We start from the raw sequence: 121,896 nt of genomic DNA on the forward strand, positions 1-121,896 counted from the left end.
GTCACACACCGACTTGCGCTATCCGTACCCCAGAGTGACGTCATCATGAGAGATAGAGCGCAGAGAGAACATCTTTGCATGTGTTAGTACACACGCAATATGTTTCGACAAAAATATGTGATTGTATGTTTTTTCAGATTTTTTGAACTCTTTCAGGTCTGGTTCTGTTTTGCCACCAGCATGTTTTAGTGTATGGGTGCACATGCATTCTCACGTACTTTGCGTGTGTGTGTTTACTATTGCTGGCCGCTAGAACTGAAATTTGAGTTTGGTTCTTGTTTCGGGTCTTTTGATGGACTGACCTACCGCCACAAAATAAATGAAGAATGGGCAGGGGGTGGGGGTATGGTACACTAGGGCGCGGGAAACAAAATAAAAGCTGTTATTTGTTTCATTTATACCACAAAATATAAAATATTACAATAATATAATTACACATTTATTTCCTTATTTTAAAACGGTTGATTATAAATTATACAAATTATGCAAACGCCGTCGGTTCTCGACTTTTTTGTTTATTATAACTAAAACAACGATGTATCTAAATATACAATATAAGAAAATATATATACATATATGTATACTTAAATAAATATGCCTAAATATAAATGGAATGGGTTTTACATATATTTCAAATCAATTGTCAATCGCGCGCTTTCCGACGGGAATCTGCAAAGCAAAAATTTAGATGCGATGCCGGTCGCACCTTGAATACTCTCATAATACCTATAAATTTTCGAATTCAATTATAAAATATCTTATGTACATATGTACATAAATATTAAAGTTTATTACATTCGTATATTGCATGAGGGTTTTCAAAATTACTGCTGCCCGGTCAGCGTCGAGTCGGTGTGTCTCGAGAGAAAGAATACAAAAACAAAATATGAATCGTCTGCGTGCCGAAACCGTAGGGCAGCTTGGTCGCTGATGTCTTTGGCGCGGCACAGTGGGACTCAGCCGAAATAGTAAAAAAATTGTATGAGTGCTTTAGATAAATTCTAATAGAGAATTTTCCAATCGAATTTTCCCACTGTGCCGCTCCAAAGACATCGGCGATCCGCGACCACCGCTTCGACGGTGCTGAGGCTCGAGAGTCCAGAATTGCCGAACAGACGAAACCGATGGGCAGCGGGGTCGCGGTAGAGACAAAGTACAGGCGAAAAGGGAATTGAAACCCCGCGCGCTCCATCGTGCCTTTTGGGTTCTAATGTTAGGACCCGCCATAGAACAGCTTTTTGGTCGTTCATGCAACATCTTGGTATTGTATAGTCTTTGATATAAACAAAACGTCGAGAACCGACGGCGTTTGCATAATTTGTATAATTTATAATCAACCTGCTTAAGATAAGGAAATAAATGTGCAATTATATTATTGTATATAGTCGAGAATAAATAATCAACCTGTTTAAAATAAGGAAATAAATGTATAATTATATTATTGTAATATTTTATATTTTGTGGTATAAATGAAACAAATAACAGCTTTTATTTTGTTTCCCGCGCCCTAGTGTACCATACCCCCACCCCCTGCCCATTCTTCATTTATTTTGTGGCGGTAGGTCAGTCCATCAAAAGACCCGAAACAAGAACCAAACTCAAATTTCAGTTCTAGCGGCCAGCAATAGTAAACACACACACGCAAAGTACGTGAGAATGCATGTGCACCCATACACTAAAACATGCTGGTGGCAAAATAGAACCAGACCTGAAAGAGTTCAAAAAATCTGAAAAAACATACAATCACATATTTTTGTCGAAACATATTGCGTGTGTACTAACACATGCAAAGATGTTCTCTCTGCGCTCTATCTCTCATGATGACGTCACTCTGGGGTACGGATAGCGCAAGTCGGTGTGTGACAATTTCGTTGTATGAACTGGCACATCTATATACTGTATGGTTAGTGGTAAAATGTATAGAAACTTTCCGGTAATGCTTTTGATATCTACATACAAATGTAGTTAATATGTACAAATGTGTAGTTGCCTTGTACAAATGATTCGACCTATTTTGTTGAATCCTGATTTTACAAATATTCCAATAAAGATAAGAACTTAAAGTTAGCCAGTCCTGTAGAAAATTGATTCATTAATCGGATACAATTATGTGTTCAGGTATGAAGATCCAAGCTAGCAAGTAATATCAAATAGAATATCAAAATCGAGGAATATGGTTGCTTGAAGGATTAATACTCCATAGCAATAGACTTAGCAGGAAACCAAGTCAAGTATTTAAATTAAGCCAGTCAAGTAGGAAATTGATTCATTAATGGGATAAAATAATGTGGGCAGGGTTGAGGATTCTATCTAGTTATTAATATTCGACGGAATAGCAAAAACGAGCAATATGTATGATGGAGCTGGATAGTTCGTCTGTATATTTACGGTATATTTTTTAAGTGAGATGGTATATTTTGGAATATTTTTGAGAGCTGGTCGCACTGGCGGTCAAGTCTGAAAAAAAAAAACAATTTTTGTCAACAAAGCATGTCGCTTATTAAAAATTTAGTAAAAGAAACGGAGAACAAGCCGAAGAAGAAAAAGAAAGATGCTGGATCCGGGGACAGCGATTCTGATGGCAAGGGAGGGCCACTGCGACCATTTGTCAAAACGGCCACCGATCTGCAGAGGCTAAAATTAGAAAAACTGATGAAGCATCCTGTGAGTGCAACAAAATTGATTCAGTAAACGTACTAACCATAAGTTTTTAATTCCCAGGAGAAGCCAGTAATCATACCAGAGGCACGTCGCGAACGGGACTACAATGCGTCGGTGCCAACATTTGTGCGAAACGTAATGGGCAGCAGTGCTGGAGCTGGATCCGGGGAGTTCCATGTTTATCGACATTTACGTAGGAAGGAATATGCCCGCCAGAAAAATATACAGCATCAAAGCGCTCGCGAGGCTGCAGACGACGCATTCCAACAGAAAATAGATGACAACCGACGATTGGCAGAGGAGCGTACAGCCAAAAAAAGAGCAAAGAGGCTCAAGAAGAAACAGCGCGCAAAAAAGCCACGAGAACAAAAGATGGACGTAGTAAAACCGGAATCGGAGTCAAGTGGAAGTGCGTCGGAAGATGAAAATGTTGAGCAGAAGCCAGATACTGTAGATCCAAAGCCTGAGAGCCCAGATTCGCAGAAAGAGACGGCAGTTCCAAATCCGGCAGATCCAAAGTCAGAAATCAACGGTCCTGAACCACTAGAGACATCGGATCTCTTTGATGCTTCTGCCCCTGCGAAAAACGAAACCTGATTAGATATCTCCAATCTAAGAACTTCTGTGCGAAGAAATACATGTAGTTTATTAAAACAAAATTGCAGTTTTATTTATATGTATTATTTTAGATAGGTATATATTAAGCGATTTCTATAGATCGTTCGTATATTTGTGTTTGTCATCTGAGGGCATCATCTTAAAGCAGCTTTGGTGAGGAAAAAGCATTGAATTGTCTTGATTTTAGTGCGCTTCTAGTCTTATAATAGTATATAAGGTGCATCTATAATTGCATTTAGCCAAGTGCAGTAAATGCTTTCGAAATTTGACATCAATGGCTATAAATAGTCGAGAGGGCTCGTATGTTGTGGTACCCTGTACAAACATAGTCCACTGAACAATCTGCCCAAGAACAGGGTATACAAATTTCTACTCGTTTGGGGTTTCGGTTTCTTAAAGAAGCAAGTTTTTTATTGATTCCAGTATATCGTTTTCTTTATATCCATAGTTGTATTCTTTTTTTCTGCTTTTTGTTTCTCTTGCACGGTTGTATATGAATTTTTCAATTTTCCACAAATAAATATGTATAGTATAATATTAATATATATATATATTTGCGTTTGCACTTATAAAAACTATTAATATAAATTTGCAGCATTTTTCTACTATGTAAACCGTAAACGTAAATCATATTTTGAACTTAAAGCCAACTTAAACATGTAAGCATTTTAATAGATTTTGTTTTTTGTTAGATCCTTCTCTCTCAAAAAAGAACTCAAAACAGAGCAGAGTGAATACGGTGAAAAGAAGCAAACTGTTTTATCGTAAAAATTACCTCATTTATGGTAAAAATTGTATATAAATCAAGTAATTCCAATTTCAAATTCAAAGTTTTCGTAAATCGTTGAAATACTTTCCTTCTCTTCGCATAACATTACTATGCTTCATTAGCAAACCTTTAAACACTTTCAACAACATCAATTTAATCTTTCTGATTGTGTGTGTGGGTGGAAAATCAATATTTATCTACTGGAACATTTTTCAGATGAATATATTTGGTTGTACAATTGCCAATACTCCGTTTCCATTCATCATTCAAGTATAGACGTAAATTTCAGCGTGTGCCTGTATTGCTTAGCGAGCCGCTGCTTGGGATTAGCGAAGGGTCGACCGACCAGACAGCATTACATTAAACGATAATAATAATCGTAGGTGTATATGCATAGGCATTAACGTATATGTACTTTTTATATAGTAGATAGGTAGTTACATAGTTAGTTAGAAGGGCGTACAATTAAATAAATAATTCTTTTCGCGATTTTGCATTCGGGTTTAAAATACACTATGTTCATTTTGCTCACGGACGCTGACACTGAAAGCGTCTAGAAAATAAACTTGCTGGAGGTGGCCGAGACTGTTTTTTTTTTGTTGTTTTTGTATGTGTGTGTGGTGTGTGATTTATTATAATAGCTTTATGTTTAAATTGAGAAGTAAGCAAAAGTTTTGCTGAGTTAACTTTGCTTTAACGACACTCCCAGACCTTAACTGTTTGATCCACACTGCCGCTGATGACGTACGGATGCGCCTTGTGAAAATCTGCAAGGAAATAAAATATATATTTAATGTGTGCACAGTATTGCATTCGAGTACTTTCGCCACTAACCTATGGAGGTGCAGAAATGCTGATGTGCGTAGAGCGTCTTCATGCATCGCTTGTTCCGCAAGTCCCAGACCCTGATGGTCTTGTCATCACTGGCCGACACCAAATACTTGCCACCAGGATGGAATGCCAAGCCACGCACCCAATTGTCATGGCCATTCAGCGTGAGCAGGCACAGTCCGACGCTCACATCCCAAATGCGTATAGTTTTATCTCGAGAACCGGATGCAAGGAATGGGCCCTGGTGGTGACCTTTCTTGTTGTCCGCTCCGGCTGCTTCGTTTATCGCTGATGCTGCGGCTTCCGGAGCCCAGGCAATGCACTCCACGGTGTGCTCATGATCGCGTAATTCAACCTGTGAAAATGTAAATCTGTTGAAAGTCCATCACTTGTCAAGGATCCCTAGAATTTCTACCTTGCAGTCTTTTGAATTCATCAGCCAAACACGTATTGTGTGATCATTTGAGCATGTGGCAAAGATGCTGCCCTCAATGTGCACTCGCACCATTCGTACCCACTCCCTATGGCCTGTATATGTCTTCACGCAGTATCTGTAGAGCGAAATTAACAGTAAGAAACTAGCATCCATCTATCGCCTCGGACTAGCAGCTTACCCGGTGGCCACCTCCCACATTTTGATGGTTCGATCACGTGAAGCAGACAGAACATAGTCGCCAGCGGGCACAAAGGCCACCGATGATACATTGTGATCGTGACCATGCATTGTTTTAACACATTCGTAGCTCTGCTGGAAATCCCACAACTTAATGGACAAGTCAGCGCTGCAGGAAGCTTTAACCAATGAAGAACCGAATCCATTAATTCGTTTTCAGAGCAGATCGATGCTATATTAACCTACCCAAGAGCTTGCCCTGAGAATCGAATGCCACGTCCTGCACAGAGTCGGTATGTCCTTTTAGACTGCGCTCATACTCGCCGGTTTCAAAATCCCAAATCTTAATGGTGGCATCTTCCGATGCTGAAACCATGAGGCCAAAAATTGGGTGAAATATAACCTGGAACAAACAAACATCCTTCATATATGCTTCCATCGCCTTGGTTTTTATGTTTCACTTACCCTCGTTATGCTGGCTCGATGACCAGTCAGAGAGTACTTCTCTGGTGGGCGAGGTATCCATTCGCCGGGAGTGCGTTTGTTCTTTGTGGGCGCCCCCTCGATAACCTCCTTCTCAGCTTCGGTAAGCTTAGCCTCAAGTTCCATCACTTTCTTCTGTAACCGTATGACCGATGTCCACTTCTTCTCCAGTAGACCGCCAAACTTCTTCTCTGACTCTGTGCTGACATCGGCCTCCTTGCGAAAGGTCTCAAGTGAGTCGCCGTAGCCATTTGAGCCTAGATAATCGGCAATCGCTTGGTTACTGTTTAGAGAGTGACGCGAAAGTAAATTGAATTAATAATATAAAGCAAATAGTTGATGGCTTAACTTACAGCTCCTCGCGCTGCCGCTGCGACAACACCATTTTCATACTGTTCTCCGATTTGGCTAGTTTTCTGGTCTTTTTTGGTCGCTTTTTCCGTTTTCAATTCGTGCAGTTCTGTAATGCAAAAAAAAATATATGTTTTGCACATGTATGAAGTATTTCTATACTGGAAACAGGAAATTAGTTTCGCAAAAGTTAAATGACAAAAATGCCAAAGAGTTTCGTTTGAGTTCTCATATAGGGCAAGTCACCTACATTTCGTTTCGTTTTGGGATTTCGGCAAGAGCCAGAGCCCAAAGCCAAAGGGGCAGAGGCATTTGGGTCTGTTTGTTTCTTATGCTCATCTTTCGTCTAGTCATTATTTTGTTTTTTTTTTATACAGAGCTAAAGCGGAGCATCATCATCATCATAATCAACGTCGTGATCAGTTTCTGTTTCTGGCACAAATTTTTGAGTGGCAACTGCCATTAAAGCTCGCATTGTACGCGAGTCTCAGCAGGGCTCTATAGCAGAAAAATACATAATTGTAAAAAGGAAATAAGAATTCTGCCTTCAGTTGGTAGCACTGCAATTGACGTGTACCGACCAGCAATGGGTTCAAGGGTTGCGCGCAATCGAAGCATTCAAATGGAATTAGACAAGGCAGCATTTATTGCCGTTTCTGTTGCTGCTGCGAGACCATTTAATTGCCTCTCAAGGTGGGGAAAAAGCAAAAGCAAATCACAGGTAACACGCAATAAAGCGACATTCGCAAACGCAGCGAACGCATATCGGTATCGCGTACACGAGAGATAACCAATAGACCATTGAGCAGTACGATTCGCACGCGTTGCCAACCTCCGGCAAAAGCAGCCATTGACAAAGCCAATTAGCCAGACTTAACGGCAGTTCAAGCAACTTCTTATAGGCAAATAAGGGGACCAGACCGGACCGGAGCGGAATGCGAAAGAGGCAATAGAAGAAACACAAAGTCCAAGCTTGCACACACTCAAAAACAAAGCACATACATACATACATGCAGACTAGGAAATGACGTTCTCAAATTATTTTTGGCCGAATGATATTTAACGATTTTTTTGAACTATCATACTACGAACAAAAAGTGACCAAACGAGTTCGGTTCAGCAACGAACATCAATACACACTCTTACTTCAGGCAGTGGGATTTGACAACAGCACATGGGACCAGCCAGGCCGTGACGTGACTCACCCAAGGGACACAAATCGAGCGAGACTCTTGGCTCTTATCAGCTGTGCAAGAACGGCATTTACAAATATGAGTAGGTGGATGGATGCTCTCTGTTCGGACAGAACAGACAAACTACTGCGCATCTAAATATAAATGAAAATCAATGAAAAATCAACAACAGCGTTCCCTGCCAACGTCACGCGCGTGGGCTGGTCGCGTGGGGAGTGAGGGTTCCTGGGCTCTTCCAATGCCGAACCGAGTCAACACAATTTCTGTTGTGGCAACCAACATTCCACCACTTCGGCATGCGCATTGTAACTGTATCTGGCTGTGTGTGGGCCTCTGCTCTGCTCTGAAAGAAACGGTGCCACACAGCAGAAACAATGGACATACGGGGGCGTTTGGGTCACACGCTGCAACAGTAGAAACAGTAGAAACAGAAGTTGCAGGAAGAAAAGGGTGCCGGGCACCACAAATAATAGGAAAGAGCCGAAACCAACTTTGATTCTCACACTTGTGCTTGCTCAAGCTATTTCATATTTGCATTTAAATGATTTCTAACTCTCAGAAGCTGTGAAACAGCCCGCGCGTAGGCGTGTGATGTCAGACAATTGTTGGCAATGCGAAATTACCAGGGCTGCCGCACACCACATACTTTGACAGGATGCAATCTCTCTTTCTCTCTTGATTGCTGCTGCTCTCTTTCTCTCTTTCTTACGGCAGACCTTGCACTTGCTTCTGCTTTTACAGCTCTGGCATGTGTTGTTTGTTGTTGTTAGCTCTCGCGCAATTTTTTTTTTGTATTTGCGTGTTTCATTGATTAACCCACACACGCAAAGCACATGCAGCTACAGTGCAAAAAACTGTTTCAAGTGCAGTAAGGAAATAATGCCGAAAAACCGATGAGACGGGATAACAGATATGAGCTTTGATTTAATAGGGACAGTAAGAGATTTTGGTGTAACTGGGCTAATCATGTAACACATGTATAAACCTACTATTTACTTAGAAAAAGCTCGTGTGCAGGTATTTAGATAAGCTGAGTACCGAAAGCAGAGACGCCTTTATGAGATAGAGAGCGAAGGAAAATAGATAAGGCGAGGCATATGACCCGTTAGTTTTCAAGTTTAAATAATTTTGCAGTGTCAGAAGCCGGACAGTTCGACAAGTTCGTTCCCAAGCTCAGTACTTTTCGCACATTCTGGGAAATTACAACGGCAACGGGTCTGACCGCCGTCGTTAACAGAACTCAAATACCTAAGAGAATGCCCTGGCCATGGCCAAAGAAAAAACCCAAAACGGGAAAACTGTGAAAAAGAAAATAAAACTAGATTCTTCAGCATGTGCAGAACTGGTTTGCGTTATTTTTCAACGTTTCGCCCATGTAAAGGTGTTAGGCGATTGGCTTGTCTTTTGGTGCATAGAACTATTGAGCAAGGAATTGAGTGTTGGTCGTTGGCGCTGCAGCTATTCCGGGGATGGGAATAGGTAAAAATCGATCAACGCTTGGTGTGGCCAGGGGGAGGACACATTCTCCAACACATGCGCAAAAATTCAATACACATACACACACTGCGCCGCGGAGCGATGTGTCATCACTTTCTGGTGGTTGTACAAATGTAATTGTTTTTTTCTTTTTTTTCTATAGTTTTTGCATCGTTCATCTATTTTTTAGTGTCTGTTTTACACATTTTGCCCAATTTGCATAACTCTTTCTTTTTCTTTTGGGTTTCTTTTCAATAACAAACACAATAACAACACACACAAACGAAAATATAAACTGTTACGACGGCCATCTTGGATAGAGGAGAGGGAGCAATGAGAGTCAAAAAGGTAATATGCAAAACCGAAAATGGACTAATCCATCACTATTCTACGATCAAAAGCATCACCAATGGCTTTAAAATGCTGGCTTTATTTTTTATCTCGCCACACAACGCACACACTAACACACTGAAACTTCCAATGTCGTACGTATGACAATTTTTTCATTTTTTCTCAGTCGCTCATTACACACACCGTCACTGTTGCGAAATGGGTTTTGAGTATGCGGTCGATCGCGGCGCTTCAGCTGCTTGCTTTGATTATGTGCAACGAATACTTACACCAATTTTGTAATTCATATATTATATTTATACTTATTTTGATTTTATTTATCTTTTTTTTTGACAATTGTTTGTGAAGCAGCGGACTAGAGCTCGGTGTGACCGCGGATTTGTCGATAAAATATACCGTCCAGCCCCTGAGAAATATACCGTCTCACTTTCAAAATATACCAAAAATATACTGACGAACTAAAATTCTATTATACATATTCCTCGTTTTTAATATTCCGTCGAATATAACTAGCTAGTTAGAACCCTCAGGCCTGCCCACTTATTTTCATCCTATTAATGAATCAATTTTCTACTTGGCTGCCTTGTTTTAAATACTTGAATTGTTTTCCTGCTACGGCGATTGCTTTGATTGTTGTTGCCTCAATTTTGGTTCCTCACAACAATATAGCCTCCAGTATATCGGTAACAAATCGAGCTTAGCCCACTGAACCCCCCTCTATTTAAACACTTCAACGAATTGAAGTAAATGGTGGAAAATATTAAAGTTTGTAAATTCTTCTTGAAGATCCATGCCATCTTGATCGAAACCTAAAGAAACCACGATATCTGTCACTTGAACTGCACTACAATGTTCAATGTTTATTTGATTCGGTAGAATTTTAATGGGTAAACCTTTTCCGTCAAGGCTAGAAAATCATACTCCTCGTATTTGATATTCCGTCGAATATTACTAGCTAGAGAGAACCCCAGCCCTGCCCACATAATTTTATCCAATTAACGAAACTATTTTCTACTTGACTGGTGTATTTTAAATACTTGCTTTAATTGGATTTTGCCAAAAAAAAAGGTTTTAGCGAAAAAGGTCAACAACAATTTCCAATAAATTAATTTCCTTACATGGTAACTACACGCTAACTACACAGTTGATCCAAAATAACTACATTTTATAAGTAATTACCAAAAGCGACACCTGAAGGGGAAATGTGTACACTTAAAAAATATTTGACCGTTTTTTATACAAGCCCCATAAAAGCGCCCTGTGTGTAAATATTTTTGAAAAAATTTCATTGTGTTCGGTGGATGTCTCGATTTTAATATTTTTAATTAATTTTCCGTCGAATATTACTAGCTAGATAGAACATTCAGCTCTGCCCACAAAGTTTTATCCCATTGGTGAATGAATTTTCCACAAGATATGATACTTTTAAGTACTCCCTTTTATTTTATGGGTATAAAATAACGGTTTTAAAGATTAAAAGTCCTTAAGTGTATATGGTGTGTGAAAAAACAGGTGTGTTTGGAATTGTTGTTCAAATAAAAAAGGTTTCGGGACTGAGTGGTTGCATTGAAACCAATTCATTTGGATTTTAATCATATCGCGGATAGCCGCTGACACACGAAACCTAAAACTTAATCAATTTCAGGAATCACTGTAGGGACTTATTCTGGAATTAATATGTTGACTTATACGTAATTGAAATGAGTCTGGATATCACGAAAAGGCACTTTTAATTAACGGTATTTGCTGTATAAAGCGGCTCTTGCCTGGCAAAGTGGTCGGCCCTATGAACATATTTTTAAACGAGGCATCAGTAGTCTGGCAGCAAGTGTCTGAGTCACTTCTTAAAAAATATTCTTTAAAGACATTTTATATTCAAACACCACAACATGAAACTCATTTAAACCGATCTCTCATTTTGTTCACCTACTCTTTCTTACGTTTGCTGTTCGTTACGGATCCCTCACTGGTGTTCAACTCCTCTGAAGCTGGGAGTCCAGACGTGCCCCGATGATCTTGTGGCCAACTTGTCGTCGGCCCTAGCCAGACCGGCGGCCCTGTGCATACTGGACATCTGGAGGAAGTAAAGGACGGTGTCGGAAAGAGACAGTTAGTTCTCTGGTTCGGGCTGAGTATAAACTATTTTTGCTGTGAAATGCTTACCTTGCTCCTTCTGCAGCTTCTGCTGCTGCTGCAGCTGCTGCTAGTTGAGTGACTATCGGAGAGGGATAGATTTTGAGGTACATGCACATCAGACGATGGGCTACCGGCAATACGGGCAGGAGAAACATGCAGCAAAGAAGGGTGGCCATAGCAAATGCGTTCTTCAAATACAAAAATATAAACACAGTATTGATAGAGTGGAGCATTCAGGGGAAATCTGTACTCACTATTGGATCCACTAGGCGTTCACAAATTAAGTAAGCGCTTTGACTGTAAATGTACGCGAGGGGCTTACAATGTCCAACGTTTTTGTTCACTTCCGAGATCACTCTTTCGATATATTCTTGAAGCTGAAGGTTGACTGAAATCGAAAGGTTGTGGGCCAGATTGTTGATGTAATTGCTGCCTTTATATCTAATAAAGTCCTCGGATCTTTGCACCGCGTCCATCAGTACTCCAATGGAGTTGCCAAAGTTATTGTTGTCGTATAGAATAAGGCTATCAATTTCATTTACTTTTTGCAATGCTTTGTTCACGGCATTCGTCAATGGGACCACTAAATATTCGTCGTACTTAGCTAGATCTGAGCTAGCCAAGAAGTAGGCAAGGCAGGCTGGAAACCCTTTAAGATATCTTGTGTTTATTTCATAAGCAAATAATCTCGTTTTGGTCTTTAGTATGGAGTAATCCGTATGGGTAAATTTTGTGCAAAGATGCTCGCTGTATAAGATGCTGTGGTATTCGGACAAATTGCCTGCACGCATTTTATTGAGGTGTACTTTCTCTTCTTCCAGGATCAGTTTCAGCGTGGTTAAGTCCCCAGTGAACACTGGTGGATCTTCAAAATCTTCGACGAATATTTCCTTATTTAACAAGTTGTCTATATCGTAAATCTTCTTCGCTCTCAGCAGATCAAAGATGGACTCATTTGCATTGCATGCCCTGATTGCATCCGACACTGGCAGCGTTGGTTGCGTTTCTCCCGATCTCCCCGACATGTAACGATTGAGATCGATCACGGGGTCAACATGGCGCAAGATGTTTTGCCCATCTTTTAATGGAGCACAAGCGCTCGTGTAAGTTATCAAACCGATTATCAAGTAAAACAGTCCAACTAGCGTGATGAACGAGAACACACAAAATATCAGGATGATGGCGCTGAAATATGGACACAAATGGCGGTTGCAGCAAATTCCTCGGTATGCCAAAGACTAGAGATTACTTACAGAAGTAAGCATGAGGCAGCCATGCCCTTTGAGAATACTCCAGAGGGTCCTGGCTTTGTCCGGCTAGGCCCTAAGCAGCCGCATACCAGTGCCGAAATTAAGATTACTATAATCTACCGCCGGGAAAAATGTTATGTATGTATTATTTTTTCTTAACATTTCTTTTTTATATCTATACATATATTTTAAAGTTAGCACAATCTGCTAAATATGTTCATTTTTTATGTTTCTGCGATTTTGGTTTTCAAAATTGGATATGCTCAAAATTGTGGGGGCGGGTGAAATTTTGAAATAAAATTATAACAGTGTGATATAACAGGGGTCTGGATACAAAATTTGTTTTTTCTAGCTCTTATATGTAGTCTCTAAGCACTAGGCGTCAAACAAAACGGACGGACAGACCTAGCTTTATCGACTCGGCTATTGAGGGCTACTTGATGGGGTCGGAAAAGCTTGCTGCTTTCTAATAAAACCCGAAACTGTTCGAGTACCGGGTATAAAAATATGCATAAAATATGCATAAACTCAATCGACTTACTATAAAGATTAATATGCAAATGACGATGTTGATAGCCCTGCGATCCGCGCCAAACTTATCGTGAATGTCGTCGAACATCCTTGAGGTCCTCAGTGTGTTCATGTGAATATCCTTGATTATTGAATCGATCAAATTGCGGATTCCCGTAGCTTCATCCAGAAGCATTAACCTTGCGCCAGCGAGGCTTTTAAATACTGGCGGAAAAGCGAGTGCCATATGTTTCACGATCAAGTCTTTAATATTTTTGAGGCGGGCCAGCCCGCTTAAAGGGATTAGATAAGTTTTGTCCTTAATAATTTTCTTCATCCCTTCGACAAAGACTGTTGAATTAGGAATCTAGAAATTACACTGATTATAATTGAGTGTTCAGCTCTCTGGGTACTGTGTAGGGAAAAGATAGTACCAGGTCGAAGTGCAGGCACTTTGAAACATCGTAAGTCGTTATACCCATGTCATGGTTGAACTTATAGCATTTTGGCAAATGGCACAAAGCATAAGCAGCGTAGCTGAGATCTCGTTTCTGGCCCCGCAAACCTGAAAAGGCGAAAAGGTTAGGGCAGAGCTTTATCGCAGACTATCCATCCGATATCCGATAAGAGAAATTCTCCGGCTCTAGTAGTTACCATCTCTAAGCTGGGACCCAAACAAACGGATATCCTTCTCTAAGTTATCAACTTGTGACATTATCATAAGTGCTCTCGGCATGTTGGCCAAGATGCGCTCCATTTCAATCAGCGCATTGCTCTCGGAAGTATCTCCCAGGTCCAGGAATATGTGATTACTTGCGGCTATGGATACAGATGGAGGGTGGAAGATGGAAGGTATATCGTTTTCGAGTCGAACTCACTACTTAGTTGTTCATCGAGGTGGGCCTCCAGCTCCTGGTAATTGTACACCATCAAATGGTAGATGTGATCAGCCACTTCTTTTAAAAAGGTGCAATGGTCCTGACCAGCACGTTTCATTGTCATATTGCTGTCCGCTAGTCCACGATCCAGGAACTTGTTCGCAAAAAACATTATCAAAAGACAAAACCTGCGGGCAATCGTAGTCGGGGGCAAATTATTTGTTCTGCCATTGAGGCTAACTCGTCCTCGACCCAGACTCACATAAGGCAAACGACGAGCAGGCCAAGGCAAACTCCGTAAAGACGGCGCCTCCGGAAGCTCTCGGATATCTTATGTTGCTTGCAACGTAAGCAGCAGCAAAAGCAGCAATAGCAGACACTATGGCATCAAAAGGGTCATCAATACCTTGTACTTCCCTTTTTTTAGGCTTCGCTTACCCAATAAACGGAATGATAATGATACAGACGAGGAGGAATATCACGACAACAACCAGAAACCAGTACTGAGCTAACAGAGCAGCCCAATCGTTCTTCCACACCTTGGGGCCGAGAGCCAACTTGTTGTTGCCCGTCGACGTAACATAGCCTGCAGTAGGGCGGGAGGGGATTCAAATTGATTCAACGGACGGTTAGTCTAGTTTTACTTACCCGGAGGCAGGTCGGATAAAAACGTCCGCAAGATGAAGTGCGTTATTGTATTAATGGGACTCAGAGCTTTTCGTGGCGACGCTAGCTCCCGGGAATATCTGCCGAAACCACGGTATGGGCTGTACTCGGCGGAAGGCCAGTGGTCCTGTCCAAGTTGCTCGTGAGTTGTACCGTCGCCCGGATATCCCTCACGCCAAGCAACATTAGCAGTATTATTAGTTCCAGTACCATTCCCTACAGTCGTTCCTGTTTCTGCACCAGGATCCTGGGCAAAATTTGGCATAGTAAGTGAAAGTAATACAAGGATCAGTACCACCGCATGGATGGCTCGATCAGCTAGCGGATCGAAGTGACGCTTTCGTCCACTTCCTCTGGATTTTCTTTCGCGTGGAAGCTCCAGCGCCACTCCGATCTCGATGCTGTTGTCCCCAAGACATCGGCATCCGCATCCGCCGCTTGGCACATTTTCGCTTGAATACATCTTTTAACTGAAACGAATCCTTACACAGGACAGTCGAGAGCTGAAACACTTAACCCAGGATGTCTTCTAAATGCGTGGGACAGTGCAGTGTGGTAAGTCTTGTGTAGGCGTTGTGTTTGTTGTGCTTGTGTCAAGTGAAATGTTTTTTGGAGTTACTTATTTGGTTGCTATATCTGTTACTTTTGTATAGCAACTTTTAGCAAAGTTGTATCTATGTATCTTATTCTAAATTATACAATATGTAGGCATGTGAGTGAGTTAATGTATACATTTGTAGTTCAAAATTGTTATACAATATCTTAAGGTTTCGATTAGGCCGCATGGGTAAAGTCGAAAGTTAAGTCTTATCTTGTGTAATATCAAAAGTTTTAATTCAAAACAGTTGGCGGGAATACGGTCACATTTCCACGCTACTCGTCGAAGAAGCAACCATATGCGGTTATCGACTGCGATAAAAAGATGTTATCGAAGTTCAAATGTTCACAATGCTTCTGCAATTCCGACTTTAGGGTAATTTTAGATACGCATTCAACGAAACTTTCTGTTTTAACTTTATAGCGCACTTTACTGCACTGCACTATATATTCAATGGTATTTTTGCAACAAAAGTGCAATTGTGTTATCTTACCCACACACACAGACACAGACACGATGGGAGTAAACTTGTTCTTATCAGCACACACACACACACACACACCAATCCAGAGGCGGTTACTTATGCCCCTTCACGCTCAGTTTTGGACAAACGCTCAACGGAAACGGTTATAATTACTTCTCGGCGACACTTTCGATTGTCAAAGTGCCGAAATACCCGTGCCGCGCTCGTGCAACCATTCAACAACGAAACACCAAAATAAACTACAATAACTTTTGCCAGTGAGTGCAGCGATCGGTCGAGGCATACCCAATAACAGCCTTACGCCAGAACTCATTGTGCAAATTGCCGAAATATGTAAATCATTTGCCAAATTATGGCACTCTAGCAGTCTTATCATTCGATCGATCTAATCAGCCGCTGATTCTATTTGCTCCTATTAAACGCCCGTGATAGCAGATACATGACATCAGAGGCGATCATGGCGGTAGTCAAACCTAGTCAAACAATTGACAATGCCAAATGCAACAGAAGCCTCCAGCAGAAGTCCTTACCAATCCAATTAGCTGCAGTCTGGTTCTGGGCTTTATGGACTTGTATTTAAACATACCTCGAAACATTTGAAGAGAATTTATTGCTCACCCATTATTCGCTTTTACGGCCATACGAGCGTCGAGTGTAGAAGGCGTTATCAGTCGACTCTGATTATATTCTGTCGATAGCAGCTCAGCAGCTTGTTCGCTGTATTCGTCAGCCTGTAAGCGCTAAATGGTTATTATTGGCTTATTTTGGGTTTTTGGGAATGGAGTGGAGTGTCAGTCTGTCGGCCCTGTGCGCAGTGATTTGTTTAAACTCCCAAAGACTCAGCGCAAATACTGAAACAATTGTCTCTGGCCCGACCCGCGGACCTAGTTCCTCGAACGGAGATAACGAATATGTCGGAGTGCCATTAATAAGTATCGAGAAATGTAATTCATTTGCCTTATAAACGTATCTTCCGCTGCCACCGTCGAGTCGATGTGACAACGAAAATTAGTAATTAGTGCTGCCGTTTTTGCAGTTTCTGTTTGATTAAAAGTCGACAGCAGCAATGATGATATATACATATGTGTCCGTATATCTAGTTGCCATAAAATGAACCTGGGAGAGGCGTGATAAGAATACGGCAGAGCCGAAGGCCCTCGTTAATCGCATTTATTTGAATCCATTTTCGATCGAGTCATTTATTTTTAAGTCCCATCAACCGTATGCACATACATACATACTATTTATTGGTTGTACAACCAGAGGTAGAGCAGTATCAGGGCTGTATCTGCTCGCCACTTGGCGCTCATCTCAAGTGCCTTGATAATACATATTTTCACAATCCAGCCATTTCCATTCTGCACCCGACATCGGTCGCGCTTCGAGCTCCCAATCTTTTGTATTATTCGCTCTTTCGAAATATAGGCGCCTCCCTTCCCCGACTTTGACCTCTTTTTTGTTTACATTTTCTCGCTTTGTTGCATTGTTGCGCTGGTCAGAAACCAGCAGGCGATGATCCGGACCTAACAAGGTTCAGCGTCCAAAAATCTTTGATAAATCACACCTTCCCTCCGCCTGCCTCCCCACCAACTGCACATACATGCACATGTACATTGAACCCTTCATTATTTGTTATTATAAATAACAGAATGCACACATACTCGTACGCACACAAATGTTTGTGTGGAAGTCAAATTATTTGCAGTTGGGTGAGGTTAATGATTTACGGAAATCCCCGGGCTAACCGGTTGTACATCCGTACTCCTCGTCAACTGAACTGCCAACATGCAAAATAAAAGTGTTATATTTAATAATTCATATTAAATAACAACCCAAAAAAACTTCCTCAGCATCCGAAACCGATACAATGTGGCCCTAAGATGGACAGCTATCAATGGAAGCCAGCACTCACGATATACGGATTCATCCTTCTGCTGCTGTTAGCATGGACCCAGGCGCAGACTGATCAGCCGAGTACCTTCGACGATCAGGAGTTGGCCGACAGTGAGTGTTCGGTATGCTGCAGTATCCTAACAGTATCTAACATTCCGATGTGGCTCGTTCCAGAGGTGGAAATCAATATTGTCTCGACGGCTTACACACTCAGCTTCAGCATCGCCGTTGGGGACACAGACTATACCATCGAGGGCATTACTTGCCGCAACGGAAGCGGGAAGGAGACCAAGGCGAACGAGGCCAATGTGTGGTAAGCAGAGATCGAGCAGAGGGAGATGAGGTCCTCAAGCCGATACTGGCATGTTTTCCCTTGCAGCGAGAGTCTCGATCCATGCACCTTCTACACGTGTGTAGTCGTACTGCGGCCCATCGACAACAACCCGCCGACCCCTGACCAGACGATCTATGCCTACACCGAGTACAAACGTGAGAGACCAGTCCGATGGCTTCAGACATGTCCTGATCCTCATGCCCTCCTGCATTTCCTCAATTTCAGAACCCAGGACGGAAGTGACAAACGTGCAGCCCACCGCCAACACCATCAAAGTCACCTGGCAGACGAACGACCGCGCCTGTGTCGAGGCCTTCGAGATCACGGCCAAGGCGTCCGAGTACTCCTACACGACGCAGCAGCTGAGCGAGAAGAGCACCTACACCTTCAAGGACGTCTATGCCTGCCTGGCCCACACCATCACCTTGATGACGCGCAACAATGCTAGTGTCGTGGTGGACACAAGCTCGACCGAGGTGGAGACGCTCTACTCGGAGCCAGGCGACCTCTCACTGAACATCACTAACTTGGCCAACGGCATAACGCTCATCAAATGGTCGGATCCCACGGAAAAGCACTGCATCGCCAACTACACTTTCAAGTGGAAGCGAGACGACTGCGTGCAGGAGAACGACCAGCAGCCGGAGGAGACGACCACGGATCTGCCAAGCACCATGACCACATTCGATACGGATTATGACATGGAGACAAGCGAGCCAGCAGAACCAGTAGAACCAGCAGAACCACCCGAACAAGGGAACAGAGGTAAGTGTTTGTTGGGGTATTGGACACAGAGTACCTACACCTACAATTTCTTATCGGATATTCCTCTGGACCCAGTTGAGTGCGAGTGGAGTGACAATTCCGATAATTCCAAGCTGAGAGAGTATCAGCTCACCGATTTGCAAGGATGCGAGCCGCATACTTTCGAGATCTACATCAATCAGAACGAAACATCCAAGGCATCCCAGCAGTTTACATCCGCCGAAAAGAGTAAGTTGCCGCCAAGGAATCACCCACCCCAGCTCCTGATCATTCTTCTCTAGCGGCCAGCGCTGTCTCCGACCCCGTTCACAGCAATAACTTGACAGAACTTCGGTGGATGTGGTCCCAGCCCCAGAATCATCCCAAGTGTGTGGCCAACTATAGCGTGCAGCTGACGGGACCCACACAACGACTCAACGAGACACTTGAGGTGGTGACTGAGGAAATGGTGGCGGTCTTCGATAACCTCGATCCGTGTGGCGTCTATATCGTGGAAATTGTGCCGGTGATGCTGAACGGAAGCTCCGGTGCCATGTATCAGTCGGAGGCCACCGTCAGCGAAGATCGTAAGTCGATGATTGTGATAACGAAGAACTCTCGATTAACCGTTTTCGGTTAGGGCCCTCGCAGATCCTGGAACCCGTCGTCCTGCCCGGCTCGTACTCTCTGGAGATAAGCTGGCAGACGCCCGCATATGCGAACTTGTGCATCGACGGGTACCGCCTCTCCGGCTGGATGGAGGACAACAAAGAGGTGCTCAGTGCGACCACCAAGAACACGTCCGTGACCTTCAACGATGGCCTGCTGGCCTGCCAGATGTACACCATACAGGTGATACCCTATACCCGGGAGAATCTGGACGGGGATCTGCGACAGGAGGTGGTGGAGACAACGGCTGCCGTAGTGAACTCTGATAAGGTGAGAGATCTATAGAGACTTGACTCTGAGACCGACTCTGACTGTGTTTGATCCCTCTGAATCCGCACAGATAACCCTGCAGATGGGGACCAACGGAGCCGCCTCGCACAGCCTGACATTAATTGCCAACAATCAGGACTACAACAACACCTGCCAGACCATCTTCGCTTTCTTCAACTGCAGCACCACGGCCAAGGTGCGCTACACATATGCGGAGCGGTACGTGGAGGGGTACACAAAGACAGGTATGTGCCAGAATACGGCGCAGCACCCAGATCCCGCTTTCATCTTCTCATTCCCTGGCTTTGCCACCAGGATTCCAGGCCCAGATCAGCCCACTGTCGCCGAACACCGCCTACTTTTGCGACGTGATTCTGTACAATGTGGCAGGATCCTCGAAACTCAAGCGTACCCTGGAGAACACCCACACGCAGAACTACTGTAAGCGATGCAGATGAACACCTTTCTCTCGATCTCTTGCTAAGTAAATCCATTCGCTTGCAGTTCCCGAGCAGCCAGAGAACGTGAACTTCTCCCAGAGCAGCGTGCAGAGCCTGCTGTTCACCTGGAATCCGCCCACCTATCTGAACGGCCCCATCAAGTACTACCAGGCCTATCTGATGCGACATGAGCCCGACTACTTTGTGCCCGAGGACTGCCCGGAGGTCAGCGAGAACCCCAAGTCGGAGACCAAGGGCGATCTGAGCGTCAACTTCACTGAACTGTCGCCGGGCATTCGGTACATGATGCAGGTTGCTGCCCAGAACGATTTCGGCATGGGAGAGTATACCTCGCCGATTATTGGCATCACTCTGCCCACGGGTGAGTTAGCCCGGCCTCATTCCACCCACGCGGGCATCTAATGACAGCACCCTTTCTTGGCAGTCTCTGAAAAGGTCACCCAACTGGACGTTATTTCCATGGGTCCGTCGCTGGACGCCACTGACACCTACAGCGCCAATGCGACCGTCACCTGGAGGTGGCCCTGCAAGTCCAACGGAGAGATAGAGTCGTTCGTCCTGGACTTCATTGGAAAAAGGACCGCACACGAGAAAGTCGAGTTCAGGCGCATCATGGTGCCGGAAATAGCTGATCGCAAGGGACGGATGTCCTACACGGAGACGGAAATGAGGCCGGAGTACGACTACACAGTGAATGTGACCGTTAAAAACAAGGATGTAGACACTCTCAGCGATAGCGCGGTGTCAGGTTGGCAGTCTCCAGCGGGCCGTAAGTATCGAAAGTCTTCTCCTCTTTCTCTCTGATCGCTCAAACGGCTCTTCAATTATCTCCCCAGTTCCCTCCCGACTGGGCAGCGAAGTTGTGGGTCAAATGCGCGTCAGCGCCAACGAGACAAGTCACCCAACGAGATCGGCCATCGTTCGACTGCCGGCGGATATTCAGAGCTCCGAATCGGGCAACATCACCTACATCGCCTTGCTGCTCTCGCAGAAGAAATGTGCTGGAACGCCGACGCTGGGCTCCGCCTTGGTCAATGCAGCCTCGTCGTGGCCAGATGTGCAGTCCTATGATACGGCAGGCGCAGACGGCTCTGTGGACTGCGTCTTTCAGTATCAGACGACGGAAGAACGCTGGAACCCGACCGCAGGCAGCAGAGAAAGGGGCTCCGACGACGAAATCATCTTCACCATCGGCGAGGACAAGTGTCCGAATGGCAAGCGGTACTGCAATGGGCCGCTCCTGGCAGACACGCAGTACCACATGGTGGTGCGTCTGTTCACCAAGTCGGGATACCGCGACGCGGCCCTGCTGGAGTTCAAGACGGATGCGGCCATCAAGGTGACACTGATCCTGATCAGCGTCTGTTCCTGTCTGATTCTGGCCTTTGTGCTGGGACTCGCAGTGCTCTGGGTGCGCAAGCGTATAGCCTGGTAGGTGCCTGCCTGATGCACGACAACCAGAATCTGATTCGTTTTTTCTCTACAGGCATCGTGACTCTGGTCAGGGCATTGAGGATCCTTTTGGCAACGTGATCGCGAAGAACTTTGCCATTTTCTACGCAGAGGTGGCCAAGCCGGAGAAGTTGACCCGCGAGTTCAAGGAGATAACCGTAGTGGCCCTGGAGCTGAGCTACTCGGCCTCCGAGCTGGGCTGCCACAAGAATCGCTATGCGGACATTTATCCATGTGAGTGAGGATCGCTATCCCCTTTGGGCTTAGAGCTTAAAGGTTCTTAAAACCGAATTTGATTTCTATTCAACAGATGACAAGAATCGCGTTATCCTGGACATAGATGCGGAGGGATCGGACTATATCAATGCCTCCTTCATAGATGTAAGTGCTTGGTTTTGTGCCCTAGTATTTGCTGTCACCTAACCCACAATTGCATAGGGACACACCCGCAAGAAGGAGTACATTGCCACCCAGGGACCGAAGCCGGAGAGCCTCATGGACTTTTGGCGCATGATTCTCCAGTACAACGTTCGAATCATTGTCCAGGTGACCCAGTTCCGAGAAGGCAATACGGTGAGCTCCAATCTAAATCGTATTCAAATCGAATTGAAACATAAATCGAATCCAAAAACAGATAAAATGCCACGAATACTTCCCGTACAACATGCGCGGACTGACGGTGACCGTCAAGTGCAAGGAGTACTTTGAGCTCTACGATCGGACCGAGCTAACGGTGGTGCACGATAAGTACGGTCTGAAGGAGAAGGTCGTGCACTTATACTTTAAGAAGTGGCCCGATCACGGCTGTCCCGAGAATCCCATGCACCTGATTGCCTTCGTTAAGAAGGTCAAGTCGGAGCGACGTCCCAGCTATTCACCCATCGTCGTTCATTGCAGTGCGGGCGTGGGCAGGACCGGGACCTTCATTGGTCTCGACTTGATTATGCAGCGCTTGAAGAGCGAGTCGAAAATCAACATATTTGAAACGGTCAAGAAGCTGCGCTTCCAGGTATGTCGTCTATTTCTTCTGATGTGATCCGAGAGCGTTTTTCTCCATGCCAATCCGTTTCAGCGCATGAAAATGGTGCAGACGCAGCAGCAGTACACATTCCTTTATGCCTGCACCTATGAGCTGGTGAAGCACAAGATTCCGCGGGCACGCAAGCTCGAAGGCCGTCCAAAGTCGGCAACGGCGACCAAAAAGGTGAGCTTCCCCGAAGTTTCTGCCGGGAATGTAGTTGCCTCAGCTCCTAGCGCCGATCCAGAGAACGGTGTATCCACCTTGCAGCTACCGGCTCGATTCTCTGGCCTGCAGAGGAGCAGTCAGCACTTTGGGAAAGACGACATGAGCAGCAGCAGCAATATGTGACCTGAAAGTGATCGTCATTTGTGTATTTATTGAAATTGTATTAAACGAGTATAACTTAGCAGCACTAATAGCCAAAGAAATGCGTCTAAAGCAAACACACACTTTATATAAAATGATAATAAATAAAAATGTACAATGTTACAAATTGATTGGTTCACGTTCTCGTATTTATTTGAATTTTAAATATTGAACTGTTTGCGGCCGGCAAGAGTAGAGCGAGACAACTATATTATCATTTTGTTGTTTCATATGGACGTTTTGCAGCACTGTCCTGACCAAAACAGCTGATTAAAGTCCGAAATATAAAAAGAAATTAAACATTTTTATTTACCGCGTCGTTTAACTTTTACAAAATGTCTGAGCGAAAGGTTCTTAATGTAAGTCCTAAATACATTAATGGTACAGTGTTAAGGTCACGACTAATTCCAATGCATTGCAGAAATACTATCCCCCGGACTTCGATCCGTCGAAGATTCCGCGGATGAAATTGGCCAAAAACCGTCAATACACCGTTCGACTAATGGCCCCGTTCAATATGCGATGTGTGACCTGCGGCGAGTACATCTACAAGGGAAAGAAGTTTAATGCGCGCAAGGAGGATGTGGAGCACGAGACGTACCTGGGCATACGCATCTACAGGTTCTACATCAAGTGCACCCGATGTCTGCAGGAGATCTCATTCAAAACAGATCCGCAGAACACCGACTACGAGATCGAGGCGGGAGCCACGCGGAATTTCATGGCCCTAAAGCTGGCCGAAGAGCAGGCCCGTCGCGAGCTGCAAGAGGAACGCGAGGAGGAAGCGAATAATCCCATGAAAATGCTCGAGAATCGCACCGAGCAGTCGCGCAATGAAATTGAAATGCTGGAGAGTCTCGAGGAGCTGCGCGACCTGAACCGACGACAGCAGACCGTAGACTACACAACAATGCTGCAGCAATATAATACGGGGGAAACGGAGAGAGAACGCTTGGAGCGCGAGGAGCGAGAGGATGAGGAGTTTATCAAGTGAGTGCTCCACTTAAACTTGCCAATTGAGACTCTATATTTTTCTATTCCGTTTCAGATCTGTAAACTTTAAAAGCAAGCCCGAGGGTGGCACTCGAATAGTAGCCGAAGAAATCATTGAAGAGGTCAAAGAGGAGGCTGTGGACCTCCTGCCAGCCCCCCCGCCGGCTAAATTAGCCAAACCCATTTGCCCTCTTCCTGCGGCCGCATCCACAAGCAAAGTTTTGGCCGCTCAGCCTTTGGTTAAACGTAAAACCCCCTTGGTGCTGGTCAAGCCCAAGGCAGCAGCAACGACTAAGCCGACAGCAACCTCAACTACAGCAACGGATATTCCAAAGGCAGCTGAAGTTCCAAAGACCCCAGCTCCAGCAGCGGGTCTATCCCTTCTAGCCGCCTATAGCGATAGCTCAGAGGATTCCACCTGACACAGCATTTTACTGATCTTGTTTTTACCAATTCCAAGAAAAATAAGCGTCCTGCATCCTTTTGCCAGTAAAAACTCATAAAATCTATATAGTATGTATGTTTTTATATACTTTGAATAATGCATCATTTAATTAACATCCGGCTTCAATTTAATCCAATTTTAATCCAATGATTTCGTCAAGGCCAATCAATCATAAGTCAAATAAATTTCAATTTCAAACAAATAGTACGAGTAGATTATCCATTATCAAAATATCCATCGATGGTACCCACTCTACTGAACTCCATTTCGTGGACCGTTGTGTTGGGTGTGGATAGACTTACAAAATTACTTGTGGTTTAGTTAGAGCTAAACTATGGGCTATTTACAGAATGAATAATGTGAGTGTGTGTGTGTTTTATGTTACGCTTAAAACTCGGGCAATCAAAATAATAAATAATATCACAAGCGAAACAAAATTATAAAATACACGATGGGTATGTCCTAGGCATACGGTACGGCTGGCTATACAGGTGATTATCAATAAGGATTAGTTATAGTAGGTATAATAGTAAATCCATTTAAATGATTCATTTCATAAATTACGAAGACACTGGTATTTTTCTATAGCTGTCATACATAGAATAGCAATCAATAGCATAGGCAATAGATAAGGCCTCCTCTCTCTGGTTCTCTCTCCTCCATGGGAGTGCGATTAAACATTACAAATTACGGTTTAAACAGTCTTTGTTCATTTTGGGGTGTGGCGGGTCACGGTGGGGCAGCCACAGGCAGCCACTTGTTTTTTTTTTGGTATATATTTTCCTGCTTTCTTAATTTGGTTTAGCCTTCTCTTAGATATCCACTGTGGTGGCCTGCTGAATGGCGTTGTAAGTGCTGGCGGCACTGCCACTGACACCGGCACCAGCACCGGCGCTGCATTTACGAGGAAGCACTTTAGGTGCTGCACCTGCCACACCACCACCACCACCCGCACCTGCACCACCGCCCCCATCGTAGTTGTGATTGTTGTTTTGCAGGAAATGCTGCTGCTCGGCGTCGGCCACCGAATGATTCAGCTCATACAGCTCCAAGTCGTCGTACTCTGAGATGCCCAGAGCTCGTGTGGGAGCATATTGCAGATCATTGTCTCCATCTTCTTCGTCATCTGTGTGCGGGTGATTCTTATGCCTGGTGCTCATGGCCATGGCAAAGTCCTCCAGGCTGCGCTTGACTGCCGCATCCGAGCCAGTACCCGAATCCTTGCTGGACAGATGATCCTGCTGTGCCTCTAAGTCGGTTTGCTGCAGATAGCTGAGCGTTAGACCCTGCTCCAGGCAGCGTTGCTCATACGAAGGCGTTGTGGTCACAATAAGTCGACTGTGAGCCCCCCCCTGGCTATCGCCGCATCCCAGATCTGCGAGACTGCGCGGTCGCAGTTGCGTTGGCTGCTGCTGGGAAGGAATACCATCTAGAACAAGCTGGGACTGGTGGGGCCTCAGCATGGTGCGATTCAACGTGGTCAAATGGGTTTGATCCTTGTCCAGAGTGGAGTGCTGACTGGCGTGGGTGCGCGCTGCCAGCCGTTCGGCAGCAAGGCTCAGCAGGAACTTTCGCTTCTGGTAGCGCAGGGTGCACCAAATGATGCAGCAATCGACCAGGACGCAGGTCACAGTCAGCAGGACTATACCCAGCAGCAGAACATCCCAATTGAGATTCTCCTTGACCACCACCAGCTCCGACTGCAGGGTGAGAGTGCGCGAATTGTCAGTAATCTCGCAGCGATAGTGTCCCGCATCATTCGATTGGGCGTTCAGAATCACGAGCAGTTCCTTGCTGCTCGTAAAGTAGTAGCGCTCTCCTTCCGCCGTCGTTGGTGAGATGTGGATCGGCTTGTTCTCCTTAAACCATTCGCGGTGGGGATGCTCCAGCTCCAGCTCTGCGTTCGCTGCCTCACTGAGACACTCAAGCACACACGTGCGCCCGACAACCACCTCCTGATGCACCAGGGGGATGGTAGGCTGTGGCTTGTCTATAGAAGGGAAAGAAACATCACTAGGAGCCCCAAAAGCAGATGCTTTGCCACACGTACCGTTCACCATCAGCGTGGCGTTCACCTTGATCTCGCCAGCAGCGCTCTCCGCCGTGCACGTGTAGATGCCCGAGTCGCTGGGCTTGGCGTTGGTTATGAGGAAGGCGTTTTCCTCGCGTATAACTTGAAGGCGACGCTCGGTAGCCGCTGGGAAATCAGTGGCCCCAAACTTTTGCAGAGCTATCTCCGGCATGGGGTCTCCACTGGCGGAGCACACAAGTCTGGCTGTTTCGCCGGCATCCAGTGTGAGGTTGGAAGGCACGTGCATAAAACTGGGATGAACTTTTGAAGAGAGAACATTACGATTATTGTGAGTGAAACCGATACGATCAATGTGGCATGTGGTACTTACTTCCTATGGATATCTTGAACTTTTGCGCATAGGTCGTCCCAAAGGCATTGGAGACCACACACTGAAAGCGTCCTGCACTCTCGTAGGTCACATTGGTCAGCCGTAGATATCCATAGATGCTCGTCTGGTTGGTGCTCTGGTCGTGATGGATTTGTGTCTCTGTGCTGGCTCCATCGTGCAGGGCCCCTGGACGCTCCTGGATGTGCTGATTGTCGTGGCGCCACTTGATCTTCAGCTCATCGGCGGCCGCCAGTGAGGCGGCTGTGGGAGAGCTGGCAATGCATTCCAATGTGATGTTGGCACCCTTCACGGCCAACATATTGTCCGGCTCCTGTTTAAGCTTTGGTTTCGGCGAGTCAGCTAGGGAAATTTTAGCTTTAGATTATTGGATTCAGTGAAAAGGCAATGAGTCTAGGCATCTACTCACCACATATCAGCTCCGAGTTGGTCAGTGTGAGCAGTTGACGATCCAGCAGATGCTCGGGATAGCCACAGACCACGTTTGCCAGTAACTGGGGGGCCTGCATGGCAAAGTGACTCTGTAGCCACTGACGGAACCAAATGAGCTCGCAGTCGCAAATGAAGTTCAGGGACTTGAAGATCAACTTCTGCAGTCGGAGCATGTGCTCGAACGCATTCGGCTGTATGCTGGCGAGAGCATTCGAGCCTAGATTCAGCAGCTCCAAGTTATTAAGGCCACTGAGGGCTTTGCCACTGATCTGTTTCAAATTATTGCCGTGCAGATCGAGGCGTCGCAGCTTGCGCAGGGCCTTGAACGGTGCAACGGCACTTTGATCCTCAATGATCCAGGACAGACGATTGCGACGTAAATTTAATTCCTCTAGATTCTTGACGCAATCGAAGGTGTTTTCCTGTAGATACTGCAGCTTGTTGTGGGCCAAATTGAGCTGCTTCAATCGCTGCAAGCAGTCCAAATGCTGCGGCTTGAACTCGCTGATGGAGTTGTGCGACAGATCGAGGGACTCCAGAGACTGAGTAAACTCCCAAGTGTCCAGCTCGATGCGGGAGATGGAGTTGTTCGACAGCGAGAGGTGGTGCAGCTTTGTCAGGTTGAAAAGGCCCTGCCGGGAGAGCGAACTGATTTGGTTGTGATCCAGCTCGATGCTCTCAATGTTCCGCATGACATAGAAGACGCCGTCCTGCAGCGATCGGATTTGGTTTGACTTTAGCTGAAGCCTCTGCAGCGATAGAAGACCCCGAAACGTGGACCAGTTAATCTCCAGATGATTGTAGCTAAGTGCGCTGCAAAATACGTGAATCAGATAGTTAAAATCTTGGGGAAATCATAATTCATCAGCGTCATCAGCTTACAGCTTCTTCAAACGGTTAAGATTCTTGAACACGCCCACCGGCAAGCTGTTCAAGCGATTGTTGTTCAGCTCTAGGTCCGTCAGGTTGTTCAATGCCGCAAACGAGTGCTCATCCACATTGGCTATCTCATTCCAGTTCAGTATTCTACAAAAGGAAATGAGTTACGGACTGCTTTCACTGCTGGTACACTCCTTGGACACTCACAAGTGCGCCAGGCGCGTTGACTTGGGAAAAGAGTTGGCCTCGATGCTGTGCAGCTGATTCCAGGACAAATCCAGGGTCTTGAGCATGGGCAGTACTGCCAGAGCCTCGCTGGAGATGCTTCGTATGCGATTGTTGGCCAATATCAAGTGCTTGAGTCCAGTCAGCCCCGTGAACTTGGGTATCACCTCCAGCAAGTTGCGTTTCAGTGTTCTGAACGAGAGAGCGATTAAGGTTAGTGAACACTCTAATAAATAGAGAGTAATTGCGAGAGTAAACACTTACACCTTCACCAGATTCGACAGATTTCGTATCTCCAGGACGGTCGTGTCGTTCAGCTTGTTATTCGCCAGATGCCTGGGAAGCGGGAATAGAGATAGAACTTAATTGATTGCATTTTTGCGAAAATCCCCGGCTTGACGAATGCACTTCAATTACGCCATAATTATCGATGCGTGGCAGCCGATAAGAAACGAACGAAACAGCTTTTGCATAATTTTGCCATGCATTAAATTGATTAAAAGCGCGACGATAAAATCGCAACCCCCACCCGAAAAAATGTGAAAAATGGGAACAAATTTCGTGGCGAGGGTTGTTCCACACACTCCAATTTATGCTGTTGGGGGTGGTGTTTGTCGTTTCATCCCCCCTACGTGGCATAGATAATAATACTTACAGAGTCTGCACATGGTTGGGCAGGGCGGGCACCCTCTCCAGATGCAGCTTATCGCAGTCGAACAGGATATTCTGGCACTTGCACTCCTTGGGGCAGTTGATGTTGTTGTGGTTCGCATTGGACGCTGCCGCGGCGGCGGCCAGCTCCTTCTCCGCCTGCTCGTACTGATCGCCATCGTCCGCCACGAATCCGTTGGTCTCCAGCGAAGCGAATTGAATGGACGAGAGCTGCTGTGGAGATGTGGCTGATGCGGCCAGTGGGACATGCAGTGCGGCCAGATCATCATCATCCATGTCCACGTCTCCATCGGCTTCGTCCTCGTGCAGCGAGAGGAAGTGCTGGCGGGACGAGGCGAGGCCGGGATTGGTGTAGTCACCTCCTCCTCTCGCTCCTGCGCCTGCACCATTCTTGGCCAGCATGGCAAAGAGCTGTTGCTGCGGCAACTGGTTATTGTAGGAGGCTCCGCCCGACTTCAGGAAGGCACTCAACGGCGATGCCGCGCCCAATCCACCAGCGGATGCTGTCGAAGGCGGCCCCGACGCCGATGCTGGCGCCTGTGCGGAGCTTTGACAAATTGTGCTCGCTGTTATCAGTAGAATGTACGTAATTAGCAGTAATTTATTGATTTTATTGAAATCATTGGTTGTAGAATAATTGCAATTATCATTATTGCGACTCGTTGTTGCTGTTTCCCTTGCTCTTTCTGCTGTTGCTTCTGCTTCAACGTCGTCATTGGCATTGTCGTTGTGTTTGAAACGTCTGCGGCGTCGTCGCCACTTCGTGCCCAGCAGCAGCGAAGCGAGGCCTGACAATATCAGCTTCCCACTGCCACTGCCTCGGCCACTGCTTGTGGCATTGTTGTCGAATACACTCCAGTTCTCCTGCTGCTGTTCTACTCCATATTTAATGGCCGAAACGTCCATTCTGCTGTGGTTTCTATTAAATTCGTCAATTTCCAAATGGGAGGCCACATTCAAAGAGCCGTTATTCCTGCGAATGTCACTCGGCGACGCTGGCACGGACCAGTGTTGCGAAGCATCGTCGGTTGTCCGAGTGCTGCCGAGTTATCCCTCGCATGATGTCGTCGCTGCAAGGAGAAAGGAAGGAAAGGAGCACATTGAGCGTCAATTAAAAAAATAACAGAAATTTAAATGTTGCAAGGTCTCTCTTTCTCTCTCTGTCTCTCTTTAGTACGTTCTCTACTATATATGTATGTATGTACAATATACAAATATTAATTGTGTAGAGAGTGAGTGTCTGGTCTGGGCCGGAGAGCACAGAATTTATACTCATTAAAATAAAATACGACCGGATGTTGGGTGCGAAAAACGCGCCGAGCCAACGGTTTTTAGAATGCAAAAAAAAAAGAACACAAAATGCTGCGAAAACAGCAAAACCTCGGAGCAGCAGCGACATCATCATCATCATTGCTCGCAGAGGCATTCACAAAAGTAATGTCTTCATCTCGTTCCAGAACTGTGCAGCGTATGCAGATTTTTGCGCCAGAGCAATGGTCTGGGCTTCGGGCTGGGTCGGAGGTGGAGGCGAGTCCAAAGCCCGCTAAATTTCGGTGACAGTACGGTGGAAGAGATAATGAAGATTGCAGCTAAATATACGTATGGATGGATGGATGGATGGATGGATGGACGGATGCTGCGCAGTTTGTTATTCGCGCTATCAGCTTTCCGGGGGGGGGAAGGAACTGAAGACCACATTTTCCCACAGGCAAACAGACATTATCCCCAGACGCAGACACCCACCAAAAAGGGCAGCAGCGGCGGTTGCAGAAACGAGAAGAAGTAGAGAAAATACTTAGCAATTACCACAAACAGCACAAGACTTGCCAGACACTACACATACATACATACATACATACGTGTACGTGTACTTATATAGATGGGGCTACTAAAAATGGTCTTGCAGTTGCACACACTCACACGCAGATTCAGATACAGAGAAGCACAAAGATACAAACGCGTAAAAATGCCCAGACAACCAAATTTAGTAACAAGCAAGCAAACAGGAGCAACAAAAAGCACAGCGTAATGAAATCAAATAAAAAGTGCCCGCAACAGTGGCACCACCACCACCACCACCGCCGCCTCTTACTTTAGTTGAAAGATTTTTCTTCAAAGAGTTTTCACGACAGAAGAAACTTTCCGCGCATTTCTCACAGCTCCATGTCGGTTTCTCGCTCTGTCTATATATAGAGTCCGGCCGTATACACTCGAGTATTGTGTGAGTGCGTTCCTGGCTAGGAAAAACTTTCAAGTGTCCAAAGTGAAGCGGTATTGATTAGCTTCAGATTGTAGTAAAACTAGTACACTTCGACTGGCCTCAATTCCAAATAAAAGTTGTACACGAGCGCCAACTATCAAAAGATTGTCTCGGTTTCTTGGTTCTGTTCTACATTTTGTAACATTTATAGGTTTTTCTTCGATGGCCCTAATACTACTCCACAACATAACAAACAAACCATGCAATTATCTAATCAATAAGTTTGCACCGTCTTCGATCGCGGTATCTACAGAGGAAAAGGTTTATATTTATTGGTATTTGTACAGATCGTTCAAGGTAAATATTTGGCCGTGCAAGTGCCTGTCGTAAGAAATGATCAAACTTTCCACAGAGGGAATGGTTTACTCGGGGTTTTAGGCGTTCTAAATAGACTTCTGTGGCAACAGCTCGAACGTTTTTAAGCTCCACAAATGATGGTCATGGTCATGATAGCCGGGTGTAGGGCTCCCTCGAGGCTTAGCCATCGATCATCCTTCGCAGCAGACGATGCGATGGCATTTCGCACCTATCGATCACTCCCCCATTGTGGAAGACCGAACATCCCAAGCATTGTGCGGGCCATTAAATCACTATCTTACGGATATCTTTCGATCTTTGGATCAATTTTCACACACCAATCAGCAGCGAGCGCTAATTTCCTCTTCCCACAAAATGTGCCACCATTTTGAATCCATTTGCATCCATAATCTTCCATCGATTAATTCGCATATTGATAAACCCCCAAGTTCTTCTTACAAAAAATAAAGACGGCTCCAACAGAGATTTAAAGGGAAAAACCCACGCTGGCCAAAGAGTCGTTCGGGGGCTGGGGGGCTTTCACTCTGAACTCATTTTCGGACAGCTACAGACAACACCAAAAATTTACGACAAAATGCAGATTTTTGGTTTTTTTTCAGTTGTTGTTTTTGTCAACTCCCTCACAATTTATTAGATAACGCACGGAACGACGGCCCCGAGCCGAGTATTGTATCTTATAAAAACGACAAAATGTCGATGTTGTCGCCTGTCCGCTGTTGATGATGATATGATAATACATGGATGTCCATTGATGTGTATGTATGCTCGTACAATGCTCGTGGAAACAGAAACAGAGAAACAGCTATATCTACACATGTGTGTATACACTTTTATGCTTCCCTGTAGAACCAAAGGGGTCAATTGACCCCTCCGAACTAGTTCTGCGCTGTTTACCGCGCAACTAGCTACGCAACTAGTTACGCGGGAAGCGAACGCAGACCAGGTCTTCGTCGACTACAATGTACTAGTTCTGCAACTAGTTACGCGGGAAGCGAACGCGGACCAGTCGAAAAAGAACCGAAAAACGAAACCGCCTTCGGTTTGTTTTTGAAGGCGGCAAATAACCGCAATTCCGTGAAGTTACAGTGCCCACTCAGCTAGTTTTTACCGAGCCACGACATGCAATGAGCACCGAAATGGTAAGTTAATCGTGATATTTTACTGTAGTTGCGATCGTGGAATGAAAGAGACAAGAATTTACACAAACAAAATGCATTTGTTTTCCTCGTTTGCTTTATGCGTTGATTTTGTTCACTTCTGTACAAGATCTAATCGCTGGAAGAGTCTTTTGTGTGAACATTTATTAAAAAAGTGGAAAAGATTTAATAAATAAATCAAATTAATATAAACAGGTACGTGCAAATACTTTTAGAAACTCTAAAACAGGAGAATGCAGTTATTCGTGGTAAGACTAATAAAGATTAACAGAAAAATATTTGTATAATCAAATTAATTAACAACATTGTTTTTAGATCAATTGAATGCAGTGGTCCAAATTTTAGCGGATCAAACTGTTTTAATAAAGCAGCTGGTAAAGGAGAAGGGGGAATTGAATCCCATTCGGGGACAGTTCCCTATAAAACGTGAGGAAGAACTTATAGAACTGGAAGAAAAAATAAAATTAAATAGAGACATTTATGTAAGTATATCTAAACTCTAAATTTTATGACTTTTTTCTCTGTCTTATCTTTATATTTTAATGTTTCACTTACAGATAACAGCAATGAAATCAATTCTCCAGTGCCAAAAACCAGGAGTAGGCTAAGCATCATATAATTAAAAATTATTCGTTATAATGAAAGACATTGTGTTTTTATTTTTTTATTATTCCAGACTGCCAGATTGACTACTACCAGTAGTCAGTTCGGAACTAGTTACTGGTAACTAGGTCAGAGCTAGCTACAGGTAATCGAAGGGTAGTCGAGTGGGGAACTAGTTGCTGGCTTTCTACTGGTAACTAGTTCGGAACTACCTCCTGAGCAACTAGCTACGGGTAATCGAAGGGTAATCGAGCGGGAACCAGGGGTGGTTCCGCCCTAGGACATGCATGTGTTAAATTCTCCGCTGAAATACATTGCGGGTAATCGATCTGGAACCAGGGAGGTGAGAATGGTAGCTAGTGCGGCACCAGTGCGGAACTAGTTGCCTGGTACTAGAGGGTTATGCTATCCACACACACTTGGACAGAAACACCTACATATTCATGATTGTGTGCATGAATGTATCTTCTAATGATCATTAGCCTGCGTCCAACAAGAACGACATCATTTTTCATGTGGGGGGAGTAGTGAGGGGAGTAGACACCGAGTGATAGAGAGAGAGAGGAGCAGAGATACGCAGAGAGGCAATCGACAATCAGTTTTTTTTGTTTTGTTTATATAATTATCGCATCCCATGTGTGTGTCTCTGTGTCTGTAAATTTTTCTTTTTTACCATTTGATTTCACTAAATGCTTTGGCTGCATTTTTATTTGACTTAATTTTTAGTTGCTCGTGTCTCTGTCTGTCGATTTGGATTTTAACATTTAAATTGGTAATTTCGTGGTGATGCATTTTCTGCTTTGTTTTTTCCGTTATTTCCCCGCTAGTGGCTGTAGCTGTTGCTGTTGTTGTCGCCCACCTCTTTTTTATTCGTCTCCGTCTTCGTCTCCATCGACATCGCCATCTCTGTGTCTGTGCCTGTCATTGTGCTGCTTTCGTTTTCTGTATGAAAACTTTTGCATTCGCCCAAATCGTTTTTCAGTCTCTTGGCTGTTGTTTTACCTATTCTCGTTGTTTATTACCTTTGCCAAACGAATAAAAATATACACAATATTTTTGTGAATAAGATGCCGACTGTTGCATTTGCTCAAGTGTTTTTTCATCTCACGCTGCTTTGTCGTTGGGGCGGGCGTACAAAAAAACAAAATACAAGAAAAAGAGTGAACACAAAAACAGCCAAAGCTTTGGGCAGTGGGCGGTTGCGGCCCAGCTGAGGTGAGTGTCTGGGGTGTGGTTGGGCGAGATGGGATTGCTGAGCAGCTGCAACCGCTGAAATGCTGGCACAGTGGAATGATTGTATAAATTGTCGACTACTTATTGGGGGTCTATCCAAAAATTAATGAAGAATGGCAAGTGGCCCGCATCTCATGAAACAGAAAATTTAAAATCTTCAGACTTTGTTCTTGATTTTCGTTCAAGTCCCACTGTTCATGTCTTCAAGGAAACTCTGAATGCAAAAGCGAGACGAAGATGAAGTGGTAGCTTTTGAAGCTGCGCTTTGTCGCGTGGTGCTCGTATCTCTGCTTCTCTTTTCGTTTCTCTGTCGCTGTCTCTGTTGTGCTCGTAAGCAGTTAGAAGGCAGGCGAATTTGCGTGGGCCCCAAGGTACATTAAACATAAGGTAAGGCAACCCTGCTCTCCAGGCATAGCGTTCTGCTGGGTACACTCTCTCTCCTCCCCCACATACATATATGTAGCTTTACCTTCTGTTTAACATAGCTTGCGTGGGCCCGAGAACGGAAACCGCGTGCAGTCAACGCTGCCTGTTGTCGTAATGTATTACGTCAAAGCTGCCGCGCGTACGACTGTGTGCGTGCGTGTGTGTTTGTGTTGGCAACGAGAACCACATACATAAAAGGTAAAAACGTCGCGCTGTCTGCGGCAACTAATTAGGTAACGTGCCAGCACCAGCAACAACAAGAACCCCCATGATAAGGGGCAGCGCAGTTGGCAGCGCAGTCACAACGACGCAAATAGCAACATAAATTTCGTACACACACACCGACACTCACACAGAGGCACTGTGGGGCCTGCCATTCTGTCTGCCAGCCCAGGTCCATTGTTTTTGTTGCTCTTTTTGCAAAAATAAATTTAATTTTGTAGCCATTAATTTTCCACTCTAGATACGAGAGACGTCTCTACGTACGTGTGTGTGTGTGTGTGGGTTTGGTGGCTGCCACTGGCTCAGCCAGGGCCTGCTAATTAAATAACTAAAAAGAGTTTATAATTGTGGTCTTTGTTCGTTTCCTACTCTCTCTCTCTCCACTGTACGCGCGCTAATAACGGTTTATTGGGCGACAGGGGTAGCGAACCAACCAACCCACTACAGGGTCTCTCCCTCACTTTTGCAGTTTCTGGGATACATACATATGTATGTACATACCTCTTTCTACGTTTCACATTTTGATGCCCAATAAGCTACGGATACAAGTGGATCCTATACTCTATTCAGCATCTACAGTTGTTCAAATTTTGCTTTTGGTTTCTACATGTTTCAAGTTCAGTTTTTCGCAATTAGCAACCATTTATTATCATTATTCCTTTCTTCTTGTTCTGTTTGTGTATGCAAGTGTGTGTGTGTTTTGCGTTTGTTGTACAATAAATTAACGTCTTTTTTATCGCTGCGATGATAAACCGTTTTGCTTGATTGGTCTAAGGCGCATAAATCAAAAATAAATAAAGCGCAACAACCTCTTATTTTGTTGTTGTTGTGCTTCACCATTGTGATCGCTTGTGTTGTTCTGATTAGAATGAAGCGTGTGATATCATATGCCAAATATCCAGCCCCCGTATCTATTCGGGTGTGGTACTGTGTACTGTGGTCAGGTGAACCCCACAGACCCCTACCAAGGAATATGTAATTTGGGAATTTCTCTATCTTGGGGGTAGGGCGAATCAGCTGCGCCAACTGCAGAGCCCCTACAAACTTAAACAAGAAGAATACCCAGTTATAATATTGGAGTCAATATCGTATTTATTACTTATTGTAGTATTATGTAATTCCGTCATCTGTACTATCGCAGAAACTTCAATGCGTTCAAACATAAGCTAAGACATCGATAGCACTGCTAACAGCAGCTTATCCAGGATGCAGCTGACTGAAAATTATGCTCGAAAATGTTCGTGGAGGCCTACGGACCTGTTCCATCTGATCAGATTAGAGTTTCAATCTGTTTTGATTTTTTTATCGTAAGAGGAATAGTTATGTCCATCAAAGCACAAACATACATTTCTTTGTATTTGTATATCTGAGTAGGTAACATCTGAAGCTAAGGAGCCTCTGAAACTACCTTTAATATAAATACATTCTTAACTCAGACCCTTATTGAACTTCACTAAACTACACAGAAAACAAAACTAAACGAACAACATAAACCTATTATACTTATTTTCGGTAAGCAAAACGTTAGAAATACTACGTCCATCATACATATATCCTTTTAAGATGGCAGTGATTATATTAGATGCATCTGAAAATATCGAGCCACAGACTGACGTGGCTTCCAGTGCCTCTGTCCCCATGATGACCATGATGTCACCAGCTGCAGAGGAAAACATTGTGGCGGAAATTGTGCCACCGCTTCGGCTGCCGCTTCCACTTCGGCGCAGCGAACGCATCAAGTCTGCCCAAAAAAAGAAGCAGCGCAAACTGAGGACGCATCCTATGATTCTTCGAAGCCATTTGGCTCGTCAAAACAAAGTCAAAAACATCGCTGCTCGTAAGATTCGCAAGAGCGGTGTAAAGAAGACACAGATCACCAAGAAGAAAACACACTACATTTACGTTCAGATCAGGGGGAAACTTTTCAAGCTCTAACCAAATCCCCAAAAAAATCGATTTGTTCAAAAAAAAAAATATGGTATACAAACACAGTTTAGGCTAAAATGAACTATTCTATTTGTAATTGAATAAATTCCAGTAATGTTCCATTCGAATTCCATTTTATTCCAAGTTTGTATCCAAGAACTGGAGTACAAGGGAGGTGCAGCTCAGGAGTGATATCACCTAAATGACGGACTAGCACAATTATATGTTGCTTCAGTCATACAAATGTTTACCCGTAAAATTCCAAAATGTTCTGTTATCAGGTTATCAGATGATAAACCCATTCCCCCATTGCTGGACTCGCGACAGTACGACACATATTCCAGATAGTGTCGATAGGCTTCCAGGCTTCTGGCTTCCAGAGTCATACGACTGCCTTGCGTCTCACCTTGAGCCAAAAAACGGCAGCTTGTAATCCCCGTAAAAGTTAAGCTGCTCATATATTTAGGCATCAGAGAGTATCACATAAAAGAGAAAAACGCCGAAGGAGGAGGCGGAGGAGGAGGCGGCGAGTAAACGGAGCTCGAGTCGCATTCAAAAATTAATCTGCAGCGGCAATAATTTTCGATTTCTTGTGCTCTCAAGAAAATCTCAAGCATGTCAAATTGTATTCCATTCAACAACAACAAAAAATAAGTAAAAATCGGGCGAGAAAGAAAGAAAAATGCGCACACTGAGCCGCCGACTGTCAAGAGATTTTAACGAAACGAGAGAATAAAAGGAAAAAAACGATCCTGCAAAAGAAGACTTACAAAAACAAGAAAGAACCGAAGAGGAGGAGATGGTGGCGACGTTAAAATACCCCTTGAACAGATTCTGTGAAGGTGAAAACAATTCAAACTTTTTAGAGCGTCATGGGCTGAGATAACTATAATGTAGGAGGATTTCCCCCAGATTTCCTGAACTAGACCAGGATATGGAGATATAGAGTCTTTTAATCCTGTAATCCTGCAACCTGCATCCGCACAGTATACCCTCCCACTCCACGAGTGCCTGGGTAAGGCAGAGTAACAAAAACAAAATAATAAAGAACGCAGGGCTATGGCTGTCAGTCGCTGCCGCAGAGATCCCCCAATCCCGAGGTCCCACAACGCAGCAGCGCATACTCGTACAAAAGGCCAGAGCTGGCCTCTTCCGCGACCCAAGTGAGAAAACCAAGCGCGACACCAACACCAAAAACCGGCTATGGGACAGAGGAAGAGCAGAGGCCGGCCCGGCCTGCCTGCTTCTGGTCGGCTCTGTTCCACTCTCCATCCCGCTCTCCCGCTCTCCCACACTCCTTCCTTGGGCCTACGCCATGGGGAATTGAATTGAATTTGCAGCCGACGTTGAAATTTCAGTGTGCCTGCCTTTTCGAAGGTGTGAAGAAAAAATAAAAATACAAAAGGCAACAACAGCGTCAGCGTCAGCCGAGCAGAGCAGCACAGCACGAAATTCTGAAAAACTCCAGGAACAAAATGCAGCCAAAGCTGAAACGAAATCAACTTAAGATCTGCGCAGGGAACAGAAAAACAACAACAGAAAACTGGATTGGATTGGGCCTCGTTTTCCTCAGGCAGGGGAAAGGGAACGGAATGGAAAAGAACAGAACCAAAAGAATATGGCAGAAAAAGAAAGATTCTGGGATTTCACTTGCATTGTTGTTGGCTGCTGCTGCTGATGCCGCTGCCGCTGCTGCTGCTGCTGGATATGATCGGTCAAATGTATGTATGTATGTTTATGCCTGTTTGTGTGCGTGTTAGAAGGGAGAGCATCGCATCTGTTTCTTGCATTTACCGAGGCCAATGCCGACTTATGTTCGTTTTGTTTCGGGGTTTTTTCTCTCCCTTCATGTGTGAGTGTATGTGTGTGCGTGGCGAAGGTGAAAAGTACTTGCGGATTAGTAATAATAGGAACATTAATAATCCGTGCTTGACTTTTGGTGAATGCACAAATACCCTGCAATGGGATTTCATTCTATGACTATTTCAATAGAACACTTTGCCGAAGGGACAATGTTTTGTTTTGTGAATGAAAAAGGACGAAAGGTGCAAAGGACCGTATAAGCGATTGACTCCGAATGTTAAATATGCGTATTCATTCGTTTAGTTCAATGTATCTGATGGATGTTTTGTCTAGGACAACCCTTGAAAGCTACACATATGTACGATCCCTATAACATAAGCCAAAAAAAAACATATCTTCGGACTCACAATACAATGAACAATTTCCCCCATGACCACTAGTCCGTTGCAAACGCTCATTTAAAATCCAGACTCTGCAGATCCACCAGCTGCAGAGCCAAATATTGGCACACCAATTGCCATGACTTCAAGGCCCACAGTCGATGATTCCACTAGATATAGAGGCAAAATATATATTGAGACACAAACTGCAGTGTCTTCCCCACTGGAAGCACAGGAGAAATCAAAAATCAAATCAAAAGCGCCTGCATCTGGAAGGAATAAAATGTAGTTCCCATTTTAATTTCTCCAAAGACAAGACCCTTTTTTGTTCTTTAAATGAACTCTGACATGTTTTATATTTTGTGGAATTGGTTAAGCTAGATCCCTCGAACCCTAAACAAAACCCAGATCCAAAGTTACAGGCCCATGTACAGGCAGATGCACATACACAATGCCAGCCATAGATTGAAGGAGCGACAAAGATATCCCGCATACTCACACACACACACATATAATATATATTGTACATAATTCCCAACAACAACAAAACTATTCAACTTCGAACCGAATCTGATTTCTGAAACCGATTGTGTGTATGCCTTCGTTTTGTTGTTGTTGTTGTTGGTTCGGGACGTCAGTCCAAGAGTCTCGCTTAAACGAAAGCCGACAAGAAGGCAAGCCTACAGAGGAATCCTACACACTCCACACTCGACGATCCACACACTTCAAAAGACGTTGCTTGGTCGTCGGCTTAAATTGGTTTTTATTGTTGTTGCACACTATGTCCATTGTTGGTGGTGGTGGTGGTGGTGTTGGCCTGGGCCTTCCCTGGGCCTGGGATCGGCCCCGACCCCCGACACTCGCATCATAGCTTCGTTTTGACCATATTTCTTGTCCGTGTGCCCGCTTTTCTGTGCCTTTCTTTGAAGTCGCATTTAATTCTTCGAGTTTGGGTTTCGTTTCGTTTCCTTCATTCTTTTTCAAGCCCCCACTCCAAGTCCAACTCCAACTTTAGCCCCAGCCCCAGCTGCCGAGACCTTTCCGAAACGTCGACGTTGGGCTGTCTGGCCGAGGTGTGAAGAAAAGAATTTTTCTGTGCAATAATCTTGATGCCTTTTTAAGATTTGTTGCTGCTGTGGAGCTGTGCCCGTGCCGTGCCCCCTACCCTCCCCATCTCCATCGCCTTTTTAGTGGGGACTTGCCTGCAGACGTTATTTTGTTGCCTTTCTTTAGCTTGCGCGATTCGTTTCAGCTGAAAAGTGGCTGGGTTTAAGGAAATTTACGCCATAAAATGCTGAAATAATTGGATACACTCGATCTCCCGATCTCCTCTTTGCCCGCACCCCACTGCATCCCGCTTTGAATGCATTTCAAATTGCTAATGATGAGGAGCCGCTTCTGCTGTTGCTTCTTTGGAGCTGCGACTCGACTCCATCATTGGAAGATGCTTTCGTGAGACAAGGGACATGCCATGGTCATGTTTGGTTTGGTTTGGTTCATTGCAAAAGGTATGTACATACATATGTACCTCTGGCCATCTGCAGCAATTGCAGCAAAACACCAGCACCAGCCACCAGACACCCATCCCCACTCGACGGCCAACGAAGCATTAAATGCATTTATTTATGAGACCACCACCTGATATGATCTCCTCCTGGCCGAGTCTGAAGTGGCAGGCCAGGCAGGCCCTTGCTCGTATGCATATGATGTGGAGGTGATACTGAATTTAGCTAGAATTCACACCTTAAAGCAAGGCACAATATATTATATGCTCAGGTAAACACAATCGTAGCTCTGGAACCATTTGGCATTCAACCATTTCTGATGGTTCTGTTTGGCATACCTCGTCTCATGTTGGATTTGCTCAAAAATGTTCCCATTTATGAGAACCATTATGTTAGAAATAGACGATATACATATGTATGTAGGTACGTACGTAGAAGAAGTATCAGAAGTAGCCTTTTCCTTGGAATATACAGAGTATGAGTTACATACATATGTACAAAAAATGACCAGTTTTCTGAGAAAAAATAGCTACATGCATTAGGGAAACTTTTTCTGGTATTGCATCGGAACGGGACTCACTTATCGGCCACGAGTAAAATCGTACAACTACAAAATGCATTCAACGCCTGCCGTCTGAAGGGGCTTTCTCCCTCTCCCTCTCCCGCCCCCTTCCTCTCTGTCGGTTCTCCCTATTCCCCCTTCTGGTTTCCCTTGCAACTGAAAGCCCAGTCAAATGCATCGAAAAGCGGCAGCCGCAGCAGCAGGGAAAAAACTTTGCACTAATCATAAAATCCCCCATCAATGTTAAATGTATAAATGCAAAAATGGAAACGGCACGAACATCGGGGCTGAGGCTGAGGCACTCACGAATGTGGGGCCCAGAAACAGAGCCTCATAACTAAATTGCATTAAGTGTAATTATAACTAATTAGAAAACAGAAAAACAGCAGAAAACCGAAGAAGACTGACGACCGAAGGGGAGAGTCGGAGGAATAACTGGCACACGGCGAAAACGGTGGAGGAGAAAGGGTGAAAACGCTTTTCAGAACCGCTGCTTTTCTGGAAAGTTATTAAAATCAATGGAAATAATGCTTATGGGTTTCCGATTAATTCCAGCGAAATTCAACGCAAAAATAATTGGCGAAATACATAGTTGTTGAATCAGCATGGGATTTGCTGAGGCAATGGATCCGAAACGATCAATGGGGAAACCCGGAAAAATTGATTTGTGACTATTTTTGCCCAGATCGGATGCAATATAAAGTACTATTCAGGGCTTATTGTCTGGACTTTTAGATTGAGGGACTTTAGTCTCCATTTTGAGTCTAACATACAACTGTCGGAATTCTTTTGTTCGAGTCTCAGGGTCTCAGAACCAACGCCACAGATATCCGCATGCGAGATAAAGCCGATTATCATCAAAGCGCGGATAAAGAGAGCTGCCCGTACCCGTACCCGTACCCAAAGCACAATGAACTACGGCCTGGGCTTAGGGGGAGCCCAAGAAATAAATCATCTAATATAGCGCGCCATTTATCATCTGGCATGGCCGTGTGGCTGTATATCATTCATCTTTCGCATTTGTCCAACCACACCACACCGCTGGATGCCTCAGGAGTTCGTAGAGGCATAGATACAGAATCATAGATGATCGTTAAAAAGTTGGGGAAAAAAGAGAATGTATAGGATAGTTCGAGATGCCAGAGAGAGAGAGAGAGAGAGAGAGAGACTAATGTTTGGCAAAAGTGAATTTCCAAACTTAATTAGGCAGCAGAATGTGGCATTTACTTACCTATTCACAATATCAGCACAACGGGGGTCGGGGGTTGGGGATGGTTCTGATGGTGTGTGGATGTGGGCGTTTGTGTAAACAAGAGCGCGAGTGGGATAGACAGGCCCGAGCAGAGCCTTAATGTCTGCGGCGGCAACTATTACGTCGGGGTATGCATATGCATACGAGTGGGTCGGGTCGGTGTATGTGTGAAAGATTTGTACAAATGTTCGGCTGTCTGTACCGTTCTGTTTGTCTATCTCCTGCTTTAGCGCGATGTGATTCTTCGGTTGTTTATTCGTCACTTTAACACGTTCGATGCTGAAGCTGACGCTGGCGTTGCGCGCTGCCCCGCCGACTACTGCTGCGACGTCACTGAGCTCACCGACACACACAGCTACACAATGTATTTTTATTCACTGCCTTTGTAGTGGTGTATTTGTCTTCAATTGCGGTGGCGGCATGCACATACACACACACAAACGCAGCCACACTCATTGACAACAACACTGCACGTAACGAGAATGAATTTCTGATTTGACGATATTTGTAGCTTTTTGTTTGTTTTCATGGATATTGTAGTTTTAGTTTTGTTCTAAACAATCAATTTGTTCACATATCAAGCGCCTGAGATAAATTCTTAGGTACATTTCAATCATAACCACAAGCATATGTATGTTTTTTGTTATTGCCGAGATTTTATGCTCACACGCTCTCCTGCCTTTTTCCCGAGAGTACGACGCAATCGCTCTTCGAATTATCGCTATCTTTGATCCTCGCACACCGAAGCTTTTTCTATCGAATATAGGTTACTTTATGTTTATTTTTATTTATATTATTTTTCCGATTTTTTCATTTATTATTTCGAGCACCGACGCGGGTACGGCCGTTGTGTCGCGGTCTCAGAGGTCAGTGTGACCGGACTTATCGATAAAACATAGCCGTCAGACCCAGTGTTGCCATTTCAGCTTATTTTAAGTAGATGTGGCTCACAAAATAGCTTGAAAAATAACTTAAATTCTTACAGCTCGAAATCTAGCTTATTTCAAATTTCATTTAGCTTATTTTAGCTTAGAAATATTTAGTACAAAAGTATTTTTGTTTATTTGATTTTATAGAAATCAAAAATCATATTTGTTGTTCCTATTTGGTATACCATCCAATTTTGTGTATAAATGTATGGGAACTATTCGTTGATAAGTTTCAGTCACACTATGGTATTGCACATGTTTGCACATTTGATTTTTAGCTTATTCTAGCTTATTTTTTTCTTCAATCTAGCTTATGGTGACTCTCAAAATCTGGCAGCACAGGTCCGACCCTCCGAAATATACCATCTCATTTTAAAAATATACCGTAAATATACTGACGAATTATTTGTATTCAAGTTGCAACATATTCCTCGTTTTGGATATTCCGTGGAATATTACTAGCTATCTAGATCTTTCAGCCCTTCCCACATAATTTTTTCACATTAATGAACATATTTTCTACTTGACTGGCTTGTTGGAAATACTTGCTTTTATGCCTGAAAAGGAAATGAAACAGCCGCAACTTTTGATTATTCGTTGATAAACAGGGTATCGGTATTTTTGTGCGGTAAGTGTAAGTTAAATACGGCGGCATCATACACTATTTTGAAAATATCAATATTACAGCCAATCTTCGATTTTGCGATCGTTTTCCAATTTTTTATTGCATTTAGAATGAAAAATTTATTGATTCTAGAGAGCGGCAGTTAAATCCTTTGATCCTTAATTCGTTTGCGGGATAAATATTATTTGAAAAAGTGTAGTTCCAGTGTTGGAAACAACATAAAATGTAGTCGGCTTTGTAAGATGCAAAATGACAAACATAAGAATCAACAAAATAATGAAGCGCTTGAACTGGAGTTTACTATTACATTTAAAAAAATGACTACAAATTGTAACATACAAATTGGCAACGCAACCTTCTAAACAGTGCTGCGTAATGTACGACGCCTACAGCTGTTCTTGCAATGTCTGTATTAAACTGGATTCCTAAAACGTTAACAAAAGTGGTACTACAGTTCAGAACATCGAAATGCCTGCCACAGGCTTCATATCCAATTGGCCGCAAGATATGGGGCTATGTGGCAGTCGCCTTCAATCAAGTGGATGCCGAACGTCTCGCCAAGGTGGGTCCAAATAGGCTTTGTGCCGAATGGATTGTGAAGAATGGAGGCGGTGTGAGGTTCGTGGACAACCCGACTAAGTTGTGGAAGGACTACAACTCGCTGCCGGCGGAGACGACCAAGTTTGCCATCAAAGTCGTGGATGCCACTAACGCATCCATAATGAAAATTGGACTGGCTCATTTCAAGGGATGTACTTCAATTGACACGGTCATCTTTCACAACTGCAAGCATCTGGAAAACGATGGATTGGAAGGATTGCGGCACATCAGAAGTTCGCTGGAGCGGCTTCAAGTTTCCGGCTGCTATGACATCAGCGATTCTGGTCTGGGCGTAATAGGCGAACTCAAAAACTTGAAGCAACTGCTCATATTTGATATGCTTTACGTAAAGAACATGGAACAAGTGGCTCTTGAGCTGAAGAAGCAGCTGCCAGATTGCGACATCAAGGCCACTAAATTGGGCGTTCAGTTGAAGGAGAAGTAATAAATGTTGATACAACAAAATGTCTTCTTGCAAGTCGTTATGGTTCTGTAATCGAAGAGTCTAGATAAATATATTATATATTATATTTATATAATAATATATATATTATATATTAGTTTTGTTTAGTTTTTTTGTTGGCTGCCTGGCCACTGGCGACACTGTTAGTGTTGGAAAATACTCAGCTATAACATATTATCGACAGCATTTTCGCGCGTCTGTCAAACGGTCATACCAATCTAGAAAACAGGACAAGTTTTGACCCCTTTTTTTCCAACAAAATGTAAAAAAAGGAGCGCAGTCCGAGCTGAAATGAATAAGTTGAAGTATTTATTAAGCCTGGTGACCCAGCCACGGACCATATCGAGCAGCAGTCCGAAGGAGCAGTTGCTGAACTGCCTTACCTATGGCTTATTTACAATTGTCGCTCTCTGTGCGGGCTTCCTGCTGTGGGACCTTTCGAGCAGCCAACGAGATGGATTCTTCTATGGGAAAAAGGACTCGCACACTCTGGTGCTTGACCTCTCGCACAGTCAGGAGGTGATCCTACACTCAGATGCAGACCAGCGGAAGCGCAATGGGAACTGCACATTCTGGGACTGCCTGAACATCTACAAGTGCGAGCATGATAGACTCAAGGTTTACATTTATCCGTTGCAAGAGTTTGTTGATGAGAAGACCGATAAGGTTGCCACCACATTGTCCAGCGAGTATTTTCAAATCCTGGAGGCAGTGCTCAAGAGTCGCTACTATACGTCGAATCCCAATGAGGCTTGCTTGTTCCTCCCAAGCTTGGATCTGTTGAGCCAGAATGTCTTTGACAAACACTTGGCGGGGGCTGCCTTGGCTTCGTTGGACTTCTGGGAACGCGGAGATAACCACATAATCTTCAATATGCTGCCAGGAAGTGCCCCAGCCTACAATTCGGTTCTGGACGTGAACACGGATAATGCCATCATATTTGGCGGAGGCTTCGATACTTGGACGTATCGGCCGGGCTTTGATGTCGCTATACCCGTGTGGAGTCCCCGCGTAGGGCATCAACATCCGCATGCTGCGGCCCAAAGAAAGTTTCTCTTGATTGTGGCACAACTTAATGTCCTTCCTCGCTTTCTGAGAACCCTACGCGACCTGTCCTCTGCTCATGCCGAACAGCTGCTGCTACTGGGACCCTGTAATGGCATGGATCTCTCCACCCGCTGCTCGTTCTCGCAGCATCACAAACTCATGGAGTATCCCCGTCTTCTGTCGCATGGAAAATTCTGTTTTGTGGGCAGAAGCCTTCGTCTGGGTCAGCCCGATCTGGTAGAGATAATGTCCGAGAGCTGTATTCCCGTGATTGCCATTGACAACTATGTGCTGCCCTTTGAGGACGTTATTGATTGGTCTCTGGCGTCTGTACGCATACGCGAATTTGAACTGCATTCCATAATGCAGAAGCTAAAAGCTATTTCAAATGTAAAAATTGTTGAAATGCAGAAACAGGTCCAGTGGCTCTATACCAAATACTTCAAGGATCTGAAGACCGTGACGTTGACGGCTCTTGAGGTACTCGAGAGTCGTATATTCCCTCTTCGCGCCCGCAGCAGTCGACAGTGGAATGCAATTGCCACCAATCCCCGCGCCACCTTCAATCCGCTGTTCCTTCCTTCGTTGGCGCCCAAATCTCAGGGCTTCACAGCCGTCATTCTCACTTATGACCGTGTGGAGAGCCTCTTCCTGTTGATCCAAAAACTGGCCGTCGTGCCCTCGCTGCAAAGTATTTTGGTCATTTGGAACAACCAGAAGAAGTCACCGCCACACTGTAAGCACGGACTGAATATTTCAATGTTTATCCTTGGTATTAAATACGGACTTGTTCCACTGCAGTATCGACATTCCCATCCATCTCAAAGCCGCTGAAGATCAGACAAACCAAGGAGAACAAGCTATCGAACCGATTCTATCCTTATCCGGAAATCGAGACTGAAGCCATTTTAACCATAGACGACGACATTATCATGCTAACGACTGACGAGCTTGATTTTGGGTAAGAAAGAGCTGAACTATGATATCCTATGAATTCCAGTTAAAACCTGACGTTTCTTAAAGCTACGAGGTTTGGCGAGAGTTTCCCGACCACATTGTCGGATTCCCCAGCCGGATCCATGTGTGGGATAATGTGACAATGCGCTGGCACTACGAATCGGAGTGGACTAACCAGATATCTATGGTGCTAACCGGCGCCGCCTTCCATCACAAGTACTGGAGCCACATGTACACATATGCCATGCCAGGGGACATCAAGGACTGGGTGGACGAGCACATGAACTGTGAGGATATTGCCATGAACTTTCTGGTGGCGAATATTACCAACAATCCGCCTATAAAGGTGACGCCGCGAAAGAAATTCAAGTGCCCCGAGTGCACCAACACCGAGATGCTATCGGCCGATCTGAATCACATGCGAGAGCGATCCGCCTGCATCGATCGATTCTCCAAGATCTATGGTCGCATGCCGCTGCGCACGGTGGAGTTTCGAGCGGATCCAGTTCTCTTCAGAGACAATTTCCCGGATAAGTTGAAACGTTACAATGACATTGGCAGCTTGTAAATGCCGCAGACGCACTGATATTCCGGTAGAATAATTATGAAAATACCAAAGACTTATGGGAATAGCGCTCAAGTTTAGAAAGAATCTTTTCTGTTGCATTCGAATATATCAATGAACAATCCTAAGTCAAAACCAGCGCTATTTGGTGCGCACTCACTGGATAGAAAACTCACATAGAAAACTGTTTTAGTTTGGAGTGATGAATCCTGGACTGGAGGACACACCTACAAATATCCATATTAAAAGTTGATATTATCGTAGAAAAGAGTTTAATTTTAATGATGATTAGACCAAGGCTAGCACGACCGCACGAATGGGATTCGTTTTAAGCGGACTTTGGAAATTATTAGGCGTGGAAACAGTGATGAGAATATTTTAAATGCTAAGCTAATATCAATACGATACTTTTGGTGCTCTGTTTTTATGGACTAGGCTTCGTTTATGGATGCCAAATACTCTTTGTAGCGTTGTTCCTGTTGCTGCTGCAGTTTTTGAAGCTTTTTCACTTGTCCCTTGCTAATCTCTTTGCCTTCCTTGTCGAGAGTTGGCAGGCCCTAGGATTTGATTTGACTTAATAAGAATGCAAATTCCAGCTGTGATTCATGTTTAACTTACATTCTCATCGAAGGCCGAGTACTTTTCCGTTTCGCCAAGGAACATCTGCTTGGGATTGACGCGACGCTGCGCATCCTTGGCTGCTGCGGCTGCGGCAACTGCCTGCTTCTTCCGTTCCTTCTCAGCTGCTTTCTCTGCTTCGGCGGCCAGTTTCGCCTCCCGCTCGCGCAATAGCGAGTCGCGATCAACCAGCTTGACGGCAAACTTGCCACCATCTTTGTCCTCGAGTCGAACACCCAAATTGGGCAATATATTGTCACGCAGGTCGTCGCACAGCTTTAAGATATCGAATGCCTTTAATGCCTTCGCCTGCTCACGCACCAAGTTGCGAAATTCCGCCAGAGTTTGGACATAGGGAAGCACTGTCGTCTCCAGATCGCCACCAGCTGCCTGAGGCCCAGCTCCGCCGCTCACTGGGAATCCGATGCCACCACGTGGTCCAGCAATGGCGCCAAACACATGCAACAAGTCGGTTATGTATGTGGCCACATTGCGCAGCAGCAGGCTATTCAGTCTCGACTTGTTGTCCCGTATGTAGACATTAGAGGCGGAAACAAGCTCCCGAATGGCATCGAGCGCACTGCGCGTGTCTACGTTGTCTGTATCGTGAAAGAATTTATTAGTGAATTTAATTTATGAACAAACGTTTCCTCAAACGAGCACTAACCACAAAGGGCCGCATGCACTTGCACCTGGGAGCTGGAAAACTTCTTCTGCAAGGCAGCCTCAACATCGGTCCAGGCATCAAACTGCCGTCGCGGCTCTTCAGACAGCACGTGACGGGTCAGGTCTTTCACATTCAGGAAAAACTCCTGCAGGGACAAGCTTTAGTACTAGGTTGCTCTCATTGTATAAAATTTGATGGTGCTTACGTTAAGGAACTTCTCGTATTGCGTCGCCATTTCCATGGTGTTCTCGGAGTAGTCGAGCGTATCCTTCCACGAGTGGAGGAGGAAGGCCAGACGTAGCTGGGTTGCCGAATGCTTTTTCAGCGCCTCTTGAATGGTGACGAAATTCTTGAGAGACTTGGACATCTTGCATCCGGCAATTGTGAGATGGCCAGTGTGCAGGAAGTATTTGACCCACTCGGACTCGTTGAATGCCGCCTCCGACTGGGCCAACTCATTGTCGTGGTGTGGGAACTTTAGATCCACGCCACCTGTGTGTATGTCGAATGTTGAACCGAAGATATCCGAGGCCATGGCGGAGCACTCGATGTGCCATCCGGGACGACCTCGTCCCCAGGGACTGTCCCACCAGGGCTCGCCGGCCTTGCTGGCCTTCCACAGGGCAAAATCGTTGGCCGAACGCTTCTCTGAGAGTCGATCCTCGGCCACAGACAAGTCCCCTTCACCCTCCTGCAGTGACTTGGTGTCGCCATACGCCTCTGGCACCAGCTTGGCGTAGTGATGCTTCTCTTTCCTGTCGAAGCCGTTTACATCAAAGTAGACGGAATTGTTGGCTGCATAGGCGAGGCCGTTGTCGATGATCTTTTGAATAAAGGCCACAATCTGTGGTACGTATTCTGAGACCCGCGTGAGCACATCTGGTGGGAGAATCTGGGATTTCCCAAGAGATACAATAGGGTAAGGTTCTGGAACTCATTTTTTATGACTCACGTTTAGTGACTTCATGTCGTTGTGAAACTGGTCTTCCCAGAAGCGGGGCAGAGACTCAAAGACAGCATTGTCATTGATCTCAGCTCCCTTCTTGCCATCCAACCACTCTGCAATCGGGTCCTTGGCTTCGTTTAGGTAGTGTTGTCGCTTCTCAGCGATGCCCTTTTCGTCACCTTGGCTAACCGCCGTTGTGAGTGCAACAACGGCATCGTTCATACGCTGCAGAGTCTTGTCCAGCATCACCTTCTTATCGGGATCCGTGTTCTTTGCGCACGTTCCCTGAAATCGCACGAGCACTTCCTTCTGATGATCCAACAACTGGTCGAGGGGTAAATTCGCTGATTCGCCGGCATATTCTTCGAAGAGATGATTTTGACGAGCGCGCTTGATGATTTTGTCATCGATGTCCGTGATGTTCATCACATAGTGGATGTTGTACCCAAAGTAGTCGGCCAGAATGCGTCTCAGAATATCGAAGGAAATGTAAGACCTAAGAACGGAACAGATAAGATACCCACTCCGCGATGGTGATGTGGCGCTTACCGTGCGTGTCCCATGTGCGAGGCATCGTAGACAGTCGGACCGCAGCTATACCAGGTTACATTGTTCCCATCCAGCGGCACGAAATCCTCCTTTTGTCTCGTCAGGCTGTTGTACAGCCGTAGCTTTGGCCGCTCCGCTGGCTTCGGTGCTTGCCACGCAGGTTGTACACGTTTAGACATTATTCTTTATATTGGTAAATAAATCGGCAAATATTTCGTCAGCAGAGAAACAGTTCTGTCGCACTGGCAACACCGCTCGCCCGACCTGGCGTTGCCGGACCGATGAAGCGGACAGGACCATGTTTGGACTATTTATTATTGAACAAAAATTAAAGGATATGCTGATGTTTGCGAGTTTGTGACCCGGCTTGGTCATTTGATAAATTTATTTGTCTCTATAAGCTATACAAATATAATTTAGAAATTTGTCTGACTAGCTAAAATTGTGGTATTGGATTCTGGGTACAATTTCTCTTGTACCGTAGTAACTATATTTTGAATTTAAGCCGAAGAGAGTGGCTTACAGGCGATCATGTAAACTGGATAAAGGTCCTTTGGAAAGTTTTGCTGGCGCACTTTCCGCACAATCCGAAATCCAGCCGCCTTTAACGAGATATCGTAGTGCTCCAGAGGTCGAGTAACTGAGGAATCCTCGTCGTCAACGATTATCTCCTTTGATTTGGTTACGTTCTCCTTAAGGACAAAGAAAGCGCCCGGCGCCAGTCCCTGCCGGATGCGTCGAAAGAAGTCGATCAAGTCCAGCTCAGTGAGATGTCCTAAGACCCATTGACTCCAGATGAGGTCGTATTTCTTTGTGGGAGTGAATTTCTGTAGTCCCACGTTGTAGATCTCCCCCAAGCTGCCGACTGGCGTGTTTTCAGTTGTGCAGTACTCCCGGGCCTTGTTGGCAAAAGCTGGGTCTTGCTCCACAAGATCCACACAATGGAAGCGAGGTATTAGCAGGTGTCTAGTAATGCGGCCAATACCGGCTCCGCAGTCCAACGCCAGCTTGTTTCCGGGTACCCTTATTTCGCGTAGGAAGTTGTTGGAGCCCTGTATATCAGTGGCGCTGATGTATCCCATGCCTCCCAGCATCCCGTTGACTGTGGCTGGCACTCCCGACCAATATTTTTGCGCTTTGCCATAAAATTTTGGCTCCTGAGCATTGCTTGCAGCGGAACTGATTGCGACCGCATCGGCTACCTTTGCTTCCGGTCCATTTCTGTGTTCCTGCGTGCACTCCTTGTCCTCGCTGCTGTCCATTTCGTCTTTTAAAGTATTCACACACTTTTCGGGAGCCGGTCCTTCAGTCAATGGCATCTTTTTTGCTTTGAGTTGTGTCTCAAATAAACAAAAATGTCAACAAAAAATTAAACCAAAGTGTGTAAATCAAACGTACGATGAAAAATCGAACTTAACCCACTTAAGCCCCCGTTATTTAAACAGGATAGCAACCTGAGTTAAACCGCAGAAAATAGTACTAACAATAATAATTCATCTTGTAGATTCATCCAATCCTTCATCTTTCCTTATAACAAAGACCAGACATCTTTCTCCAGAACGGTAAATATTTAACTACCCCTTGGTCTACAATGGGTTTATCGATCTATGCCCATGCTCAGAAATAATATTCCTTGATTTTAATATTCGGCTTAATATTACTGGCTAGCTAAGACACTCAGCCTTAATCAAATAGTTTTATCCGATTGATGATTCGATTTTCTACAGGATTGGTTTATTTAAGGAACTACCCTTTTTTGGATTGTGTCTAAAATAAGGTTTAAACAAAAAAGGTAACAAAAAAGGTCAAAGCTAAACGTAAGTGTAAGCGAAATGATTCAGCCATGAGTATGGACGTTTTTACTCCCCATTTCATTTGACTGATAGAACAATTCTGTTTTTTAAACTTTCAACCTTAAATTATAATTACCTTTTCTTAGATTAAGTTTGTTTAGACCTATTTATGCATGTGATAGGTTTCCTGTATCTCGATCCCGATACCCATTTTTAGTCTCTGTAAGAAGACATTAACTCTGCCATAGTTTTTACTACTGTGAACTTCATGTGTTAATCTAATCTTTATATAATTTAATGATCGTCATATTTGTCACCAACCTCATGGGACACATGAGCTGTGCTCGAATCAGTATTCCTTGAACAGTCGCAAACAGAAGAACTCTTAATAAATATGTGGAAGAAATTGATTTTTACTGTGGTGCTTGTAGCCTTTGTGGGCGTGCGATTCGGTAAGAAAATTTAGTTTGATTCTGATGATCCAGTTGATAACCGAATCAATTTAATAATTAGCCAGCTCGCTGACCTGCTACAGCTGCAATGATGCCACTTCTTGCAAGAACCCCACGGTCCAGACATGCTCCAACGCCACGGCCAATGCCACCAGCGACTGGCTTTCGACGTACCACAACGATGTGCCCGAAGTAGGTGGCAGCCAGAGCTTCTTGTGTGCCAATCTCACCTACTACACAGGTCCGCAAATCCCGCCCACAACACCTCTTGGCCCTAACAACACGCTTACGAGTGAGTTCCTTGGCTGTGCCCATCCGGATATCAGGATCTGTGCTCGTAATCTGACCGATCCGGATGCCAGGGCCCACTGGAAGTCGCACTGTGGCGTCTGCTATACTGACAACTGCAATTACGATGGACCCGCGGGAACCTTCAGTGGTAGTGCGTACACCATAATTGGCTCTATCTCTGCGCTGCTATTGACCAAGGTTCTCAGTTAATTTTTAATAAAGCGCTTCAACGGTGTACGGAATCTTAATAATAACCTGATCGAACCTGAAAAAACTGAACGGTGAAGAGAACTTCAGCTGAAACCAAAAAGCCGTTGAGTAGTTGGACCTTGGCCAAGCAATATGTGTGGTCACACTGGCTTTAATTTGAAGCATTTTAACAGTCTGGCAGCACATTCGTGCGTGCCAAATTTAAATTTAAAAGGATATTCGCAATTTATGTGTATATATTAACGCAAAAAATGGTATGAGTGCAATAAAGTTCCCTTTTCGATGGTTTCCTGGGCTCTCGAGCTTCCATATTTTGCTTTCTTCTCTACAAAAGCTTATCTCAATCAAGAGCTTTCCATTTCACACCTAATGTGCGTTATAGCCCCTCGGCAAGTTATATTTAATTCAATTAAAGTCATGAAAACCGAACAAACGGATATCAATGAGTGAAATTATATATTTTCTTTTTTCACAATAGGTGAAATAGGTGAGTCAAAGGTATGTAGTCCGTCCAAAATTTATATCCGCTTGGAAACCCGTTCAGAACGATCCAAAAGACTTGCCTTTTTAACGCTAGCAATTCTGAGTATTATGATGATTTATACCTTTTGCAAAGGGCTATCGTGGGGGTTTATGGTTGGTAGTTTCGATTTTCAAGCTAATGTGACTGATTGTGGGGTAGGTCAAGGTAAAGATAAGTAACGATAAGATAAAAGAAAATAGTTGTGAGAGTTTACAATTTTAAAATAACACCTATGAATTAATATGTGTATGTATTTCCCCCATCGGCTCTTTTAACGATAATCTAATCGTATTTCGTCCGTGGTCTCTCTCTCGTAAATATCGGATCGTTAAAGAGTACAAACAAACCTGTGACGTAATTTGAAAAGCCGTTGAAGCTGGCTAACATTAAACTTCAGTATTTTTGGTATTTTTCGGTACTCCAGCAGTCTGGCAGCACATTTGTAAGCGGCAAATTCAAATTTAAAAGAATACTTTTTTAAATATCTCCTTTTTTATAGGGTTACCTTTTCAGGCTCCTAATCAGTTTGTCTGCTCAAAACGACTCCCGAGTTGCAATATATCAGTTTTTACATATCTCTGGTCCTATTTCATTTGAAACTGCTTGATTAAATTTGGCAACTCGAAATGCAGAGACGAAGGAATCATCAAATATGAATGCAACTGTGCGAGAAATAGAGAACGGCAGAACCAGAAATCATAAAGACAGACACGTGCCCTAGTCATTCTTAGAGGTCGACTCCATCTCCGCCGCCCCAAACCATCATAGTTCAGTTTTGTAAGGCATAAATTATGCGCGACTTTAGCGGCAGCGGTGTTGGCCCGTCAAATTTGGCACCTGGCCCCAACCGTAGGGCTAACCTTCGTACCGGAGGGCGCGTGCAACAATTTTACAGCTCCTTCCCCCTCCCCACCCCGTTCTCAATGGTGTAATGAAAGTGTTTGAGCAGAGCTGCTCTATATATCCAACATAGTAGTCGTATATTTGTGTAAACAGCTTGTACTATGACAGAGCGCGGCGGGGTTCTGGCTGTAATTGAAATTGCGCGGCGTACGCGGCATTAAGTCATAAAAACAACAACTATAGGCTCACTATATAGCGACGGCTACACACCGTACACACTATGCTACCCAGCAACCAGTTTGTCACACTCTGAGGCCAGGCACGTACGCGCCAAGAGGTCAAAACGCACTCTGGACATGAACTAACACATGAAACGGGGGAGGGATGGGTATGGGGATGGGGATGGGATGGGATGTGCTGGGGACAGGCAAATTGTGAAACTTGTCCGTTTCTGTCCATCATCATCATCGTCGTCGTCATCTTGCGAGGCCCAAAACTGTGCGGGTCATAAAAGAAGTCACAAGAAGCGTACTTAGAACAAGCCAACACACAGAAACCGAACCACAATTCCTGTTCAGGCCACAAAAATTTAATTAAGGTCTGTGTCTCAGTCTGGGCTTCTACAGAAACGTTTACCCAGGCGATGCATGGGGGACAGCAGCATCTGATTATGTAATGCTTAAACAAATAAAAAAACACAGCCAACCGATCCATGTACATGGGGAGCATTGACTCTCTTCGCTTCTCGCAATTTTTGTAAGAGGTGAAGTAACATTTAAAGCTTGGACCATGCATTAAGATGACCCAGTCTGATGGAACTTTTGGTTTCTCAAAAGTTGTAATTGAAATGTAATTAATTCTCAGCATTTAAGACTGTCTTGGGGACTGTTATGCAATCTCCTTGTGACTCCTGTCCGCCCTCGCTGGCTCCTGAAAAGAGTCGCACAGACTGGGATACATCCTTTGGCACATCCTTTCCCAGCGGTTTCTTTTCTCTGTCTATCTGTCCGTCGCTCTCCTCGTCTGGCTCCCTCTCGAAATTTGATCTTTTTGGCGTGATAAGAAATCGAGGGATAAGAAGGCGCAAAGCATAAACACGCACAAGGAAATGCTTGGGTTGGGTCGGGCAATTGCTATGCCGAAGGTCCTTTGTCTTTAAGGACCTTTTATGTCTTATCAAGGCGAGCAAACTTGGGACGCTCTACGGATCCTGCTGCTGCTGCTTGCTCCTGGCTACTGGTAATACAATACTTTTGCTCTCCGAATGTGCTCGGCAGGAGTACAGGACCACAATCCACAGCTCCTTTTTAATTTAATTCGCGAGAATTTAAGGCGGAGGTGCCATGCGGTGATGTGATCCTCGGTCCTGCTCCTGCAGGATCTGGCCTGGCTCCCATTATTGTGTCAGCAACTTTATAAATTGCGCATAGAAAACAAACCGCCCGCAAATACGAGTACTGCAGAAGAAAGACCCCAAGCCATCCTTTGTCCTCCATGATTGCTGTTTATATTTGGTGCTGCCTGCCCTGAATGGCAATCAATCAATCAATCAAACGGTCTGGCGATCATCTCGCATATCGATATCCATTTACATAACGCGAATAGCGGCACGTTCACCACGTTCTAATAAGGAGACATATCTATTACTAATCGTGTATTGAGTGAGTATGCCACGGGTGGAAGGAAGCGGACCCTTGAGAAGGTTGAGGGTGTTGGAGGAGTATAATGCGTTCTTCAAAAGAAGCCTGGAATTTATCAGAGGAGAAGATAATTTGCTGAAAACGTTAGTTAATTTGAGGAACTGAAATTAATTAATACCTCTGGAAATTAAATTAAATATTAAGTTTAAACCTTTCTTCTGCCACAAAAACACTCGCCTGAACCTGCTGGATATGTATGGCAGATGTGTATCCTGGCCCACCCATGCCACGCCCCAAACGACCGACTCCCTATGCGGCATATGTATCCGGCTTGGCGAACGAATTCTTGTACATAAACACCTACAGGCGCACAGGCACACAGACACACAGACACAAACACAGTTAACGTTCCTCCAGCCAATGGGAAAGGCCGCATTCGCTCGCATATATGTATCTGAAAGATTATGTGTTCGTAATTGTATCTGTATCTGCAAAAGTTCTTGGTTTCGGTTTCTGTTTGGGGTTTCGGCACCTCAGCTCGTGCCCTGCCTCTGCCTCGAGCCGAAGGAGGATACGAATATCAGAAAAATTAACCAAACTAAAGAAAAATTGTATAATAATTGCATAATTAAGTTCGAAGCGGAAGGGAGGGGGGGAGAGAGAGGGGAGATCTGTTTAGTTTTAATTTGTGTAAATTGTTGGTCCGATAAACATCGCGCGTGTCGTGTCCCCCTTCGAGTGTCGGCCAGCGAGGGATTATTAATTGAATTAGCGCCTCGACAGCGGCCTCTGAAGAGGATACTCTCTGTTTGATCTGATCTCTCTCTGTCTCTCTGATCTGGTCAGCCCTGCTAATTAGTGGATGCCCCTGCCACAGACCGCCGTCCGCAGCCCCAGTCCCCACTGTAATGGTACAATTGCAGACAGGAAGTTGACAGCTAATTGACAACCACGAACGAAGATGAAACCCTCTTCTCGAGGCGATCCATTAAGCTATGAACGTTGTTTCATATCAGGCTAAACCCAAATCATGATTTGCATATGACAGAGCCATCGATTGGGGGAATTATAGAGAGAGAGAGGCGGGAGGGGGAGGCGTAAAGAGCTTAGGGAGCTTCCTGTTTTACAGCCATCCATCAAGAAATTCGCACGGTATTATTGACAAACGGATATGGGATATGGCGCTATCAGAGTCATTTTCCCAGGCCAGGCATTAACCATCCTCCTGCCGAGCATCGTCACGAACATCCTTTTTCCCATCCGTATCCTCATCCACATCCTTAACGCATACCGCATCACTCCCCCAATCGGTAAATCACGCTAATAAGCCGGTAATGAATATAATGTATGTAAGTGTAGCCCTTGCTCTCGAATGCTTCCCTTTGCAAAAATCGCATGTTTGGCCCACATTCCGTGTCCTTAGCGTTGTCCTTTCCCCCATCAGGCCGGAAGAGGAAGCATTTGCCGAGCAAGGGGGTTGCAAACGGAGCGATTTTTCACTTTTGTTTTTGCTTAATAAGGCATGCGAAAATATTTTACTGCCATCACTTACCCCTCATGATGTGGCGGACCTGCCACTGTCAAGGACCTGTAAGGCCCTTCCTTTCGCCTCACCGCAGCTCGCCTTTGGTAGTCTGTTCCCTCCATTATTTTCACCAATCCACGCTGATCATCATTTGTATCCATTTGCCACTAGGTTTTGGGTGTTTTGTGGGCATGGCATCACCATCCGCGCCACTCCAGACCCACTCGTACTCCCTGTCCGTCCGTCTGTCTGTCTCTCAGTTTCTTCGCTGACTGATGGGAGCTTCTTCATTTGTCAATGTAACGCTGTCTTGGCTCAAAAATGCTTTTCTCGCATGCCAGCCCCAAGTTGGAGCTGGACACACGAACACAACACTCAGTGGCTCAGTGGGGAGCTCGGGCGAATGGATGGCTATCTACCCCGCCAAAGGCCATGTGGATGTGGACGTGCAGAGGGGATGTGAGGCTTTCAGGTTGTCGGGCATTCAAGTCGCCTTGTCAGTCAGTCAGTCAGCTAGTTAGTTAGTTAGTCAGTCACTCAGCAGACTTTCAAACGCCGCACATTGGTGCCAGTGAAAGATGAAACACAATTCAAAGCAAAATAATGGAAATCTAAGTAAATCTGCATTAGTTGGTGGGGAAAAACCTTATAGAATGGGATACATTCATTGAGTCAGACCCTTATATCCCTGCACTAGCTATTACTCAATATTTTCCCTTGGGGAAACAATCATCTTTCGACCACTGTGATCCTCTTTTTAATGGAAGCGTGTAAAAACCCGTCAAATACCTAAAATACCAAAAATAAAGCGATGCGAATCGAAGCGATCCGCGTGGACTTGATACGAGTACGTTGGAGGTTTTGATTTAAAGAGCCATCGACATCGACATAGCCTTCTCCATCTCCATCTCCATCAGCATTCAACATTCAACATTCAGCCTTCGACATATTGGTGACGCTCAAAGCGGTAGAAAGACAAATAAAAGGAGTTCGCAGAAACAAGCACAGAGAGGAAGAGACAGAGAGTGAGAGACAGTGGGGGTCTGGGGGATCGAGCGGATGACGCGCCTGGCGGTCTGGCCTGGAGCGTGGTGCATGAGGCATGCAGCATGGAGTGCGTGGAGTTCGTGGTGTGGGGGGCCAAAACGATCAATGAAGTCTCCTCGACGGGCTTTCGATTGCGTTCGCCCCGTTCGATGGCAATTCCGATTGCCAATGGCCCAACGAGTTTTTCCTTTGGCTGTGTCGCTGTTTTGCTGTTTTCCACCGGACACCTTGGCATGTGTGGCATGGCGCTAATTAACAACTGCCGGTGCTTTGTGTCCACTTGGCGAGTGGAGTGCCGCACAGGAGAGTTGTACGAGTACTGCAACTGGAATTGGAGCTGGAGCAGAAGCTAGAGCTGGAGCTGGAGCTGGACCTGGAGCTGGAGTTGGACCAATTGTTTCGATGATAAACATTTTTATTGATTTGTGATGATTGCCGACAGGGACAGGTGCAGGCCGCTCTAGCCGCGGTCGGTGCCTTTTGCCGCTGCAATTTATTAAATGCGATTTATTTGCAATTGCTTCCGAGAAGCAGGAGGTGCTGCAGATTAGACGACGGCCGACCAGAATCGAGACTAAGTTCAAGCCTGGAGTCACCACTGCACCACCACTGGCAGTCCAGTCAAACCAACTCCAAATCCGAGTCGGGCATTCTGCTGCATTTCATTCCAAGAAACAGAAGCGTTGTCGCCTTGGTAATCTGTTGGCGGGTAATTGCCACCGGTCTTCAAGATACAGATAGAGATCACCCAACTGAGATGCCAATTTGTTGTTGGGCTGCCCCTCGGCAGTGCCTTATGCGAAACTCCATAAACCCCGAACGGGTCGCCGGTTACCCTGTTGCGCACCTTTTTTATTGCCATTACGTGTCGCGCTTGCCGAAATAAACCAGAAACGAAATATTCGCCATAAAATTTGGTCTTGGAGGAGCCCTCGAGGCGGAGGAGACCTCGCCTTGTCTCGTCACGCGGCGCATGTTGTCAGCTTCCATAAAAAATACGGGTATAAACGGGTATACCTACGGCTAGGAGCCGCACAACGAGATTTTCTTATCAGATTTTCCCCACCACACCGCCCCCAAACCGAATGAAGCTTCTAGGGAAACACATAAAGTATTTTGGATCGTTTTCTTTTTCTTTTTGGTTTCAACTTGTGTTTGTTTTATTCACTAAATCATCATCATTCTGTCGTTTGCTTTTTCTTTTTAGTTCTTTTTATGCTACACATTAAAAATGTTCTTGGTGCTTATGTAATACATACATAACTGTATAATACGATAATATGTATGTGTATAATAAATTGTAGTTACATCGTTAATCAATTATTGTTGGATGGGGGCTACTTAATAATGTAGATCTATATAAATACTGAAATACGAAGGCAAGGCCCTATAACATACAAAAATGAAATCGCCAAACGCTCTATAAACTATAAAATAGCTTGGGTATAAATAAACGCGATGAATCTTTGAAAAACTATCACACACAAAGGTTTTTGTCAAGAATTTCTACGAGTAAACTAGGCGTATGTGTAATATTTTATGTGTCATGATATTTAAGAGGGTGACATTAGATCTACGGAGTGTGTATATGCATATCGGATATATCTATCTGATTAATACTAAACTGTTCCATTTACTGTATGATTTTAAGTGGCAAGATCTAAGATTTGAAAGGAGAATACTCTGGCAAGTACTCCAGTACTTCTGCGAGTTCCAAGATAGGATACCAAGGATACCCGAATCATGAAACAGTCTTATGAATACTACGGGCTCTTTCCCTCTTCTGAATATGTGTCCTTGATACTTTTCCTCTCCCTCATTCGCTACATGGGCGCCTTCCTCAGGCGCTGTTTGTGGCCCTTTCCATCTGTGACACGACATCCCTTGGCCGCGTCTCGTGCGGAATCTGCTCCACCTCTATGTACTCCTCCTCATCCTGGGCGGGCTCTGGCTCATCATCGCCGCCCCCAGAGTGACCGGTATCCGTGTCGTACAGCTCCTGCTTCACGGTCGCGGGACTTCGAACCGGACTTGGACTGGGCGATGCACTGCCCCGCATCGGGGGCTCCGGTTTGGTGATTGTTGGACGAACCGTTGGCCTCAGCTCGTGTGCCCGCTGGTGGTGTTCCAGCTCGGCGCGGAAGTAGAACTTCTCGGGGCAGAGATTGCAGTCGTAGGGACGCGAGTGGGCGCCGTGCTCGGCCATGTGGCCAAGGAGGCCGCCAGGGGCCGTGAATACGGCCGAACAGATGTAGCAATTAAAGCCTCGCTGCTCGGTGCCGGCGAAGGTGTGCTCGACCAGGTGCTCCTGCAGTTTCTGGGTATGCGGCAAGATCATCTTGCACAGGTTGCAGCGGTTCTCCAGGTAGGGAGTCGGCTGGGCCTGGACCACGGGGGCTTCGCTGGCCTTGTTCCGCTTGCCGTTGAGGTTGTGCTTTCGGCAGCACTTTTCGCACAGCTTGGCAGGAGTGGTGGGTCCCTCCACTGCCCCTGGCAGGGGCTCCAGGCACAGGGCGCAAGCTGGTTCTTGGAGGCAGCCGCCACTGGACGAGGACTTCGTATGGAACTTGGCATGGAGACTCAGCTCGAACTCCGAGTGAAGTGTCTGGCGGCAACAAATGCAGGCCAGGGGCAGGGAGGCTCCATCGCTGCCATGCTCGCTGAGATGGGCTCGGAAGGCGACCACATCCTCCAACGGGTGGCTGCAGTGGGCGCACTTGCCCGATTGGCCCACCTTCGAGTGCTGGAGCTTGTGCTCGGCCAGGATGGCCGGCGAGGGGAAGATCTCGTCGCAGATGAGGCACTTGTGCTTGCCCGTCGAGTTGTGGCAGCTCTTCATGTGCTGCTCGAGCTCCGCCCGCGACTTGAAGTTGCCCGCACAGTAGGCGCACCGCAGACTCACGCCCGTCTTCAGGTTGTGGGCCAGTTTTCGGTGTGAGTGGAGTTCCGCCTCGCTGCGCAGATCCTGACGTTCGCACATCCCACAGCTGAATGTGACAGCTGGTGCGGGAGGTGGCGGCGGCTGTGGTGCTGGCGGGGCATTGATGGAGGAGGTTCCTCCTCCTGCTGATTCGTTGGCGGCACTGTTGGCCGGTGACGTCGACTTGGCAGCGTACATCTCCATCAGATACCGCTGGCTGAGGCCGTACATCAGGGCGGGATGGGGCGAGGTCTGTGTCTTCAGGGCATTCGTTTCCACCTGCAAGGGGCTGTAGAACTTGCCGGCCGCCGAGGGACCTGTGGGTGCATTTCCTCCTGTTGATCCTCCACCAAACAACCCCTTGAAGGCCACGTTGTAGTCGATGATGCTACTGTTGTTGTTGGTGGCAGCTGCGGCAGCGGCAGCTGCGGCGAGGGGAGGCAGCAGGGCGTTCACATAGAGACTACCCATGTTGGGGGAGCTCTGTGGCGGCAGCTCTTTGTCCTTGACGCCGCCGTGCTGGCTCTGCATGTGCCTGTCGAGCAGGAACTCCACGTGGAAGGTCTCCGGACAGGATGGACAGCGGAACTGTCGCGCATGGGCCGCCAGATGGAAGTGCATCTCCAGCTCAGAGGAGCACACGGCCCGGCAGAACATGCACTGCAGCGGATTGGCCGGACTGCTGTTGCCGCCCATCGGGTGGTGATGATTCCCCAGCTGATGGCGCGTCTTGACGTGCACATGGAAGTCGCCATCGGAACGGAAGACCTCCATGCAGGCGCTGCAGCGCAGCAGCTTCGTCTCCTGGCTGTGGGCGCAGGCCAGGTGGAGCTGCATGGCCATCCGTGTCTCGCACATCTCCGAACAGAGGGCGCACTTCAGCAGGGTGAGTACGTGCTCGGTGATGAGGTGCTGCTGCAGCTCCTCGGCCTTGCCGAAGCTCTTGCCGCAGCTGGAGCTGCAGTTAAACTCGGAGTTGGCGATCAGGAAGTGTCCCACCACGTGCCGCTCGAACTCCGACTGCTCCGGGAGGCTCAGGCCACAGTGGGGACAGATCAGCTGCATTCCTTCGGCAATGTGGCTCTTCAGGTGGTTGCGGAAGCTCTCAAAGTCGGGAAGTCCAGCGTTGCACTGGTTGCAGAAGAAGATGCCGGGTGGTGCTGTTGCGTGCGGAGGATTGGGCGGAGCACTGGGTGTCTGCGGTCGACGCTTGTTGCTGCTCAGATCCGTGGGAAGGTCGTCCTCGGAGGGTCGGTTCTCACGCTCGGGACTGCCCAGATCCGTCTTAATCTTGGGTAGATCCAGAGCCAGCCGTGGACTGAATGTTCCGGCCGTGGCCAGGCGATTGAAGTGCTCGTAGTAGGAGTTTGGGCTGCTCAGACGATCCAGATGGGTGGCGCGCATGTGCTGGAATAGTCCGGCAATGTTGCCAAACTTCATGGTGCAATACTCGCAGCTCAGCTGGAAGCCCTCTCCCTCCTGGACGGGGGTCTTCGCCGACTGCTGCTGCTGTGACTGCTGTGGCTGCTGGGGTGGCTGCGGCTGCTCATGGACATTCTGGAGATGGGCATTCAGCTGCTCCAGGCTGCTGAACTCTGTCGCCTTGGGGCAGTAGCTGCATCTGAGCAGAGGTGTTGGGGTGGGCGTGCTGCCCACATGACTACTGCGCGATCTCTTGGGGAAGTCCAGGCGACTGGGACTGCTGTCGGTGGCCAGGGCCAGGGCATAGCGCCGCTTGTGCAGGCTCCCATTGCTGGACACCGAGGCCGAGGCGGAACCGGTGGACCGGGGACTGTAGTTGAGGGCATTGGGATTGCCGCCGGCGGCCAGGATGGCGGCGTTCTTCTTGTGCTTCTGCATGTGTGAGGTGAGAGCCGCGGCCGTGTTGTATCCCCTGTTGCACATGCTGCACTGGAATGGCTTCTGGATATCATGCGTCTTCATGTGGATCTTCAGGTGATCGCTAATGAAGAGAGTTAAGATAGGGAAGAGATATGGTCAGATTAGAATGAAGTTATAGTTGAAGTGCGGGTCCCTTTTCGTGGTCTCTCGCTTACCTCCTGGAGAAGGCCGCCTCGCAGTGCGGACACTTGTAGTTCCGCTCGTTCGTGTGCAGCTTCTTATGGCGATCCCGGGAGCGCTTGTGCTTGAACAACTTGGCGCAGTACTCGCACTTGAAGGGCAGATGCTCGGCATGGCTCTGCAAATAGATTCAGGGTAACCCCATTAGTATTTCCCCTGGCACAGGTGCAATCTTAACTATGATATGTTGGGTATCCATCCACCTATCTCCATGATTAGCCCAGACACAGGCCCAGACTTGGGGGGACTTGGGCCGAGAGCTATTTGAAATTCTTAGAAGACAACCAGGCAGCGTCAACTGTCCGTCTACCCCAGTTAAATGTTGACGATGACGACGACAACGACGACGGCTCCTCGCTTGAATTTATAGATGCGTCAATCTGAATCTGAATCTGCATACCGACTGACTCGGACTTGGACGCCAGCTCTGACTCGGCCTCTGGTTCTGAGTCTGGTTCTGACTGCGAGAGAGACTGACGGGAACCGTAGGTGTTTCACTTGCGACTTGTGGCTTGTGGCTTGTGGACAAAAATTCATCTAAATGCGCGACGCCTCTCGTTCTGGTGTGGGGACAGGTGCTGAAAGGGGATTGGGGACTACACCCGCAACCGGTTTACTTTTGGGGTTCTTTGGCGGCTGCCAAAGCGTCGGTGGAGCGCTTTGAACTCGCTGAGGAGTAGCCGCAAAAAATGAGCCCATTTGTATGCAGGCCCCCAGTCCGGGATTTGCGTATATTGCACAATATACTCACTCGTATACCCGTACCCATACAGCCGAAAACTTAGCCGAGTTAGTCGCATCCACTCAGAGAGAGAGAGAGAGAGAGAGAGAGAGAGAGGGGGAGAGCGGGAGTGATCCCGTGTTGGTTATGGTTTTTTAAACTGTCGCTCCAATCATCATCGCCATCAACATCCCATAAGCCGCGCCCCACTACCTCCCTTTCGGGGGGAGAACCAGAACGTGCGAGAATGGCCCAAAGACCGAATTCTTAATATCTGCCCCATTCTCTGCTTTGTCCAGGCGCTAGGATCAAAGCGAGCGCTACATGTTAGACCCTGGCCGGTGATAAAGATCGGCGGTAGTAGTCCTCCTAAACAGCAGTTGCAATTGGGTTAACAAGTTGCTGATGTCATGGGCGGTGTTGTTCGCAGTCCGAAAAGCGTTTAAGCCGAATCAGAGCCGCAACCGCAGGAGGGGTGAGGGCGTGTGGGTGAGAGGCGGCAGCCACAAAGGCCACGGCCAAAAGATTCGGTCTTAGATGATATGCTAAAAGATGACTAAAGGAATGTTAGATGGCTGCATGGCCGAATGGATCTGGCATGATGAAAGCTTTATCCTAAGATATATTTATTATCTTAAGATGTAGAGATTATTGAAGGTCTGATCGCGAAATAAAAACAGACTAGGTATTTTTCTATAACAAGATTCCTTTCCTTAAATTCTTTATATTCAAAACCTTAAATGGAATAAAAGGCAGCCCTTTAATACCTTCATCCTTCTTCCACTTCCACTTTCGATTCAATTTCAATTAGCAGCATTTGGAATTGTGTATCAAGGTTCAACCGTGACACGCGAAAAGCTCCAAGGAGTCTGTCACCTAAGTGTCAATCAAGTGGGTTCACGTTCACCCAACCCCAACCCCAACCCCAACCGCAACCCGAACAAGCGCGAAATACTAAGCGCCTTATGGCGATGCCAAGGTGGTAATTAAGCAACCCACCCAGACACCCAGCCACCCAGCCACCCATTTGTGGCGGGTAACCCACCCACCAAAGAAGGAACCCTTTCTAGAGGGAGACTCACCTGCACGTGATGCTTCAAGTATCCGAGACGCGGAAACGTCTTATCACAGAACTGGCACTGATAGGAGCCGTCGCCGCGACTCTTAATGCCTTCGCCTGTCAACTTATCAAACTTTGCGGCTGCTCCACCGCCAGCGCCGGTTCCGGCTAATGCTCCTCCGGCAGCTGCCATCTTGGCCTCCTTATTGATTTTGCGCAGCTTGTTGGCAATCTTCAGGGCCTGCTGGTGATGGTAGTGATGGTGGTGGTGGAAGTGCGGCTGTCGCTTTGGCTTGGCAGGCTCCTCTCCTGGGATTCCGTTCGACTTGCCTTCAGCGGTCAGGTGGGGATCCTCCTGGCCGGCACTCGCCGAGGTAGCGGCCAGATGATGGGAGTTGGGTGTCAGGGTACCATCGGAGATGCTCGGTGAGTAGCTGGACGAGGTGTGGGTACTGTACATGTCTGGAAATGTACAAGAGCGGGAAGAGTTTCTCAATTAGAAGTTATGGTCGCACTGTGTGGGCGACTGCATCCTGATTAGCGGCTCTGGGGGATCGGCGTATGTGTGTGACTAAGCGCGACAGGAAATCAACGTCGGCTATCAAATGCTGGACACGGAATTAATTCAATTAGCACCACATCGTTTGGTGTCGGCCAGCCCCAGTCCCACCCCAAGTGGGGATCATCTCTCCACCTCCACCTCCCCATCCCCATCCCATCCCCATCTGACCCTCTCTGTAAGTGAGTCTCATGCAAACTAATTGCGCTTTGTTCTTGTCGTCGTTTTAATTACGAGTACACCATCCATTTATTCCACTGCCCCATGAGGGTCTCTGTCTCCCGCTCTCATCATCTATCACCACGCGCCAAGTGCCGTCTTCGAAAACTGTTAATTGAACCCAATTGCAAGTGATCTGTGTGTCTGTATCGCACCCGGGACCGTGCTCTGGGTCAGGGACTGCGTTTGTTTTCCCTCTCATCGCTTGAACTCTGAACTGACGCGATCCGTACTGGTCTGCTATGGTCAGATCTAAACTTTAATTAGGAAAAATCAAACTGATGCATCGGATTAATTTCTCAAGTTCTTTGGGGTTAAAGAAAGTCGTAAGAGATTTGAACCCATTCATTCATTTGATTGAAGTGCAGTACGTTTGCTGAGATCATAGAAATGGGAATGGGGATGTCAAATAGGTTGAACAGATTGGATTAAGATGGGGAGAATATTTTTCTATTATCGGTGATCAACTAATATTATATCTTGGCTGGCGAAAATCCTCTAGCTGAACCCTCCACGAGGGTGCCGGCTGGGCAATGGACACTGCATTACCCCGGACAAGGGTAATGCACTGTCGCTTGCTCTGTCCGGGGTAATGCAGTGTCTAGCTAAGGCTATGGTCCGGCGTCTTCCCGATTCAAAGTCGGGGGAACCGAACCAGGGCCATGGCTAGAGGTGCCTGGCGGTCAGGCCTAAAACGCTAGGGGGTGGTCCCCCCGAAAAATATTAACCAGTATGGACCCTCGGGCCAAATATGGAGGCTAAGAAGGATGAAGCACGGGTTGGGATGTCAACCCAAACGTCGGTGGAAAGCGTGACTGCTACCACCGGCGGGCACGGGGAGGAGCAGTCCTCTCTGCGTGTCGCCAGCGGTCACACCTCAGACTTGGCGGGAGCAGGCCAGGTCAGTTGTAAAGCTACTGCCACAACAACAACAACAAAAACAACTCACTCCGTGCCCTGCAAGTTGAGCCGCACAGATGCCGTAGTCGATACAGACACGGATCTGGAGAGCGTGCTCTCTCTAAGCAGGACGGACGAAGAGAGCCTTCTCCGCTCGCCGGAACCAGGCACCAGCTCCCTGCGTAGGGAAGGGCCGAAGCGTTCCAAGGAGGGGATGAAGGCCAAGGCGCAATACAAAGCGGCCCTCAACATAAAAAGCCGGCTGCAAGGCAAAGCAGACATCTCCCAGGAGGAGAAGGTCAAGCTAGCCTGGGCCGAGCAGAGAGTAGAGGAGGGTCGGCTACACTATGCCCAGATGCCACAGATGAGGGCGTCGAATGGCGAATATGCCAATAAGGTGGAGGAGATGATGGCCACCAAGAGGCAACGCTCGACTGAGAGTGCCATTAAGGACACTCCAGCGAGCAAGCGGCAACGCGGGCCCAGGAGTGCAGCCCCTCCACCGAAAGCGGCCAAGAAGCCGAAAGCGAAGGTCAGCGAGGTGACCAAACGACACCTGATCGTGGCACTCATTGACCGCAGCGAAGAAAACGGCAAGATGTCAGCGGCACAGTGGAAGCTGGTGCACGCGCGTCTTGTCGACGCACTCTTTGCACAGATGGAGGAAGACCCCGCGGCCCCAATGCCCACGTTCGATGGTGCTGGGTGGCTAAATGGGGTTAAGATCCTGAAGTGCAATGATGACCCAACCCTAAGGTGGCTGACGCGTACGGTCTGCCAACTGGAGGCGATGTGGGAGGGGGCCAAGCTGGAGGTTGTGGACCGGGAGCTTATCCCGTCCAAGCCTAAGGCGAAGGTACTCTTCCCCATCACGATCCAGGGGGACCGAGCGCTGAAGCTCCTTCAGCGGCAAAACGCGGACGTGCCAACGGCCGACTGGAGGATCCTACACATTGGTAGCCCACTACCCAACGAGGGGGGCCAGTGTGTGATCCTCCAAATAAACAAGGAAGCAGAGGATCTGCTATACCCCAAGTTCGGGAAGATGGCGTGGGGCATGGGTAGCGTCTACCTGCGCCTCAAAAAGCGCCACCCTGAGGACAAAGACGCGCATACCCTGCAGGCAGGCGAGGTGGAAAAGGACCTAGGTCTCGAGTCCATCGTGGAGGCCGCCCAGGGTCTTGCGCTTGAAGATGAAGAAGAGGAAGACGGTGACCTGACGCTGGTAGTCAACCCGTCAGGTGCAAGCGAGCCAGCCACCCATGCTGAGTGTGCTGCAGCTCAACTTGCATAAAAGCAAGGTAGCGTCGGCGGAGCTCCTCATCGCCATGGAGCAAGGGCTCGCCGACATAGCTCTAGTCCAGGAGCCCTGGATTGCGACAGGCAATTCAGTGGCCGGACTAAAGTCCTCAAATCATAACCTGTTCTACTCAACATCGGTAAGCAGGAGCAGAACCGTCGTACTCGTACGAAAGGGAATCCATGCTTACCTTATGTCTCATTACAGCACGGATGACCTGACGGTTGTGATGCTGGAAAGTGAGGAAAAGCGCCTTCTGGTGGCTTCCTGCTACATGGCTCACGACAGACCCGCACCACCCGACGAACTCAGGAGCCTGGTGACAGAAGCCGGCACCAAAAACTATCAACTCGTCATCGGAACGGACGCCAACGCCCACCATAATGTGTGGGGAAGCACCGACATCAATGACAGAGGTGAGTCACTATTAGACTTTATACTAGCAACTAATCTATATATAGCAAACGTTGGGGAGGAGCACACCTTCGTAGGTCCGACCTCATCTAACGTGCTAGACCTAACACTTGCAATGGGAAACAGTACTACGGTATCTAGCTGGAGGGTCCTCGATAGACCATCCTTCTCAGACCATAAGTACATTCAGTTCAAGTGCGAATTCAAACACCTTTCGAAGACAACAGTCTATAGAAACCCCCGGAACACAAACTGGGCAAAGTTTAAAAAGACAGTTACTTCGAAGCTCGCGAATCCGGGCTCAGTGAAATCCGCGGAGGATATAGAGAAGTCCCTAAGGACCCTATCCAACGAGCTACTGAACGCCTACCATGCATCGTGCAAACCCTCGAGAACGAAGAGGAGGTCCAAGCCACTCTGGTGGAACCGAGATCTCTCTCTCCAAAGGAACAACCTCAAGGAATTCTTCAAGATCGCCAAACAAGCGAACGAGGAGATTGTCAATGAGGAATATAAAATCCTACTTAGGAGCTACAAGAAGGAAATACGTAAGGCACAAAGGAACTCGTGGAGAAACTTCTGCTCCAACATCGAGAAAGTGCCCGAAACCGCCAGGCTTCGGAAGCTGCTTTCAAAGCAGCCCACAGTACAGAGCCAACTAAAACTAGACAACGGACAGTGGACAGAGGGCAGCAAAGAAGCCCTAACAGCACTAATGGAGGCGCACTTCCCTGGATGCACCGAGGTCACTGACGCCAAGGAGCATCAGGACCTAGCAACCGAGGAACACCACCCTCCAATAGGTCTGTTAACCACTAAGAGAATACACTGGGCCATAGACTCCTTCGCGGGCATAAAAGCACCAGGACTGGACGGGATATTCCCAGCCATGATGCAGTTGACCAAAGAGGTTATCACCCCATGGCTCCTCGCAATATACTCAGCATGCCTAAGTACGGGCTATATCCCCATCCAATGGAGAACCTCGAGAGTTGTCTTCCTCCCTAAGGCAGGAAAGTGCAGCCACGTGAGTCCCAAGGACTACAGACCGATAAGCCTTACCTCCTTTATACTAAAAACACTAGAAAAGCTGTTGGATCTGCACATCAGGAACGAGGTAGAGGGACTGATGTCAACAAACCAACACGCCTACACTAAAGGGAAATCAGTGGAGACGGCACTACACTCGCTAGTAGCCACCATCGAGAGCGCCCTTCACAACAAAAAGTATGCTTTGGGAGCATTTGTGGACATCTCAGGAGCATTCAACAACGTGGCCACAACCGCAATAACAAGTCGCCTAGAAGCGAATAACATACACCCTGCAATCAACGTCTGGATCAAAAACCTCCTAAGTTGCAGACGGGTGCAATCGGAGTGGGGCACTGCTTCCATGGTAAAGGGGGCACACAGAGGCACACCTCAGGGTGGAGTCCTGTCGCCACTACTGTGGAATCTGGTGGTCGACGACCTCATCAAGAGATTTGAAAGGAAGGCCCCAAAGATAACGGCTTATGCAGATGACATAAGCATACTTATTACGGGTGTATGTCCATCGACCCTCAGCTCCTTAATGGAACGTACACTCAGGGAGATACGTGAGTGGGCGGAAGAGGTAGGACTCAGTATCAACGCGGACAAGACGGACCTCATCCTCTTTACCAAGAGGTACAAGGTACCGATATGGACCCCCCCGAAAATTGACCAAACTAGGCTGACCCCAAAATCACAGGTGAAATACCTAGGCACAGTACTGGACAGCAAGCTGGCATGGAGGCCCAATGTAGTGGAAAGGGTGAAGAAGGCTACCATTGCGCTTTATGCATCCAAGAAGATGCTCAGCAGCACATGGGGCCTGTCACCTGCTCTAATGCACTGGATCTACATCTCGGTGGTGCGACCAACTCTGCTGTATGGAGCCTTAGTGTGGTGGCAGGCTACTGAAAAGAAGACATACCATAAGCTTATGGAGAAGACTCAGCGACAGGCTCTGCTCTGTATTACAGGGGCGCTGAGGTCAACCCCAACAAAAGCACTCGAAACCATACTCGGAATCGACCCCCTGGACATTCAAGCTCGCCTGATTGCGGGAAAGGCAGCACAACGCCTCATAGCATCAGGAAATCTATCGCCACAAGGATACGGGCATAGTTCAATCGGCAGGGAAATGACCAGATCAACTGACTACATGACCCCCCAAACTTGCCTTGACGTCAAAACAATCACATCTCTGGGACCTGAAGACTGGAAGATTGGAAGGGACCAAACTGAGCACCTCAATATATACACAGACGGCTCCAAGATGGACGGAGGAGTAGGAGCGGGCCTATACTGCACAGACCCCGTGATAAGGCTGTCGTATAAGCTACCCGACCCATGCAGCATATTCCAGGCAGAAGTTTTTGCCATCGGGAAAGCAGCGGAGGTCGCTCTCCGCACAGAACGAACACACGATGCGGTCAACCTATTCGTCGACAGCCAAGCGGCGATAAGATCCATGCAGTCGTCCGTGGTCAGTTCCAGAAGTGTCTTGGCGAGCAGGGAGGCATTAGACATCCTAAGCACGACAAAGACAGTGCGGATCTATTGGGTTCCCAGCCACCAGGGCATCGAAGGAAACGAAGCGGCGGACGTACTAGCTAAGGAAGGCGTCGGGCTGGAGAATAGGAGAACCGAGAACGTGCCTGTCTCCCTCAGAACGCTGCAAGGCGATCTAGAGAAGCAGGCTAGAGCACAGACTGATAGCAGGTGGAGGAGTACCACCACCTGCAGAACCTCGAAGATAATGTGCAAGGAGCGCAACGAGAAACTTAGCCACTACCTACTGCACCTACCACGAAAGGACTGCAGACTGATGGTGGGAATACTAACAGGTCACTGTCTGGCTGCTGCACATGCAGCAAAGCTAGGCATCACCAACAGAGACAGTTGCAGGAAATGTGAGGAACCTGGGGCGATCGAAACCCTGGAACATCTCATCTGCAACTGTCCGGCTCTCTCAAGGGCAAGGAGGAGATACCTGGGCGCCCCAGTGTTGGCATCACTGGAAGATGCCTCCAAAAGGACGCCTCAGGAACTGCTGGCCTATGCTAAAAACACCTCGATTCTCGGGGACTTTTTAAAACCACATTAACACTCCCGCGACGGTTCATACACCCCCCCATCCGGATAACTAAGGGCCATATTGGCCTATGCGCGGCCCCGCTGAGGGCCGTCCGGGTTAACCTAACCTAATATTATATCTTCACTAGGGAAAAAGCCTCTTACCCACTCGCTTAGCTTCAGCGCCAGCGCCTCTTTATATGAGAGGTATACGGTATAGTGAAAATATATTTTCCGCATTATTAAAAGTGTCAAAACCCCGTCGGAATATTAACAGTACTCGTAAAATCGAACACATTTATTTCATTTTTTGTTTGCGTACTCTTGGCATTATAAATATTACCTAGAGGAAGCACCGAACCAAATCCATTAGAATAATCTTGTTACCAGCTCTGCCTCCGGCCAAGATCTAGTCTTCGGAAGAATTCGGATACACTCTCTCGTCCGTTGACCGCAAATTTCGACTGGAAATGAATCCCAGGGAATACTGATATATCCCTATTGACCTATTGTCTGTATCTCTCTTTCTCTCTTATATTTCTATCTAAAAAGTTCTCTTAATTTACCGTTGTTTGTGATCTCCTTGGTGGCCTGGATCTTCTCAATTAGATTCTCCAAACGCGAACTGGGTCCGCGATAAAGCATTTTTAGGGCCATCATATCATGGCATAGTCTCGATAAATTTTCCAAATCAATTTTAAACAAAATTTCACTAACAATTTTCACTAAGTCAACGCGGCACTTGGTCACTTTTCTGCTTCACTCGAGGCATTAAATGTTAATGACTTTTCCAACGACTAACGCTTTGGCTGGCACCAAAGGATCGCACTTTGTTGTTGTTGGGGGGATTTTCTTGTTGTTGCTGTGGTTTTATTTTCTCTGCTGTGTTGTTTTTGTCGCGCCGACGCACCACGAAGGACGTCCAATTGCCGCGAGCACCAAAATTGTACTAAAATCAGAGCCGCCGCAGAGCCCGGGTCTGGGTCTGGGCCACCGAGCGTCCAAAAGGCCGAGCCGAGAGCAGCGGGCGTCGTCGACGACGATGTCGAGACCAAAACGCCTATAAAAAGCGATAACTAGGCGAACTGGTTCTCGTGCGTGTCGGTGTGGCAGTGTGCTTGTGTGTGGCTGGGATGAGAATCCCAAAAGGCACACTATACACACTCACACACACACTCGGAGAAAAAAAGGCGTCGGCGTCGCTGTCGTCACGACAAATGAGAAGCAACAGAGAAAGCAATTTAAATGGCGCCCCCACCCCACCCCCACACAGACACACGCACAGCGAGAGGAGAGGCGTAATGCTCGAACAGGAGTGTGAGAGAGCAAGCTGATAAGCTCTTTACATAAGCACCACACACTGCTACCAGAGCGAGACGCAGCGAGCGTCATAGAGCGAGAGAGCGTGCGTGCACTGGTGTTGGTGCCGTGGCATATACTCGAACACTAATGAGGAGGGGGCTGGCAAAAGGCGGAGCAAAAGGCATTCCCGCTGCTGTGGTGCAGTGGCTCATTTCACCTGGAGCTTCGGGGCGACTAATGGGAAGAGGATGGAACGAGGGAGGAGGAGGGGTACAGAAAGCGCTGATACATTTTATATATGTTATTATTTTATTTATTTGCTCATAGCAAATTTAATTTAACTAAAATGTCAGACGATGAGGCTTGGCCACTTTTCTTTTATGTGTAATCTCCGTTTTTCACTGTTTATTCAATTTGAGGATACCAATCTTCCTCCAGCAAAAATTAAATTGAATATATTTTGCAGGAAAAGTATTTAGAAATTATTCAGGTAATATAGGGACTTGGAAATTACGACAATGATACCAGTAGATAGTACATCCCAAGGCATTCTGTGAACGTTCCTCCAGAAAACCTTTTTGGTTTCAATTAAATACTTGAACAAAATATAAAAATGTGTTCCTGGAACATCTTGCTAATTCAATCTACCAAAAATTAATAAAACATTATGTCCACATTTAACATAGTATTCAAGAAAAAGGCCTTCCGCTATATTGGCTTGAGGTTATTTCAAAATCAATTAAAACGCAGTCTTAAATCTGTAAAAGAAGGCATAAAACGTTGCTATTTGTCCCCTTTCCATAAGAAGGCAATTAAAACATCCCAATCAAAGGTTTTCTATTTTTATTTTCGCAGGATATGTTTGGGATCAATTCAAGGCTCTGGGAGCTCTTAACCTCTTCCAACCTATTTTCGTGTAAATGTCAATTGCCAACGGGGAAAAACATGACCACAGTCGAAACAACCATACAAGAAACAATTGCGGAAAAAAGTTAAATGACACAAAATGTCACGAAGGAAGCAAAAAAAAAAAAGAAAGCCAAATGATGGAAAACATGTATAAGCCATTAGCTCGGCCACGTCTATGTGGCAAACGGAAATGTTGCAAAAATGAATCCGTACACATGCAGATTCTGACAGGAGAGGATATCACAGTAGAGTAAAGGAAAGGAAAGGAAAGGACAACAATGGACCGGGATACAACGGGAAAGGACTGGGCCAAGGAGAGAGCTGCAGCAAACGCGTCACTAAAAGCCAAATTAATTATGCATGCAACGGCAGCCTGTGATATTGGGGGCAGGCTATTCCCCATTCTACAGCCCCCCAGCAAAGTGCAGCAAAAAAAGTTTGAGGTTTTGGATGGAACTGTCAGCAGCAGAGAGTGCCGTGCTGTCTCCTCCTGCACTCCCTCTCCTTCTGAATCCCCCCATAAAACTATCAAGGCAATTAAAAAATCACTTTTCACTAGTTTGCCCTCAACGCTACTTCTGTTGCCCTCCCTTCCCCCTCCCCTCCCCGTCCACGTTGCACTGGTGGCTTTTAGTTTTGTGTCGGTTTTTTCTTGTGGCTGTCGTAGTGCTGCTCTCCCATTGGTCTCTGCTTTCGCCAGCCAATGCGCATGCCTCGCACGAAAGTATATAGAAAGAGATGGCTATCGACGAAGCTGTCAATTCGTGTTTCTCGACATTGGGTTTGGGCTTGTTTGTGTCTTTATTTGTTAATTGTTTTACGATGTGGTTGTTGTTTGTGCCTCAAAGTTCGTTGTTTCAGTCTTTGGTTTGAGGTTGGAACTGCCATGAGTTTCCATGGGTTTCTCTGAAGTTAGTTCGGAGTCTAGTTTAGGATGGTATTTTTAAAAGATAAATCACACATTTAAACAAACTTTTTAGTTGAGATTCTTTTAATTGAGTTTTCAAACTTCAATTGCATTACAAATTAAATTTTTAATTTCATTACTTTGAATCTTTTTGTAGATTGGGTAGATAATTCTTTATGGATATATTAATGAATAAAGATATTTAAAGTGGATTAAATATAGACGGAATTGTTGCCTAAAAGCTTGTGTTTTTATCTTTGGCATTTATGTATGTATGTATAATGGATTTCTAGTGCAAAATCAGGTGAGGCCCCACTATCAATCCATGTCGCATTTCCAAACATGGAAAATTCCATGTCCCACTGAAAAGTTCAATTACAAATACATTCAATTAGCTGAAACCCCTTGAAATCAAAAGACGACTTAACCTCTGACCTCTGTCAGTGAAAACTTTTCCTCAAATCGAAATGGAAGTCCCAACTCAAACAGAAAAAACCCACAAATATCATGAATTTATCATCAACAATCCCAAAGATCATTTTTCAATTAAAGTTAATCTTCGCCTTCTGCATAATTAATGCGCGAACAAGAGGAAAGTTTTTCCGGCCGGCAACAATTTTCCTAATTGCAACAAGAAATAACACAAAACAGAATACAGATTTCCAATTTTGAAATTTTAATTGTCCTTAGATGTTCTTTTTTCAGCCTGTTTTCAGGGGTGTGGGGTGGAGGGCCAGGGGATGGGGAAGAGACACGTTGAATCCTGTTGAAAAATCAACTTTCGGCTGAAAAATTCTAAAAGGTCTCTCTGCTACTCATCCCACAGCCGGTGTTAATTACAATTGAGTGACAGTTTTCCGACAGGCCACGACAAGTGCTGGAAAATGGTGATGGAGGGTGTTCGGGTGGTTGGGTGGTTGGGTGGTTGGACTTGGCTGCCAGGTTGCGTGGTGGGTTGAAAGGGTGTCCGCACAGGTAAGTTGTGTCGCCCAGCCTTGGTCCTTGATCCTTTTCCGTTTGGTCCCGTGCATTTTTAATGCGCGGCTAATGCAAAGTCAGCCAAAACTTTTCACTGAGATTTGCAGTTGGTCAACAGATTGTGGAGCGGACCAAAGGACCACAGCACTGAACGACCTCGCCTCATGTGTCACGTCACTCGTCCTTGATATGTGCTGACAGCCAAAGGGTTTCGGCTTGGCTGGCGCCCTCATACATAATAGATAAATTATAAAAATATATGCACTACATGGGAGCAGAGAAGTGGGAGGAGGAGGAGGACCTGTCATTGTCCTGCCAGCCAAAGTGTCCTTTTGTTTCAGCGCATTTTAAATGAGCCACTTCCAGGTCCACTCTCCGAAAAAGTCACTCAAATTGTCACTTTGATGTCCTGACAGCTGCCCAGCATTCGACCCCAGACCCTCAGTGCCATCCAAACTCCGAGTCCGAGGTCCGTGTGTCTCCATAGATTTCCATCTCCCGGCACTGATCTCATTCCCATGCAAACTGCACAATTAATCAGACGGTTGAGGCCTCATTTAATTAGAGCCCGATACCCGAACCCGATCCCGAATTTGGTGGTCAAGTCCAGGCAAAAAAAAAGGTTTACACTTGTCACAATATATTTATAATTTTTCTAATGAGCCTTGACACAATTTGTGGACTGACTCAAGGGTATGGAGAGGCTGGACGATGGACGATTGTTGTTTCAATAAAGAGATATCTCGTAATCAAACTTTTGGAGATTGCGTTCAATATCTTCTTTAATTTTCTATAATGGAACCATAGCTAACTGTCCTGGAATTTTCTCTTAGTCTATCTAACCATATGAGGGTCACGAATGTAGCATCTCCTTTAAAACACTCTCTTCCTTGCCGGTGGCCCTTCCACAATATTCAGCTTATCGAGCACTCGGAACCCAACAGGGCATCACTCCCCATACATTAGGGACAACTTTTAGACATATTTACCAAACAAATAATTATCCCGATAATCTGATTGTGATGCTGAACCCGTGATGCATTGTCAAGTCATGCCCGTTCAGTGGGTCATAATGATGATCCTTTTGAATTGCATCACAGACAGGTCTCGATGCGATCTCGGCGAGGTTTCTCAATGAAAAATGAAGTCAAGTGGGATTCTCAATGGAGTGCTAGGGATTTGTCTCAATCGTGATCGAGGCGCTGACACAAATCAATCAACACACGGAGACAGCCACCAGGTAGAGGCCCTGATCGGACTGGAACTGTCTCTGGACTACAGTCTGGGTCTGGCTCTGGCTCTTGCTCTGGCACTGGGATCTTGATCGACTGTCAGGGCTAATGATGGGTCTGGCGACGTGTCGGGTGCGTCCTGCGGTGGCTGACTCCACGCCTCCCTCTAAACATTGTTTTGAAAAGGGTTTCAAATCGATTTTTGTGTGCCTTGATTGACGCTCTGCCTGACCGACCATAATTGACTTTCGCACCTGTTTTTCTCCATCTCTCTGTATCTGAAAACCCATTCAACCGCAGAGGCTCGGTGTGAGCTGTGGGGGTTTTATTAGGGGGATTTTGGGGGCAGCTCGACAGCGGCACGTGCTGCAAGTTTTGTGGCTTAGACTGGGGGCAAGACTGGGAGAACAATGCCCCACTCAGAGGCAGTCGGACAGCTGCCTCGGCTAAACGGTACTTGAGCATCGAGCGAGGTACGCGTGCCACAACCGCCATAAACGGAGGGGTCCGACGGCGACCATCAACAAATTGAAATGCATCGCAGGGGCAGTGGCAGTGGCAGTGGCAGTGGCAGAGTCTGAGGCAGAAAGAAACCCTGGAACCAGATTAACATGTCCGATTGCCACATCCGAGGTCTTTTGTGCTGGAGCCGCTGAATGCGATTCCCATTCCGGTTGCCGATGTCGATGTCTCTCTCTTCACTCGGAACGGAAGACGGAAACTAGAACTTCACGGCGATTCAAGTGCCCCGATAACGGGGCATCTGAGGGCACATGGGGCAAGGGGTTCGCTTGGAATTGGGTTTACGACAGTATTTTTTCCCCGTCTGCTCTTGCTGCTACCAGTTTTTGTCTCGCCCGATTATGGCGATAATAAACATAAAATTATTTTATAGCTGGAGTAGTTTCAGCGCTGCTTTTGGCATTTAACTAATAAGGCAGAAGAGGCAGGGGCAGTTGGATGTCATAATCAATGAATAATGAATGAAATATCTCAAAGGAGCGAAGGGTTTCCACAAACTCCAGTCGAGCATCAGGAACATGGATTGGACATGGCAAAAGCTGAGGAAAACATTTACATTTGGGTGTGGTTTTCATGCGAATGCGAGTGAATGAATTGCTGCCAAGTTAAGCATCAATAAAGTATTGGATTCCCGATAGAAGCTGGCACAGCTAGGGGAACATCATTAGCCACACATTCCACCTATTCCCCACTGAAAAATCCAATTCCAACCCCCAAGCCAGGCAAAGATTTACAGGGAAAGGTACCTGCTCGGAAGAACCCATAACAATATGTCTAAATTAAATCCTTTAAGATCACATAACGAACCCAAGGACCATTTCGTATGTGAAACATTTCAGCGCGTATTTCATTTAAATTACCCCAAATATATCTTCAAAAGCGAAACGAGAGACGGCGAAATATTCACAATGTGGCTGGCAGGATACTCGTAGCAACGTGGGCTGAAAGGGTTCCCCTGGGAGTATGGCACGCGGAATTGCGCCTTGGAGTCGCATCAGGACGAGGAGCAGAGCCCAGAACTATGCACATGGGAGTCACCAACGAAAAATTGTGGGCGAAGAGCGGCCAGGAGCCAGCGATTGGGTCGGGTATGCGGATGGGGATACACACACATTGCGTTGCTTTTATTTTTGCATCGTAAAACGGAATGAAAACGTCTTTCGCGGAAAGTTTTCTTTTCGCAGCCAGGCATCTCCCCTCTGAGCCAGAAATCGGTGCGCTCGCCAATTCCCGGGAGGAGGAGGTGGTTGGATGGGTCCGAAAACTTAGCGAAAGGCGAGTGAGCGAGCAGCCACGGAACGCACATAAATCATCACCAGCCAAGGTGGCACCAGCAGCAACTTGGGCGTGTCATAACTTTTGAGCCGGGGAGAAAGGAGCAGAAGCAGCACAAGAGAGAGCAGGAGCCTTGAGCCAGAGCTAGAGCCCAGTTGGCCAAGGCCCATGGGAATAAAAACAATGAGGATGGAGCAACCGATGAGACTGGCGAAAGTTTGGAAAAATTGCCAGGAGCATCGGCCAATGCGCCTATGGTGAGTGCACACGGAGCTGGGGGCCGGGCCCTGTCCGGGATGGCCACTGCAGCTGACAGAACGCCATCGGAGGAGTGCAGTCCAGCCAGGAGCCGCCGCAGCAGAAGGACCAACTTTTTTCTCTGTATTTCCGTTTGTTTTGCTTTGGTGTCAAGGTGGCTTCACACCTGAGATTGCGATTACTTTTTTCCCAGACAGCCATGCAGCCAAACAGCAAGCCAAGTTGGGTTAAAGTTTTTAAAACTCTTAGATACCCTAAGGTAGAAGGGGTGTATTCGTTTTCTATATTGTTTTGATGGAAAGGATGAACCCTTTGCAGTCCGAAAGTAAATCCAAATGATTGGAAGGGTTTGCAGTGATTTGCAGTGATGTTTCCTAAGTCCATTAACTTTATATTTATATATAGGTACATAGAAGTGTACATCTGAAGGGTCTCTTGAAGGGTATGTATATAGCAACTCCTCTTTTCCGATAGATATAAGCAGATAGTCCCACCTCCTGAAGCACCAAAACTTTCTAATGCCTGTATCTGTACTTTAGTTGTGGGCATTTCGCAGGTCTTGATGCAATTAAAAACCATTAGATTAGTACTTAGGATAGCCCGTTGACCCAATTACGCGTCGGTGGCTGTGTCTCTCCGCTGGCGGCAATGTCAAACAATGTCCGAAAGAGTCAAAGAGTTCTCTACGTGATGTACGCGGGATCTAAGTATCTGGGCCTGCCTGTGGCCCTTTGACAGGCAGCGCAGCCCCACACGAGGTTCGAAAAGCTTCTGGTTCATTAACCGGGGCGATGTCGATGTCATCTCCGAACCGAACCAGTTTTCCCCAAAAAATCAGTACCAGATTTCTATCTCCGCGTGCGGCGCGGTGCTGTGCGGTGCGTAAAGCAATTTGCGATGATGATGACGACTTCTTGGGAAAGCAACGGTCCGAGTGCTGTGAGAATTTGGCACTTTAAGCAATCCCCAACTGAAACTACAACTCCAGCCCCGAAAGAAACTTTAGTCCCAGCCCCAGCCCCAGCACCAGCCACAAAACCCTTTGGCCAGAGACGCACGGGGCACGGGGCACGGGGCACGGGGCAGGGGGCCAGAGCAATTATTTATGGTCTCGAGACAGAGGCGTAGGCAGGGGCGGAGGCCGACTCTGTGTTTGTCTTGTAAGACAAATGTGTAATTAATTGCCTCGTATCAAAAGGAAACTGTGAAACTATTTGCATACGAGCATGGTAAATTGTCTTGGCTGTCACTTGGTTCATGCACTGCGAGTACGGGTACACACGTGCAATTAATAAATCAGAAAGGACAGGCTAAGCCAAAGGACCTCTCCACGACCCATTCCAACATGCGGCGTGCTGGCCTGACCCTTCCAAGCGGAAGTCTCAGACAAACAAAGGAAGTGACTTACTTGGCCCCAAGACTTGTGCAGCTTGATATTCTTTTTCTGGCAGGGGGCTCGGACTTCTGCCAAGAGGTTTCTCCGTTCCTCCTTTCTCATAAGAGTGTGTGGAAAGTCCGACTGCAACTAATTGCATTTCATTGCATACATTTAGGCGCTTCCCCCTACAGCTGCAATCACATCGCCTCACACTGCCCAAAACGTTTCAAATTTGTAGTCAAATAGCCGGAGAGAGAGATTTCCTTGGGGCTGTCAATGGGTTCGTGGGGAGGAAAGTCAACCACAAGTGCCTCAAGTCAATTTGTGGCAAAAGGGAAGGATGTACCGGGCAAGTGTTGAGTGCTAACCATGCTGGCTACACTGTGAGAAATCCGAAAATAGTTCGAACTGATAATTGAAGACTGTTACTGTAGATGAATCAAGTATCATTGGAAGATCTTAATAGAGGAGGAATATATGTAATAATAATATGTAAACTCAAAGACTTCTGCCATTGGTTCTTCCCCAACTATTTCCCTCAGTGTAGTCGAAAGGAAAACACAGACAAGTCAGCAGCCAGGAAAAGTCTGATTCAGTCTCGGACTTAAGTGAGTGAGTGTGTGGGTGAGTGGGCATGAATGGATGAATGAATGAATGAAGCGAGCGGCAAATGGGCAACCCAGGGCAGGATGCGACTGCTGGTTCTGCTGCTCGTGGCAAGGACGTTGTTGGGTAAAACAAAGAGCGCAAGAAGGAAGTCCTGAAAAAATGGTAGCGAAGGAAGAGGGGGAGCAAGAGGAGCAGGATGCCGACACCACAAAACGAAACAAATAACACAGAAAAAGCATTCGAAATGGCACTAGAGAGAAATGTGGCTAAAAGGAGAGAGGGAAAGAAGCAGCATGAATAGAGGGAGAGGCAGGGAGAGGAGGTCATGTCGTGGCCGTAGCTCATGATGCTGCCAGTTCGGTCTCTTCCTCTCTGTTTCTCTCCGTCTGCCTCTCAGTATTTTCGACAGCTCGTAAATGGCAACGAGGATATGTGAAAGTGATGTGGCAAGAGCTAGAGGTAGAGGTCCCCACTTGACTCCGACTGCTGCCGTCTCCGACTTGGCTCTGCGTCTATGTCTACGGGAACGGGCACGGGCACGGGCACTGTCGGCCCCGGCTTGGTGTTGATTGCTGTTTGGGGTTTTTAAAACGTAGTTAGGCTGCCGGGCAGCCCCGGACCGCAGCACATGGAAACGACACCCGCGGCACAGGTGGAGAGCACCCTGGAGTGTCGTGGCCAGCTGCCCGGATAACACCCTGTACGGCAATTTCAATGGTTATGGCTTGGGCACGCATGCTGTGTGCGCTGTGCGGAAAAGGAAGATGTGGGAGGATTGGGTGGGGACCAGTGAATGGGGAGCATATGTGACAAACCGCTCACCTGAGTAGAAGCTGTCGAGACTCTGCAGCTCTTCATCATCGTAGTCCTCTTCGCCACTGAGACTCAGCAGGTCGTCATCCAAGTCCATGTCTTCTGGCTCCTCCTCCGCATTCTCAGCATCCGCCACCGCGTCCTCCTCGTCATCAGGATTGTTCTTGTTGTGGGTTCGGACTGGAATGGAAAGAAACACAAGCTCTTCTTAGCCAAGGATTGCAAGGAAAATGCAGCAGGGACTTGACCTCGACTGGGGCACGTCGCTGCCTGTGGATGGTTGCCAGGGCACCAGGAGCAAGAGCTGTAGTTGTAGCAGGAGCTGAAGCAGGGGCAGGATGCCCTGCTCGATCCCCAAGTGGAAGGAATTTTGATTATGCTAAGCCCCAGGGTGCCATAATTCCATACCCAAGCAAGTAAGCCCCCAAGCTAACCCCCGCGCTATCCCTTCCCTCAACACCACCAACTCCACCTCCACCCCCTCACACACTTAAGAGTATATAAGAGCATGGGATAGCATCTGCTAGCACGGCGCATGTCCAGCGAAAAGAGAGCCAAGGCGACTTAAGAGAGCCACTTGTTTTGGTCTCTCGCTGCCAGAAGCTGGAGGAACAGCTGATAGCAGCACGTGCTGTGCCTCGTTGGCGGGAGGGGTCGGCGGCGAGACAGAAGGCGTCTGCACAAGCCACAAGACTAGAAGTTACTCATACGCACCGTTAGACGTGCCCCTTGCTGGGTGTCAGTGGGTGGATGTCTGCCTTGAGTTTGGGGAAGTAAACCAAGAAGGTGCTCCGCAGGGATATGCTAATGGGGTTGGTTACCCCAACAGTTAGTTGGGATACAGATTTAGGTTCTGTGAATTGGTTTTGCTATCTTCATTCTCCACATTCCGATCTCTGTCCAACACGTTTCACACCATATAACCCTTCGACATGAACTCATCAAGTCATTGACCAGCGACCAGCGACCATCGACCATAAGGCTTTCACTGCTTTTGCCACTTTTGGCACTTTCGCGTTTTCGGCTTTTACTAGTTTCTAATGACAAAATGAAATATCGCGGGTTCTCCGCTATCCCAAAAAAAACCCTCCCCCCTCAAGAGCAACCCAAACTAGACCCAACCTCAACGTCGGATAGTGCAACATTCTGTGCGCTTGTGGCACTATGTGAATTTCCTTGATGGCAACCGACGTTTCGATGATGTGGCATGTGGATGTGTGGCATGTGGATCTGCTTTTATGCCACTTTGCATGCCAGCACATAAAGGCAGAGGGAATGCGAGAGGAGCTACAGCAGGGATGAGGAGATGGAGCATAGAGCTGTGTAGCTACTGCCTGGACCGCCGCACGTCCAATAATCCTTGTCCTGCAGCTGGGGAATACTTCATCAGCGGAAACAAAATTTTACGAATTTCTCCGTGTGGATGTGTGAGAGTGTGTTTCTGTGTGAGTGTTGCACGTGCTGGCAGCTCCATCTAGCGGTTGGACCCTGAACCCAGGACAAGTTTTTAACATGCCAAAAACGCATCTCGCGCCCCATTGATGCCTCCCCCTCCTCTGTCTCCTCCTGTTGGAGAGATGGCGGCGACTTTGACACGACTATGCCTCTGTTTCTCCCTCTATCTCTGTGTGTCTGTCTCTCTTTCTCTCTGATGATGCTTGATGATTATTCAACATTCGCTCTATGGGGAGTCATATGCCACGCTCCCGGTCCCGGTCCCGGTCCCGCTCCTCCTCCTCCTACTTCCGCCACCTTCTTTTGCCACACATGCAACTCCTGTCTCTGCGCTCTTGACGTCGTATGACGCAAAATTGGCTTTCGTCGAATTGTTGCTTTGAGTTTTGCAAATTTTTCGACACAATCCCTCAATGGGGCACACACGGAGGATGGAGGGTGTTAGTGGGATGGAGGAACATGGGGGATAGGTGGTCTGGATGCATCTGCATCTGCACTGCATTCATCATCATCATCAGACATCCACGGGCCCCTGCCTGGCTAATTTTATGACGCTCTCGCATCTTTCGCGCATCCTGATGTTAATGAAGCAGATCCCTCCTCCGTCTCTTGGTCCATATGCACATTTATCGCCCATATGTGTGCGGCGGGATCCATAAATCGAACGAAATTTGCATATATGGAACTAGCTCCATCTTGTGGCCGTTTTACGAGTTTCTGGATATTGTGGGTGGTGGGGGGGAGTTGCTACTGATTATTGTGAAGCCACGCCCACCACACATGCACAGGGGGAACTGGGAACTGCACTGTGGAGACTGGCGCTGCAGGCCTGCACTCGCCCAGATTTCCCAGAGCGACGCCTACGATACAACAACGGACCAGGTCCAGAAGAGGCCAACAACAAAAAGGGAGTCAGTGGCGTAGTCATTCACTTAAGAGAGGGGGTCAGCATTAACTTCGCCTAGCTTCAGCCTGTATCTTATCTTTAACAAAAGGAAAGCAGCTTGATATACGGGGCTGCGTTGGAACCCCTTTTTAAGTACTCTCCCACCACCACTGCTGCTCAAACAACAAAAGCAACAACAGCTCCCGCTGTCAGACAAAGAACGGAAGAAAGCGAAGGGGGCGACGAGTGCTGGAACTCTGGGTCCAACTCGGACTGCGCAAGGCCCCCTTGGGAACGGACTGAAGCGGGCGCTCTGCTCTGCTCCACTGCGAGGTGGGACCACCTACCGTGTGGTGGCTCTTAATTCGATTCGTTGGCTCCACTTCCCCGCTCCACCGCATACCCTCTCTACTCCTCTGTTGCCTTGGCTTCCTCGACATCGTCGTCGTCGTCGCCGTCGTCGTCGCTTGATCCTTGGGGAATTGTTGCGCAAATGCTTTTTGTGTGTTTCTGTTTGAAAATTATTGCAAAAAAAAGGAAACAGAGGCGAAATAATAAAGGCAGCAGTCGACGTGCATGTAATCGAACAGGAGCCGAGGGGGTGGTGGGAGGCGGCGGGAGGAGTGTACCTACGGGAAAGTGGGACCCGATATGTCTCTGATGCAATTATGAAGTGATAAATGAATTATGTATGCACGGGGAATTGGAATTGCCGGCATTGCTCATGGTCACCAGCAGCAGCAGCATCATCATGGTTGCAATTTGCAAATTTATCGAACTGCCGTGGTAATCGATAAGCTATTGGAGTGCGAGAAGCAGAGCTGCAACAGTACCAAAATCGTTGCAGTTTCACTTCGTTCAGGGCTGGCTACCTTTGCATATCTGATACTCCAAACGGAAAAAAACGAAGTTCATCTTAAAATTTAACGCATATTTTATGCTGCTCGCCGAATCGCTCCTTCCAGCCTGCCACCACCCAGTGCCTGCTTCCATAGAACCTGCTGAGGTGTATGTGTGTTTCGTGCCCTCGACTTGCTTTCGTTTGCTGTGCACCTGATCATTTTATGGCCACCTTTCTGTTCATATAAGTCCTCTAGACGGCTGAGTGTGTGCGAATGTGAACGTGGGGGCATGGGACAGTGGCAGAGTCAAAGAGACAGAAGACGATAACTCACTTTTGTTTCATTTTTCAATACACAGCGGAATAATAATGGCAAAATGAGCAACTTCGCTATGCAACAAGATGTCTCTTCCCTTCCACTCTCTCTCTCTATTTTGGTCTCTCGGTCTCAAGATGCTCCCCAAAGAACATACCAATAAACACGCTACCAAAAGTTAACACACACACACACACACATTGAGAGAGAGAGAGATAGAGATACAGTGTGAGACGGAGACACCTTCACTCCTTGAGGGAGTAGGAGACCTCCGCCCCTCGTCCTCCCTTTGTTGTCTACTTCGTCCCGGCTGCTTATATGGCAATGTATAATTTTTATTCGCACCAAGGTTGCTCCCCAAGGACATGTCGTCGTCGTCGCCGGGGCTGCTCTGTCGTTTCTGCCCCCGCCTCGTCTCTTCAGTCCTCCTCTTGTGCAGCGGCCTTCCCCGAAAATTGCAACATAAAACTTTACACAAATATAATCTATAAGCAGCAGAACTCATATTAATGTCGTGCGAGTGAGGGAGATGCCAGCATTTAGAGCGAGTTGAAGGGGCTCCTTACATAGGGACACACGTGGGGGAGTGTGTGTGACATTTTTGGCGGGAGCTCAGCTGTACAGTGGTCTCACATTGGGGAAAGATAGAAAATCAACGAATATCACCATAAACTGGGAGAAACATGGCATAGTAAAAAGAAACACACCCATATTCAATTTAAATATTCGGGTTTTAAGTATAACAATAATGAAATTAAATAGAATTCACTTTGATTTAAATATTAAGATATTCAAAATTTAGTCTAAATATAAAACAACTGAAAATAAATACGTATACTATATTAAATTAGTAGGAAATTAATTTGATTTAAATATTAAAATATTTATTTAAAAAATGATATACTTATTTGGATCAAACATTTGATATAATGATTCCATTATAGTATTTTAATCTAATTTTAGGGCTCAGAGCTTTTTTCTTTAGATGTATGTAGTTTTTGATTTTTTCGTATTTAACTTTGAACTTGAACTTGGATCTCACGTTTCTTAGGTTTAATCACTTCTTTATGTATCAGAAATGCATTTCCATTTCTTAAACTCCATTGAAACGCATGGAGGTAATACGTTTCACACGACTTTATCGTTGTATCCAACTGTCCCCAAGCTCTTTTTCCCCTCTCACAATCACCAGCCAATACCTCAGACTTGTCCCACTGTGTGGGGCCCGTCATCTAGGGCCATGTTGCTACTACTACTACTGATACTGCTGGTGCTGGTACTGCTGCTGCCTCTGATGCGCACAAAAGGGCCAATTCATTCTCGCCGGGTTTCTCATTTCTGCCAGCGTCGCAGCATCGTCGACAGCAGCAACAACAGCAACATGAAGTAGAAAGACAATTTTCGGATCCCCAAACTTATCACAGCCTCTCGATTTCCCTTTAGAACATTATACAACACACCAGAGATTCCGACAGGACGAGGCCAGGACCAGCACCGAGCGACAGAACGGCAACAGCAGCCCCACCAGCAGCACCAGCAGCACCAGGCGGTGGCGCCACGACAGTAAACGGACGCAGTGCAGCGGCGTGTACTTGTCATATATTATGCGAGTGCGAGCGACAGAGATGGCGAGTGCAGGCGAACGCCGCGGCGGTGATAAAGTTCGGTCCTCCGTAGTGCCGTTAGTCGGGTCAGAAGTGTGCGCAGTGAGGTTAGGAGCGATTCTCGGCCAGCATCGCACATTCAGAAGCGGCAGAGGCAGCAAAAGCGTCAGCTCGGACTCCCAGGTACACCCGGCAACAACAATCCAGGGCACCCAGACCATCCAGATGGCAGGGGAGAGCACAGCCGGACGGTTCTAGTTGGTGATGATGATGTTCTCTATGCCGGGGAGGCTGGAGACGAGAGACATGGACTGCCGTCGCCTGGACTCGCGGGAATTCCGCCAGCAGAGCCCATTCCGACCCAGAGCCAGAGCCAGAGCCAGCCCAGAGCACGCAGCACAGAAAAGAGCAACAAATAATGAACAGACACATGGCTGTGTATGTATGTATGTACATGAGTATATATGTACATATACAGGGTGGTAAGAGTACGTGTGTATATATGGCTGTGTTCCATTTAAAACATGTAGCTTGTTTTATTATTGTCGGGCCATGCGGAGGCAGCGGTGGCGACCGTAACGAGCAGCGCTTTGGTCATTGGAATCGATGGCTTTACACCCAAGTGCCATAATCCAATGACGCACAGGAATACCAAATACATGCCCCTCCACATACACACACACACACACACACATGTATATGCCCCAACTCAGATATGGGAGTGTGCGTGTATGGGGCCGCATGGAGACATCAAAGTTGATGTGACCAGGCAGCGGCACCAATGGGAATACAACAGACATACAGGGTGTCTGTGCATCTCTCTCTCTCTGTCGTCCCGAAATGAGTTTCGGTACTTTAAAGCTGTGCTCGTGGAAAAGGTTCAAGCCAGATTTTCCAGAGCACATGTCACAAATTCTTGCAAATTCCAATCTACCATCAAAGCGTTTAATGTGGATATCATTTCAAATTTAGGACATTTTACCATAGCACCCTGTATCTTAGCCAGGCCGTGTGATGCATTAACCTTATCCAATTTTACAAGAGCATTCCACACTTTTAAACCTTCACTATTTGGACACCAAGGCTGGGGGGCAGAGGTCTCACGTGTCCAGGACCAGAACCAGGACCAAGTGGATGCGGATGTGTCCTAGCTGGGTCAACAGCACCAGCAACAACAACAGGAGCAAAAACCGTACATTTGCTATTTATGAGACTGTCGAGAGTTATTAGCCGGACATGTGAAAGACCCAGGGGAAGTGCCCAAGACGGCCAAGACGACGAAGGACTTGCAACGGACTTGGGCCCAGCCTGGAGTAGGTTGCTGCTGGCTTTGGGTTGGTTTACATATACATAGATATAGATATATCTTTCGGCTGGAGGCAATAAAATATGCAAATTGAAGTCAAACTTACCAGAGGACTTGCAGTGCCCGTTGGCATTGGCAGCTGCATCAGATGCACCACCAGCAGCAGGACCTTCCTTATCCCGTGGGTGTTGTACTTCTTCTGCTTCTTCTTTTGGCACAAGCGAGCCCCCGGCCGGATCCTCATCAGCTGTTGTCCAGTGGCTTTGTGGCTGTGATTCATTGGGCTTGAGTGGCTTCTCCTCGGTAAGCAGTTCTCCCTCAGCATCCTCCTCCGCCTCGGCGTCCTCTTCCCCATCCTCCTCGTCCGCACTGAGCAGCTCCTCCTTGGGCTCCAGCAGGTCACCCACATTGGGCTGTGTCTCCTCCTCCTTTTCGCCAACTGCAAACGAAAATCGAGCAAATCGTTAAAATCGAGGTATAAGTAGGTAAGAGTACATATACATATAAATGAAAGCTAATCAATTGATAACATTTCGAACACTCGCACAAATTGCTCCGGTGTCCTGGCAGACATTGTGGCGGATACGGCCACGGCCACGGCTTCGGGTGCTACCTCTACTCATGCAGATTATGCCGAAGCACTCCCTGGGCGACCATCGTGCCAAAAATTCTATTTACACGTTCTGTGTTTTATTGTTGGGGCCCCCTCCCTGCCCCCACCCAGCCGCCTCCCTGCCTAGTCCTCGTCCAGTTGCTGTTCCGTTCCTGCTTCTGCTTTCGGGCCTTGGCAATAGCTCAAAACTCAAACTCCTCTTATGGCTACAGGGCAAAGCCGCCATCTGATCGATGGCCTCCCTCTGCCCAGGGCCTTGCGGGTGTCGTTTCCTCCCAAAAAAAAAGAGAAAGCACACACACAGAAACAGGTAAAACACAGAGCTCTTCCTCAAAAGTAATTGCAACCAGGGTGCAACAACAGGAACAGTGACAAAAGTTGCTCCGGCAAATGGAAATGTGTAACATGTGTAATTGTGCAATTAAATTGAATTTTTCATACATTTCTCCAACTGCTTCGGATGTGAGTGAGGGAAAGACGAATGCTTGCGGCTTCTGAGAGACGGCTGGACAGGGCTGAGGCTGGGCCAGCCACAGGTGGGGATATCATTTACACGTTGGGGAGATTCATTCTCAGACTGAAGTCGGAAGGAGTAGAACTTAGTTTAAATATGAATGAAACGACTGTGGATCCATTTAAATCCATTATTATAATCAATTTTGATTAGATTTGCTAATAGCCAGCTACGAGGAAATATTAAAGCTATTTATAGTTCCTTACTTAATCGCTTCCCAAAAGACTATAATTTGGATGATATTACATCGTTAGAATTATTTTACTTGGAAATTTCCACTTTCCCTCATACAATCTCAATTCCTTTCCGTTGTCAATCCGTTGTCTCACAAAAGTGTGAATGATTTCGGCTGGCGAGAAATAAGTCACATCCTCACATGGTGGCAGCTTCAGCTTCGGCTTCGGCTTGCGTGCTGGTGGAGCTGGAGTTGGAGCTGGTGTAGAGAGTCGGGAGGATGCGCGTGTCCATTTCGTATTGGTGACCGCGAGGAAGGTAAGGACTTAAAATATATTGCCGAAAGGACAAGCCGGAATCACACCGCAAGGAATCGCCATGGAAATGAACATTATGCAAGGGTATTGGTGTGGGATGGGCATGGGGCAGGATGGGGCACGGCCTGGTGCTGGTCACCATAATGGAAGCCAACGAAGGATGAGAGGTACAAGGGAAACGGATGTGGAGACAAGAACATTTGGTTATTATTTCCATATAAAGGAGCCGAGTGTTGGAGGCACTTGAAAGTGGTTGCTGCTCCTCCTGCTCCTGCTACTGGTATTGGGTGCCGGCTGCAGAGGAAAGGATTGTGGGAAGAGGCATGGGGTATGGGTTATGGGGATGTGGGCCAACTGTGTGCCGTTTGCGGCGGAAGTGCCGCGTATTTTAAAATAAATGCGCGTGGCAGACAGAGACGGGGCATAGGGTGGGGAATGGGGCAGGGGCATGGGGCATGGGGCAGCTCGCATGGGGAACAGAGTGAGAACCAGTTATGGTCGTTAAAATTGTCGAAGCACCGCAACAACAACGACGACGACGTCGCCGTCAGCTTCTTTTTGTGCAAGCCAAAAAGGATATACATCCGCTGTGAGTGTGTGTGTATGTGTGTGCTGTATGCTCCTGTGTGTAAGTGTGTGTATAAGCGCCCATATGTATGCAAGCGATTTTCATTTTTGTTTAAAGCCCCCCAGAGTGCATTTCGCACTCGGTCGCTGGGTTGCCATGTCTCTCCGTATGTGTATTTGTGAATGTGTGTGTAAGGGAATAAGTGCTATATGTGTATGTGTGTGTCTGTGGAGCACAAGTGCCCGACAGTGTGAGTGTGTGTGTGAGCGTTTCTTACTTGTTTTTCGGCAATGAATGGCATGTTTTTAAGCGTTTTACTCAAACATCCACTCTACACCACTACCACCCATGACCTCCCCCCAACCAACACCAACGAAAAGGTGCGCGTTCTTCCACACATACACCCATTCACCACTGCGAACACAAACACACACACACACCATGTGTATTTGTAAACGTAATAATAAGCGTCGTCCCCTTTGACCCATCAATCCGTTGCCAGTGCCTCCCCCGTTTCTGTGCCCCAATGCTTGCCACTTTTCCAGCTCCCAAACGGCTACTAAGCGTGTGTAGAGGGCACCGCTGAGCAGCAAGGGAGGTGGCAGAATGGGTGGGGGTGCTGGGAGTTTTGCCTGGGGCTGGGGCTGGGGCTGGGGTTGGTGTTGGAGCTTGGGGGCGGGAGTTGGCAGAAACAAAGCGCGCTTGCAACTTTTATAATAGCCATGTATGTATGTTTGTGAATGTATGTATGTATGTGTGTGTGTGTGTGGTATTAAAAAAATAATGAAATAACAAACCCGAAGGTGTTGTTAAAAGCGCCAACAATAAATTTTATCAATAGTTGGAAAGCAAGAAATAAATGTCAGACACACTGCCACCAAGAAAGAAAGATGGCCCAGCGATCGTTCAGTGTTGGTAAGTTCATTAAATGACATAGGCAGTGTTGATAAATTATTAACAGATCTCTGATTATAATAAATCTTTCACTGATTCTCGGCAGGAAACTAGAATTGCATCTCCTGTGGCCGAAAATTTGGCCTCCAGCTTTCGTGTTGTTGGAAAGGACACTATAATCTTCTCTCAGAAGAGATCATCCGTTTGTTAAGCTTTGTATAATCCAATTAGTTTATGAAATAAATCTAAATACTTAAGGAACTCAAAAACTCGTTTCCTGCTAGCAGAGAAGTCATTTTTGCATCCCTATCAAAATACTTTAAGCCAAAGCCAAACTACTCCTGAACTCATTTGAATGTCTGTGTGTGTGTGTGGGGAACCCTGTTAAGGAATCCTCAGAGCTGTCAAAATGCCACCACCATAGTTGTCCTTGTTGCTGCTGCTGCTTTCCCAAAGGTCCCAGGATACCTTAGGAGCCCACACCACACCATAGCAACCCGCTCCACATACGAGTACTCATTGCCATCGCATCGCCCACAGCAGATTCTATTTACCAAACTAGTTACCGCTAGACGCAGCCAATATCCCACATTATGTACACCAGCAGAGCAGAAGCCATTGCACATGGCCTATGCCCAGAGCGGATTCCTGCTGGGTCCTGCTACTCCTGCTTTTAGTCCTGGCTGCTCTTGGTGGCTGTTGTTCTTGGTGTTAATGCTATTTTTGGCGCGCTTTCGCCCTGCAATGGCAAATATTTTGCCAATACACTAAGGACTCGCGCTCACGTTGACGATGAGTGGGGATTGGGTTGGTTGGTATGCGATGGTCTGGCAGGGGCATAGGGTGACCGTGGAGGACGATGGCGAAAGGAGCCAGAAGGCAACGACAACTTATGGCAGCTGGAATCCTAAGCCTTTTGCCCAGCTATGGGAATTCGCAACAGCAGGAGCTGGCATTTTAAAGCATTTTGTAACCGCACAGTGTCTGCAAATTGTACTCAGACTTTTTGGGAATGTTTCATATAAATTATGAGTGGAGTGAAGAATTGCAGACACCTATACTTAGCTCTGATTCCAACACATGTCTGGGCGCATACTTGTTGCGGACACTGTACATATTCGAGAGGTGCAAAAATAAAGGCATTTCTTTGGTGTAAAATGATGTCTTTTCTTTGATTTTTTTGCGGGTTGTCAATAAAATTACCTTTAATATATAGATACATACTAATAAGTAGGTGCGTGTGGGTGTCTGCACACATACCCACACACATACATATATACATGCAAACTGGCTGGCAGCGCCGTCAGCAAATGAAAATCCCCCAGGGAGTTGGCGCATGTTTGTTGCTGCTGCCACTGTGCTATGCCGCACTGCTGTTGCTGTGGATGTGGCCCTGCCTCGTCGTTGCCTCGTCGCTTGGGATCCCATGGGATTGGCCGGAGAGCCCGTTGCCGACTCCCCCGAGAAATACATGGCAATGGGTTTTCTGTGTTTTGTGCTTTTTTCCCGCGCCGCACACACGACCAACAAAGGGGGCAGAACGAGGCAGAGAGAAAGAGAGACAGAGGGACAGAGAGAGCGAGCGAGTGAGCGAGTGAGAGAAGAGCAGAAAAAGAGCAAAGCCAAAGTTCGTTTTTTTATACTTTGGGGAAATTCTCGTGCCCCAGCATGAGGATATCTCTCGCTCTCGCTCTCGCTCTCTGTGTCTCTGTGTTTGTGTAAATTTGTGTGTGCGCCAGCTGTCTTTGGGGGCTTCGAGCAGACCAGATCCCCTAGCCCATCCCGCATTCCATACCCTTCTCCACACCCCCCACTCTACCCCATGCCCCATACCCCATGCTGCATGCACATGTGTGCATTGGATTTATTGTCAATTTTATTTGTTATCATTGTTGTTGCCGTTCTCTGCTGTTTCTGCCGCATCTCTCTGCTGTTATTTACACTGACACAATTTGAAATTGTATTAAAAATTAACGGCACTTTGGTTGCCTTGACTGGGCGCCCGGCAGCCGTAGGAGCACGAACAGTAAATGGAACTGTAACCCCTGGAACCCCCAACAAGCAGATCACAAAAATGCCCAAGCTGCTAGCTGCGTTTGGGCCAAACAACTTTTTATGGCCTGCAGTAAAGGGTATTATAGGGTGTATAAATTCGGGCTTGCACTTTGTAAAGTGAATGATAACTTCTCCTTAGGTAGTGGATTTTAGGGATTAAAGAAGAATATATATGTATACTGTAGTCAAAAAACAGTTTCTATGAAGGGTATCCGCTAGTCGTTGCCGCTCAGAATATCTATCCATTTACTTGTTGGTTCACCAGAACACTCAATGTTTCAACCTCATTCTGGGGTTTGTTTGGGTTTTCAGGGTCTCTGAGCGCACAGCCCCCACACTCTACACCAAAACCCTACTCTGGGGGCTCCACTGCCATGTCTGTCCATCTCTCTTGCTCTCGCTGGCTCTCTATCACTGACAGTTAGGTGTGTGGGTCCCCAGGGATTGGCCAATGCCTGCAAGCTGCAGCATGGTCGGTCGGGCGGAGAGACCTCGGAGTAGGAGCTTCAGCTGGAGCAGGAGCAGGAGCATAGCACCGGACGGAACGGGATGGGACGGTGCCTCATCGCAGGCGGAGGCCATTTGCATTTGTCACATTTTGTGGTCCCGCGAGCAAAGTTTGGCAGAGTAATGCTGTGTCCTGTGCTGTGTCCACGTCCACCCCCACTTCCCCATATCCCACTCTTCCTGTATCCGCCCCTGTCCATGTGTCTCCTAGGGTTATCAAAGCAAATCAATCAGATGCACACACACACCAGCCCACACGGCTACACATGGATACACGGCACACAGGGCCAGGACACAGGACATGGAGTCGATGTCAGGCCAGGGTCACTGGGGAGCAACTGACCAACCAATTGGGTTTGCCCAACTTACGTTTGAGACAGGCGCGCGGCTTGGCCTGTTTGCGTCGGGACATGGCCAGGATGAAGGCGTCTCTGGAGGGTTAGCACTATGCAAATCACTTTTTAACACACAATTTCCCTATGCCTATATCGGTATAGGTCTCGGTTCATCGGCCGATATCGTTTCGCGCCAAACACGTGTCCACTTGAGGTTTGTTTTGGTTTCGATGGGAATCCTGGCAAGCGCTTCGGATATCCTTGCGCCTTCAGCGTCGGCAACTGACTGAATGGTGTCCGCATCTTGGCCCACAACGTCGCGTTGCCTGGCTCTCTGGCATAACATCACACATCCAGAAACAACCGAAACAGAAGCAGAAGCTCTTAAAACAAAATGGAATTCGCACAGAGCAGTCGCAGTGAGAGCGAGAAAAGAGAAGAGAAGCCACGACGAAGAGCGCGGAACGGGGAGAGGAAGCGGGAGAGGTAGAGGCAACAGCCACCCAAGCCCTCCCATTCCATCCATCCATGTATCAGAGCTAGCCGGCAACTCAGCCTTTTCCCCAGAGGGTTGCTTCTGTTCCATCCCCTAGAGACTTATGCGACCAGCGAGTCTGGGGCGCGCACCAATCGTGACGTTTCTGGGTGCCGCATTGCTCTGCCACTGCCACACGGAACCTCATGCTGGCCGGGCACAGTAGGCGACGCAACCACCGTTCTTGTTCGTCTGTTGCAATTATAAAGTCAAGTCAATTATTTTATAGCTACCGCTGGCCCTACTTCAACTTTCGCACGTGCGTATGGGGGGTCCAAGTTGCAAGGGGCGCGATCTTATTGAGTAAGTCCCAAGGTGCCTCCCGAATTGCCATTTCTACTACCAGGTTTCTCAGCAGCGGGATAACATACGTACACACGTAACTCCTTGGTGGGCCGTGAGAAACGTGGCCAAAGGAGGTACACTCCGAAGTGAGAGTCGAAGGAGAAGGTAATGCTCTGGCAGCGGGTGACGACATTGAGGATTAATCTTTTGTTGTGATTTCCACTCGACTTTCGAACCGAACGCATGGGTTACGAAAGTTGATGTAGTAGTCTTGATATCGGGATATTAATAGAAGTTCTATAGCCGGAAACTGGCGGGAAAGAAAGCTCCTACAGATCGGGAACGTTACTTGATAGTCATAGCATATATCGGTATTTTTATGGTGTTCCAGCAGAAGTGTGAAAAAGAATAGTGAAAAAGTTAATTTTAATCACTGATCGAAAATTATCTTCATCGATTTAAATATGCCGCTTAGTATTACTTGCTAATTTTGACACCTCAACACTAAAAATATACATGTTTGTATCCGCTAAATTGATCAGTTTTCTTTAATATTGGCTCTGCTTTGCTGTGTGCGAGCCCTCATGACATGTTTTATACCTATTTATGCATATAATTAGTTTTCTATAAATGTAACTTGATCCCATTCACATTAGGGTACAAAATATGCAGTTTCAGCGGCTAAACTGGGTAGGTTTACTGTAGCCGGCATATATGGATATATTGTGTGTGTGTATTGGTGTCTTACTGAGAACCTTAGGAAAAATAAGATGTCAGATGTAAAACCTTAAATGTTGGTACATGATTTATACGTTCTTTCTACATGGCGACAAAGCCTTTCTACTTTTCTCAGTGGCGACCCCTGACAGATGGGTCTTTGAATATTCAACCACAGATGGCGTCACTCCAAGTCCAACGGGCGATTTTAAATTCAAATTTAAATTATCCAACTGGAAAATGTGTATTTCAAATTTAGTTTAAATTGAAGTTTTGTGATATACTGATTTTCGTCGAATTTTAGACTAAAATCTATCTTTTCTGTATGTACATATGCGACCGGTTCGGATATGCGTCGCTCGTCAGGAGGGCTGGGTTTTTCTTATAGGATTCAAGCATAGCACGCTTCGGCTTGTTGTCCCATGGCCCACTTGATATTACAGTCATTGCATATCAACGTCCAAGAAATTTAAAAAAAATTTGAAAATAAAATAATGGTTAATTAATAATATTAGATAATTACATATAAATATCTTTATGAGTTAACACCTTTTAAGTCTTAAAAGCTTTATTCAAAATATGTATATCTTGTTGTTGGCAGTTGGCGAATATGTGTTTCCTTTTACAATAATTCGATTACCGCTTTTGATTTTTGATTCTTTAGATTATAATAAATTTTGCTCTTCCGGTTAACCCCGGTCACGGTCCCGATCCCAGCCACCAGCAGCTTGGCTACTTCCTTGCCAGATTTCTTCCAGATATGGAAATTTGCTACGCATATGCCAAGAAAAACGAATGAGAGGATGCGTTCGTTCCGCTGCTCGTTCGGCGACTCCTTCCCAGCCAGCCAGCGCCCATCGACCATTCATCAATTCATTCATGAACAAAATCGAGGGTTAGTGAGTGGAGTGTTTTACTCCTTTGTTTACTATAGACCCAAGACGCGTAGTGCGAGGCGAGTAAAAGTAGCGGCAGGAGGCGCAACGTAACCCAGTCCCCGAAATCAAGGTGGAGGCGCAAAACGAAGAAGTCGCAAAGGCGAAGAAGGTAAAAACGAGAGAAAAGGAAGAAAACATCTGTCGCCGGGCCAGCATAAAGAAACAATCCGGTTGCAAGCTGCAACATTGGCTCAAAAACGATTCATGGCACAGAGAACATATGATTGAGTTGCCCGAAAAAAAGATGAGAAACAAAAAACCAAAACGCACCTTTTGTACGAGTATTTTGAGGCAGCGGCAGCAGCAGCTGCCGTCTGTTGTCGCTGTCGGTGCATGTATGAGTCGCAGTCGCAGTGGCGGTCGGAGGCGAAGGCAGAGGCACAGTCAGAGCTGAGATGGGGACAGGGACAGACAGCCTGTTGATGAGCCCACAATGCACACATGCTCCATGCTCCATGCCACACGGTGTTGCCGTGTCTTCCATAATGATGAGTCGTAGTTGAGGAAGCCGGCCGACACATTAAATTTGGAGTATTGTCGCTGGGCAACAGCAGCAACAGCAGCTGCTCGTGGAGCTTAGAAACCCCGAGCATAAAGAGGTAACTCGAGTGGCAAAAGTTCAGATAGGTCAAGTAAGCAAGGGGTTGTCAAAATATTTGGGGATCGATAATGATTCCCTAATCCTGACAAATTGGGTGTTCAAAGGAACATTAAGTTATGATTTTACAAAATATTCCCATTCCCTTCCACTCTACGTTTACACTTTTTGTACAGAAAACTAATCAATTACGATTCTGTAACTAAATAAGTTGAAATAATAGCTACAGTATGTTCAAATAATTTTCAGCACGATTGCCTAAATATTTATGCTGGCATTTCGTTTCCTCGAATATGAACATATGTTGGCAATGCTCTCAGTATTCGCTATTCAAACCCAGTCCAGAAACAGCGGGCAGCGATGCTCGAAGTCCTCCCAAGGTATATAGGGCACCAAAACCCTACCTGCCTTTTGCGATACCTTTAAAATACATACTTCACCGAAGAGCACAGCAAAGAAGAAAACGAGAACCGAAGACAAACGTGCCACATCGGGCTCGTTCGTGCCACATTCAAAATTTGTGCGTGGAATCGAAAGGACGTTCTGCTCCGTCTCTCCGTACGTGCTCGCTCTCTTCTCTCTCTGTGCGATTCGGTGGTATACGACCTTTTTGTTTGCCTCGTTTCGCGCCACCAACCCACCCCCGGCGGACACAGTTACAGTTACGTTGGGCAACTAAGGTTACAGCTCGAGTTACCGTTAGTTCTGTAGTGACGTCAAAGGCCGACGAGGACGTGTGTCAGTGCGAAAAGCGTATCGAGGAAGTTGCAAGTGTCGCCAAAATGTCTGCCAACAACCATCACCAAGTGGAGCCAGCCGCAGCAGTGGCCACCGCCCAAAAATCCGCCTCCTCGGAATACCTGAAGCGCACCTGCCTCATCTGCGGATGCCACACGAATCAGACCATCAATATCTACGAGCCGCGCTCCGGGCCCAACATAGTGCAGTTGATCCAGGCGAAATTCAAGTTTCAGGTATGGAGTATGGATTTTTCCCATCTAACAAAAATCGATATTTGCACACGGCTCATCAGATGAGTCATCGTCTTGCAACAACAGCATGACAGCAGCAGCAGCACCGTTACAACGTCCTTCGGCAAAAGTTCTCTGCCCCTCGTATGTGTGGTGTGTGTTGTGTGGGAGTACGCGTGTGTGCCTGAGAGTATTTGCATGTGTGTGCGAGTTTTTGGGTTAAAAGGGGATGAACTCCGCCAGAGTCTGGGGCTCAGCAAAAGGGTGGCACGACAAGCCGACAGGCCGACAGGTAAAGGTAGCTCCCGCAGCATCCCAGCGCTCTCCGAAAGTTTTCGCTGTTTTTCCGCTCTCTCTCAAAGTGCACATCCTGCCGGGGACAACAGGAGCAGTAGTACGGTAGGAGCAGCTGGTGCATTTCCCTTCGGTAATTGGACACTTTGCATATGCCGCCACTTAGATCGATCCGGTGCCTTTCCCATACTCATAATTCCCAACAGCTTGTTCTAATGTGCGATGGGAATGAAATGTGGAACATGGAAAACGATCCTTGACCCGATCCTTGGTTTATTTTCTGTGGAAGTGAGTTTCGGGTATTGGATTACACAAATACACTCTCCTACCTGTTTCCGAACCTGCTCAAGGGCTGGGGGCAGTGGCAGATGCAGATGCACGACAATTCGGGCACTTCCCAGTGGGAAGGTGAAGCCGAGGAGCATTGATTGCTCCAATTTCTGCGGGCAGTGAACGAACCTTTCCCAGACCAGACCCTTTCCTCTCGCTATCCCTCCGCAACGGCAGCTGTATTTGCGACTCAAACTCAACCTCAACCTCAACACATCAGGGTTCCAATGCTTCCCTGCTGCTGGCTGCTTTATCGGTTCCCTCTTTGGGTTGTGTGTTTGTTATTTTCGCATATCAGCTATTCAATACCTGAGGCTGTGTCTGGGTTTCATAGTGTGTGTGCACTTCAACGAAAATTACCGAGTGATTTTGGGTTAGACGGAACTATGTACATACATACATATGTATATACGCTACACGGTGGTGGTTGTGTCCTGAACAATGCCAAAAACCTGAAAGAGATTCCGGTTCCGAAAAAGGCGCAAATCCAAACAAAAGTTCTTAGATATCCCTATCCCTATCCCTTCCACCCCATAAAACAAATAACTTCTAAGAAATTCTTTTTGATTTAGATTCTCTGCATTTCCCAGCAGAAGCCTTAAAAAGGAGCCTCAGAGTGCCCAAAACAAAACAAAGCCCAAACTAGTCTTGCCTCCTATTTGAAGGTCTTCGTCTACTCTGTTATTTCGGGGGCGCATCTTTTCTAGGGTTTCTTAGATGTGGATTAGGATTCCCCAGTCACAAGGGAATATGGGGCCCTGACAGCTGAAGGAATAACAGTATCCTACTCGAGCACACAAGTATTTTTGAAGTGGTTGCTAAAAGATTGAAGTGGGAATCCTATCAAAATACACTTTTAAACATTGTAGAAGCCTGAAGTTTAACTGCGCTTAAGCTAAATATGTATTAATAGAAATCATCCAGTAAATCTTATGATCATAGGAGTAACTGCCATGTGTCACTACTCACAGAACCTCCCTCTCTTCTCACCCCTTAAAAAAACCGTTAAACATACCCTGTGGCTTTGCCCTCGAGGATCGTTGATTGCTTAGAGCCATTGTTGCGAAAGCATATACCACCACCTGCCGCGATCGCAGCGTGGCAACCAGAACTCCACCCGCACCCTCGTAAGCCACCCTGCCGCCGCTTGAATTCAGGGAAACTCAATTGAGACCGTTCTCTAGCGTGTGCTGTGCTGGGACAATACTCGTAAAGCCCTCAATGACAGTGCTATAAACTTCAGTTGCAATCAGTTGTCTGTCTGCTCCTTACCGCTAACCTCCACCTCCACCTCTCTCCCTCTTTGCTACCTTCTCTTGTCTCCCGTCTCCTCTGGCTCTGACCGTGTGCGTGTGTGGCTGCCTGGATGCCTGCTGTTGTCTGAATTGCACCTGGCCTGCAATTTGCATTATTATACCGTTTACACATGGCTCTTGGAGCACACCTTTTCAGGTCCGAGCAGGGATCGACAATCGCTCCTGATCCTGGCTCCCTACAGTACCCCTTCTACCCTTCCTCCCTTATCTAATGCGCCGAGCAACTGTCGCGCCTGCGCGTGCCTAATGCCATAGTTCTCGTTCACCCAGTTCCCGGCGCGGTTCCACAGCGATTCGACGGGGCGCGTGGCCGTTGGAGAAACGGGTTTGCTTCTGGCTAACCGAATATCCCTTTGGCTTTGACTGGTTTTTGGGCCTTTTGGGCCAGCTGCTGCTGCCGCTGACGCTGCCGCGGCCGCTATTAATGCTGCCTGGGCTCTTCTGGGCGCAATGGTTTCTTGGGCAGGTGCACGAAATTATTGATACCCGAGGAATGTTGGCTCTTGGGTAATTAATATGCCTGGCCTGCTCAAGGCTCGCCTGGCAGTCGCTTCAAAATTGATATGATATTTTTTGCACCTTTGACTGCAGATACATAGTTCTCCACGGTTCGGTTCGAGCTCGAGCCTCATTAGTGGTCACTCGGAGAGCGATCACTAAGTGCATAGGCGTATCGTAATTTTCGAAAGGTTTATTCTGTGGTTATGCTTGGCTAGAGGTGACAGGACATGAAATGGGGAGGACTAACGACACTTGGGTCACCAAACATTCTAGGATTACAAATGGTTGTGCAGCTCGGCGATGAATCGAATACGAGTATCGATCTATTATACAATCTATTATCTTTCAATGTCTCACCCGCATTCTTCTTCTCCAATTACAGCCCCTCAATGAGGATAAGTTTCTGTGCTTCAGCTGCAACAACTGGCTTATTAATTGGCACTCCCTGCAGGCCCTCAACAGCAACGATGCCGACAGCCAGAGTCAGAGCCCCTCCGCCCAAATGGGCAACAACAGCAGCGGCAGTCTATTGCCGGAAGAGCGGGCGCGTCGGATGGGTCGTCCGGTGGCCTATGTGCAGCCACAGGTACGCGTTAATCCCCGGTCTCAGCCTCTGGTCCGCGTCCAACCCCAGCCACAGCCCCAACAACTGCGAGTACGCGTCCAACCTCAGCCGCAGCCCCAACCACAATTCCAGCAGCAGAATTTGGTACGAATCCAGCCCCAGGCGCAGTTCCAGCAACAGCCCCATATTCGTGTGCAGCCCCAGGCGCTGTTCCCGCAACATCCCCAGCCCCAGCCACAACAAGCACGTGTGCGCGTACAGCCCCAATCCCAGCCAAGGATTCGAGCCCAATCCCGGGTTCGCGTGCAGCCCCGATTACGCGGCCCGAACCAGTCACAGCTCCGTAACAATGTCAACCTTGCTCCGGCGGCCATCACCTACAGAAAGAGGAGTAGCAGCAGAGGCTTTGGGTCCGTCGATGGTATGAGCAAGATTCTCCGCCAGTGCTACCTGGAGAGCGTCAAGTTCTGGTCGCAGCCAAAGAAAATAACCCAACAGTCGCTTAATGACCACCTCCGACAGTTCCAGGAGAAGAGTAATCTTCTGGGAAAGGTGCAAGGTGTGGCGCCTCGGCGGAAGCCAGCTGTGGTGGCCATGGAGAGGCCAGCAGCAGGTGCCACTGCTCACCAGTTAGCCAATGAGGACACCTTACCACCGGCACCGGCAGCGGCACCGGATGCGGCACCTGCTCCGACTTCAGCTCCATCTCCGGCACACCAAAGATTCGCCCAGCCGAGTGTCGATGGCAAGGTGGTGGCCATGTTCCGACGATTGGGTACCACGCTCAGCAGAGAGAGCTCAATGGATGGGGAGGCATCAGAATCGTCAGCACCCACCACCTCAACCGCATCTCCACCTTCCCGCCCTCCGCAAATAATGAGCCCCTCCAAGCAGCGACCGCGCTGGACGCGAACCCTCGACGATGATGAAGTCCTGCTGGAATTCGATAGCGTCATATCCGAGGTCCTACCAGCACCAGTGGCGTCATCATTGACAACATCCCCACCGCCAACCACCGCAAGGCGATGCCTCAGCTATCCAATTACCAATGAAAGGGAGGAGGACGAGGATGGGCAAGGGCCAGCAAACGAGTTAGAGGAAATGGAAGTGTTGCAGGAACAGGAAGTGCAACTGGAGCTGGACGAGGAAGAAGAGCCACAGAGCCACGATGAAGAAAGCAGCGTGGAAATTTCCCACCAAGCCAGCCTAGAGCATTCTGGCCTGCGGCTGCCCCGAGGTCTGAGCATCAGCCTGATCTAAGGGGGCAGACCGTAGTCTACGCACACACGGGTGTGGGTATCAGTAGGAGTAGGGTCCCCCAAGTGGGCCGAAAATCATCAAAAGAATAGTCAAATTGAATGCACAAAGCATAAGTATATTAATAGGCATTAGCTAATGTCGTATCTATAGTACCTTGAATTATTTTAATTGATAGTCAATATATGTATTAGCGCCTGATTGATCGAAAGCAGCAGACAAAATACCTAAGAATGTTAAGTTAACGATGAGGAAAGCTATATTTAAAATATATTAGTGTTAATCAACCTCCACTACCCATCCCCCCCCTTCCCAACAAGCCAATGTAGTTGAATTTGTGTCTTTGCCCCAAAAGATAAAGTATTACAAAATATGAAAGAAAAAATAAAAGTACTTAAATAGCACAACAGCAATCAAAATTTACATAAATCTTTGTTTTTTTTAAACTATTTTCTTTTAGATTTTTCGGGGATTTTTGCACTAGCATTATTTATTCAAAATTAAAATTATTGCCTAAGATAGCAGAGCTGCCAGACTACTTGAACTCTGCGATCAGTAGCGCGCCAGCGGCGATTTCTTGAACTATTTGAATTTTGTTGCATACAATACATAGCTCGTTGCTGCGAAATTGCAGATGGCGCCAGTCGCATCCCCGGCACCAGCTAGCATCTGATTTTTAAAGTATGCTGTTAGGCGCAATCAGCTGCTCTTACTAACAGTGTGCTGTTATAAAAAATAGGCTCGCTTTTCAAAAGGGATGTTACTGGATTGAGATGCCGGCACCTTGTCAACAAGACCTTCAATCAGCTATTGCTGGAGAGCTAACCAAGATTGAGGTGAGCGAAGTGTCGGCAATTACAATTTTCCACTTAACAAACGGCGTATTTCCAGTTGACCATGGTCCAGGCCGATCCTCCGATTCTGTAGTCCGTACAGGCACCAGGTACAGGCATACGGAGGATGACCAAGAGGATGTACCATTAAGGCAGCGCATTACTGACAGCCAATCGAAAAGCTCGTCAGCAAAGCTTCACAAGTGCAATCTGTGCGGCAAATCTTTCAGATACATCACAAATCTCTATCGCCACAAGAAAAGAAATCACGGCCATCCAGAGCATTCAAAAGGTGAGAGCTCCGAATCATTCCGCACAAGACAAGTAGATCCCAATTAAAAATGCATGCAATTTCAGACAATCGTACATGCACATAATGTTGCTTACCAAGCACATGCCAATTAACTGCCAATCCAATCCCATATCCATCCATATATCATAACATATAACATTCAGCATCCCTAATATTTGATCATTAGGTGTCCATCCATCGTATGTATTGTTCTAGAATGTGGTACCGACAGGTACCCAATCTGTCGGTTGGCCTAGGTCAGTAATGATTCACCCACAACTGCGGCATACTTTTGCAAAAAACAATTCTAGAGACGCAGTCGACTTCGGGATATTCCCGAATATCATTTTTATGGCTTGATTCTCAGAATTATAATTTGCTTTCGCCTCATGTACAAAGAATAGAATTGTAATTTCGTTTTGTGATTATTTTAGTGGACTCGTATTTGTTTTAGTTAGCCAATTGCGTAGTGAGAACGAACGTGTTGAGGTCAGCATCGATCGTCGCGATGTTTGTGCAATTGAGACTGAAAAATAAAAGTACGCACAGCTGCCGCACCGCACACCTCATTCATTTTGGCATTACAATATTATATCAATGCGAACCGAGCCGAACAGAAATGATGACTGACGACATGACTGGCAATGTTAATAATGTTGTGCGGAAATTTCTACGCGCACTTCAAGTACAAAACGCTTAATTGAGACTGAAACTAAGGTTGCTTTTATTTATAAATAAATATTGTATCAGTTTGTCCTGAACTTGAAGATGACTTGGCGCTACATCGCACAGAGCAGAGCAGACAAGAGATGAGCGGAGGAGCGCATGCGACTGCCGGAAGTAAAGCCCCATCGAGTATACGCAGTGTGGCCGTGTAATGTGGTTAAATTTCTTAATGCCACTGCCAAATGACGGCCAAGGTTAAGGCAGGCACCACTTGCCACTCGGCACGTTCTACGCACTGCCACCGATCTGCCACAGAGGCCGGCATTGAAGGCTTTGAGACATTTTTAGCCACCTCAAGGATGCAATATCTTGCCAAAAGTGTAGACCTGGCTAAGGTCAGGCAGCATCGGCATCGTATCCAAATGGAACGAAAGTTGAGAGTCGAGAATCGAGCCAGCAAATGTCAGTTCAATACACATCAGATTATGTCATCCGTGGGGAGTCTCCAAATCCCCACCAACAAAATGGATGCCATGCCCGACTCGTTTTTTATAATTTACATCATTTATTTTTAGCCGAACCCCCACAGGTCCATCAAGATCTGGATGAACCCTTGCCATTAAGTTGTTCTGGAAAATAACCCGACTGGTTTCTCATTTAACTTTCAGTTTTCCTGTTTTCGGTTCCTGTTTCAGTACATTTAATTAGCATAAATTTAAAAGGGAATTTAGCAGCCTCCTGGCAGGAAGTTTAATCATCAGATCACATGAACCCGTGCTCTGTGATTACTCTCCCAATTTGGCTGGCTATGGATGTGGCTGTGGCTGTGGATGTTATGCAAGCGGTACGCACAACACGCTTCCCGTTGCCCACCGGCAACCATGCATCCGTGGCACGATGGGATCTAATATTGGGGCTGGCCTGCTTCTGGCCCACGCGGTGAAAAATTGTGCGACAATTAGTTCAGGCATGCAGGCAGCCACTGCCGCTGGCCAAGCTTCCAAACGGGTTTCTTCTTGGCCCGGAGAGTGGGAGTGGGCGGCACTGCCCGATGCGTGTGTGCAAAAATCGCATATATCGTACACGAGTATACCTATGGAAATTGTTTAATAAATCGAAAAATGAAGCAAAAAATGAACTGAAAATTAAACAACAAATACCTTGGAACCGCAAAAAAAAATACACACACAAATCGCACGCACGGCAACGATTAAGATACGAGTGTGAGTATGAGTACGAGTACGAATATGAGTATGGGTATGGGTACTCGAAAAACGGCTCCAGCAGCAGCAGCAGAGGCAGTAACAATGCTAACGGCCGCTTTATGAACAATTATGAACCGCGGGCGAGTTCGGATCCGAGTTGGGGGCGCATGCGTCACGCTTTTTGCGGCGCTCGCTCGCTCATGTCACTTGTGTGAAGACAAATTTTTCGGCAAAAAATCAGAAATTACGAATATTATTCAATATAATTCAAATTGTTGCTTTCACAGGCAAGGCAGTCTGGTTAAGATCTGCTGTACGAGTACCAGTATATTGTGTGGCTATTTCGTTTTCGTTGGCCTAGTTACCTTCGGTTCTCGAGTGGCGCGAATTTCAATTTCGCTTTCAGTTTGGGGGCTGCCTTCGATTGCGCAAGATTCGGTTCGGTTCGGTTCAGTAAATGATTTGGCAAAAAGACAGCAAATTGCTGGCTAAGCTCCATTTCAAGTTCATTATTGTAACAATGGACTTAATAATAATGCCCATACGATCACCGGGGCGAAAAAAGCGATGTTTTTGTTCAAATATATTTATTTATGGTTAACACACATATAATACGAGTATAATTTATTGCAATGCTTCTGTAAGAAATCAAAATTAAAAGCTAAAAATGAAAAATATTTTTATTCTCTCCTGTAATAATCCGTTTTGCTGTTTCCTCCGGCTCCATGCGAGAGGACAATCAAGTCTAAGCCTAGTAGATACACATATAGATAATCATTAGTCTAACTATAGCTACAGCTGAAGAAAAATATTGAATTGGAAAACAAATAAAAGATTTAGTGGGGGTTGGTGGAAAATGTGGAGCTGTAGTTCCTCTTGCCCAGCGAATGATTAATCTATGGACCTGAGACTCTAATCAAGTTAATTTTGCGAACCTTTCTCCAACTCCAACATCCGTATTATGGCCACATTTCTAGAACTGTTTTTTATGGCAGCCACTCGTTATTCCACTATCCTACATCTAAGCTAATTAAGTTTTTTTTATTAACGATAAAAAACACTAGTAAATCTTCATATAGATTGGCCATAAAGTGTGTCAACCCATTAGGAAATATGTATCTAATGGTGTATTTATCTTCCTATATTAGTAGTCAACAGGTTATAAAATAGTTTGTGAAAACATAACGATTGATATAAAATATAATTTATAGAACCTACTAGCTATCAACTCAACTTAGTAATGCATTAAGAACCCTTATAATAACCAAGAATCGTTCCTCTGATCTTAAAGTATTGGCAGCGTTGCGTAAAAGAATGATATATATGGATTATAGATTTGATCTTGAGCAAGAGAACTCCACATTAACTACCCCAAGACCCCATGAACTTTGAAGGTAAACTTATGAACTACAAATTCGATTACTATCCTAAGTTGGGCTATGACTGGGGGCGTGGTTCGGAACGGAACGGAACGGAATCGGATCGTGTGAGTGGGATATATAGTACATACATATTACAGGGTGGACAGCATCACAGTGTACAGCCATTAATTTCACAAACTAGTACGAGTACGAGTAGTAGACAAAGAGTTCCCACTAAAAGTAATCAACAATTCCCCCCACTCAGCCGTGTGTTCTAGTTAACGGGGGACACGTCCTGGCCGAACTTTCTAGCCCGCTGTCCGAACCCCTTGCTCCCATCCGGACCTATGGGAGTGCGGACGAGGCTCTCAGCAGCCCGCTGTGCAAAGGATCCGGACCTCGAGCGTGGTGATCCGTCCAGAAAACTGCCAGTGCGAGATCGCGGTTGGCCGTCGTATACATCGACACCCCCATGTTTGTAATTGCTCAGGAAGCTACCAGTGCGAGACCGTGGCGATCCCTCAAACTCCGATCCAAAGGAGTAGCGGCGATCGTAGCCAGAGTCCGTGGATATGCGACGTCCTCCAATGTACTGAGCATTGTCGTAGGCCGCCAGCTTGTTGCTCAGCTGCTGGAAATTGTTGGAGTAGCGACGGGGCCACACCTGGTAGCCGCCTCCTCCTCCACCCACCATCTGATCGGTGGGGATCGGCTCGCGCTCTAGGTTGAAGTCGTTGGAGGGACGACGATAGAACCCATTGTTCTCGCTGGCGTTCGAGAAGGTGCGCTCGAACTGCATAGATCCGTTTGAGAAGCGACGCTCCCCGCTGTTGCCCTGGCAGCTGCCATTCGAACAGACGGAGGTCTTGCGGTATGCCGTGTCCGCCTGTCCAAAGTCCGAGACTCTCCTCGAGCAGGGACAGCTGTCCGAGCAGTTGGAGTCCCGCCGCTGAGGAGCACCCGTCTCCGAACAGTTGCTGGTCCTGCGGGACAGTGGGGCATTCGCCTCCGCGCTGTAGTTCTGATCCGAGCAGTTGGACAGGCGGCGCTGCAGGCTGCTCATGCTGGACACCGGGTTACTGACACTGGGTGGTCCGACGACAGCAGAGGGCGAGGGCAAGGCATCGCCCAAGGCAGCCGCCGTGTTGGCTGAGATAGTCGACGTATTGCTGTACCGTCTGGGTGCATAGGAGAAAAAACCAGCCGGAGCGCTCTCCTGGTTCCCGATGCTGCCCCTGGGCTGGTAGTGCTGATAGGGATTTCCGTGGCCGCCGTGGAAGTGTGGGGCTGCCGCCTGGTAGAAACTCTGCTGGAAATCCGAGTTGTTGCGCTTGAGCTTGAATCGCAGGTCTGGCACGGTCTCATGGCCGGAGAAGCTGCCGCCGCGGGATCTTTCGTAGCTGGCATCGTTGTAGTAGCGGTAGTTCTCCACCATGCGGGCCACGGGTGCGGCGACCTGGATGACAGCCGCCTTCTTGCCCGTCTTCTTCTTGGGGGCCACCATTTCGTAGACCTGGAAGGGGCCGCTCAGGTGGCGAGCGTCGCGGGCGGAGGAGGACTCTAGATACTCCACCAGTGCGCACTCCTTCTGCTGCAGCTCCGGATACTTGTTCATGAACTGACGCACATCCACAGGTATGGCCATCCCTGGCTTGAGGATGCGGATCAGGGCGATCTCGCCGCATCTGGAGAACAAATCGGAGACCTTTTCGATGGTTAGCTTGTCCATAGGCAGATCGCAGGCCACGATGGTGCGCGAGGGCATCGTCTCGTCGAAGCTGGGCAGAGCGTCGATGCGTCGCACCTTTGTTCCCTGGTCGTTCAGCTCGATCTTCCTGGACTTGCGACGCACTGCATCCCCAACGGTCTTCCACTCGCGGGTCAGCTGGCGGACACGCTTAAAGCTGGAAACCAGTTTCAGGCTCACATATCCCTCCTTGTTGCGCCTCACGTGCTTCAGCAGGAAGGCATCCTTGAGGATGCTCTCGTTGGAGAAGTAGAACTCCACGGCGTCGGTGATCTCTGCTGCCAACTCCTCGCTCGGAATAAGAGAAGGATCCATGTTGTCAATTTCGTTGGGCAGTTGAGATGTTGCCTCCACCGGCTCCATTACCTTCTCGACCACTCTCTCCTCCACCTCCTTGTCCTTCTTCATGGAGAGAAACGAGCGGTGCTCCCTGCGAGGCTCTGGCACGGGAGAGTTGGCAGGGGCCACAGCGGGAGGCGGAGAAGTGTCCATGGTAAAGTTCGGATGGAGGTAGATGTTGTCCATCTGGTGCTTGCGGAACTTCTCGAGATTAGCCTCGCTAAGCACGGCCGGAGGTGTTGTTTGCCGCTCGGACAGATCCACCTCGTGCATGATGTGGTTGTCCACAGCCAGGGGCTTCAGCTCATCGTCCTCCTCCGATTCCTCGGAGTCGCCAATGGAGGAGCCCATGCCCACATCCACGAGCAGTTGGTCGCCGTTTGGCGGCGACATTGGCGGGGCACTGGGCGAGGTGTCCTCCGAAAAACTTCCCCCACTGCTGCCCAGCTGGGAGTCCAGCGATTCCATCTGGCGTAGCAGTGCCTGGGCCGAACGTTTGGCGTGGAAACGCAGCAGCTTCGAAGGCAGCGATGAGGAGAGTGGAACTATCGCCTGGGAGCTGCAGCAAGGTTGTTCATCTTCGTCTTCCCTCTGCCTCACCTCGGCTGGCGGATCCCGGGGCCTCATCACGGGCACAGCTGTCAGAATGGGAACAGCTGGCAATGGAATTGGTGCTGGCATTGGCGCTGATGCTGGCACGGGACTTACAACGAAAATGTGCCCCTCCTCGCCGGCATGGGGCGCCTTCACCGCGTACGCGTGCTCGGTCTCCTGGGGATTGCTCATGTTGATCGAATGACCTTGGCTGATGCTCTGAGATGTCGTTGGCACTCCAGCAAAAGCTACTGCGACTGCTACTCTCTTATTCGGCAGCTTCTGCTGTCTTTCTTTTTCGACTCTCTTATTCCGGTAGCAAGCTTCTGCTGCCAGTCTCTTACTCTCTTACTCTCTAATCGCCGCTCTAAACTCTAAGCGCTTCGTTCAAGTCTCTCTCTTGATCGTGCTATATCTCTCGCCGCAGCTGCTTCTCTTTCTCTCTTTCACTTTCACTTTCAAGTTCAGTTGGAAAAGCTCTCCTCTCCCTCGAGATGCACTTACATTGAAAAGTCAAATTGGAATGGGAATGGAAATGGAAATGGAAGCGGGGAGCTTTGTCTGCATTTGTGAAACTTTTGCCTCTTTAACTAGCCGTTCATTGAACGAAAGTCAGCTGTTCAAATGTTGTCGCTGTTGCTTCTGTTGCTTTAGTTGTTGTTTGCGTAATGTTGTCTGCAACGTGCTCGGAATTTATATATTCGGGGAGTTTTATTTCATTTTATTTCTTTTTCTAGGCCGCGCTTGACACCAATTGCCAATGTTGTCCAATAAAAGATCAATTTACAATTTCGAATGCGTTTTGGGGAATTTTTCCCGTTCCGTTTTATTTAGGATATTTGTCTTGTTTTAGATTTTGTAATTGTTGTTACTGTTTTTGTTGTTGTTGTTGCCCGTTTCCTCACTAATTATTTCCGTAAGGTATTCACCGAAAACAGTTTATAATTTTTGCGTTCAACTTTCTGTTTCGCACGAGAGTTTGATTGAGTTCATGCAACGCTGCAACGCGGAGATCGACTGAAATTGCAAATTGATTTGAGGTCGGTTAAATACCCTCTGCTTTCGTCTCGATTTTTGTTCATGCTTTTTTCGTGTGTTGGGGCTTACAGCGGCCGCCGCAGTGGCAGCGGGCAGCGGCAACAACCACATGAGAGGGAGACGGCGACGGTGACGGTGACGGCGACGGCGACGGCGAGCAGCGTTATTGAGAGTCCAAGTACGCACGATAGCAACAGCAACAACAATTGGGGGCCGAAGCTTTTGATACCCTAGCAGATCGATGCATTTATCGATTTCAATTGATTTTCTTAAAGCTATCAAAACACACAGGCCAATCGGCTGGTTCATCAGACAAAATTAAGTTTTTCGGCACAAAGACTGACAAAACGACCAATGTCAGCTATATGAAACATACATTTTATTATTTTTGGCCCACTTTGTATATACAAATTTAATGTATTTTTCAACCAATCCTTTCCATGTCCCCTTGTGGGAGGAACTACGACCACTGCCCCCACCATTGGCAAATTAATGAATATATTTTGATGGCCATTTCGACACGTCCGCTAATTCTGATTAATATATCAAAAATTATATATGATCTCTGTACACACTATGGGGTCGGAAATCTATCCTTATCTGCTTGGCAAACATCTGCTCCATATCATTGTACCCTCGGCAAGCGTATCTCAAGCAAGCAGACAGCCGCCTGGGAGAGAGAGAGAGAAGTCAGCAGAGGCGCAGGCGTCGTCGACAGCGACAACTTATTGGCAACACACACGAAACTTGTTGCGTTGCCAACAACAAAAACAACAACAAAAGGCAACAAACACCGACAATAACAAAAGCAACAACAAGCGGTGCGACAATCGCATTTGCTCAATGCATTTGTCAGCTTTTTGTTGTTGCCCGATTTTTTATGAATTTTATTTCTTATAAAGTGTTCTCTGTCCCACACACAAACAGAGAGACACACACATGGGTACACAATTCGAGGCACTTCCGATTTGCATTGATCGTTCGCATTTTGCGAAAATTGGGAAAGTGCTTTTCGTTTAGCAATAGTAAATGTTGATAGCAGTGATTTTGTTGCTGCTGTCGCGACATCGCAGTGACCTCGTTGCAAGCACACACAATTGCACACTTACTATGCAACATGCAAGCTTACATTCGGGTCCAGGTCCAGCAGCACTCTATTCACCCGTATCTATAGGGGAAGCAGGAAGGAAATTGCACGCTTGAGGGTTAGACACTCGAGGCAGAGTGTCCAGTGGAGGAGAGGCAATCAATCAATGGCAGGGGCGCTGCCGGTCCGGCCAGTTCCGCCTAGAACCACTTAATCTGTTAGGGGTGTCCTCCCCAAATAGTTAGTGGCACTGCAGCATTCGAGACTCGCATCTCATTTATTCTACGAGTGCAGCGGCTGGTCTCTGCTCGGCAATTTGCATGTCAAGTGCAAGTTCAAGTGCACGACAAGTGTTCTCTCGGCTTTTGCTTTGCTGTGGGGGAATGATTTCAACCATTATATCATCGAGTTCATGCATATGGAAATCTAATCCTTTTAGCAGACCGGACCCCACTTTTATGAAACATTCTGTGGCACTGTCGTCTTTTTATTGCATCAGCCCCGCTGGTCCCCATGCTACGAGTATCTGGTGTTTACTTAACAACGAAAACTGAACTGATAAAATTCAACAAGAATGCAAGGAGGCGCAACAGCCGTTTGCAATCCAATTATGAGGTAAACCGTCCATAGTGCCGATGCGGCTGCGGCGGCTGCTACTGCAAGTGCCGGCCAGGCCAGGAGGCGTATACTTAATGTAAGGTCAAATGGCCATCGAATGTTCATTAATTTGCCAATTGACGACAAGCATTTCATTTCGGTTGGAGTGGCAGTGGCAGTGGCACTGGCACTGGTCGTGGTCTCCCCCAACAATTTGATTTGCCAACAAGTAAATTATGTTGCCGAAAAAGCAACAAAAACCTAAGACCAAGACTTGCAACCTTGCGGTAAGAGACACAGACACACTGGCACACAAAGCCACAATAATAACTTTGATTTCTTATTGTTTGTTTGCTGCTGTTGCTGCTGGTAGCACAACAGAAATGGCAAATGATTTATTTAATAAAAATAAAAATATGATTATGTTTCTTTCTGCCGTTTGGCAGCCTCCAAGGGAGAGGCGTGTCCATCTGAGATAGATTAATAGAGCTTTTGATTGTTTGCCAGAGCTCGCGTTAATCCAGGAAGTGGAGATACACATTGAGGTAGGTCAACGGAGGGTGTAGGAGAAGGCGGGGGCGCGTAATCAGGCTGACTCCAAATTGCCTCTAAAAGCCAATTTTTAAGCCTTATGCTGCATTGTTGCTTGTTTGCTTTGTTCACGCATTTATTTGCCTTTATTTAGCGTTTACTTTACTTACTTTTTGCACTTTTTTCGACACGAGCCCGAGACGAAGTTGTATGCGCGTTCAGGGCCATCGATCCACAACTATAGCTACGGTATGGTATGGTTTGGCATGGTATAGCCGATCTGCTAGTGATCGGCGCACATTAGCAATTGTTGTTAGCAGAAGTTTGTCCTTCGGTTGACATTTTGCACGCGTTTTTGGATGTTGAGCCTACGCAAAGGTTTCCACTAAAATTTGAAGTGTTTGGAGATCGGTTGAGTGGGCGGGAAAGAGGCTGGGCAAAAGTCTAAATGTTATTTGACTGCTCTGACTTTTAAGCAATTTTAATATATTTTATTTCATTTCTTTTGCACCCACCAACTCCCTGTTTTCATCAATTTCAATCACGTTGCATGAATCAGCTCTCCAGCTCATTAGATTGCATGACACTAGGCAGCCAGACAATTGGCAATCAGCAGCCTCACCTCACCTCAAGTTCAATGTTGCACAGTTGAAGCTGTTGGGATGCTGCATAAATTACGGATATTATGCAAGTGAATTTAATGAATTATGATCCTTAAGCTTTGCCCCGCTCAATCGATTTATGCCTGCCAAAAGTGGGTCACGAGAAGGAATACAAGCTCTCGCGCACGCGTACGCACCTGGATTACATAACTCAGAACCTTTTTTTATTTCGTTCGGGAAAACAGGTTCAGGGCAAGGGCATTGCAACCTTCGGATGCACGATCCTCGTTTGTCTGCAAGTTGCAATCACCACCACCTGTATATAGGGCCAGGCAGCACTGACCCGGTGGCATCCACTTGAGATTGTGGTGCGAAACCAGTTCCGAGTCCGAATCGAGTGAAGTCAAGTGCCTGCAACGAGCCCAGGTTTCGGCACTTCATTAGGGAAGCCTCCACAGACAGTGCGACGGGGGCAACCTTGGCAGCGGCTGATGCCGATGCTGCACAATTTTAGTTTTGGGCTTTTCGGGTTTTGGGGCAGGAAGACAACACCGCCGCCGGCCATCGGCTTCGGCATCGGCATCGCGATTCTCAGATGTAACAGGTTGCGTCCCGGCGGTGGTCAGTTGACGACCTCCACAATTGGCGTTACATATTTTATATAGTTTTCATTCCATTCCACCGCACGCTTTTAATTAAACTCCATCGTTCAAAATGGAAATCGTAGAGTGCTAGTGGTGGTGCTAGTGCGAGTGCGAAGTGCGATTTCCCCTTCTCGAGCGACAGAATTGGGTTACAAATGTCTCAGGCTCGAGAGAACAAGCCTGGGCCTCGCACTTTTCAGCCCCGAATCCGAATCCGAAATTGTTGTGCAATTAAAATTGCATTTTGGTGCCGCAAACGTTTTGTGAATGCCTCCAGTCAGCTGGAGTCGCCGCCGACCACAGAGTCGAGTCTGTGGTGCGTGCAACGCATTGGGGCAGGGCCGGGCATGGGCAACGCCTGTCTCCGTGTGGGTTGGTCTATGGTATGTGCAAAATGTTATGGCCATAATGAAATAACCGACATGATCATAATGTACGGCACGCGGTTAAAGTTAACCCAACGTTTATTGCCCCTGCAACAAATCTGTTGGCAACAGAAAGGGAGCTCTGATCTATGAAATTGGAGAATTATTCCAACAATTCCAACAACAACAGAATTCAATGCATGCGAGTTCCCGTTAGACAATATGCTATTAATCTCTATCAATGGCTCAATTATTGCTTAGATTCTGATCCCACGAACATTAAGCCATTAAAATTCTCACCGCATTTCATAATGAAAACGGAAGCAGTGTTTCCAGACATTCGACACTGAAAATGTTGAGTAAACAACACATAAATCTGATCGAAACGTTAAGGTTGGTTATGGCACTGCTCAAAAATATTTATAATTGGAAGTTAGTATGGTTATCTTTGAGTACGATAATCAAAGTAATGCCAATGCCCTGGGTCTGGCTCTGGATCAGGCTCCGGTTGCGTGACTCAGTTTGTGGCTGCCTCTGTCCAGCGATTTCTTCTAGCTGCATCGTGATTAATCTGCATATATATTTCAGTGAATATATCTATATGAATATGAATATCGTACAGCATATGTACAGCGGCGGTGGCCTTCAGAATATGGCAAACAAACAACGCGACATTAAATTATGCGCCTAGGCCTATTATTTTATGCAATTGATAAATTGACAACGAGGTCCGCTCACTTTTTTCACATTTCGTTGTAGTGTTTTTCGCAGTGCGTGCCAGGTCGGTCTCTGGCCCCGCCCACCGCAGTACGGCCCCCTGCACCTGGAAAATGCCTGGCAACTTTCATATCGAGTGAACTTTTCGCCAACGTTTGTCATTCGGTTTCAATGTCAAGGTTGCTGCCGCCTATACATAGTGCACTTATTGACTTTCAATTAGCTGAAGTCGCAGTTGTAGTTGCAGTGGCCGTTGCATCCTTGTAACCACACACAGACCGAACGGAACAAGTCGTGTCTGGGTCTGGGTCTGGTGCATGCCATTAGGCAAATGAGCTGGCGATTATGCTTCATTGCGTGAAATGTTCTGAAAGCCCACACTGAGAACCAAGAAAAGCCGCACTCTGAAGGCAATTTGTCGCTCTCAACGCACTTGCCGATAATAAATTCAATGTGGAAGTGTGAGAGGGGTGTGGAAATATCATTGAACTCGCGCCATGTATTTGACAAATTGCATGAGATATTCAAATTTGTCTGTGGAAAGAATGGGCCTGAGTTTCAGCCAAGGCTGTGCGCGATAGGCATAAATCATTTGACTCCAACTGGAGAAGTGGAGAACTGGAGAAGTGGAGCCTGGACAAGACACTACAGACATTGTATATGGCCTGGGAATAGGCGTTTTCTTTTATTACTTATCAAGAATTTAAGATCTTGACCGATTGTTAGTCATTCAGACATATTTGAAATGTTTTTGGGCGTATGAGCGATGCCGAGCCCTGTCTCATTTCCGAAACTTGCATTTCACCTTTCCGACTTCCTCTGGGAATAGCAGCTCCCGTGAATCATTAACCATAAATTGAGTGCTGTTCACTGCCTCGATATGGTCACGCCAGCACCGAGCGGCATCATCATCATCATCCACATGACCTCAATTGTCGCGCGCTAGTCGCGACTTTTTGGCGTGATTTTGTGCTGACAACCTTGGCCTTAGAACGAATCATTATGATGGAACAACCGATATAATAGTATGCGACTGGTAAATACATATATCTATGGCAATCATCTAACGGCAGTTGATCAATTTTCACAGCTACAGCAGAACGCTGAAAATCTATTAACAGGGGAACACAGCCGCCCAACCCCAACCCACACACAGCGATCGCGCTGACATTGCAAAACTAAAAATAAACTTTAGAAAACGAACAATATGCAATAATACAGACTACCGTTAGGCCCGTGCCCGTCTGGGGCGGCTGCTAGATTAATTGCACTTTGATTGCGGGCCATTGCAATGTCAGAGCGAGGGAGCGAGCAAATCGGAAGCACAAAACACTAGTAAGCCGCATGGAAATCGCGCTGCAGTCGCTGGAAGTAGTCGAGGCGGAAGCTGGCGCTGCACCGCGTCTCTGACTTGTAGATCGGATCGACAGTAAACACACGTGGAATGAACTTTAATGCGTGGGTTTATATTCAGGATCGGGCTTTCGTAGTTAAGTGAGTTCAATAAATACTTACAGGCTATTTTAAACATGTGTAACACAATCTTTAGTTAGCAACTACATAATACAACTTATCGAACGGTAGGCGCAGGCGGAGGCGGAGGCTTAGGCGTAGGATTTAGGCTTAGTCGAAGGAGGAGGCGGAGGCTCTGGCGAATAGAGAGGCCCGCTTGCTAGGCATACGAGCAGCTTTTCTCGCAGGAGACACCGCCACAGGAATAAATACTACAACTTTAGCTGCTTTTTCACCTGCTGCCGCTCCTGTTTGCGCTCACGCTGCTGCAGAAACTCCCGCCGCAGCTCACTGGACCGCATCTCCAGGATGCAGTTGAGCTTGCTGTTGATCTGCTCGGCTGTGTGGGTGTCAGTGTCGAAGTCGTAGTGCTTAAATCGAATATTGCTGGTCATGAAGAAGCCGAAAGAGTTTCCCGGACTGCTTGGGGAGTGGGCGATCCCGGCACTGCTGCTGCCCGTGCCCGTGTTTAGCGTGGTCACGCTGGCATTGATGGGCGCCGAGGTGCAGCCGGAAGGCAGGGAGGAAGAGGAGGAATTTGACTTTAGCCAGATACGAAGCAGAGCCTTCAGGTGACGCCTCTCCACAATCTCGCAATGAGCCACCAAATCGATGGGCGTGGAAACGGGCTTTTTCTGCGGCCAGAACTTGGCATTCTTATACTGGTCGATCTCGATCCTCTCGCCGGAGATGCCCAACGTGACGTCGGACTTGAAGAAACGCTTGTCGATGATGTTTAGGCGGAAGCTGCGATGCATGGGTGCCTCAAGCATATCGTTGTGATTGAGCAGGCGCTTCTCGTACTCCTTGACATTGTCATGCGGACTGTCGTCTCCGTCTCCGTCTCCCTCACCGCCTCCGACTGCTCCTCCACCTGGATCGGCTGCTCCTCCGTTTAACGTGATATTCTTCAGAGCCCTTAACGCTGCATCGGCCAAAGTGGCCTTATCATCCTCGGAGGTCATCGATTTGTTGCCCAGCTGTCCGGGGTAGTCCACCCTGGTGACGGGCGCCAAGGGACGCCGCTCTGCGAGAGTCAGGTGCGAAAATCCAAACTTTGAGCAAGGTTCGCGATTGTCTAGAGGCGGGAAGTCTTCCATGTCGTCGTTGTCCTCGGTCATGTAGAGGCCATAGTGCTGCAACGATTTCAGTGGCACATCTGGATACTGCAGGGAGGTCTTATAGCAAACGAAACCAATAACCTCCTGGATCTTGGCAGTGGAGAGCACGCAGACCTTTAGGGGATAGTTGCGGTCTGGCTCTGGCAGCATGTTTAGATAGACATTAATGCGCTTCGTCTGCATGCCCACCTGAGAGGTGCCATCGAAGCGGGCGAACTCGATGAACTTGTTTTGCGTCTGCTTGGGGCTCTTCGCCAGTTGTTCCGTCAACATGCTCTGCACCCCTTCGTCGGACAGCTCATCATCGTTCGCCTTTTTCTCCTTTGGGATGGTTGGCTTGATATTTGGTATTTCCTTGCGCATGAAGAAATCTTTGTCGTCGGGCGGCTGCACTTCCTCGTTGTAGTTAATGCTCTTGATGCGCGCCGCCCTCCTCTTGGCAATGTCCAGTTTCTCCAGCTTTTGGGCAGTGTTGGACCGAAAACGGTGCGCCCCCACCTCGGGGTACATCTGAATGTCGAACGAATGTGTCGACATGTCCTCCTAAATAGAAATTCATTAATTAATTAAAAATAGGTGCACAGTTAGGTTCGTTAGTTAAGGCCAGTCGAAAGCAGATCTAGACGAAAACAAATTTCACACGCCCCGTAGTCTGCTCCAATCGCTGGATTATTTGATATTACCTCATCATCGCTCAGGTCCAGTCCGGGGTAGCACATAAAGTCCACTTCCTGCATTGGCGCATCCGGATGCCGTGTATTTCTGTCCGGTAGTGCACTGGCCAGCGGCGGCTTCAACGGTCTCCGCCTGTGAGATTCCACCCCAGCCGAAGAGTTGAATTTTCTCAAATAATGCTTTGGCATGTCATCGCTCAGCATCACGGTCTCGCACATCCCGGTGTCGTCGGTTGAGATGAAGGAGTTGCGTATGTGGGACAGCAGCCAATGCTGGTTTGAGTAGGTGGCCATGTTTGAAGACAAATGGTTTTATTTTTGTAAATTACTTTTATTTCTATTTATCTGCATCGAGCAAAATACACTAGCGCGTCCCACAAACTGTGAACCAGTGACTTATCGCAGGTATTTTTATATAGCGCAGTCACGGCTACCACACTATACTAAAACTATTTGCAATGCAAAGTAGTCCATGACAAAACCATATATAATTAAACATTTCGCAAGGAACTAGAACTTGTCTATGCATTAGATAACCATTACAAGCTGTCCAGTAACATACGATTTCGTTCCAAAAGAGTATTTAGTATGTATATCGGAGTGAAAAGTGGCGTGGTATTTTTTCGGTATTTTCTTCAGCTGCTGTGGTCACACTCTTGCCCACCATATGACTTTTTCCAGACGCGAAAATTAGACAATTTCAGAATTTAGTTTCAAAGTAAGTTTTCGCGATGTTCTCATGCACAGACTGCAATTACAGTATGCTCAACTTTTTCAGTACACATAACTGCATCGCCTCAATGTTGTAGCAAGGGTTAAAATGGCGGGCATCGAGGTTGAATTCGACGAGACTGCGGTCAATCAGTTTAGCTGCAAGCGTTGCGACCGCGTAAGTATCTTCATGAATTGGTATATTTCCTAAACTTACGAACGACATCTTACTACAGACGTTCAAGAGCAAACGCGACCAGACCCTTCACCGCCAGGAGGTTCATAATCACAACAAAACTACCTATGAATGCAAGCTTTGTGCAAAGAGTTTTTGCAACTCGGGCAACCTGGATCGCCATATGAAGGTGCACAACGACGTGCGGCCGTTCGTCTGCAACATATGCTCGAAGGCGTTTGCCCAGGCAGTCAACCTTCAGCGCCACTTCGCGGTCCACAGTGGCGAGCGGCCGTTCACGTGCAACTTCTGCAACAAGTCCTTCACGCAGCAGAGCAACATGAAGCGCCATAAAATGACACACACCGGTGAGAAGCCGTTCCGCTGTCAGCGGTGTGGGCGCTACTTCTCCCAGCTCGTGAACCTCAAGAAGCACAAGCTCGGACACCTCAACGCCAAGCCCTACCAGTGCAATTACTGTGAAAAGGGGTTCACCCAGCTCTCAAACTTCAAGCGTCACCTTCAGTCGCACATCAAGGAGGGCGTGGACGTCGATGTGCCCGCGTCGATTCAAGCGGCGGCGGCCCTGGCGAGGGAACGTCTCGAAGCGGAGCAGAAACCGTAAGGAATCTACGACCATCCTACTCCCAAGTACTAATGTATATTCCTCTTTCAGGAGTTTCTTTGAGTGCATGGTTTGTCGAGCTATTTTCGATACGTTCATTGACTACGAGAAGCACGAGAGCAAATGCAATGAGGATAATGAGCGGGCCGCACTAGAGGTCAATCAAATGGCCCACATGCATCCCGATGACTATTTGCCCATGAAGTTTGCGGTGCCCGACCTGGACACGCACGAGATCATAATCGAGACTACACATTAGAGTTGCGATAATGTTAGACACACGGACATAATTACACAAACAACCACACACAGAGCTACACCTACACCTACACATACAAATAGCAATGAAAACGCGTCTGGAAAATTGTAAAAACCATTGCATGAATTATTCATACTATATACCATATGCAGGCCAACCCAACCTAGTTCTCCACTGAAATACAGCAATAAATGCAGTAAATATACTTAATATATGAGTATATTATCAGTTTTTGTCTGCTTAATCAGCCCGATTTCTGTTTACATTGTATGGGTATAATGGATGATGGCTGCTAAGGCTTTAGTAGCTCTAAAAGCCCTTAACTACACGGTTTATGTGTGATTTTATGGCCCATATGATTTTTGCTGAATTTCATTGTCACATCATTAAACGGAATCGCTCGTGCGTAAGTTCCGAACATTTTCAGTGCGTAATATGTCGCTTTAATGGAACATTTACTGCAGCTGTAAAATTCTCCTCCCCGGCAAACATTCTTGCGTCATTAACATTGGAAAAGACTCTCCTTAAAGGCACGAAAAGTCAATCGCAACGCAGAGAGATGGTTAAAGAGAGATATCTGCCGTAGCTGCCTGACAGGGCGGTAATTTATACATATGTTCCACTGATTTATCCTATGTTCTTGGTTATTTGATTGAAACTAATTAAGGGCACGTTCCGGACTTGTTTACAAGCCACCAGCAGCAGAAACCACAGGAACCATACATGGAACCATAATTGATCGGAGATTCGTTGTTATCAGCACCCGGATGACAGCCGTGGGCCATGCATGTCCTTGGGCGCTCTGGCTCTCCTCGTTTTTGCTGCTGCAGTGCCAGTAAATCAAACTATTTGTACCTCTCTTCTGCTACTTTCGCTCTCCGGGCAATAATATTTCATGTTCACATCGTTGTCCTGCTACATTATCCCTCTTTACCCGCACGTATATGCTTGTGGATTGTGTGTGCGTT

At 46.9% G+C, this 121,896-nt stretch overlaps 16 protein-coding genes and 1 long non-coding RNA gene across 21 annotated transcripts; 9 read left to right on the forward strand and 8 right to left on the reverse strand.

The window, feature by feature from the left end:
• Positions 1 to 2,428: 2,428 nt before the first annotated feature.
• Positions 2,429 to 3,331, forward strand: LOC4803868 (PRKR-interacting protein 1 homolog). Its single transcript, XM_001360480.4, has 2 exons — positions 2,429 to 2,664; positions 2,722 to 3,331. Exons 1-2 carry the CDS (start codon positions 2,491 to 2,493, stop codon positions 3,256 to 3,258), a joined length of 711 nt encoding a protein of 236 aa, XP_001360517.3. The 5' UTR covers positions 2,429 to 2,490; the 3' UTR covers positions 3,259 to 3,331.
• A 331-nt stretch (positions 3,332 to 3,662) lies between these two features.
• Lis-1 (LisH and WD40 domain-containing Lis-1) lies at positions 3,663 to 9,736 on the reverse strand. The gene is made up of 8 exons (XM_001360481.4): positions 9,616 to 9,736; positions 6,329 to 6,435; positions 5,958 to 6,258; positions 5,739 to 5,895; positions 5,494 to 5,671; positions 5,295 to 5,430; positions 4,883 to 5,234; positions 3,663 to 4,815 (listed from the first exon to the last, which is right to left on the reverse strand). Exons 2-8 carry the CDS (start codon positions 6,364 to 6,366, stop codon positions 4,742 to 4,744), a joined length of 1,236 nt encoding a protein of 411 aa, XP_001360518.1. The 5' UTR covers positions 6,367 to 6,435; positions 9,616 to 9,736; the 3' UTR covers positions 3,663 to 4,741.
• Positions 9,737 to 11,160: 1,424 nt separating this feature from the next.
• Positions 11,161 to 12,842, reverse strand: LOC6898268 (prominin-like protein). Of its 2 annotated transcripts, XM_033377981.1 has the most exons (4): positions 12,736 to 12,842; positions 11,737 to 12,667; positions 11,510 to 11,670; positions 11,161 to 11,420 (listed from the first exon to the last, which is right to left on the reverse strand). In XM_033377981.1, exons 1-4 carry the CDS (start codon positions 12,756 to 12,758, stop codon positions 11,273 to 11,275), a joined length of 1,263 nt encoding a protein of 420 aa, XP_033233872.1. In that variant the 5' UTR covers positions 12,759 to 12,842; the 3' UTR covers positions 11,161 to 11,272. The 2 variants fall into 2 exon arrangements, with proteins under 2 accessions (XP_033233872.1, XP_033233873.1); XM_033377982.1 differs by lacking the exons at positions 11,737 to 12,667; positions 12,736 to 12,842 and having other exon boundaries at positions 11,510 to 11,713.
• Positions 12,665 to 23,155, forward strand: Ptp52F (Protein tyrosine phosphatase 52F). Of its 3 annotated transcripts, XM_015183920.2 has the most exons (19): positions 12,770 to 12,870; positions 15,278 to 15,341; positions 17,719 to 17,872; positions 17,936 to 18,074; positions 18,141 to 18,250; positions 18,321 to 18,860; positions 18,936 to 19,088; positions 19,142 to 19,426; positions 19,480 to 19,778; positions 19,849 to 20,023; positions 20,094 to 20,219; positions 20,283 to 20,600; positions 20,664 to 21,008; positions 21,076 to 21,670; positions 21,726 to 21,925; positions 22,002 to 22,072; positions 22,130 to 22,264; positions 22,326 to 22,700; positions 22,764 to 23,060. In XM_015183920.2, the coding sequence occupies exons 2-19, from the start codon at positions 15,309 to 15,311 to the stop codon at positions 23,058 to 23,060; spliced, it is 4,350 nt and encodes a 1,449-aa protein (XP_015039406.2). In that variant the 5' UTR covers positions 12,770 to 12,870; positions 15,278 to 15,308. The 3 variants fall into 3 exon arrangements, with proteins under 3 accessions (XP_033233871.1, XP_015039406.2, XP_001360519.3); XM_033377980.1 differs by lacking the exon at positions 15,278 to 15,341 and having other exon boundaries at positions 12,665 to 12,870; positions 22,764 to 23,155; XM_001360482.4 differs by lacking the exons at positions 12,770 to 12,870; positions 15,278 to 15,341 and adding an exon at positions 15,984 to 16,125.
• A 157-nt stretch (positions 23,156 to 23,312) lies between these two features.
• On the forward strand, positions 23,313 to 24,718 carry LOC4803871 (splicing factor YJU2). Its single transcript, XM_001360483.4, has 3 exons — positions 23,313 to 23,437; positions 23,500 to 24,068; positions 24,127 to 24,718. The coding sequence occupies exons 1-3, from the start codon at positions 23,414 to 23,416 to the stop codon at positions 24,491 to 24,493; spliced, it is 960 nt and encodes a 319-aa protein (XP_001360520.3). The 5' UTR covers positions 23,313 to 23,413; the 3' UTR covers positions 24,494 to 24,718.
• lbk (leucine-rich repeats and immunoglobulin-like domains protein lambik) lies at positions 24,626 to 43,698 on the reverse strand. Its single transcript, XM_001360484.4, has 9 exons — positions 42,771 to 43,698; positions 29,128 to 30,214; positions 28,737 to 28,808; positions 28,455 to 28,664; positions 28,251 to 28,394; positions 27,346 to 28,181; positions 26,919 to 27,278; positions 26,567 to 26,848; positions 24,626 to 26,506 (listed from the first exon to the last, which is right to left on the reverse strand). The coding sequence occupies exons 2-9, from the start codon at positions 30,048 to 30,050 to the stop codon at positions 25,329 to 25,331; spliced, it is 4,005 nt and encodes a 1,334-aa protein (XP_001360521.3). The 5' UTR covers positions 30,051 to 30,214; positions 42,771 to 43,698; the 3' UTR covers positions 24,626 to 25,328.
• Positions 32,569 to 33,523, forward strand: LOC26533580 (uncharacterized). Its single transcript, XR_004468897.1, has 2 exons — positions 32,569 to 33,361; positions 33,437 to 33,523. It is a non-coding gene; the product is annotated as an uncharacterized lncRNA (long non-coding RNA).
• An 887-nt stretch (positions 43,699 to 44,585) lies between the features above and the next one.
• On the forward strand, positions 44,586 to 45,423 carry LOC6898270 (ATP synthase subunit s, mitochondrial). Its single transcript, XM_002138300.3, has one exon. The coding sequence runs from the start codon at positions 44,749 to 44,751 to the stop codon at positions 45,388 to 45,390; it is 642 nt and encodes a 213-aa protein (XP_002138336.2). The 5' UTR covers positions 44,586 to 44,748; the 3' UTR covers positions 45,391 to 45,423.
• A 169-nt stretch (positions 45,424 to 45,592) lies between these two features.
• Positions 45,593 to 48,240, forward strand: sotv (exostosin glycosyltransferase sotv). Its single transcript, XM_001360485.4, has 3 exons — positions 45,593 to 47,191; positions 47,257 to 47,416; positions 47,479 to 48,240. The coding sequence occupies exons 1-3, from the start codon at positions 45,700 to 45,702 to the stop codon at positions 47,978 to 47,980; spliced, it is 2,154 nt and encodes a 717-aa protein (XP_001360522.2). The 5' UTR covers positions 45,593 to 45,699; the 3' UTR covers positions 47,981 to 48,240.
• On the reverse strand, positions 48,233 to 51,022 carry CysRS (cysteine--tRNA ligase, cytoplasmic). Its single transcript, XM_001360486.4, has 6 exons — positions 50,758 to 51,022; positions 50,215 to 50,704; positions 49,468 to 50,154; positions 49,263 to 49,407; positions 48,596 to 49,194; positions 48,233 to 48,534 (listed from the first exon to the last, which is right to left on the reverse strand). The coding sequence occupies exons 1-6, from the start codon at positions 50,934 to 50,936 to the stop codon at positions 48,409 to 48,411; spliced, it is 2,226 nt and encodes a 741-aa protein (XP_001360523.2). The 5' UTR covers positions 50,937 to 51,022; the 3' UTR covers positions 48,233 to 48,408.
• Positions 51,023 to 51,103: 81 nt separating this feature from the next.
• Positions 51,104 to 52,151, reverse strand: Ntmt (N-terminal methyltransferase). Its single transcript, XM_001360487.4, has one exon. It carries the CDS (start codon positions 52,074 to 52,076, stop codon positions 51,258 to 51,260), a length of 819 nt encoding a protein of 272 aa, XP_001360524.4. The 5' UTR covers positions 52,077 to 52,151; the 3' UTR covers positions 51,104 to 51,257.
• A 413-nt stretch (positions 52,152 to 52,564) lies between these two features.
• LOC6898271 (uncharacterized) lies at positions 52,565 to 53,535 on the forward strand. The gene is made up of 2 exons (XM_033378723.1): positions 52,565 to 53,002; positions 53,064 to 53,535. Exons 1-2 carry the CDS (start codon positions 52,945 to 52,947, stop codon positions 53,501 to 53,503), a joined length of 498 nt encoding a protein of 165 aa, XP_033234614.1. The 5' UTR covers positions 52,565 to 52,944; the 3' UTR covers positions 53,504 to 53,535.
• A 6,714-nt stretch (positions 53,536 to 60,249) lies between these two features.
• On the reverse strand, positions 60,250 to 95,210 carry L (zinc finger protein Lobe). 2 transcript variants are annotated; one of them, XM_033378349.1, is made up of 6 exons: positions 94,961 to 95,210; positions 89,056 to 89,388; positions 82,551 to 82,721; positions 65,887 to 66,326; positions 64,059 to 64,201; positions 60,250 to 63,964 (listed from the first exon to the last, which is right to left on the reverse strand). In XM_033378349.1, exons 1-6 carry the CDS (start codon positions 95,001 to 95,003, stop codon positions 60,922 to 60,924), a joined length of 4,173 nt encoding a protein of 1,390 aa, XP_033234240.1. In that variant the 5' UTR covers positions 95,004 to 95,210; the 3' UTR covers positions 60,250 to 60,921. The 2 variants fall into 2 exon arrangements, with proteins under 2 accessions (XP_033234240.1, XP_001360525.3); XM_001360488.4 differs by lacking the exons at positions 82,551 to 82,721; positions 89,056 to 89,388; positions 94,961 to 95,210 and adding an exon at positions 72,925 to 73,478 and having other exon boundaries at positions 60,251 to 63,964.
• Positions 95,211 to 98,453: 3,243 nt separating this feature from the next.
• Positions 98,454 to 103,656, forward strand: phyl (phyllopod). Its single transcript, XM_033378152.1, has 2 exons — positions 98,454 to 98,973; positions 101,794 to 103,656. Exons 1-2 carry the CDS (start codon positions 98,782 to 98,784, stop codon positions 103,234 to 103,236), a joined length of 1,635 nt encoding a protein of 544 aa, XP_033234043.1. The 5' UTR covers positions 98,454 to 98,781; the 3' UTR covers positions 103,237 to 103,656.
• Positions 103,657 to 106,799: 3,143 nt separating this feature from the next.
• On the reverse strand, positions 106,800 to 111,368 carry Achl (La ribonucleoprotein translational regulator Achilles). Its single transcript, XM_001360491.4, has one exon. The coding sequence runs from the start codon at positions 110,460 to 110,462 to the stop codon at positions 107,865 to 107,867; it is 2,598 nt and encodes an 865-aa protein (XP_001360528.2). The 5' UTR covers positions 110,463 to 111,368; the 3' UTR covers positions 106,800 to 107,864.
• A 5,928-nt stretch (positions 111,369 to 117,296) lies between these two features.
• Sin1 (SAPK-interacting protein 1) lies at positions 117,297 to 119,662 on the reverse strand. The gene is made up of 2 exons (XM_001360492.4): positions 119,168 to 119,662; positions 117,297 to 119,027 (listed from the first exon to the last, which is right to left on the reverse strand). The coding sequence occupies exons 1-2, from the start codon at positions 119,450 to 119,452 to the stop codon at positions 117,576 to 117,578; spliced, it is 1,737 nt and encodes a 578-aa protein (XP_001360529.3). The 5' UTR covers positions 119,453 to 119,662; the 3' UTR covers positions 117,297 to 117,575.
• Positions 119,663 to 119,732: 70 nt separating this feature from the next.
• On the forward strand, positions 119,733 to 121,172 carry LOC4803882 (zinc finger protein 239). The gene is made up of 4 exons (XM_001360493.4): positions 119,733 to 119,876; positions 119,937 to 120,047; positions 120,106 to 120,665; positions 120,721 to 121,172. Exons 2-4 carry the CDS (start codon positions 119,979 to 119,981, stop codon positions 120,926 to 120,928), a joined length of 837 nt encoding a protein of 278 aa, XP_001360530.1. The 5' UTR covers positions 119,733 to 119,876; positions 119,937 to 119,978; the 3' UTR covers positions 120,929 to 121,172.
• The last annotated feature ends 724 nt before the right edge of the window (positions 121,173 to 121,896 follow it).

The sequence above is a fragment of the Drosophila pseudoobscura genome, chromosome 3 (assembly GCF_009870125.1).
Source record: "Drosophila pseudoobscura strain MV-25-SWS-2005 chromosome 3, UCI_Dpse_MV25, whole genome shotgun sequence".
Classification (NCBI taxonomy): Eukaryota; Metazoa; Arthropoda; class Insecta; order Diptera; family Drosophilidae; genus Drosophila; species Drosophila pseudoobscura.

Excerpts from the sequence above, each read along its gene's own strand:
- LOC4803868 (XM_001360480.4), top strand. The coding sequence starts at position 2,491 with ATGTCGCTTATTAAAAATTTAGTAAAAGAAACGGAGAACAAGCCGAAG. Across the intron at positions 2,665-2,721 it reads AAAAACTGATGAAGCATCCT|GAGAAGCCAGTAATCATACC; the intron begins GTGAGTGCAACA and ends TTTAATTCCCAG.
- Lis-1 (XM_001360481.4), bottom strand. The coding sequence starts at position 6,366 with ATGAAAATGGTGTTGTCGCAGCGGCAGCGCGAGGAGCT. Across the intron at positions 5,431-5,493 it reads ATGTGGGAGGTGGCCACCGG|ATACTGCGTGAAGACATATA; the intron begins GTAAGCTGCTAG and ends TTCGCTCTACAG. Across the intron at positions 5,235-5,294 it reads TGAATTCAAAAGACTGCAAG|GTTGAATTACGCGATCATGA; the intron begins GTAGAAATTCTA and ends ACATTTTCACAG.
- Ptp52F (XM_033377980.1), top strand. The coding sequence starts at position 12,685 with ATGGCGGTTGCAGCAAATTCCTCGGTATGCCAAAGACTAGAGATTACT. Across the intron at positions 12,871-17,718 it reads ACCGCCGGGAAAAATGTTAT|CATCCGAAACCGATACAATG; the intron begins GTATGTATTATT and ends AAACTTCCTCAG. Across the intron at positions 22,073-22,129 it reads TCAATGCCTCCTTCATAGAT|GGACACACCCGCAAGAAGGA; the intron begins GTAAGTGCTTGG and ends ACAATTGCATAG.
- LOC6898268 (XM_033377981.1), bottom strand. The coding sequence starts at position 12,758 with ATGGCTGCCTCATGCTTACTTCT. Across the intron at positions 12,668-12,735 it reads GCTGCCTCATGCTTACTTCT|CGCCATCATCCTGATATTTT; the intron begins GTAAGTAATCTC and ends TCCATATTTCAG. Across the intron at positions 11,421-11,509 it reads GAAGCTGCAGAAGGAGCAAG|ATGTCCAGTATGCACAGGGC; the intron begins GTAAGCATTTCA and ends TACTTCCTCCAG.
- LOC4803871 (XM_001360483.4), top strand. The coding sequence starts at position 23,414 with ATGTCTGAGCGAAAGGTTCTTAAT. Across the intron at positions 23,438-23,499 it reads CTGAGCGAAAGGTTCTTAAT|AAATACTATCCCCCGGACTT; the intron begins GTAAGTCCTAAA and ends AATGCATTGCAG. Across the intron at positions 24,069-24,126 it reads GAGGATGAGGAGTTTATCAA|ATCTGTAAACTTTAAAAGCA; the intron begins GTGAGTGCTCCA and ends ATTCCGTTTCAG.
- lbk (XM_001360484.4), bottom strand. The coding sequence starts at position 30,050 with ATGGACGTTTCGGCCATTAAATATGGAGTAGAACAGCAGCAGGAGAAC. Across the intron at positions 28,665-28,736 it reads CTGTCGAATCTGGTGAAGGT|AACACTGAAACGCAACTTGC; the intron begins GTAAGTGTTTAC and ends TCTCTCGTTCAG. Across the intron at positions 28,182-28,250 it reads CTTAACCGTTTGAAGAAGCT|CGCACTTAGCTACAATCATC; the intron begins GTAAGCTGATGA and ends CGTATTTTGCAG.
- LOC6898270 (XM_002138300.3), top strand. The coding sequence starts at position 44,749 with ATGTCTGTATTAAACTGGATTCCTAAAACGTTAACAAAAGTGGTACTA.
- sotv (XM_001360485.4), top strand. The coding sequence starts at position 45,700 with ATGAATAAGTTGAAGTATTTATTAAGCCTGGTGACCCAGCCACGGACC. Across the intron at positions 47,192-47,256 it reads GAAGAAGTCACCGCCACACT|TATCGACATTCCCATCCATC; the intron begins GTAAGCACGGAC and ends GTTCCACTGCAG. Across the intron at positions 47,417-47,478 it reads ACTGACGAGCTTGATTTTGG|CTACGAGGTTTGGCGAGAGT; the intron begins GTAAGAAAGAGC and ends CGTTTCTTAAAG.
- CysRS (XM_001360486.4), bottom strand. The coding sequence starts at position 50,936 with ATGTCTAAACGTGTACAACCTGCGTGGCAAGCACCGAAGCCAGCGGAG. Across the intron at positions 50,705-50,757 it reads TCGCACATGGGACACGCACG|GTCTTACATTTCCTTCGATA; the intron begins GTAAGCGCCACA and ends TTCCGTTCTTAG. Across the intron at positions 49,408-49,467 it reads AATACGAGAAGTTCCTTAAC|GAGTTTTTCCTGAATGTGAA; the intron begins GTAAGCACCATC and ends TTGTCCCTGCAG.
- Ntmt (XM_001360487.4), bottom strand. The coding sequence starts at position 52,076 with ATGCCATTGACTGAAGGACCGGCTCCCGAAAAGTGTGTGAATACTTTA.
- LOC6898271 (XM_033378723.1), top strand. The coding sequence starts at position 52,945 with ATGTGGAAGAAATTGATTTTTACTGTGGTGCTTGTAGCCTTTGTGGGC. Across the intron at positions 53,003-53,063 it reads CTTTGTGGGCGTGCGATTCG|CCAGCTCGCTGACCTGCTAC; the intron begins GTAAGAAAATTT and ends TTTAATAATTAG.
- L (XM_033378349.1), bottom strand. The coding sequence starts at position 95,003 with ATGTCCCGACGCAAACAGGCCAAGCCGCGCGCCTGTCTCAAAC. Across the intron at positions 89,389-94,960 it reads GCCGCGCGCCTGTCTCAAAC|TTGGCGAAAAGGAGGAGGAG; the intron begins GTAAGTTGGGCA and ends TTTCGTTTGCAG. Across the intron at positions 63,965-64,058 it reads GAGGCGGCCTTCTCCAGGAG|CGATCACCTGAAGATCCACA; the intron begins GTAAGCGAGAGA and ends TCTCTTCATTAG.
- phyl (XM_033378152.1), top strand. The coding sequence starts at position 98,782 with ATGTCTGCCAACAACCATCACCAAGTGGAGCCAGCCGCAGCAGTGGCC. Across the intron at positions 98,974-101,793 it reads AGGCGAAATTCAAGTTTCAG|CCCCTCAATGAGGATAAGTT; the intron begins GTATGGAGTATG and ends CTCCAATTACAG.
- Achl (XM_001360491.4), bottom strand. The coding sequence starts at position 110,462 with ATGAGCAATCCCCAGGAGACCGAGCACGCGTACGCGGTGAAGGCGCCC.
- Sin1 (XM_001360492.4), bottom strand. The coding sequence starts at position 119,452 with ATGGCCACCTACTCAAACCAGCATTGGCTGCTGTCCCACATACGCAAC. Across the intron at positions 119,028-119,167 it reads TGGACCTGAGCGATGATGAG|GAGGACATGTCGACACATTC; the intron begins GTAATATCAAAT and ends ATTTCTATTTAG.
- LOC4803882 (XM_001360493.4), top strand. The coding sequence starts at position 119,979 with ATGGCGGGCATCGAGGTTGAATTCGACGAGACTGCGGTCAATCAGTTT. Across the intron at positions 120,048-120,105 it reads GCTGCAAGCGTTGCGACCGC|ACGTTCAAGAGCAAACGCGA; the intron begins GTAAGTATCTTC and ends ATCTTACTACAG. Across the intron at positions 120,666-120,720 it reads CTCGAAGCGGAGCAGAAACC|GAGTTTCTTTGAGTGCATGG; the intron begins GTAAGGAATCTA and ends TTCCTCTTTCAG.